Source organism: Trichosurus vulpecula, chromosome 8 (genome assembly GCF_011100635.1).
Source record: "Trichosurus vulpecula isolate mTriVul1 chromosome 8, mTriVul1.pri, whole genome shotgun sequence".
Lineage (NCBI taxonomy): Eukaryota > Metazoa > Chordata > Mammalia > Diprotodontia > Phalangeridae > Trichosurus > Trichosurus vulpecula.
Genome location: NC_050580.1, coordinates 129751943 through 129896121, shown reverse-complemented (window position 1 = coordinate 129896121; position 144179 = coordinate 129751943). Strand labels below are relative to the sequence as shown.

At 40.8% G+C, this 144179-nt stretch overlaps 1 protein-coding gene across 2 annotated transcripts; it reads right to left on the bottom strand.

The window, feature by feature from the left end:
• Nucleotides 1-38553: 38553 nt before the first annotated feature.
• ST8SIA2 (ST8 alpha-N-acetyl-neuraminide alpha-2,8-sialyltransferase 2) lies at nt 38554-131589 on the bottom strand. Of its 2 annotated transcripts, XM_036736390.1 has the most exons (6): nt 131492-131589; nt 74663-74725; nt 71361-71489; nt 65918-66175; nt 53683-53976; nt 38554-38839 (listed from the first exon to the last, which is right to left on the bottom strand). In XM_036736390.1, exons 1-6 carry the CDS (start codon nt 131587-131589, stop codon nt 38554-38556), a joined length of 1128 nt encoding a protein of 375 aa, XP_036592285.1. The 2 variants fall into 2 exon arrangements, with proteins under 2 accessions (XP_036592285.1, XP_036592286.1); XM_036736391.1 differs by lacking the exon at nt 74663-74725.
• Nucleotides 131590-144179: the final 12590 nt, after the last annotated feature.

Genomic DNA, 144179 nt, shown 5'->3' with positions numbered 1-144179 from the left:
ACCCTCCTTCCATTCTGAAGGGGGAGTTGGATTAGTTCTTCTTCCCTACTTCTACTTCCTAGACCTCTCCCTCCCCACCCCCAATATTCCCTTCATTACTAAAATTCTGCTGCTTTGGAGTGCTCTGGATTAAAATTTTCTATCTATTTAAATCAAAAGGGGTGGTGGTAAAACTCTAATTCCCCATCCCAGAGTCATTCTCCCTTCTTTCTCAAGGAGTTCTTCACTTGGCTCATTCTCTTCTGTTCTTCCTAGCTCTTTGAAGGACTAACAATAATAGCTCTCGCCTTTATACTTCTATCTATGCTGATGTTCCTTCAAATTCCCTAATCTTCCAGTGCCTCCATCTCCTTAAGTCCCATCTCCTGTTTACTACTTTACCATACCTCAAATGCAATCTGGATCTCCCCATTATCACTGAGGACTCTACTTCCTTAATAAAAATGCTGATATTCCCCTCTGTGACCATACACTCCTATCATTCTACCTTTCCTTATGCCTTATGACTGCCTACAATGATTCTTTGTCTTTTATCTTAACCTGTAATCCTTCCAACTTTCGGTACCTTCAGCCTTCTCAGGCCCTGATCTGACTTTACTTTCTTCCCTTCAAGGTCTTAGCCCAATTGTTAACCAATTCAAATCTACCTTGTCATTAATTCTCATTCCTATATCCTTCTAATTCGATCCTTTGGACATATCCCAGTTTTGAATTACTCCCACAATCAACCTGTTCTGCTCTTAACTCTTAGCTAGAGGAAATCTCCCAACTATTCTGACTGGGTACATTACAAATTCAGGTTATCTGACCTTAACTAGTCCCTCAAAACGCTAATGCAATCCTTTTATATAATTATTTCCTATCTCCATAAAAGCTATTCCAAATCTTCTCTTTTCTTCTAAAGTCTCCCACATACTCCCTTCTTCCCACTCTCTCAGCTGAGGACCCTACTTCTTACATTGCTGAGAAAATTGAGGTCATTTGCTGTAACTTCCTCTTCTCCTTTTTCATCATCTAAATTCCCCTTCACATCTCTCTTTCCGCTTTCCCACGTCTCTGATAAAGAGGTGGCCCTTCTCCTTGCTAAGACCAACCCTTCAACATGTACCTTTGATACTATTTTCTCCTGTCTACTGCAGCAGATTGCATCTGCAATCACCCCCCTCTTAATCTTCAACTCTTCTCTGTTTACTAACTCCTTTCCTACTGCCTTCAGATATGCCCAAGTCTCTTCCATTCTTAAAAGACTTTTGCTAGAACCTATGAACCCTTCAAACTAGCATTCTGTTATCTCCTCTTATCTTCTTTCTCCGCCAAACTCTTAGAAGAAGCTATTTACACTTGTTGCCTCCAATTTATCTCCTCTCATTCACTCCTCCAACCTTTTGCAATGTGGTTTCTTTTTGGAAAGCAATCTGGACTTATGCCCAAAGAGTCATTAAACTGCCTATACCCTTTGACCCAGCAATACCGCTACTAGGTCTATTTTTAAAGATGATTAGAGAAAAAGGAAAAGAACCTATATGTTCTAAAATATTTATAGCAGCTCTCTTTGTGGTGACAAAGAACTGGAAATTGCGGGAATGCCTATCAATTGGGGAATGGCTAAACAAGTTGTAATATAATTGTGATGGAATATTATTGTGCTATAAGAAATGGTAAGCTTGTTTTTGGAAAAAACATGGATAGACTTGCAGAAAACAATGAAGAGCAAAATAAGCTGGACCAAGAGAACATTGTATACAGTAATAGCAATATTGTTTTAAGAACAAATTTGAGTTCAAAGTTCAAAAGAACAACTCTAAGTCAGTTTTGCTATTATGAATGCCCAAATCAACTACAAAGGATGATGGAAGACCGTAACTGCATCTAGAGAAAGAACTGATAAATAGAAGTATGTATAGAATGATTTTACATATATTTACATGTATACATATACATATTTGTGTTTAATGGGATTCATCTCTAGGGTTGGGGAGAGGAAAGAAAAAAAGGAAGAAAAAGAAATTTACAGGATAACTATTATATATTTAAAAAAAATAGCAAGTTGTCATTATAGATTTGCAGTTTCATGTGCAATAATCTTTTTTAAAAAATTCTACTTTGTTATGGAAATGCTTGTTTGATTTCATAAATTAAAATTAAGATAAATAAAATAAAAAAGATCTGGTTTCTGACTTCATCAATCAACAGAAACTACTCTCTCCAAAGTTATGATTTAATAGTCCAAGGTTGATTTTTTTTCTTAGTCCTTAATCCTTCTTGATTTCTCTTGACCAGTGTATTTGATAACTGTTGATTACCCTTTCTTCTTAGAAAATCTTTTCTGTCTGGATTTTCATGACACTCTTCTTTCATGGATCTTCTCCTGTCTCTCTGATCTTGATGGTTTGCTGGCTCATTATATTATGCCCCTTAATTGTGGGTATTCACCAAAGCTCTCTCCTGGGGCCTCTACTTTCTCTAACTCTCTTTTGGTGATCTCATCACCTCTCATGGACTTAAGTATGATCTCTACACAGACAATTTCTATATCTACATATCCAGTCCTAGTTTCTCTCCTAAATTTGAATTCCTTCATCACCAACAGACAGGTTGTCCTGCAGACATCTCAAGTTCAACACATCCAAAACAGAATCCACTGTCGTTCTCCCTAAATTCACCCCTCTTCTAAACTTTCATTTTCTATCAAGGGCACCACCATTCTTCATTTCGCCCAGGCTCATAATGTTGGTGTTATCTTTAACTCCTTACACTCCCTAACCTCACATATCTAATCAAATTTTGCCATTTCTATCTTTGTGATATCCCTTGCATTTGACCTTTTCTCTCTACTCATAAAATTACCATCTAGATCAGTCATTCATCACTTTTTGCCTGTATTCTGGCCTCTCCGTTCCACATACATGGCTCTTCAACTCCAATTGGTCTGCCTTTGCACTGTCTGTCCCCCATGTCTGGAATGCATTCTCTCCTCACCCGTTTCATAGAATCCATCTCTTCTTTCAAGATGCAGCTCAAGTGTCAGCTACTACACGAAGCCTTTCCTGAATGCCTGATGCCCTTCTTATTAAGTTATCTTGTATTTAACTCCTTTTTTATTTATTCTCTTCATATTAATTTTTATATACCTATAGATAGACATGTTGTCTTCCTAGATAGAATGTAGTCTCTCTGAGAGGAGGGATTGTATCATTTTTTGTATTTGTATTCCTGGTGTCAAGTACAGTGCCTGGCACAGAGTTGTGGCAAGGAATCAAAATCTCTCTTGGAGAAGGGTAGTCAGAGAAGATTCTAGAAATATCTCTTCAAGCCTCCCTGTGAGCCACATCTAGACAGATTCATGTAGACACACATAATCTAAATGGGCAACGAAACATAGGCATGGGAAACAGCACATATATTATCTCCCCTATTAGAAAATAAACTGTAAGGAAAGGATGTGCTGGCCCCAGCTCATTCTAGTTTGAGAGCCAGTTGTTAAATATTCAATGTAAACATTTATACCTCAGAAATCTGGAAATGTTACAAATCGGGACTTGATTTGTTCTTTTGTTGATTATCTAGAAGGAAGTAATGGAGAACATTTTAATGATGCTTGTTAAACTTAAAAGTGTGTTGCATGTATGTGTTTTTTCATAGAGCTAATTGTAAAACATTTACCTTCATACTACTGTCCTTAGCTCTTAGCACAATCTTTAGAACATAGTATGTACTTAATAAATGCTTGTTGATTGAGTAGCAGTGAATCTATCCACATTTGTCTCTATTACTTCTTATATAGTTTATTGCTGGGCCTTCACTTGAAGCTTTTCCAGCTTGGTAGAACCCGTCATGTGCCACTCACATAGCTTTGGAGAACCCAGGATTACCTCCATGCCATGATACAGCATCAGATTAGCATGATAGTATGGGAGTAATATTCACCGATCACACTTATATAGCACTTTTATGTCTGGCAAAGTACTATCCTCACAACAGACCAATGAGGTGGATAGTACAAATATTATCCCCATTTTACAGTTCAGGAAGCTAAGCTAAGACTCAGAGCATTTACATGTTCACAGCTGCACAGTTAATAAGTAATCCAGCCAGAACTTGATTCTTCTTTCAGCCATACCATTCTGCCTCATATGAAAGCATCTTTTCCCTTTGTGTTCAGGGGGCTGTGTGAGTCTCTGACTACACCCATGGTGGAAAATTCCATCTGTCTTGGTTTGCTGGCAAAAACTTCCCTGCTAGAGGGAAGTCTGTACAGAAGAATAGAAGTGTGGTATAAAATATTGGTAATTCATTCCAGATGCTCACTCTACCACCCACTTACCTTTGCCTCAGAAACATGGAGCAAGGCCTAAATCACACCTCGGCTTATTCCTTATGTTCGCATAGCCCAGTTTCACATCAGGATGTGGGAATTAGTACATGACAGACTAAATATATTGCTACCATATTCTAATAAGTAAAAGAAAGACTGATTCAATGGTAATGGATGTCAAAAACAATTGGCAAATAATGAGACCACCAATAAAGACAAAAATCATATGACATAGTTGGGCCCTGGGTTCCCTTCTAGACTATTAGGTCCTGGTAATTTGTACTGGCTTAATCTCTACACCTTTATCCTGGTCTCCCTTTCTTTTTCCTCCCAACCCCTATGAGCTCTAAGAGCATCCTATTTGATGGGTTGATGTGAGGCAGGGAGGCCAATTAGGAAGCTGTTGCAATAATCTAGGTGAGTTGTGATCACAGATCTTTTAAAGTATCAAAGTAAGTCATTGGATTTGGAGAAATCTGAGAGATCCCCTTGTCTAATCTGCTTCTATTATGGAAAACAAAAGTTAAGTTACTTGGTGGAGCTCACAAATCTCATCTCTGATATCTACTGACATTTTTGTGACCATAGCTAAATCCCTTTGCCTCTATGTGCCTCAGGCAAGTCCCTTGGATTTATCTATGTAGTCATAAGTCCATTGCTGTCTGAATGGTAGTGGAGCTCTGCATTGGTTAAGAAAGTTCTATACCAAGAGTTCCTTTTGCTGGTGAAGTCACAGATCCTTCTCTTGTTTCTATATGTTAAAAGCAAGAGGCAGTATGTAGATGTGGATTGAGTGCTAAGGTTGGTCCCAGGGTGACCTGGGTTCAAAAGTTGCTTATAACCATGGTCAAGTCACTTAATTGCTCTGGGATTCAGGAAACTCTCTATAATTTATCTACTTAGTTATAGAGCTGAGATTGGTGATGTAGTAGTGGGAGTTCTCTCAGCTGCAGACCTATCTGGGAAGCACCACACTTTGTATTCTCAATATAAATTCCCCTGGGGTTTGGGGATGGGGAGGAAACCTCAAACACATCTACTTAACTCTTAGCATTTGTTTGCTCAGCTGTCTACCAATATTCTTTGGAGGAGGGCTGGAAAGTCAGATGGGATTTCAAGATGGCGGGGATATAGGAGTAGCAGACATAAATCTTGATTCTCAGAGACTGTAATTGAGTGATTCTCAAAGAATGTAATAGGTGTGTCCCTAATTTTATAGAGCTTACACCTGCAAACACATGTAAGTCTTCTGTGTCATTGTCAACTTAAATATTCACAGCACTGAGATTCTTCATGGCAAAGAATAATACTGTGTCAAGGGCGAAAAAGAGTTTGAGAATCATTGTTATAGCAATCTCACTCCACAGCAATTGGCAGCACAGGTAAAGGAAGAAGAATCTTCAAAACCTTTGTCTGTCAAAACTGATATGAATCACAAGAGACTGTCCTAATTTCTCATTCTGTTTTGAATATTTGCTGTTTTCTAGGCCAATTCACTCTTGCCCCAGATTCTTTGTTTTATGGAGCCCAGTAGGTGGCAGAGCCCAGTGAAAGGGAAGAAGGTGGAGTAGGAGTAGGTGGATCATAGATCCAGAATTGGAAAGATCCTTATAAGTCATCTAAACTAACTCTCTTGGCAGGTCAGGAAACTGAGATACAGAGAGGTTAAATAACTTGCCCAAGATCTCCTGGAGAGTATGTTGAGGAAGCAAGATTTACAACCCAGCTCCTCTGTTTCCAAATCAAATCCCAGGGCGGCTTCAGTGGTGATTTGACATATTTTGCTTCTCAGTGGATTAGTTAAGAGGGAAAACACCTCCTTCATATCCTAGTCTCCACCCCATTCTACCAGTAAGAGTGGAATTTTTCAAACAGTATTCCACAGAAACCTGGGTTTGTCTGATGCATTGCAAGGGGCTCCTTGGTGAAAAGAATTATGATAAGGTATGGATACACATAGCAATGGGTAGCTAGGTGGTACAGCAAATAGAGAGCCAGGCCTGGAGTCAGGAAGGCTCATCTTTTTGAGTTCAAATCTGGCCTCAGATGCTCACTAACTGTGTGACCCTGGGCAAGTCACTTTACCCTGTTTGCCTCAGTTTCCTCATCTGTAAAATAAGCTGGAGAAGGAGATGGTAAAGCACTCCAGTATCTTTGCCAAAGAAAACCCCAAATGGGGTCATGAAGAGTCAGATACAACTGAAAAATGTCTAAACAGCAATAAAACTACACAGCAAGCCTGACTCTTTTGTTCTCTGTGTCAGACATCATAGAGTGTGCTGTCTATAGATGAAGCAAGTCACTGGAGGTGGTCAAGATCAATCACTTGATTAGGAACTTGCTTTCTTTCTAGGTTAGAATCAATCCTTGAATGTACCTCAAAAGATATAATACATGGTAAGTTGATTGTTGCTTGTCTTGGCAGTATGCATATAAATAATAAGCCAATTTATATTCGTATTTTATTTTGTTATTGCTAGTATTTTTAGGACAATGTCTGTTATAGATAATTGGGAGAAATTGGGAAAATTATAGAGACAAGAAAACAATAAATGACCAGTTTGAACACTAAATCCAAATACAGGAAAAAAATGCAGATCTGACGATAGCTAGTTATAGTTTGAGTTTAGAATAGTAATTATGATATGCAACATTTGTTATGTTGGCAGTATTCTAAAGAATAGTTCCAAGAATCTGAGAAATTTCAAAGGTATTTACCAACAAGTGTGGTGCCTTGCTCATGGTTAGTAGAAATGGAATTGAACTGTAACGAAACACAACAAATTTAAAACCAAAACCCTTTGAAAACTACTTTTCAAAGGAAAAATGTGAATTGAAGGAATTTTCCCAAATGCTAGCTTATGTAAGCTAAAGAAAAAAATGGAAATTGTTCTGAAGCATCTTGGAAGATGGTACTGTCACAACCAATATTGATTGTTCCTAGAGTTAGGACTAGCGATAGGGTGGGAGGCACTGTCATTCAGGGCTTGGCTCCTTTGGGTGAACGAAGGGGATATTAACCTGGACTCTCTCAATGCCTCCTTCAGTTAAGCCTCCCTACCCCACCTCCACTCTGGGCTTGCCTTAGACAAGGCTTGTGGAACACACTTCAGGTGCAAAAAGTCCTCTTTACACTTCTGGTTTTTCATGATTATAAAATGCTTTTTGACAGCAAGCAATTGCACCCTCACTACTAAGTAAATTATTTATAGAATTGTTACATGTGGAATAAATTTAGTTTAAAGATACAAGATTTTTAAAACAAACATTAAAAAATTTAAAAACATTTTAAAATAGCTTTTTCTTATTTGGTGCTGTTGCTATAGACTTTTAAAAGTTTTACATCAAAGATTTCCTGGACCTCTTTTTTTTTTTATAAAGTGAAGAGCTCTCCCATTATAAAAATTTTGAGAGCCAATGAATTAGAAATTCCTTTGGGTTAGAAAGCCTGTATATCAAAAGTCAAATGTGCCTTGGAAGATGAAGACAGTTTACACCTTACACCCTTCCTCATAACCTTTGATCTAATGACACTGGCCTCCTGGCTGTTCCATGAACAAGACACTCCATCTCTTGACTCCAAGTGTGTTCTTTGGCTATCCCCCATGCGTGGAATGCTTTCCCTCCTCACTTCTATCTACTGGTTTCCCCAGCTTCCTTTAAATCCAAACTAAAACCTTATTTTTTACAGGAAGCCTTTCCTAACCCTTCTTACAGTACCTTCCTTCCATTAATTATTTCCTATTTCTGCTGCACATAGCTTGCATATACATACTTGCTTGCGTTCCCATGAGATTGTGAGCTCTTTGCGGGTGGGGACTGTCTTTACCTTTCGTTGTGTTCCTAGCACTTACTACGGGGCCTGGAACATAGGAGGCACTTAATAAATGCTTATCGACTCACTGACACTTCAATGTGAATTATTTTAATCAGCACCTAGCAGACCCGAATTAAGGTAGTAGAAGCTCTGATTCGGGTAGAAGGAAGAAAGGGTAAGTTTGGATTTGCAGCAGGGCATTGCATGGGGCAGGACATTTTTGGGCAGTCATAGGGTAGAATAAAACTCAGAGACCACTGAGTTCTTGCAGTGCAGGGGTGAGAAAGCATAGCAGGGCAGATACATTCAGAAATGAAGATGCGAAGGGCCAAAGACCTCTGTTTTCCTTGCAATTTTTCCTTAGATCCTAGTGACAGCTGAACTACAAACTGGTAACTGAGGGTACCTTTGGCATACTTTTATGGGTTACCAATTCTTGAGCTGCTATCGTCTCTTTTCATTTTCATAGGGCATTAACGTTTAGAAAGGGCATTGACATATAGAGTGCGTTCAGAGAGGGGCCAGGACGGTGGGCTGAGGTGAACATATTACATGGACTAAGTGAGACGAAGTGATTGTTTTCAACTAGTCGAAGCACTGTTGTATACTAATTTCATGTTGTTTAATTGGGTAGAACTAGGATCAAGAGTACACATCACAGGGGGGCAAGTTGAGGTTCAATAAAAATGAGAACTTTTGAAGAATTGGAGCTGCCTAACAATCGGAATGGGCTGTCTTGCGATTCAGTGATTCCCCTCCCTTCGCCCTCCTACCTCCATCATTTGAATTGTTCAAGCCAGGACTAGATGCCCATCTTTCTGATGATGTAGAAAGGATTCCTGAAGGGATTGGTTTGGAATGTATCACTTTTTGGATAGGTGAAGGAGAGAGGAAGAAGCAAGTTCAGGGCTGTCAACCTGAATGGATAGGATAATACTATAGCCATTCTCTTGGACGAGGCTTTCTTTTTTTTCTTTTTTCCCCTCTGTATATATTTTATTTAATATTTTAGTGTTCAACATTGATTTCCACAAGATTTTGAGTTACAAATTTTCTCCCCCTTTCTACCCTCCTCCTCATTCCAAGATGGCATATATTCTGTTTGCCTTGTTCCCCAGTCAGCCCTCCCCTCTTTCACCCCATTCTCCTCCACCCCCATCCCCTTTCCTCTTACTTTCTTGTAGGGCAGGATAGATTTCTATGCCCATTCCCTATATATCTTGTTTCCCAGATGCATGCAAAAATATTCAATTTTTTAAGCATCTGCTTTTAAAACTTTGAGTTCCAAGTTCTCTCCCCTCTTCCCTTCCCACCCACCCTCCCTAGGAAGGCAAGCAATTCAACATAGATCACACATGTATCATTATGCAAAACAGTTCCACAATGGTCATGTTGTGAAAGGCTAAGTATATTTCCTTCCATCCTATCCTGTTTCCCTTTATTCAATTTTCTCCCTTGACCCTGTCCCTTTTCAAATGTGTTTGCTTTTGATTACCTCCTTCCCCTATCTGCCCTCCCTTCTATCATCCCAGTGTCTTTTTTATCCCCTTCCCCTTACTTTCCTGTAGAGTAAGATACCCAATTGAGTGTGTATGTTATTCCCTCCTCCAGTTGATGAGAGTAAGATTTGCTCATTCCCCCTCACCGGCCCCCTCTTTCCTTCCAACAGTACTGCTTTATCTTGCCACTTTTATGTGAGATAATTTACCCCATTCTATCTCTCCTTCTCCCTCTCTCAATGTATTCCTCTCTCAACCCTTAAATATATTTCATTTTTTTAGATATCATCCCTTCATATTCAACTCATCCTGTGCTCTCTGTCTGTATTCCCTTCAACGCCCCTAATACTGAGAAAGGTCTCCTGAATTACACACATCATTTTCCATGTAGGAATGTAAACATCACGGTTCAACCTTAGTAAGTCCCTTATGATTTCTCTTTCTTGTTTACCTTTTCATGCTTCTCTTGATTCTTGTATTTGAAAGTCAAATTTTCTATTCAGTTCTGGTCTTTTCATTGAGAAAGCTTGAAAGTCCTCTATTTTATTAAAAATCCACATTTTACCTTGGAGCTTTATACTCAGTTTTGCTGGGGAGGTTTTTGGTTTTTTTTGGTTTTTTTTTTTAATTTAAATTTATTTATTTAACATATTTGGTTTTCAGCACTGATTTTCACAACAGTTTGAATTACAAATTTTCTCCCCATTTCTACCACTCCCCCCCACTCCATATTCTGGTTGCCCTGATCCCCAGTCAGCCCTCCCCTCTATCAACCCCCTCCCCTCTCATCCCCTTTTCCCTTCCTTTCTTGTAGGGCAAGATAAATTTCTACGCCCCATTGCCTGTGTATCTTATTTTTTAGTTGCATGCAAAAACTTTTTTTTTTGAACATCTGATTTTAAAACTTTGAGTTGCAAATTCTCTCCCCTCTTCCCTTCCCACCCACCCTCCCTAAGAAGTCGAGCAATTCAACCCTTCCACAATACTCATGTTGTGAAAGGCTAACTATATTTTGCTCCTTCCTAACCCATCCGGCTTTATTGAATTTTCTCCCTTGACCCTGTCCCCTTTCCAAAGTGTTTGTTTTGATTACCTCCACCCCCATCTGCCCTCCCCTCCATCATCCCCCCCTTTTATTTTTATTTTTTTTATCTTCCTCCCTCTTCTTTCCTGTGGGGTAAGATACCCAACTGAGTATGTATGGTCTTCCCCCTCAGGCCAAATCTGATGAGAGCAAGGTTCACTCATTCCCCCCTCACCTGCCCTCTCCCCTCCTCCCACAGAACTGCTTCCTCTTGCCACCTTTATGCGAGATAGTCCACCCCATTCTATCTCTCCCTATCTCCCTCTCTCAGTATGTTGTTCTCTCATCCCTTAATTTCATTTTATTTCTTTTAGATATCTTCCCTTCATCTTCAACTCACCCTGTGTCTGCTCTCTCTTTTACATATATATATACACATATATATATAAACACACACATATATATACACATACATACACATACATACATATACACATAGATATATATATACACATACACATTCACTTATATATATATATACATAAACATATATACATATATATATATGCATATTCCCTTCAACTACCCTAATACTGAGGTCTCGTGAATCATCCACATCATCTTTCCATGTAGGAATGTAAACAAAACAGTTCAACTTTAGTAAGTCCCTTGCAATTTCTGTTTCTTGATTACCTTTTCATGCTTCTCTTGATTCTTGTGTTTGAAAGTCAAATTTTCTATTCAGTTCTGGTCTTTTCACTGAGAAAGCTTGAAAGTCCTCTATTTTATTGAAAATCCATATTTTGCCTTGGAACATGATACTCAATTTTGCTGGGTAGGTGATTCTAGGTTTTAATCCTAGCTCCATTGACCTCTGGAATATCGCATTCCAAGCCCTTCGATCTCTTAATGTAGAAGCTGCCAGATCTTGGGTTATTCTGATTGGGTTTCCACAATACTCAAATTGTTTCTTTCTGGCTGCTTGCAGTATTTTCTCCTTGATCTGGGAGCTCTGGAATTTGGCGACAATATTCCTAGGAGATTTCTTTTTGGGATCTATTTGAGGAGGTGATCGATGGATTCTTTCAATTTCTATTTTGCCCTGTAGCTCTAGAATATCAGGGCAGTTCTCCTTGATAATTTCTTGAAAGATGGTATCTAGGCTCTTTTTTGATCATGGCTTTCAGGTAGTCCAATAATTTTTAAATTATCTCTCCTGGATCTATTTTCCAGGTCAGTGGTTTTTCCAATGAGATATTTCACATTGTCTTCCACTTTTTCATTCCTTTGGTTCTGTTTTATAATATCCTGATTTCTCATAAAGTCACTAGCTTCCACTTGCTCCAATCTAATTTTTAAAGTAGTATTTTCTTCAGTGGTCTTTTGGACCTCCTTTTCCATTTGGCTAATTCTGCCTTTCAAGGCATTCTTCTCCTCATTGGCTTTTTGGAGCTCTTTTGCCATTTGAGTTAGTCTGTTTTTTTAAGGTGTTGTTTTCTTCAGTGTATTTTTCAGTATTTTTTTGGGTCTCCTTTAGCAAGTCATTGACTTGTTTTTCATGGTTTTCTCGCATGCTTCTCATTTCTCTTCCCAATTTTTCCTCTACTTCTCTAACTTGCTTTTCCAAATCCTTTTTGAGTTTTTCTATGGCCTGGGGCCAGTTCATGTTTTTCTTGGAGGCTTTTGTTGTAGGCTCTATGACTTTGTTGTCTTCTTCTGTCTGTATGTTTTGGTCTTCTTTGTCACCAAAGAAAGAATCCAAAGTCTGAGACTGAATCTGGGCACGTTTTCGCTGCCTGGCCATATTCCTAACCAACTAAGTTGACCCTTGAGTTTTTCAGTGGGGTATGACTGCTTGTAGACTAACGAGTTCTATGTTCCACGTTTGGGGGGGAGGTGCCAGCTCTGTCAGACCCGCACTACTCCTTCCCCAAGAACCCCCAGCCCGGGCTGGGCTTAGATCTTCAGCAGGCTGTTGCACTCCTGCTCTGATCCGCCACTTAATTCCTCCCACCAGGTGGGCCTGGGGCCAGAAGCAGCAGCAACTGTAGCTGCCCCACCTCCGCTGCCCCTGGGGCTGGAAGCCAAACCGTGAACTCCTTCCACTCCCGAAACTTTTCCCACTAACCTTCTCGGCAGTCTTTGGTGTTTGTGGGTCAAGGGGTCTGGTAACTGCCGCAGCTCACATATTCAGGGCGCTAGGGGCCCCATCCGCCCAACTCCAAGTTTGGTTGTTCCACGCCGCTCAGACTGGGCTCTGCTCCACTCCGTTCCCAGCTCCCAGTTCCCAGCTCCGTGTGGAATAGACCTCACCCAGAGACCATCCAGGCTGTCCTGGGCTGGAGCCCTGCTTCCCTCTGCTGTTCTGTGGGTTCTGCCGTTCTAGAATTGGTTCAGAGCCATTTTTTATAGGTTTTTGGAGGGACTCGGTATGGAGCTTACTCTAGTCCCTGCTTACCAGCTGCCATCTTGGCTCCTGATTCTTGGTTTTAATCCTAGCTCTTTTGACCTCCAGAATATCATATTCCAAGCCCTTTGATCCCTTAATGTAGAAGCTGCTAGATCTTGTGTCATCCTGATTGCGTTTCCACAATACTCAAATTGTTTCTTTCTGGCTGCTTGCAGTATTTTCTCCTTGACCTGGAAACTCTGGAATTTGGCGACAATATTCCTAGGAGTTTTCTTTTGGGGATCTTTTTCAGGAGGTGATAGGTGGATTCTTTCAATTTCTATTTTACCCTCTGGCTCTAGAATATCAGGGCAGCTTTCCTTGATAATTTCTTGAAAAATGATATCTAGGCTCTTTTTTTGATCATGGCTTTCAGGTAGTCAAATAATTTTAAAATTATCTCTCCTGGATCTATTTTCCAGGTCAGTGGTTTTTTCAATGAGATTTCACATTGTCTTCCATTTTTTATTCCGTTGGTTCTGTTTTGTAATATCTTGGTTTCTCATAAAGTCACTAGCTTCCACTTGCTCCAATCTAATTTTTAAGGTGGTATTTTCTTCAATGGTTTTTTGGACCTCCTTTTTCATTTGGCTAATTCTATCTTTCAAGGCATTCTTCTCCTCATTGGCTTTTTGGAGCTCTTTTGCCATTTGGGTTAGTCTATTCTTTAAGGTGTGGTTTTCTTCAGTATTTTTTTGGGTCTCCTTTAGCAAGTCATTGACTTGTTTTTCGTGGTTTTCTTGCATCACTCTCATTTTTCTTCCCAATTTCTCCTCTACGTCTCTTACTTTCTTTTCCAAGTGCTTTTTGAGCTCATCAATGGCCCGAGCCCAATTCATATCTTTCTTGGAAGCTTCTGATCTCTTTGACTTTGTTGACTTCTTCTGGCTGTATGATTTGATCTTCTTTGTCACTAAAAAAAGGAATCTGCAGTTTTAGTTTGAGTCTGAGTTCGTTTTTGCTGCCTGTTCATGTTCCCAGACAACTACTTGACCCTTGAGCTTTTTGTCAGAATATGACTGCTTGTAGAGTAGAGAGTACTTTGTCCCAAGCTTTAGGGTCCAAGCACTGCTCTTTTCAGAACTACTTCTGCTCCACTGTCACCCCAGGCTCTGTCCCAGCAGTGCTCCTCCTCCCCCAAGAACCACCAACCAGGACTGCAATCAAATCCAAGCAGGGCACAGCAAGCAGATCTGCCTTTGTGCCCACAAAGTGCTCCTTGCATTCTTGCTCTGATCTGCTGCTAGATTCCTCCCACTTTGTGAGCCAGGGCCTCGTGAAGCCACCAATGCTGGTGTTCTGGAGGCAGCCTCAGGAGCTTCCTGCTGCTGCTACCACTACCGCTATACGACCTCCTCCACCCCCAGGGCTGGCAGCTGGACCACTCTGAACTCTATCCCACATTTTCCCCCTAACCTGCTCTTTGGTGTTTGTGGGTTGAAAAGTCTGGTAACTGCCACAGCTCACTGTTTCATGGCCCCAAGGCCTGTTCTGGCTGGCTAACTCCGGGTCTGGTCTGTCCTGGCGAGGCCCATGCTAGGCTGCCCTCCGCTCTCAGCACCATGTGATAGACCCTTCCCGGTGACCATCGAGGCTTTCTTGGGCTGGAGATCTGTTTCCCTCTGCTATTTCATGGGTTTCACAGCTCTAGAATTTGTTCAGAGCCATTTTTAACATGTGTTTGGAGGGATTTGGAGGGGAGCTTAAGCAAGTCCCTGCTTTCCTGCCACCATCTTGGCTCCGCCCCCCGATGAGCTTTTCTTAGAGTCCATCTGCAGATTGCTGTAACACTCTCTTGTGGGCTCTATCCTTCCTCAGGTCTCATGTCCTCCAACATGTTTAATGGGCATCATTCAGAAATCAGAATAAAATGTGCTGTAATTATAACACGATCCAGTAGGAAATGTTCAATTTTCAACAATTAAATTCACACACATTTTGAGAACAGACTTCTTGTGTAAAATGAGGTATACTTGCACCGTCTTTTTGCTTAGGTTACAAGCATTTATAAAATGATTGTCAGATCCTCCATGGTATTGTTACCAAGTGACTCATCTCTGTCTCCTCAACGAGGATTGTGGCCCCCTGTTTCTAGGACATGGTGCTCATAGCAACAAATCAACATGGGGCCCTGGCAACATCCCATTAGTCTGCCCTGTTCCCTGTGCCTCCTGTTCCTAGTGTCTGGTTGAGCCCTTTTTGGTAGTTTTCAAATATTAGCTCCTCTGGGCCTTGTTAAAATACTTCATCAATGCCCATCGTTCTCTGCAGGGCTGACCTTTAACTCATCTTTGCTGTCACTACCTGACTTGGATAACCTCCAAAGAAAGGTTGCTATGGCGATCATGTATTCTGGGCAACCAAATCTGGCTTCTGTATCTTATTAAATGTTCCCTAAAAAGGAAATAACACAGTAGGTTGGGAGCCAGGGGTCACCCACATGTAGCAATTTGAGTCTGTATTTTTTCCCTTCCTCTAACACCCCCTTCCCAGAATTTCTTGAGTTCTAGAGCTCCTCCTCTTCCCTTCCTCCAAACTCAGCTGCCAAGGTAAATGTATAAACCTCAAGGGAGCTGGGGACAGGGGTGGGCAGAAATAAGCCAAAATGTCAATCTGCCTTTTAAGAGACATTTTTACAGCTCAAATCTAAGCTACACTGGCGAATGTCACAAGCAGATATGTAAAGAGAATTTGTTGGCAGCCTTAATTGGATAGGTAGTCAATGGATTATTTATTTATTTTTATTATGGGCTGCCTTTTGTTGTTTTTTTTTCCTGGGGACTGTGGTTTTTTGTAGTGATTCTCATTAAATCTGATGAAATCATCTTCTTTTAATCTAGAAGCTAAGATGAATCTCACTCTTCAGGAGCTGCAGGAATATACAGTTGCTGATGGTGATTTTCAAGAGGGTATTTTGTATTCACCTAGCGGTGAGAGAAAGGGAGGGGGCAGAGAGGGGGAAAGCATCTCACCTGCACAGTGTCTTACAGTGTGGGAGAATGGAGCAGGGTTTCAAAGTTTTAGCAACAGCCACTTTGGCAAAGGATGTTTAGAGATTACAAAAGATAAAGTTAGCTTCTTGGAAACAGCAGGATAGGACTGTTACAATCACCGGAACAGAGGGGCCATCTCTGTCCCTCAGATGCACGAAACTGTGATCTCTCTGTTAGACTAGACATCTGAGCTCCCAGAATCCAAACTGATGTTCGACACTATTATCCAGGGGGCACAAAATATGCAGAGTAACAGAAACCCTTGGAAAGCCACCTGGAGAACAGCTTCAGAATATGGAATGGTAAAAGGATATGTTTGGGAACTTGTCTTTGAGGGACTTTCTGATGGCACAGAGCAAGGGTCATAACCTGGAGATGGGGAGCTGCATGTGGCTTTCAAAATACGCAACAGTAACTCTTTTAGACAAAACAAATGAATGAGTCTTGTGTGTTGCCTTGTGCAACAATACTCCAATTTAACTTAGCCTGTGGATCAATTTCAGTGAGTCCCTGAGCTTGAATAGGAAAAGTTTATTTTTTCCCACTTGCTAGTATTTTATTTTTTCCAATTGCCTATAAAGATAGTTTTCAACACTCACTTTGATAGGATTGTGAGTTCCAAATTTTTTTATCCCTCCCTTCTCTCCTCCTTCCCCAACACAGCATGCAATCTGATATAGATTATATATGTACAATCATAGTAAACATATTTCCACTTTAGTCATGTTGTGAAAGAAGAATCAGGACAAAATGGAAAAACTACGAGAAAGAAAAAAACAAACAAAAAAGAAAATAGTCTGCTTCGATCTGTATTCAGACTCTATAGTTCTTTCTCTGGATGTGGATAGCATTTTCCATCACGAGTCTTTTGGAATTGTCTTGAATCATTGTACTGCTGAGAAGAGCTAAGTCTTTTGAAGCTAGTCATCACACAATGTTGCTGTTACTGTGTACAACGTTCTCCTGGTTCTGCTTACTTCATTCAGTGTCATTTCATAGAAGTCTTTCCAGGTTTTTTCTGAAATCTGCCTACTCATCATTTCTTATAGAACAATAGTATATTCCATTACATTGAATGGGAAAAATTATGACTATTTTCACAGATCTTTGGTTTTGTTTGTAGTCTAATTTTTTAAGTTTTTGTGCACTTAAAAATATTATTCTGGGAAGGGGTTCATAGGCTTTGTCAGAATGCCGAAGGAATCTATGACACAAAAAAGATTACGAATTCCTGACTTAGAAGTACCCACGGTGAACTGATAGATGTTGAGTCAAATAGAAGTCAAGCCTAACGTGCTGTATTTGGAGTCCCAGAACATGGATTCAAAACTTGGCTCTGACTCAACCTACGAATCCTTGGGTAAATCATTATTTCTCTGGGCTTGTTTCCTTATCTGTGTATAGTGTCCCTTCTGGGTCCACTTACGTAATTCATGTCCCCTTCCTGATTCTTCCCCTCAGGGTTCTCAGGATAACCCCAAGAAGGGAGGTTCTTTTTTTTTTTGAGCATGCAGAGTTTTATTAGGATATGCAAGGCTCTGCTCTACAAAACCCTCAATGACCTGTGTTGATCTAGGGGCACTCATTCAGCCTCCCCTGTCAGGAGTCTTTAGGCCTTGCCGTGCAAATGAAATGGGTGTAGTGAAGGTAAGAGCAAAAGTAGTATCACCATCATCATCATCATCAGAAGCAACAACAACAGAAAATAAGCATTTTGAAGGAAATGTCTACCTTTCTTTTTTACTGTATTTATATCTCCAGTGCTTAGCACAGTGTCTGGCACATAATTAAGAATTTAATTAACGTTTGTTGACTGCCTATAGGTTCAGCAGAAGCTGCAGGAACTCATCTATAGTGTCCTACCTTCCTTCCCCCTCTCCCCATACCACATACCATCTACTTCTTTTTTCCCCCACTTAGTAGTATTCTGTTTTTTCCAATTACATGTAAAGATAGTTTTCAACATTCACTTTTATAAGATTTTGAATTCCAAATTCTTTTTCTCCCTCCCTCCTTTCTCTCGCTGTCCCCAAAATGGCAAGCTATCTGTTCATGTTTGTCCATAGATTTTCCAAAGTGTGTCCCTTTTTGCTCCCAACTAGATGGGTTGTCTAGTGTTGGTCCAGTCACTGTCTCTAATAGCGTTGTTAGTGTGAGGGTGGGTGGGTGAGAGAGAAGTATTATCCCTTCCTGGGATGTGAAGCCCCCTCAAGCTGAAAAATCCACATAAAATTTTTTTGGCCTTCCCTTCATACCGAGAAGAATGTTTTCTTTTTCTTCTATGGAGTGTTTACAGTATTAAAAAATAAAATATATTGATATTATAAGTACTATACATATATTTTATTCATTTCTGAGTTTCTAAACTTTTTCCATGTTGTCTGTGGTTTCCACAAAACTCTCTCAAAATTCCCATATAATTTCTTATGTAGACCCTTATGTAGACATAGCTATCAAAACTGTGATGGGGAAAGTCACATGTAGAAGAAATAACTGTATTCTCTGAGCATACTCCCTCTCCACCCCACCCTCCTTGCTATTCTTTAGTACAGACGAAGGGACTAGCCTCCCACTTGAGGGCCAGATGTTGAACTGAATCAATTGATAAACTTCCTCACTATTCAAAGTTTCCAGGAACATGGTTAGCCCATCAAGATTTCCTTTCTTTTTTTATAATTAAGATTTTTTATTTTTAGTTTACAACACTCAGTTCCACATCATTTTGAGTTCCAGATTTTCTTCTCTCCCTTCCCAAGACGGCATGGAATCCGATATATCTTCTACATATCACTTTGCATTGAACTTATTTACACAATAGTCAAGTTGTAAAGAAGAATTATGACCAATGGAATGAAGATTTCCCTTCTTGACCCATTAAAGAAGTTCACATGTCATGGTGTAAACAATCTTGCTTATGTGCCACAATTGATTTGGTTGAAAGTAAGGGGGTAGATGAAGGCCCTTCCATCTCAAGCTCCATGATGCCATAATTCTCAATGGTTCATGATCCTATGAAGTTATCTGTCTATAGTCACATGTTAGTAAGTGGAAGAGCCGGGATTCACATTCAGAACTTCTGACAACAAGCTCAGGGTTCTTTTGAGGATGCCTAATAAATACTTGTAAGCATTTCCTTTTCCCCTCCTCCCCTTCTCTGTGAGGTTAGCTCAAAGTTGTCTGTTTACATATGTGACTGAAGTAGGATCAACTTTATGCATAGCAGAGGCCATTTATGTAATGTCATTTGAGGGGTACCAGGGAGTGAAGTCCCTATTTGAAATATTTCCTGTCCTAAGGCCTGGAATTTTCCTATCAGAGAGGTTAGTTCCTTTGTATTTTGAGGGTTTTCCTGCCTTCAAAAGTTCCCTATTAAATTGCAGTTGCTCCTGGGAGGGGGTAACATATATGAATGACAGAAAATCGTCTAGAGGCATCCAATCCTAGAGACGTGTGTCCATCTGTGATTCTTTGTAATCCCTCTAATTTATATCCGTATATAGTTATATATGCATGCTCAAACACCCGTTTTCAGTAGTAATGCATTCATTCAAAAGTCATTTAGCCTATTGTGTACAGAGACCTGATCTTGGTGAGATACGATAATTCCCTCCTTATTCCATTCATGTCTGGGTGTGACTATAGCTGTTTTTGTAGGGATGTTTGATGCCAATATTTCACATATGTTAAGAGCTGTGATCTTTGTGCTTTGAGCTACGCAAACCCAAAGTTAATTTATGATACATTTCAGATACTGAGTGTTTAAATGTAGGAGAAAAACACAGATCTCCACAAGTTTTTCCCAGGGAAGCAAGTCCTAGAAAATCCTCTCTAACTAATCCATTTTCTTTTGCTTTTTGCCTACAAAAGGACAATGAATGGTTAATATTTTGTTTTATTTTCTTTTTATTACATTTCTAATCACAGTCTTGAGAGGCCCAGGATATACAAAACAGGCAAATGCAGCTACTTCTCTGACCTCCTTGTACCCCAAATCATAAAAAGTGGCCCACATGTGCAGGCCATGACAATGGAAGGGCTATAGAGGGACAAAAATGTTCTAATAAATCCCTTTCTTGGAAGCCATTCAGGGCTGAGCTCCCTAGAACCACACTTTATGTGTTCATCTAAGATGATAATAGTTCATTTAATGCATGCAATTATGAAAATGACTTTTGCTAAAAATAAGCCACATGGCTTTTTACAACAATACTGCTTCTTAGCAAGAAGCCTTCCTTTTCTGCCTAGCCAGTTTTGTCCAGTGTTTCATTCTTGCCAGGAGTCTTACTAGGTTCAAATGTGACTAATTGTAGCATAAAATAAATGCTAAAAGAGGTCTAAGGCTGTAGGCAGATTGGGAGCCAAACCCTGTGGATTTGAAGTTTTATGGTAAATGATGAAGGGGGTTGCTGGTTTTTGTGTCTATTTATCTAAGCCATACGTGAAGGTATTGAAATTGGAGTGGAGATGAGATGTGGAATATTGACCACAGAGAGAGAGAGAGAGAGAGAGAGAGAGAGAGAGAGAGAGAGAGAGAGAGACTCACAAAGAGAACATGCAGACATAGAGAAACACATGGAGACAGAGATAGAGAGACAGAGAGACACAGAGAACAGTTTTATATCAGGATTCTTTTCAAGTTTATGTAACTGTAAGCACAATTGGGCAGGCGGATGGCACAGTGACAGAGTGCTGGGCCTGGAGTCAGGAAGATTCATCTTTGATAGTTTAAATCTGACCTCATTCACTAGCTGTGTGACTCTGGGCGAGTGACTTAACCTTGTTTGCCTCAGTTTACTCATCTTTAAAGTGAGCTGGAGAAGGAAGTGGAAAACCACTCCAATATCTTTGCCAAGGAAACCCCAAATGGGATCATGAAGAGTTGGACACAACTAAAATGACTGAACAACAAGAGGTGGTAAGCACAGAAATGTAAAGTCCTGTGCTTAGGTTCAAAAAATCAGTTGCATAAGAACAGGATGGATGAAGAATATAATTAATAATTTTAATAATTAATCATCTTATAAGTATAGAATGGAATAGACAATAGTTTATGTGAAAAGGATTTTAGTAGACTGCTAGTTAAATATGAATCAATATTATAACATGGCAACCAAAAGTGTTAATGGGACCTGCAATGTTATAACTCCTGTAATGATACCGCTACTGCATTCTGCCTAGATCAGGCTACACTTAGAACAATGTATTCAGTTCTAGGTACCACATTTAGGAATGACCTTGACAAATTGGAGCATGTCTAAAAGAGGGAAGACAGGAGGATAGTGTGGAAATGGGAGACCAAACCCATGCTGATCCATTGAAGGAACTGAGGATATTGAGCCAGAAGAAGAGAAGACTTGCTGGTAATGGAAAGGAGGGAACATAATCTTCATCTCTAAATACTTGAAAAATTGTCACATGGAAGAGGAATTAGGCATGTTCCTCTTTGCCCTGAAGGTTAGATAGAACAAAGGGGAGAAAACTGCAAAGAGGTCGATTTCAATTCAACGTAATGAAAAACTTCCCAATAATGAGAGATATCCAAAAACAAAATGGTTTTGCTCAAGATGTTAGTTCTTCAAGCACAGGCTTGGAGATATTTTAGTGAGAATTCCTATTCAGGTATGGGTTGGACCTCAAGATTACTGAGATCCCTTCTAACTCAGAGTTTCTGTGATGGTGTGGTAGTCCTAGGGATGGACAAAATGTTGTTGACTGACCTAGAAAGTAGTAGGGGCTGAGCTAAGTGGTATTATAGCTGTAAACAATTTCTATTTGGGTTTGGGGAGAATATGGGCTTTGTGTGGCCTTTCTATTTAATTTGTGATTGCCACTGTCTTTGCTAGAGAAACTGGGCTTAATCATTCAGAGCTGCCTGGTTGTCTGTCTTTGTGTTTAGGAACAGGGCAGCTGTTTCCTATTGTACTCAGTTTAGATATAGGTGTAGCCCGCTAGCTAAAATAGGTGGTCCTAAAGGATGTTCTCCTGGGACTTTATGCCAGAATCTTGGGTAACATTTATGTCTGTCTTTCCTTACCAAGCCTGCTGAGTCAGGAAGGTTTTTAAGGGCATTTTATTGAACTCTCATTCCATGTCTAAACTTGAGGAGTTGTGATTGGTCTTGGGTAATGGGATGCTGAGAGCCTCTTGAAATTTAGTTTCAGATGGAGTGTAAATGGCTCATTATTGAAACTGAAGGGCTTAGTGTATTTCCTAGGGAATAATAGCACAAAATAATTTGACAAAGAGTGGCCTGAATGGGGAACCCCCCCCAACAAAGAATGTTTTATTCATTCAAGGAGACTGTTGAACACACAGCCCAAACACCCCCGTAGCTAATTCATTATTGTACATCAAGCAGACATCTTTAAAATTAAACTGGATACAAATGAGTGTTGTTTTGTGCCATTAATTTCAATGGTTTTACACAATATTTGAATCATTGGCTTTCTTTTCTGTTTGGATGCTGACCAAATCTGGCTGAATTGACTTACATTAAAAACCATCCATGGGGCCCAGCCAGCCCCATCTTGCAGATGGAACTCCATATGCTTTGGCTCAGCACCCATATGGAACAGTAATATGCAATCCAGGAATAGAATGTGCTATTCCTTTGCTTTCCCGGTCACCTCTAACTCCAAAGATTTATTCAGCATGAGCAGAGTTAAGTGAGCTCATCTGGAAAACATACAGCAAGATGCTGAAGTCTAAAAATCCTAACATATGATTTCTGTTTTCTCTGGTTCTTTTTTCACTTGTGTCCCAAAATATAATTGTTCCAAGAATGTCTGGAGTTCAGGGCATCCACATTGTTGTGTTTGGAAGGTTTCCATTTTTATTTTATTTTGGGTTGGGGGGATTCTTTATTAGATCTTTCAGCTCAATAACATGATGTCCAGCTTTTTTTTTTTTACTAGGGCCAGGGAGTCACAAAGAAAGAACAATGAATAGAGTGGTTCTGGTCAGTTCTTTTAGGAAATAAGGTAAATCAGCCATGAGGTGATTGGACTCATTTTGATGTTCCTTTGGAGGACCTCAGGACAAGAATAACTAGGTACATTGTAGCTCAGAAAAGAACCAAATGGTAGAGTTATGTGAAAAAAAAATCAGGCCTAGAACATGGCAACCACCCTGTAGCTTAGTATGGCTTTGTGGGAGGGTTGGGCCAGAATTGAAGGATGCTTGCTGAAAAGCACTAGCTGAGTATGAGGAGAAGTTTGTCCTGTACCTGTTGTATTGAGTCTAGTTCCATCATTCCTACCACTATCCATAAGCAGTTCCAGTTTCTTCCAACCACCCCTTCCTTAATCTTATTAAGGGTGAACAACTGGTTCAAATTGGTCCATTTATATGAGTGAATATGAATATAAAACTATCAAGGCTTGGAAGAATAGAAGAGAAAGTATGTCTCTGCTTGAAGTTTCAGCCAAAATCCTACCTTTTGTACAAAGCTTTTCTTAGTTGTGTCTTCCCTCTGGTTATCTCTTATTTATCCAATATTTGTCCTCTTTGTACATACTTATTTTTATGTTGTCTCCCTCATTATACTCTGGGTTCCTTGAGGGCGTGGACTGTTTTTGCCTTTCTCTATATGCCCAGTGTTTAATTTAGCGCCCAGGATATAATAAATACTGGTTGACTTGGTTCCTGGTAGAGATATGAAATGTGCGTGTAGATATATGAAAGTAACCACAGGCAGTCTTCTTTTCATTATCCTAGTGCCTGGCCCCATCATCCCAGTATCTCACTCGTAGTGGATACTTAATAAATGCTCACTGAATTGATTGAATTAATCAGTGGTAGAGCAGCTCTCAATGACCCCAAGGAGGTTAAACGGGAGGCTATGTAGCTTCTAAATAGGCTGAAGAAGTTTGCTTCTACTTCCAAATCATCCTTTAAGTGGAACTCTAGCACCAAGGCTGTGTATTGGCTCATTGCTCTGGAGGGCTAATCTTTGGGGCAATACAGCCAGAGAAAAAGTCTGACGGTTGATAGAAATAAATTTTTGTTGCTGTTTTCTCCGTTCAACAAATTAAACAAACACAGAATCCATTAGGATACATGAGCCCTTCTTCTGAAATTCAGGTTCAGTAGGAACACTGTATAAACAGAGGAAGAGGGCAGAAAACATTTCACCTCTTTTATTTGTAAGTTGTACTCTGTCTTCAAGAAGTGGGGGAAAATAAAATTTTTTGGTGCTATAAACAGATAACTTTTTCTGAACTTACGTAGATCACCAACCAAGAATCCAAATACTATCATCCCACATATGGGGTAAACTATTGAGCACAAGCAGTCCCCAATTTACCCCCAATTAACTGGATCTGTGCCAAAAGTGTGTTTTTAAGTAATGTTTTTGGAACTTAAAACACATTTCCCCATAGAGACAGTGTTATAAATAGTGGTTAGGGTCTTAGAATAGACCACAAAAGCCCATTTGAATTAAGCAATAATAGTACTATATAACCTAAAAGACTCTTAGGACATTGTTTCTATGGAAAAATGTGTTCCAGATTATAGTTGGTAACTCAGAATGTGGAGAACTCATACCCTTCCCCCTGCAGCAAGAAGGGGCACCTTTCTGTATCTCACTCAAATGGTAGGGAGAAGGAACAAATGTGCTTTAACTTGGTGGTGAGAAGGCAGTGTCAAGAAAGGAGTCCCCTCCCAAGGCAGTCACTTGTACGGTACATAAGACATGTTTACATACCAAACATGCATGGGTCAAGGAGGTCATTGCACGGTGATGAGGAAGTGCTTTATTCTAAGACCCCTTGTATTGTTGAAGATTGCTGAAAGTGGAAAGTCAGTTTTCTGTCCCACACTTCGGACTAAAAAATTCACTGACATATTGTGCTAGCAAGGTCTAAAGTCTTTGTGTCTTTAGTTCTCATTCGAGAAAATTAATCCTGAAAGTAAATAAAAAGTCTAATTTTAGGTTTTTGCAGTCATATTTTTCCAGAGTTATCCTGATTGTATAAAGGCAGCATTGCCTATAGAGTTCCAGGTGAGGAACCAAAGAGCCTGTGTTCAAATCCTACATCTGACGTTTGTGTGTGATCTTGTACAATACAATTTACTTAAACTTTAGATGCCTCAGGCAACTCTAGGATTTCAACTCAGTCCTAGACAGGTTCTGATCCTCTGCAGGGAGCTTCCTATGCTAATGAAATCATAAACCAGCTGCTGATTTCTTTTGCAAAAGCTTGGAGAAAACCTACTTTTGATCCTCTACCTCCACAGATAGACCTCAAAAGTTTCAACTTTTAGAAATGTCATCCTTCAGCTATTTCTCCTAGAAGATTATTAGGAGGGGAAGGAAGGGAGATCATAAGGGTGGGCTGTAGGGATTGGGATCCAGAGTCTGCTAGGTTGTCTCTCCTACCTCTCTCTGAACTCTCAAACCCATCTCTTTCTGTAGACATTACTTCCCACAGCTCAGTAGAGACTTTGTATTGACTGATATGTGAAAGGTGGCCTTTCAGGTAAGGTATAGCCCCTTGAGGGAAGGGGCTGCCTTAGCTTTGTGCAGTGCCTAGCACACTGCCTGGCCTACAGAAAGGGCTTAATAAATATTTATTATATTGAATTGAATTGCATGTAGAGGTTGCTGCTAGGAATGGGCCCATTTTTATCTCTGGTAGAAATAGTTATTTTCTTATTTTCTGATAAATATTTCTAAATGGAGGACAAATACAATGCTTGCCTTTTTCATCTATGGATAAAGGCTTGGGCTCCACACTCTGGCACTTCTTTTTTTCTTAGGACTTAGCCAATAAGAATGCATTTTGCATTTACTGAGGGCAAAGCACTACATTAGATTCCATGGGGAAAAGGGGATACAAAAGAAGACATCTTCCAACCCACCCTGGGGAATGAGACTTTTTTGAATGAAGCCCCAGTGGCAGCTGCTAAGTCTCACTAATTAGGGTTTGTAGGGCCATAAACTAGAATCATAGCACTAGAAATGATCTCTAGAAGTCGTTTAGTCCAGCCTTCTTCCTCTGACATATACAGAAGATAATTAGTAGTTTGATTCTATCCCATGAGATAGTATTTCCTTAGGGAATCTCACAAATTTCAAAGGGAATGGATATCACAGTTAATCCAAATACATCTCAGCTGGAAAGAGTAATGCTACTGTGTCCCAGAGAAAATTTTTGCCTTGTATCTCAAAACTGGCTCTATTTTAAACAGTTTTGTGATTTTAGTTCCACTCTCATATAGATGTCTAGGCTTCTGGGACTGATGAAATCCAAGAAGTCACTGTAAAGTATGGATAGAATGACTCCATCGCTGTTTTTTCCTACTTTAGGTGGTTCGCATTCTAGCCCCTCCATGTTTATAGATTGTATGCCTAAAATCTATTGCCTTTTCAAGGGTGAATAACTTGGAGTGAAGCTGTGATATGTTGCAATTGGCCACCCCACGAGAATTCCTTGAGGGCCTTCAAATGTTGGTATTTTTTCTTAAGACTAAGTCTTCCTATCTCACGCATTCTAGAAACTCAGTAGTCACATGTAGTCTGATTGGCACAGAAACTTGGACCTTTCCATTTCTGACCAGATCTACTTTTCCATGCCTTCAATAGTCTGGTAACCCCTCCCTTTCTCCTAAGGGCTCCCTTAATGTGACCACAGTCTTAATGTGGACTGTATCAGCTTTACCCCTACTACATCTCAGAACTCTCAAGCTCAGTGGTGTTTGCCACTGTCTTGGGGAATGTCCAGTTCAAAGTCCAAATGGGAGATGAAGTGGTACTTCAATTCTTATTTGATAAACTAGCCTTAGGCTCCCAGTAGCAGAGATTTTAGGGGATGGCCATCATGTCCTGCTTTCAATGGCCATCATAGAACCAGCAGATGATACACTAATACATTCATGGGAAACCTACAAACTTAACTTTTCACACCAAAAAAATCACTTACTTCCAGTCTGGAATAAATTCAAAGTCCTATTAATTAGCGTAATTATATGGGGAACAGTTTCTTCTTCCTTTTTTTTTAAACAATCCTGTCACCATCTTTCCCAGCATCAGAGGTGGAAAAACAATTTCTAGCCTTGCCCTGGAGACTAGGAAAAAGAATTTTGAGGAAGGATTTTCTATTATACTGCCCTGCAAAACTTACATCATTACCTAAGGATCTTTCTCAAAAAAAAAATGGAATGGTAAAAAAACTACTGATAACCTGCCTGTAGTTATTACTACAAGATCTTCTGAATTGGCATATGGAAATTAGAGTGAATTGACTCTTTTCTTTGCTCATGGTATAGGAATCATTTGGGTGTTGCTCTTTTACCCTGAACATGACAGTAACCATCTGAAGGTGAGTGAGGACATGAAAGATGTTTGTCTATTACTGATGAGGGTCAGGCATCCCGGGAGTTTGTGAAGCTAATAGAAAATATATACTGTCAGTTTCAGGACAGTTTCATGAAGGAATGTCACCAGGCAAATGATGAATCTTTAAGGTTTCTCCCAAAGGAATTTCCCATTAATTAGGAGCCCCTTGGCTTTAGAGACTTTAGTGACGTTCAATGCCCTAAAGATCTATGATTTGGACTAAAGTGTTCGTTTTGAACAGGATGGGTATGAGGCAAAAAGCATATAAATAAAATGTCTAGAAAAAGGTAAAGTACCCTCTATGTTCTTAGGAAGAAGGAACAATGAAAATTCAAGAGACAAGGCTATCGGGACTGAAGTCTGTTGGAGCAAAAGTGCTATTAACTTTAAGGACCATTTTATTTGAAAAAGTATAGAACAGGTATGAAGATTGAGAAAACCAAATTCAAATTGGGTAGTGGGAGTTCAGGAGAAAGAGAAGATGGAGATTATTGAATCCACCTAAGAGATGACAATTATAAAGGGTTAACTTTCCCCAGATTGGATAAGTGACAGAGAATAGTTAAATTGTGAGCTCCTTGAGGCAGGGACTGTTTTTTTCCTCCTCTTGTATCCTCAGCATTTAGTACAGTGCTTGGCACATAGAAGGTGCTTAATAAGTGTTTACTGATTGATTGAAATAGAGAAGGATCTGCCTGATGGAGACAGAACAGCTGCTCAAGGTGGGTCAAACAGGCAGGCTTTTTCAGACGAAATTCTAGAACATCTCTTTACAGAGAAGCAATTGATTGAAAGGGGCAGAGAATTCAAGATCCCATTGTGCTTGGGTATTCACTATTTTATAAAACACATTTGATTTGGTTGAGCAAAATTTCACCTTGCCAGTTCTCCTCTAACATGATGGATCCATGTGTGTTGAAATGATATACATTTCCTTGACAGACGTAACAATGGAGATAACTGTGCAAAGACTCTCTAATTATTATTATCAACTAAGGCGTACAACAAGGAGACCAATGCTCATTAAAGGTGTTAGCCACCATCTTGGAACATGCACAGTTTGCAGTCTAAATGGGAGATGGTGTGGTTCTTCAGATGCTCTTATTTGCATGTGACATTGGGGTGATTTCAGCAAACCCTGGGATATTAGAGGATGTCCCAAATGTGATCCATCATCGCCTTAAAGAACTTGTGCTACATAACTGGCCTGTCTCCTTTCCCAGTTGTCTTTCTGATGATTTCCTTGAACTGCTTTACCTAAACAATTATTTGTTGGCAGTGTGCCATGTAGCCAGATCAAGGGATAACTGATGGATAGAACTAATTCTCCACTGAGATCCATCCACGCAAGAAAAGAGATCTATCCAAAATCTCCAAGCTTGTTGAAGGGGGCCTAGTGGAAGATTTAAGAGAACAAGGACAAGAGTTGCACAGGATGAGAAGGTGTTGTTGTTTATCCTTCATTCCCAAAGAAGACCGAGACATTGGGAGGGTGATGCCATGACTTGCAAGTGAATTGGATTTAAGTGAGGGAGGGCTGTGCAAAGTCGCCCGCCTCACTTTCTCCGATGGGGCCATCTAGGTCCAGCAGTAAGATATAGATCAGGATGACTGGAGATGGCCTGTATGCAGTTGGAGACCTTGGCCTTTTTAAGCTAAGGTCTTTCCCAGGTCTCAGTTTCACTGAGGCAATGCCCATTCTGTGATTAAAGCAAAGTAAGAAATGAGATAAAGAATGATCTCTTTTACCTAGTTAAAAAATAATCAATCTGGAAGGGGAAAGACCCTCAGGGTTTCTGGCCAAAACAGAAATAGTTGCTCTTTCTTTATGTTCACTGAGCTATCACGGCTGAAACAATCACCAGGTGGGTTTCAGGCTGGGACCTATTATTGCCTGTTATTGAGAGCTAAAGTGATTTGGGTTTAAGGCATGGTCCTTAAGAAAGAAATCTAGCAGGTGAACCTTAAGATATTTTTCTAGGTTTCAGCCATCAGAATTTACATTCCTGCAGGTAAGGATATTATGCCCTATGTAGACAGAGGAAGGAAGAGAGGAGAGGAGAGGAAGAAGGAAGGAGCTGCATGACCCAACTGGAACAGGGGCACCTCGTATTACTCATAGGTTGTTGTTTGTCCTTTGTTCTCGAAGAGGACCATGACATCAGGAAGGTGATGCCATGACCTGCAAGTGAATTGCATTTAAGTGAGAGAGAGAAGATGTGGATGGCTTATGATAGAAAACTCATTTCATTGAAATCAGAGGTACATTGAAGTATCAATGTTTAACAAGAGGGTGAATGGGGATGCATATAGGCAGTTTCAGAACTGTCACTGAGCAGGAGGTGGCAAAGGCTGTCATCAAGTCTTGAGTTCAATATTTCTCCAACAAACTATACTTTAACCCTAATTTTTCTTTTCTTTTTTTGGGGGGGGGGTGGGGGAGATGTGTCTATATAGAAAAGGAGAGATATTTTCCAGAGAGCACAAACCAGATGACAGAAGTTTATTTCATGTTTCTGATTCTTTTAGAAATCAGGACATGGTTCAGTGAACAGAATGGCAAAGTCCAACTGGACAGGATCAGGGTGGGGGAGCTGAGAGATCTGTTTTGTTAGATAACAGGAAACTGATGTAATGTAGAGTAATGAGCTGCCTTTTCTCCCAGTAGCTTTAGGCCTCTTTCAAACATTACTCACTCCATGGAACTTAACAACTCTGTTGACATGTGAAAGTGGGCATAAAATATTCCTATTTTTTTTTCAGATGAAGAAACTGAGCCTTCAGGAAGCTTTAGTGTATGTGGGGTCAACTTGGTTATAGTGCCAATAATCCAGAATCAACTAGTGCTTCCCGTGTGTCAATCGAGCAACAAAGTTTCAGAAAAACCAGAAGACAGCCCAGTGGTCCAAATAGAACTTTATAGGAAATAGCAATAGTCAAAAAAGGGACAAATAGGAAAAATGAGCAAAACATTGGACAAATGATTCAAAGAATCCTAAGCCTGGGAGGGACCCAAATCAGTCACTTGATCCCTCCCCTTGACTATCCGCCAACAGTAGCAACACATGTTTACAACCTTATCACCATATGAATAAGTTAGCCACAGCTATAATGAATCTTGTCTTCTCCAGTCTAAACATCTCCAATTCCTTCAATTATTGCTCAGATGTTATGTATTCAAGGCTCTTTACCATCTTGGTTGCCCTTCTCTAAACACTCCCCAGCTCACCCACAAGGGCTCTCAACCCCAGGTGTGAACTTCCTTATCACCACTCTATTATTCGCACTGAATATTTACTTGCCTTTTTTTTTTAAACCCTTCTGATCTGTTTTCTCACTCTTGGAGTTTCCTGCTCTGTGTGTTCACCTAGTCACTTTGTCATCTTGGTTCCATGAAGAGTAGGCTTCAGAGGGTAACTAAACATTTTTCCAGTTGTCTGTGAGATTACCAGCAGCTTTAGCACTTTTTCAAAGAGTATGGAGGAAGAAGCATTGGTCTGCCTCCCTTGGAAACTCTGCCTTGTGATCATCACGGGAATTTCCCCAACTTACATTATGAAGGTTGTTCAATCCCAATTCCATGCAAAAGTTGCCATCTTAATATCCAGAATGCCACAGTATCATCAGGTTCTATCTCCTAAGGTCATGATGGTTCTGGCTTCTTCTGTTCCAGCTGCCCCTAGTGAAAAATTACCACCTACTTAAGCCCTACACTATCAATGATATAAAATACCTGGTAGGTGGTGGTTGCTCAGTGCTAGGGCAAGAAAAGTCAAATCCAAAGAGTTTTCTCTTAACTAGGCTTGCTACTCCTGTGTGTGCCATGGCCTCATATGAATTGGTGATGAAAGTTTTCCACTACTGGTCATCTGTCTCTCACTGTTCTCCCTCTCCTCCTTGGACGTTTGTTTTCTTTTGTCCCACCTCCAAGACATAGGCTAACTCAGTTTACCTAACACTAGTACTATTGACTCCCTTTCTTGGAGGATCTGGTGACATGAAGAAAAAGCATAGTAGGAAATATAGTTTCCTAGACTATGCTACAGGCAAAGCGGTTCCAAGGAGCTGTTATATTCTACACTTCAATAAGTCACTTAAAAATGTTAATGACCCCGTCCTTAAACTGGGGTTACTAATACTTCATGGCAGAGCTTACTTTCTGAGCAGATTCTTTCCTCCTCACATTAGGGGCCATGGACCTCCTCCCCCACCCCACCTTTTTTTTTTGGTATAACAGACTACTTTCCACTATTTCATATAGCTTACCTTGCTGTCAAATAACAATAATCATTATGATAATACCTCGAGTAATGCCTCTACTAGAGCAGATAATTGTTTCTATGTAGACTTCTGGGATTTGGAGGTGTTTTTCCCCCTCCCATTTCCCAAGGAAAGGAAATGATGGCATGGTTTGGGACCAAAAGGAAAGCATATTAAAAGGAATCACTTTCCTCCTCAGCCCCCCACGGAGCAGCAGCATGGCCAGGTGGAGAAACCCTGCTACCTCCCTCCTTTCTGTGTGTTATCTTTCTTTTTCTGGGACTCTCATTTTAGTCCTGTCCCAGTCCTGAGGCGTGTAATATTTCCTTGTCTTAGAGGTAAAAAAAGAAATCCAAACCACAAAATTCTATGAGGATCCTCCCCACCCCCTTACGTGGTTCCAGATTCATTTTTGGATAGCATTGTTTTTGTATTTTTCAGAGTACTTTTACACCAATTTTATTTTATAAATCCTTTCAACAACCCAATGAAGTAGGCATGTTATCATCAGCACCCCCTTCCGTAGATGAGAAAACAGGCACAAAGTGGACCAGTGGTTTGTTAGAGACGCGACCCTACCTAGGTCATAAATAATAGAATTTTAAAGCTGGAAAGGGTCTCAGTGCTCATTTAGAAACCAGGTAAGTATTCCATTCCCAGTCTAGTATTCTTTCTCCCAAATTGCACAGTTCTTTCCTGCTTGTAGCAATCAAGGGACTAATCCCAGAGTTGTTATCAGAATAGGTTGGTTTCTCACCAGTCATCCTGACACTTCCATTGCAGTATGAAAAAAATAGTCTTGGGCTTTCTCAAGCCATTTTCTCAAGCACAATAACTTGAGAAAATTGTCTAGTTGTTGCATCCTCTGTAACATTCAGCTTCCCTTTAATATCATCATCTTGAATGATCCACTCTTCCGTACAAACAGTTCTGTCCAACAATCTCAACTTTTGTATCTCATTTTAGAGCAAAAGTTCATGACATGGTTCCACCTCAGTTAAAGGGTGGGACTTCAGAGCTCTTCCAAAGGTAAGTTTAACATACACATCAGCCAGATACAGTAATATCTTTCATATAGTTCCCTTAATGTTGTCTATGTTTAGTGTCTGTTGACATCTCTTTAATGTGGAGATATTCCATTTTTCTAGAACAGGATCTGGAGTTGGAAAAAAGAACTAGATCTAAACCTGAGTAGAAGAAAATGGGCAGAAATTTGGGAACTTGCAGTGTCTTTATAGTGACACCAAGCTTACTTCCTGAAAATAAAAACCCATCTTTTTGATGTCAATATTTTTCTAATGATGCCTAATGTGATTGCAAGATGTGGAATACCATAGTCTTTAGGGAATTGAGGTGGTGAGACCCTAAAGGGAAACAGAGAGGCTTAGACCAACAAATAAAAGCATGGCAGAAGGGAAAAGGAGGTCAGCAGAGAGACACATGTTTGGAAAAGGAGACAGTCATTAGCAAGTACAGGAGACAAACAATGGCTATCTCACGTGGCCTGCTGCTACACTATGCCTAGGAGGCAGCTGTTGGCACAGTGGATAGATCCCTGGGCCTGAAGTCAGGAAGACCTGAGTTCATAATCCAGCCTCAGATACTTCTTAGCTGTGTGATCCTGGGCAAGTCCCTTAACATGTCTGCCTCAGTTTTCTCAACCTTAAAATGGGGATAATATTACCTACTTCACAGGGTTATTGTGAGGATCAAATGAGATAATATTTGTAAAGCACTTGGCACAGCACCTGACACATAGTCGATGTTTAATAAATGCTTATTCCCTTTCCCTTTCTCCACTCCTCTCTCTGGTCCGTGTAATGTCAAGAAGTTGAGAGGAAGGTCCTGGGCATCTTGGGTGAATAACCTGTAGAGGATTTATAGGAGGACATGATCTCAAGTTGTATAGAACAAGACGATGTAGGTGGGGAACAATCTGCACTCCTGGAGGGAGTACTCAAATTGGTAAGATCACAGATCTATTGAAATATGGAAGAAATGGCTACTCGCAACTTTTGTTGAACCTCCCCCAATCTGACTTTGCTAGAAAACATAATCAAGCGGTCGATGAAGAAAGATGAACAAGGACCCCTATTTTTGTTACCTTGGTAATTTGGAGGATTGCCCACTGATAAAGGGGGAAGATTAGTTTGATTGTGTGGTTATTGAGCTTAATGTATTAGATCAGTTAGGGTGATTAGTTAGATAGTGTGGTTTGGACTTCGAAATTTATAAGTGGTATATACTACCTCGAGATCATTTGGTCAAATCAGGTTAACCATCCTGGCTACTCCTGATCAACATTCAGTTTCTACTCGCATAAAATTCAAGGAAAACTGAAAAAAAAATGGTCTCAGTTCAGTTCTTACGGACATTGCCCTCTTCTTTGGCAGTTGGCTCAATCACCAAAATGGAACGTATTTCTCATTACCTTCGTTTTGTGATTCGTAGGGGATCCAAAGATGGAACAGACTAGAGAGACCAACCTCCATCTAAGCATTTCACAGTAGTTACCCTAGGTCAGGACTCGGGCAAGAACTGGCATCCCAGAATCATAGGATGTTTAGAGATGGAAAGATGCCAACTGCTCCTGCCTGGGCTTCCTCTGCTCTCTAAATAGAAAGAGCAATGAAGACAGAAGGTAAGCTGCTGAGGCTAGAATTGGAGGCTCTATTTGGGATGGGATAAAATGAGGAACGTGAGCAGGCTGCTGCTGTTGGTGTCATTGGGGATGCTATTAAGGACGCTCATATAGCAACATACACGTCTGGATTCCCATCTGATCAACATCAATATACTTTTCAGTATCATTCATTTTGGAAGAAGAGCCTTAATTAGGCATGAAGAGATTTATCAAACAGCAGCCTCCTGGAGCAGGTTGGTCTCTGTACCATCTGGCCTGATGGTTTCTTATCCCACTTGGAACATCAGCAGAGAAGATTTATTAAGACCTGTAGCTCCAACAACCCCTGCCTGGTAAAATTCAAACAGCTTTCGTCTCTACCAAACCAACAGGAGATTTCACTTACACAGACAGACATACGTCTCTAGGTTTGTAGTAACATATACTCTTTCATGAGCATATTCTCTCTATGTCATTATACAGATGGACGAAGAATTCTTTGCACTCATGCACTTTGAACATGACAAGGGTGCTACTGAATCACGGCCAATAAGGCATATACTTGAAGTAAATTTTTTTTGGTATTAGGAATAGTTTATATTGATTAATCTATATAGTATGGTGGAAAGAGGGCAGAAGTAGGAGACAGAAGACCTTAAATTCTAGGCCCAGATCCACCATGTGCTTGCTGGGTGACTTTGGACAAATCATTCTGAGCTTAGGTTTCTTCATCTCTAAAATAGGGGGACTAATCTTGGTCTTCCAGGGTTGCTGTAAAGATCAAATAAAGTTGAGTTAGAATCATGGATTCATAGACTTTTAGAGTTGGAGGGAAGCTTAGTGACAATCTATAGGTGAATGTGCTATATTAATAAATTATAAAGTGCTAATAAAATGTTATGACCATTACCATTTCTTACTCTCCCTGGATGGTTCTCCCATCACCAACATGCCTACAATGTAGTTGGTCGAGGTAAGCCTATGGAGGCGAGATAAGGTAGTAATAGAAAGAATACTGCATTTGGAGTCAGAAGACCAGAGTGCTAGCCCTTGGGTCTGATACTTGCATTAAGGGTGGGACCTTGGGCAAGGTGACCTATCTGAATCTCTAATTCCTCACCTGTCTTAAAAGGATGATAAAAATGGCTCATGTTTGTATAGTGATTTACAGGTTACAAAATACTTTCCTTAAAAAATTCCTATTAAGACAAGGCTTGAAAGTGTGATCCCCACTTCACAAATAAGGAGACTGGGGCCGTAGGGCTAGGAATCAAAGATCTTCAGTGCTCACAATTTACCTCTCTCCTAGGGTTCTTGTAAGAAACAGATGAGATTATGGGGTAAAGTGCTCTGTGATTGTAAAGTGCTATAAAAATGTGAGCTATTGTTAGTATTACACTCCCACCCCAACCTCCCCCTCACCATATACCAAAGCTAACTTGTCTATACTGGAATAGAAGCCATGACCCCAGGTTTCATTAGTATTATGATCTAATCAAATAAGTCAATTAAGTAAGAATTTATTATCTGCTTTCTTTAAGTCTTGGTAGTCAGATGGAAAAGGACAGGAAGGAACAGCCAATGGAGTCATTGCTGCTGCACAAAGTATTTTGCCAGTACAAGAATCAACAAAAATGAACTTATCTTTCTAATCCTTTTCAAGAAATAGATGAAGGCAGGTTTTCAATCGCTTTCCAGTTCTATAAAAGTACATTCCACCAAAGCAGACCCTCAGGAAGAGGCTGATCTAACTGTTCTTTCCCATGGGGATGAAAAGCAAAAATCAGTGGCTAAAGTTATTTCTGCATACAACTACCATTAACGTCAGTTTAAGGAGCCTAAACTATTTATTATAGGCCAGAAAAAAAATTCAGCTAAACAATTTGGACTTCTTCAAGAATCCTCTCCATTAAGAATAGTATCTGCTGGCTAGAACATGGAGCTGGAATTCTGGGCTCCTGGGTCCTTTTCCTGACTTTGCTTCTGACTTTGTTAGTTTTGGGGTTAACCACCAAAGTCCTTTGTTTCTGAGTTAATCCAACTAGAATATGCTGGCAATGTCACTTACCTGCTCCCTCTTGGGCTCTGTGAGCCTTGAAAATGAAATGTTCCTAAAACCCTTTGAGATCTTCAAGATGAAAGGCTCTAGAGAAGTGTAAAATATGATGGCAATTATTTCTACTTCCTCTAAGGAATCTGTATCATCCAGTTCTCACTGAAGCTATCGGCTGTTGCTTTTAAAATTTTCATTTCATGATGAAAACTAAAAATCTAAAATCTAGAACAGTAGTACAAAGAACAAAACGATTTATAGTAGCAATCACTGCCTTATCCTGGGGAGTATTCTGTTGTGGGTTAATGGCTTAGGGGCGGTCTTCTGTTAGCTTCCAGCTACTATCTAACCAGCCATTAATCTGGAGCAAATGTCCTGTCCTGACTTGCTATTGATTAATTATGTCTAATCTCATATGTTTAGAAGCAGATCTTGATTTCTTAATTCCCTTCAAGATAATGGTTTTTCACTTAACTTCAAAATATGTCTTAAAACATGATTATTAATCAGAGAGGTAATACAGCAATCAAATCAAGACAGCCCATGTGCAGTACCCATCTCTAACTGTGGCCTTGGATTCCAATTCTTAAGTGACTGGTTCTCAGCCCATGTTTCCCCAGGATGTTATGTCCAGTGGTTTGCATTCTATAGTTGGCTGTATAAAAAGGAAAGAATATACAAACCTTAGTAGGAACAAGTCTAATTTCACAAAATCCCCAAATAATTTCATCAATGTGGGGGGGGGTGGGGGAGGGAAGGGAGGATTTAAACCTCTCCTTGCAGAGTCAGAAAGCTAAACAAGAGAGCCAAGCTATACCACCTGACAATCAGGACAGGAAACTGACAAGAAAGTGACGTTGAAACTGAGCAGGCTGGTCACTTTGACCACACGGAGTGAGATGCAGAACACAAACGGTGTTGGTGCTGAGAAGTGAAACTGGATGTCTAAAATTCTTTCAGGTTTCACACTCTGGGGCTTTGTGCGCAGTGAGGGAAGGCAATCTTATATATTTTACCATGATGACATTTATCTTGACAGTGCCCTTTCAAGCCTTGGCTTTGGATTTCATTGCTGTGGTAGCTTTCAGTCCAATCCCTGACCTTATATTCTAACAGGAAGGAAGGTGAGTTAACCTTTGGGGAGCAAGAAAGAGACTTAAAAGGTGACTTTGATTGGTATGAGGTCAGATTATAATATCCTTTCTCTTACCCTCAATACCACCTTTAGGTCTGTAATTCCTTCTCTTCCACCACTCTCCCTAAATCCCAGGGCTTTTTTCTCTTTGCCACTCCAAAGAACATTTAGAAAAGACTGAGCATTGTTTGACACTCTGCTGTCTTTGCCCCAAGTGTGGGTCTGACCATCTTAGATGGTTTTTATATTTTTGTAAACAAGAATTGATCTCGTTTGGATGATCAGAGTACTTTCAGGGTCATCTTTTTTTCTCTGTTTCAGCCAGCAGTGGTGTTCATGCTGGCATCATGGTTTTGTAAGCTAGAAAGCCAAAGTCATTGCTGGTTTTCCAGTTTGTTTTATGGGCTGAAAGAGTGTCCCATCTGGAACACATTGATGGGCCATGAGCTTGTCTCCTGGGCAATTCACCTAGAGTGAATAGACCAAGGCCATCCACTAACATGCCCCAATCTGTGCTTCTTGATTTCTTGCTTCACTTTTCTTCTGAGCCCTCATCCCTTCCCCTTTTTTCTTGAACAGTATCATTTTTTTTAACACTAAAGCCCAATTGCCAACCTCTAGGTTCTGGGTCACCCAGGACCTACTTTTCTCAGAGACACAGAGCAGCTGAAAACAAATGCCTTAGCATTCATCCATCAGCCCCCAGAATCCTTCAACCCAGGAGACTATCACATATCCAGTACTGGAACTGATTTCCTTTTGAGTCCAATCCTCTCACTCCCAGAGATGGTGTCTCCAGAATGGGTGAGTCCTCAGCACCTTCTTCCTGTAACTTGTCTGCCATACTCTGGATGAACACCACACAGTTATAATACTCAGGTCAATATATATATGCAGGTATATATATTCTTGTCACTGTTTTACACTTTAACAAAGAAAACCACTAGCCTCTGCTCGTCCTATTGTTTTTGCCTCCTGACCCCCATCTGCCCGTGGTGTAGCCTGCAGGAAACATGAGCCACGGAATCCTCTTTGGCCTCCACTTTACGTGGCTCCATCACACTCGCCAACAGTCAGTTTCAAAGCCCCCTGTTGGTGCAGGGTCTTTAGGGCTTTAAACTCCAAGGGCATGGTATGGGGGCTGGCCTGGGATGTATAGCCATATTTAAGGCTGTCATAATAGTGATACTTGACAGGGTTCTGATTCTGATCTCGTGGAAAGGGCCAAAAGCCATAGAGGTAGATGGTGTTGCAAAAGCGTGTGGCCAGAGTATACATCAGCAGTCCTGTGGTGGGTCTTTTGATGTGTACTTTGTTTGTCAGCCAGTACCTGAAAAGAAGAGTAAAAAAAATGCCCACAAGTTTCAGAATTCACTCTTTCCTGAGAAAAAACACTTTGTTACGCCCTAGAACTGTGAGTGTGCTGGGTCCAGTTCATACAGTTAAAATTTCAGTGTAAGCATTTGCACCTTGGAAATTGGCAAATACTATAAATCAGGGCTTGGTTTATTAGTTTTTGATGGTCTAGATTTAAGAAAGTGATGGAAAATGTTAATAATGCAGATTGAACTTAAAAGTATGCTGTAAGTACATCCCTGCCCCTCTCTCCAAAGAGCTGGTTGTTAAACATTTACAAGCACATCCCTGCCAAGAAAACCTCTGACCCACCAACCCCAGTTTAGAAACAAAGTGAAAAAATCAGTCATGGAATTACTCCTTCTAGTTTCATATGATTATTTCCTGCTCTACAATAATTAGAAAAATTCAATGTTAGAACTCGAAGGAATCTTAGAGATCGTTTAGTCCATCTCTCATTTTATAGCTGAGGAAAGTAAGGACCAATGGCTTGACTTCTATTGGGATTTATTTGCTTTAGGGGAGCTTCTGATTGTCTTTATTTTTCTGTCAAAGGATCCAAGTTTAATCCTATCTCTGCTGTTCGTTCCTTGGGTGACCTTGGTCAAATTGGTCAAACCTTTTGGGGTCTTGGTTTACCAGTCTGTAAAATGGAGGATTTGGACTAGATGGTTTCTAATATATCTTCTAGTTCATGAACTTAGGATCTGTCTGGCAGGGCTCCTGGATTTTATTTCAGGTATTGCCACAGTGGAGAGGGGAGGGATGGAGGAGCAGAGTAAGATACATGTTTTAGAGGGTGGCCAGTATATTGGATACAGTGACAACTGCTACTGTCCTGTGGGTCTTCTGGTGATCTTTGACTTTTTCATTACTCCCAACGGTGAAATGGAGATCAGTGATAAAAAAGTCAGAAGTAGGATTTGAACACAGATCCTCTGATTCCAGAGTCAGTACTCTTTTCAGTGTACAGTTTTTATCCTCATTCTGTCCCCACCTGGGTTCATATCCCACCTCTGACACATTATAGCTGTATGACATTGGACAGGTCACTTCGTTTCCCTGGGCTTCAATTTCTTACCTATAAAATGAGGTTAGACTACATGGCATCTAAAGTCCCTTCCAGCTTGAGACCTATATGTCTGGGAGCCTACTAATTAATTAGTTGGGTGACCTTGAGCATGTGATTTAAACATCTCTGGGTCTCGGTTTCCTCATTTGCAACATGAGGGGGTTAGGCTAGCTGATCACCAAGGCCCCTTAAAGCTATGATCATCCGTGAGGTATTTTCTGCTTCTCTAGAGACAGAACTTTGTAAATACAGAAGGTTATGAGTGTAGTTCTTTGCGCCATCATACCTCTTTCTCCTGTTTTTATAACTCAAGGACAAATTGCCTATATCTCTATTAGCCAGCTGTAAGATATAATTCCAAGCATTCCATTCTTAGAATGCTCTCCCTCCCTTCCCCTCTTTGCTTCTCAGGATCGGCTTCTCCAAAGCTCAATATTTGGATATCATGTAAGACCTTTCCTCATTTCCTCAGTTATTAGTGTCTTCTCCCAAATATTACTTTGTATTTACTTTGTTTGAATTTTATATTTATTTGTTTTCCTCCAGTAGAATAGAAACTCCTTGAGGGCAGAGACTTATCATTTTGTCTTTGCATCCTCGGTGCTAATACAGTACTTGGCACTTAATAAATCATTCATCTTAAATAATGAACGATACTAGTCAGCAAATTAACAAGGAATAATCTTAACAAATCATTTCTGAGTGAATGAATCTAAGGATTACTCCCTTAAATGCAGCCTATTCAATGGTGTAGGGAAGAAGTGCCTTATACTGTAAGTTCTCTCTAAAGACCGTTTCTGTGGGATCCCTACCTCACTTCCGCCCATTTGCTACTTTAAGAAAACCAAAACAACTCTCACGATAAAAAATAAAACTAAATAGTTAAGTCAAAGAGCACTGGCTTTAGAATGAGAGGACCTGGATTCAAATTCTGATGACTACCTATATGGATTTGGGCCAGTAATTTGCCATCTCTGGGTCTCAGGTTCCTCATCAGTAAAATGAGGGTATTTTTCTCTTGGGTTCCTTCTAGGTCTTCAATCCTATGACAAATACTCTGCATTTGATTTAACACCAATGAGGTGACCTTTCTTTAAAAAAAAAAGTAAATCATTAACGCATTCCGCAAACAAAACTATAACCACTACCATATGGTGAACATGAACACTGTCGAAAACCACCTTGGGGTCCTTTTGAACACTGCTGTTTTCTGGTGAATTGAAATATGAGGCTTTTAAAAGTCCTGCTTGGGATTTTATCAGCTACTCATTTCCCCAATTAAGTAATTAGATGGAGAGAACCAGTGGCTGAAGTAACTGTCGCCACAGTAAGCTAAGAAATACTTCTTTATGACATAGTCATTTTGAGAAAGGAATGAAACTTCCCAGAAAAGAGCTGTGTGTGTGCTCACAAGTGTGCTTGTGTGTACGTGTCTAGGGAAGAGGGAATTTCCCCGCTTCCTGCATTTCCTGGTACTATGGCCCATTGAGCAGAGGGCAGACATCCTCTGTTGGGATGAGTGCTGGTCTTAAGAGGAAAAGCTCTGGGGGCAGGGAAGGAGGGGGGATACTCCTTCCATTTGATCTGTCTTGTTCCCAGCTGCTATCTCAGCCAGCAGATGGAATTTCCCATTGAGGGCCCAGCTGCGATTTGGCTTGGATTACCCTGGCTCAGCCTATACTTCCCAGATTGTCCCTGGTAGCTGGTTTCTCCATCAGCTGGCATAGTTGCTCATTCACTTTAGAGGTCCCCACCCACTGAAGGCTGGTGGAGCTATAGTTAGAAAAAGTGGCCAGATAGAATTGGGGATCAAGTAACCATGTAAGCAAATGTGGCTGCTTTGTTGGCTTCCTTTTGTGAGAAGAGAGACAAAGCAGTGTGGTGGAGTAGAAAGAACACTGGAATCAGGAACCCTGGGTTAGAATTCTGTCTCATGATACCTACTGGTCATGTGACCACAAATAAATCCATTCTCCCTTCATGCAAGAATGAATGAGCCCTAATTTAGGCACTTAAGGCCAGTTTTGTGCAAACCCTGAATTCCTGGGAATCTGTTATTTCTCAATTGATTAGGGGGAAAACTTAGGCAGAATCACCTGTCCCAGTGACAATCTGGGACAAGACTCTCTTATTTTCAGGGCAGAAAGTTCTAATTCCAAAAACATTTTACTGACATCCCCAAGGCCGTACGCGTAAAGCAGGATGAAGAACAAGAATAATTACATGCATTAATTAACAAAAATAAAAATATTTGACATTAATTATCTGGGAATTTCTAGATAACTATTTCCCTATTAGACCTTAAGCTCATTGAGGGCAGGGATGGCATTACTATTCTTTTAAATGAGGGTGTTGGATGATAGATGATCTCTAAGATTCCCTTCAGTTCTAAATCCATCTAGATTTTATGAAGTACTTTACTCACAGCAACTCTGAGAAGTAAAGGAATATGTGAAGAATAGAAGGGAAAAAAGAAAACCACAGCAAATATTAAAGTCCAAGAAATCTCAGAGTTCATCTCATTCGGTCCTTTAATTTCATATCTGTGGAAATGATCCCAGAGAAGTTGTTACTTGCTGAAGGTCACAGAGCTAAGTAGTGGCAGAAAGAGCTCACAGTAGATCCTAAACTTGTAAATTCCAGGTTCAATTAAAGTCAGAGAAAAGGTAAAGAAAAAAAGAATGGAATTTCAAAGGAAAAGTTAAATTTAGAAAAAAAATTAATCTGCTACCCTTCACATTACAAATGCAGACACAGAGAGCTTAAATGATTTGTCGCTTGAATGGCAATAGAATGGAAGCTCCCTGAAGACTGGGTCTATTTCATTTTTGTCTTTGTAACTTTAGCACCTATCACAGAACCTTTCATATAGTGGGCATTTAAGAAACATTTGTTGAATTGACTTGAACCCAAATTATCGTGGCTATCAGACCCTATGTACTTTCTGCTATCACACTCTAAAGGATGCCTGTGGTAGACACTGGTTTAGTTGGCCAATCAGTGGCAAAGTTACATAGGTTGCCTGTAAATTTTAATAATTTGACATTCGCTTTGTATTAATAGAAACTGTAAACATTATAAGGAGTTCAAGAGTTTCATTTTGTCCTCAGTGACCATCTAGTCCTCCCCATTCCTGAACAGGAATCCTCTCTACAACACCATCAAGGATTTTTTCCCTAGAAGTGATAACTTGGAAAGGGAATACTTCCAGAAATACCTTTCTTTTTTTTAAATGCACCAAACCATTTTTAGAAGTTACACCGACAAAGGGCAAATCTCTTGCTATGAGTGAAATATCTATGCAGCTCAATAGCATCTGCTTATCATTTCCAAGGTAAAAGTGCCCTTCTATACCTGTGCAGATCTTTGCTTGTAGAAAGGAGGAAAAAAAGTAGATTAGAGAAGCAGGCAGTGCAAACAGATTCTTAATAGCCATGACATAAGCGGGAGCAGCTAGGTGGTGTAGTAGATAGAGTCCAGGACTTGGAATTAGGAAGACCTGAGTTTAAATCTGGCCTCAGACACTTACTAGTTGTACAACTCTTGGCAAGTCACTTAACTTCTGGTTATCTTAATTTTTTCATCTGTAAAATGGGTATTATAATAATAGTACCTACCTCCCAGGGTTGTGAGGATCACAGTGCCTGGCAAATAGTAAGCACTATATAAATTTTAGCTATTATTATTATGAGCGGCATGGCCCAACTGGCCACAAAGGAGGATGAGAAATTTTCAAAATACTGCAGGGGAAGGAGCAAATAAACTAAATTTCATGGTATCTGTTGCAGGCCCCAACATAGCTACGATGCCAAGGTGAGCCAATACCTTCCACAGGAGAAATGTTCTAAAGAGATCTGATGGTTTTGGTGACTGAAGAGCCTGCAGGCACTTCCAAGTCACCAAAGAAGTTGGGGTACAACTCTTTCATGCTTTGTCCCTGGTTTTGATGACTCAGATCATAGAAATTCAAGTTAGAAAGTCCCTTTGGGGACAAAGAGTCATTGAATTTCAGAGCAGGAAGGCACCTCAGAGGCCAGCTAGTCAAAGCCACACCCCCAAAAGAACACCTTCTATGAAATATGTGACAAGTGGTCACCTAGCTTCAGCCTAGAGGAGATCTCGCTATGTTATGTGGCTATTAGGAAGTTTTTCCTTACTTGGAGCCTAAATTTTGCATCTTTGCAACTTGTACCCATTGCTCCAAACAGAAACAAGTGTAATTCCTCTTCCATATAGTCCTTTGAAACACAAAAAAGCTATCACCCCCTCTATAGGTCCTCTCTCTCCCCCACTCCTCAACCCCAGTCTTCTCTTCTCATTATCTCTGAGTCAACCCTCTCATTTTATAGGTTAGTAAAGGATGACCCAGATTGGTGAGATAATGTTTTCAAGGCTACATTAGTAAAGTTGGGATGGAAACCTAGGTCTCCTAAATCTGAATCTATTGTTTGTTTGATTACACCATGCTTTTTTTTTTGCTTTGGCTCTTGACTTAGATCTTGTCTCTATCCTTGGCTCCTCATGTCACCTTCCTGCCCTTTTGTTACTTTGTGTGATCCTGCCTTTCACCCTGACACTCTCTGGGCTATGTGTTGACTGACCCAACCTTGTGGCAGCAAGCCTGGTCCTGGACCCTCACTCTGATACCTCAGTAAGCCCCCCAGAAGGCTATAGGCCTGATGTGGCTTGACAGTAACAAAATGAATAAAATGTTCATCTCTAAGGAGGAAACTCCTTATCTCCTAGACTTACTGTATAGGTAAACAAGGACTCCTGAGGGATGCTAACAGGACCAAGGGAGCCCTACATCTGGGCAGTTTATAATAAAAGCCAAGCAGGTTAAAAAGGAACAAATCACTCTCTATCCTCCCCCCCCCTTTCTTATCTCTTCAGTTGCTCTGGCCAATTTAGAGAATGTCTGCGTGGTCAACATGCATACCGTTCCTTTCCTTAGGATAACGCTGGGGATTGAAACAAAAACCAATTAATTTTTCTTCCTCAAATGAGGCTAGTTGGGTATATCCTAGATGCTGGGTTGATGATGCACCTTTAATATTCCAGGCTCAAGATTTTAATTAGAAGGCGAGGTAATCTCCAAGAAGGCAGTAATTATTTTTCAAATTGACTGCACCAATCACAATAACTATTAAGCACGATGTATCACAAACACAGATAGCAATAAATGAAAAGAGCAGAATTTGTTTCTGCAAAGTGCATCCTCCCTTCTCTCCAGGAGTCCCAAGTTCCTCTCCCTGCATGCTGAGGCCATGGTTACACCACGGTCTAAATAAGTGACAAAAGAGCTTCAGAGCATTAGAATATAAGTTCATTGAAGGTGGGGCCTGTCTTCACTTAGCATAGTGACTGGCATGCAGTAAGTGCTCAATAAATGCTTGCCAATTGTTCATATTTTTATAGCACCCCTCTCCAGAAGGCTCACAACACTATGTGGTTATATGGAGTATATCTTAGACTCACTTTAACCCACAGGGAGAAGCATTTCTATTTTTATATTGTTGAACTGAGCCAAGTGACATATTAAGTCTTGCTTGCTGAGGCCAGTCACAAGAAAAGTTGGGAATAGAATCCCCGGATTCCAATTATCTGTGTTCTACCCATCATGCCATGTAGCTGTATCGGATTGGCTGGTGTTTGAGATTCTCCAGCCAACCACAGAATAAACCAGATAGAATGAATAGGGCTTGCCTTGGCGTAGGTACAAAATCCAAAGTGGCCCTGGGAAACCCCTCGATCCACTCTTTACTTGGAAGCTCTGGTATCATGGAAATTTCCTAGGGTGAAGTGATTCACCCTTGCATTCTGGTTACAGAACCAGATGGCTTTGGCTTGGGAAGGATGGCATGATTCCATGCCTACAAGTGGGGTCCATAGGTTGTTAAACAATGGAGTACTCAAGGCTGGGAGGGGAGGCCAGCTGGCTCATTAGTTGGGAAGTATCAGAAGCTTAGACTCATTCCTGGGGTTTTCCAGTCTGAATGGACAGGTTAACAGGGCACCAACTAGTAAGCTGCCAAAACAAAATGTCTGTAGAATAGAATATTTGTATAAATCAGCTGAGGGAGCTCCTGATGTTTGTGTTTATTAAGAAGGATATTGAGTCCTCAAGGTGTTACCCTGGAAACAGGTTGTGGCATAGTTCTTACCCAAATGGCCTGTATCAGTGGAGGGGAGGCTGTTTGAGAGGAGATTGCAGATGATCAGAATTGATTTGGATTCTAGAAATAAATTTATACCACTAGTCGGTTATTCTTCAAAACTTTGCATGAAGGTCTAGGTGTTATACAGGGGTTATATTTGTTAGGGAGGTAGGAAGAAAAAGCCTGCTGACCTCATTTAACACTCCTCATGGGGAATACTTGTTCATTCACTAAACTGAGGTTGCTCCCTGGTTAAGAATCACTTCAGAAGAGGTAATTATGAAACAGGTGAATGCTGTTGAGGATATCTGCATCTTTCATATCTTTCCCCATAGGTCCCAGTCCCTCCCAACCTTCTTGAGCTCCTGTTCCCTCTCAGGATCTGGCTTGATGTGTTTGAAAACAAAACTAGAAATCCCTCACTTCTGGGGCATGGTACCAAATCTTCCTGTGGTGGCACCCAGCAGGAACAAACAAAAGTGGTTCTTTGGGCAGTGATATGAGTTTAAATTCCAGAACTGTCGAGGAACATTTACAAAGGGCTTTCTCTAAAGCTCAGTTCTGTACAACAGTTTCACTAACTCTCTGGTGGACTCTTGCCTGTTTCAGGAGTCTGTGAATAATAATAAGTCACCTTTCTAGAGCACCTTATGGGTCATAAAAAGGTTTTTCTCCAACTCTGTGTGGTAGGCTCAGAGCAGTTGATTTACATGATGCCTTTCAGTCAGTGAGGATCAAAGCTGGGGCTCAAACTCAGGTCTTCTGGCTTCAAATCCACTGCTTTTACCAGGATGCCATGGAAGAAAGGAACCCTGTGGCTTATGTAAGGAGGATCTCTACCAAGATAGTGAAAGCCCAGGCCAGTTATAAGCCCGGGGTTCTAAAGCTGTAAAAATTAAAGTATCCTGTAAACTTTAAAGTGCTATATTGAGATCATATCTTTTTTTTAATTATTGACTGAAAAAAGCCCTGAATCTCTGGCTGTTTGATGTAGTAGAAAGAAGGAAGGGAAGGGAATAAGCATTTATTAAGCATCTACTATGTACGTGCCAGGCACTGTGCTAAATGCTTGAAAGCAGCCACACAATTCAGTGGGTGGAGTGATGGACCTGGAGTCAGGGAGACTCATTTTCCAGAGTTCAAATCCAGCCTCACTCACTTATTAGTTGGGTGACCCTGGGCAAGTCACTTAACTCTGCTTGCCTCAGTTTCCTCTTCTGTAAAGTGAAGTGGAAAAGAAAATGGGAAATCACTCCAGCATCTTTACCAAGAAAACCTCCAAAGGGTTTCATGGACGTGACTGAAAATGACTGAACAACAAATTTGCCAGGGTACTGTGCTAAGTGCTTTACAAATATTTAATTTAAGGGCACTATTTTTAGAGACAGGGGCCCTGGATTTGAATACTGACAGTACCAAAATATTAGCAGTTTCCTTGGGCCAGTTACTTAAAATCTGAGATTCAGTTTCCTTGTTGTGAAATGGAGTTCGTAGTAACTTAACCATCTGCTTTGTAGGATTCTTATGAGAAAAGTCCTACATAAACTTTAAAGTTAATTATATCAATCAATCAACCATCATTTATTAAATACCCACAACTGGCCAAGTACTGTGCTAGGCACAGAAGACAAAAGTCAAAAATGAAATAGTCCTTGACTTCAGCTGCTGTTATTAAAGGCAGCTAGGTGGTGCAGCTGAAGCACAGGGAAACCCAAGCTCAAATTTGGCCTCAGATACTAGTTGTGTGACCCTGGGCAAGTCACTTAATCTTCATCTGTAAAAATAGGGATAATAATAGTACCTATCTTACAGGGTTGTTGGGAGGATTAAATAAGCAATACAGACTACATGAATATCTAGTGATGATCATGATGATCATTATTAGCATGGAACTTTGAGCTCCTATACAAAAATTCTAGACTCGCATGAACCTTTCTTCAGCCCACCCAAATAGATATGACAGAGAAGAGTGGAATTTTAAAAGGCTGCCAGTCATCTGCCAGACTTTCCCTTTTGAATCATACTATTTTTAAAAAATCAGTTTGCAAGAGGTGGTAAAGGAATTGATTTTTATTTTAAACACAGGATCATAGATTTTTTCCTTACAGTCCAATCTCATTTTTTAAGGACTGAAGTGACTTGCCCTAGCTAATCAGTGGCAGAGCTGCATTTTAACCCTGGTCCTCTGATTCAAATGCCAGGGAGCTCTTCACTACACCCTGCCATCAGGGAGCTTATAGTCTGCTTGCAAACATGTATTTTTTCAAAGGCACTTCCTAAAAGAGTATAAAGGGCAGTAAAAAAGAGGCAAACAGCTGTGGGACTACAAGAAAACCTCCTTTCATATTCCTTACTAGAGAGTTCACAGGGTAATGGTTAGAGAACACTGTGGGAAGGGGGGTACAGGGCAAGAGAAAGAAGAAGGTTGGGGGTCCCTGTGATGTGAAGAGTTTTCAAGAATAAACTCACATCACCAACCAGTCCAGTCAGGAAAATGAGAAACGAGCCATTTGGATTTCCCATAATGAGAGTAAAAGCTATGTCATAAAATTTGACACACATCTACTAATTTGAAGGCAACATGGAATTTTGGTGATAACGCAACAGAATGTTTAAATCAGGGTTGGGATCTAAATTTCATTTAACTCCTCCCACTCCTTTTTCACCCTCTCCCTTGCCCCCCCAGTCACAAACCAGTTTATCAAAGGAATAGAAAGTTTAAAGCAGGTCTATACTAGAGCTATTATTTACTTTTGGGCTCCTGAAGTTCCAAGTTTGATGAAATTGATTTTGGAGCCAAGGAATGACTTGTTAGCAGTGTCATTCAATACTGGGTTGCAAAACTATAGTTCAAGAAGGAAATTTATGCTATTAATTAATTTTCCCTAGATTAATTCCTATAAATACTCTTGACTAGGTTTGGAGGAGGCACATATGTATATATGAAACAGAATTGACTAAATTGCCACCAAACTGATGAAAGGGTTGAGTGGTCTTTTATGAATTGCTGGCCACAATCTTAACTGCTGCTTTCCTTCACTTTCTGAAGTATCCCAGGTCCCATAAACATGCTTGTGCCTTTTCAGTGTGGTATAGTGGAGAAACCACTAAACTAACAGCTAGGAGGTAAGGGTTTACCAATGAAATCCTAGACAAGTCACTCAACCCTTGTGAGCTCCCAGTGAGCCCAGCTGTAAAAACGGAGAGGTTGGAAGAGGTCATCTCTAAGGTTTCTTTCAGCTTAGAAATAATCTGCATTATTGGTATGGCGAGTCAATGGCTGTATTTATCTAATTTAGCTGAAGACTACTATCAGTACTGGGCTGTAAGTCTTCTAGACTGGGCCAATGTCCACCCTTATCATTATCTTCATCATAGAATCTAGTCCCATACCTGGGGCCTCTTGGGCAGTTAGTTGTTAAATATAATTCAAAATTCATAAGGAACAAGAAAATACTAGCTCTTCAAGGAAACGGGCTCCAGGAGCATCTCAGGGAGGGAAGTAAGCACCATAGCTACGTCCAGTTTCTTTATAAAGTATTTTAATAGTTACTGGACTCCCCATAGAGAAACTATGAAGCACAGTTAGGTCCTAGAGATACCCAGACTAGAGCAAATCAGTTGAATTCCAGATCTAACATTTCCCTAAGAGTCTCAATACAAATGTTTCACCACACAGTTCCCTGATTTTGAGAGAGAGCACTAGGATAAGAAGTCAAGTAGTCAGTTAAAAGATATAGAAATGCCTTGAAGAGCAGGCACCACCAACCTGATCTGTGATCTTGTTCTCTTTTTCTTTTTTCTTTTTCTGAAGGGAGTGCCTTGACCTTAGCAGGAGCTCATGGACCTGGCTGCTGGCCAGTGGGTTTCTGCACCAGGCTGATAAGCCACAGGGACTCATTGGGAACACCTTTTCTTAAATACTTTATTTAGTATCTCTTCTGCCCTGGCTGCGGATGTCTGTACAAAGGGGACAGGGTCTTAAAGAAATCAGTGGGGCATCCAGGAGCCATTAATTAGGCATCAATTTACATCAGTTCCCTCACTCTAGTGGGTTGGGAAGCAAGAGAACTGGAGGGGCTGAATAGGTCAGTGTGCAGCTTTTCTGGCTGAGGGGGCTATTCTCTCTGTGGGTTACAACCTTCTCCATTGCCGTAATTGAATTAGATCTATTCGGTACCAGCTGCTGACTCTCCTGTTTCCCACTTCTCGCTGCCATAGTCAATTACCTCTGTGACTCATTTGTGGAACTCTTTCCCCCCGTTTCTCACCTCACTTGCCAACAGCCTGGCCCTCTGCATTCTAACACTCGGCAGGGAGGGCAAGCCAGCTGCTCTCCCATGTTACCTTAGTCCACATGGAGGAAGCCAGCCCAATCTGCCTGGAAGCTCCCTGGCCTCTGCCATGGTAGGCCTTAGCTCCTGCCAGCACGTTGTCTGGGGATTCACTCAAAGGGCTGTCAGTTCAGGCTCTTTCTTTGAACTCTCAATTCTCCTTTTAAGGTACTACTTGACTAATCAGCTTAGTTGCCCATGACTGGAGCAGGAATGATGACAGAATGACATATATCAATGTGATTCTCTCAACATAAAGATGGGAGCCTAGCTATCACTCTTGGAAGCCACACAAATGTCTGTCAGTAGATCAGATGTCACCAAGAGAAACACAAGGCACATCAGGAATGCTCTTCTGTCTTCGAGACAATCACAACTGTTTCCAACCAGCATCTTCCTCTCTCCCTTATGGTTTGCTGAAGGCTTCTAGCTTATGATATGGGTACCGGACATAACTCTCATCCAAAGTCATCATCTCAGGAGCTTTAGCACATCCCCATGGTGCCTGTTTGGTTTCTAAGGGAGTAATGATGAACTTCTCAAACATAGGGTCATAGAACTTCAGAGCTGGAAGGCATCGTCATGGCCACCAGGTCCAATGTCCACCTGGACAAGGATGCCTTCTGTTATGAACCTGATATTTGACCATCTAGCTTTCACTTGAAGACTTTTAAGGAGAGGGAACCTATTCCCTTTGGGATAGCTCTGATTGTTAAGAATTTTTCCCCCTCATCCACAAATCTAAATCTGCTCTTTGCAACTGCTAACCTCTGTTCCTAGTTCTGCTCTTTGCAGCCAAGTAGAAAATGTTCAATCATCTTCCATATGGTAGCCCTTCAAATACTTGAATACAGCTACCATAACTCTTCTTTTTAACCAGTTGAAACATCCTGAATTCCTTCAGCTAATCTCATTAATTGAACTCAAGGCCTTTGACCATTTTAGTTACCTTGAGCTGGGGTGCTCTCCAGCTTCTGAATGTCTTTCCTAGTCTGTGGCATCCAGAAATAAGCATGCTACTCCAGAGGTGGTCTAAGCAGGACAGCATACAGTGGAATGACCTTTTTCCTACTCTTGAAAGCATGTGCTTTCCTACTTCCACATTACATTATTGATTTATACTGGGCTTTCATTTCACTAAAACCCTTAGGTGTTTTTTCCCCCCAGCTGAATTTTTGTCTGTCTATGACTCTACTATTTTGTTCTTCTGAAATAGAGTTTTTGAGCCCCAGTGTATGAAGGGGTTACAAGCGAATTCTATCCATCTCTACAGATAGGATATAAGGCATAGAATCATGCTGCTCATTGGCATTCTGCTGTTGCCTCATTATACCATCCACAAATCTTATGGCTCAACTGAGGGAAAAAGTTGTGTTCACTGGTTAAGCCCCAGAATTCCTTCTCCTCTCTTTGTTCAAATCTGAGACCTATTTTCTCCCAAGTGGAATGTAAGCTATCTGAGAGAACGGATTGTTTTGTTATTGTCTCTGTATCCCCAGCACCTAGCACATTGCATGGCATATAGTAGGTACTTAATAAATGCTTGCATTTCATTGTAGCCTGATGCAGCTAGGTTCTCAATCAGTGCACCCTTCTGGGAGTTTCTAGCATAGAAAGATGCCACAATCTCAGGATTAGCAGCCTATTTGTTTAAAGGGCTTATTATAGGAGCTTAGAGCAATTTTGACAGATGAAAGTAAGTCAATTACAGCTAGAAATAACTCTGCCTTCCCATGGTCCTTTGCCCCCTGCCTGGTTTCCTTTCAAGAGTGTTTTTCCTCTTTACCTGCAGGCTACTCTTCTTTCTCGCTAATCCTTTCTGACCCATAACAAGACATTTAAGTTAAGTTTCCTCCCAGGGGGAAGGATTATTATAAAATACACGAAGCTTAAAAACTGTCCTTTTGGGTCGGACTTAGTAAACTAACTGTTCTGTCCCTAACGGCAGCCCAATGAGGGTTTTGAGAGAGGGCATTGTCGTCTTCTTTGTTATTAACATCAGATATTTGGGGACGGACCTCAGACTTCCTTAGTCACTATTAATAACTTATTAGATAACTGTCATGATTGAAACTTTTCTTGAATTTATTTACTTATCCTACACAGAGGGGCAGTGGGAGGTAGTGGACAGAATACCAGACTTGGAATCAGGAAGACTTGGGTGAAAATTCTGCCTTAGATATTTATTAGCTGTGTGACCCTGGCTAAGTCAGTTAACATTGTTCAGCCTCTGTTTCCTTATCCATAAAATGGGAAAAAAAATAATAGCTTCTACCTCACAGGGTTATTGTGGGGATCACATGAAATACTTTATGTAATTCCTTTTTCAAATCCTAAAGTATTATATAAATGTGAATCACAGTTGTTATTTCTTGTAGGATGGATGCTACAGGTTCACTAGCTCCTGAAAGGAAGTATTCCGGGTCTAGGTCATCAGTGATGTTCTATAACTCATCATCATGAGAGAACTGAGGGAATCTGAGAGTTTCCCTTTGACTAGGCATATAAATTCCTTTTCATTATGAACCCAAATGAAGGGCTTTAGAAAAATATTTTTGGGCAAGCAAGGGGGCCACAATAGACTACCTGGTCTTACTTTCTTTTTAGGCCTCCTAGGGTTCTTGATCTTCCATTTATTCTAAAGGGCAACAGGGCCCAGGAACTAAGCACATGCTATGAAGATGGGGAATGTGGAATATTCACTTTTTAATTCTGGGTCTCTCCATCGAGACTGCCCTAGATGGCGCGATATGCCAGTGTAAGTGCCAGGCTGATGGATGCCACATTACATTAAGGGGTAGAGAGAATCAGCAGACTGTGATGTGAATGCTGTGTGAACGTCAACTTATTTGGCTAGGGCTGGTGAAGAACCAACAGATGGTGGTGATTTATTATCACCACTGACTCAGGATGGATGAGGGTCAGGGGAGCACTGTGGAGCTTCTAGTTATCCCCTACAGCCTTTTCTCAATTCACTGATGTACTCACTTTCCCAGGAAGAGAGACAGCCCCCAAAACGAAGATCATCACTAATGACTTAATCTAAAGGTCTCAGCATTTTCCTTTATGTTATCTAATTAAAGAATTTCCTGTCTCTCTTTTCAGAGATGACACCTTGTGGGCAAGAAAACCCAGTTTGATTACTAGTAGCCCAACTTGCAAAAGGCTCCATATGGTAATAAAAAGGCCATATGCCCAGACTACATCTTTGTCAACTGCATCATCTCTTAGCCTCAGGGAGAGTCACTCTTACCCTCGGACAGCATGTAGCAGGCGCAATGAAGGGTAGGCTGTGCGCACATTGACGTGGTGCTTCAGAATGAGCTCATTCACCCATTCTACCCTCTCCTTGCCACCCTTGGCCATGAAAGCTGGAATCCACAGGATGCTGCCATTGAGGCTGTGCAGGCGTTGAAGAAGTTTTTCCCTCCAGGTCTCATTGACCAAGTCCTCGAAGGCCCTCTGGATGACAGAAGGGTTCATGGTCACCAGGTCAGTCTTCACCCCCACATCCTGAGCATACTCCTGGACAGGTGCCAGGTTGCACCTGAAAGAAGAAAAATGAGCATAACACCTTCTGGAAAGTGGTAAGACCTCTCTATAATTTTCCCTTTTCTTCCTCCTTACCTATTTTAGTGTCTGTTACATAGCAAACACTCAATAATTGCTTTTTCCTATATTTATTCATTCATTCTCTCTATTTAATAGTCATCCATTCAACATACATTTATTAAGTGCCTACTATGAGTATAGTACTAAGTGAAAGAATATTTGGGAAGATAAATGAGGTCCCTGACCTCAAGTTTTCACTCTAGAAGGGAAAGATGATAGGTACACAGATAAATATACAAATTAGAATACAAAAGCACATGAGGAGTATACAGCACTATGAGATTACAGGAGAAAGAAATAATTTCCAGCACCAATCAAATGACACTTCTATCCCAATTCCACAACTGAATTAAAAAAACCACTTATCAAGGGCTTTCTCTGTGCCAGACTGCCTACTCAGTGGTATTTAGGTTAGCATTCAGAGGACATTTCACAATAGTACCGGTCAACTTTCTAGGGTTGCCTGCCCCAGGCTCTAGGCCCAGTAAGTACACTATAGGGATATCTACCAATCTTTTGTACTATAGGTTTGTACCTAGCTATTCACATTTATTCCTCTCTCTTATTTCCTCCACTTTTAGCCAGGTTCCTATCAATCAGGAAAGGGTTATTATTCAACAAGTATCTGATTAGTGAGTAGCCATGGCTAAAGGGTATTATTTACCACTCTCAATTGGCATTAGGGCTTTATAGTTGTCAATGGAAAAGTTCTTCTGGAAAAAGAAAACTGTTAGGGAAATTAGAATATGTATTTATTGATTAGAGATGTGAAAAGTTATTTTTTTAAAATGGAAAAATCCATTTCTGTGATCTTTCTCCTCCCTCTCTTATCCCCCACTCCCATGACTGTAAGATAATTGAAGAGAAATTATAAAAGAATTTTTTTCTCTGCTATCTTTCTTAGGACTTTACATCTCTTAGATAATAGGGACTAAAATCAATCAGTCTGTGGACATTTATTGAGTGCTTCTGTGTCAGGCACTGTGTGAAGTGCTGGAGATATGAAGAAAGGTGAAGATATGTTCCCTGCTCTAAAGGAGCTCCCATTCTAATGGGGTAATTGATATGTAAACAACCATGTACAAATAAGATATGTTATGGGGAACATTAGAGGTAATCTTAGAGGGAAGGAATTAACAGTGGGAGAGACCATGAAGGGTCTCCTGCAGAAGGTGGGATGCCAGGGAAATGAAGAAGAGGCAGAGCACTCCAGGCAGGGGAGACAGCTAAAGAAAAAATAGGAAACATGGAGCATCTTATACAAGGAACAGCAAGGAGGTCAGTGTTGCTGGGTCATAAAGTACAAGGAAGGAAGTATAAGAATGGAAAGGCAAGGTTGTGAAGAGCTTTAAAACAGATCAAATAGATCCGATGTTCTGAGGTTCTGAATGCCATCTATGACACCGAGAGTTCTCATCAGGTATACCAGGGTTTCACTGGTTTAGTGCATATGTACATATAAGATGTACTGGGCTTCCAAGTGCCTCCTGGGACCCGTAAGCCTGGGGCTGATTCTAGGACCCCTAAATCTTCTAGAGTATGACAGCGCTTTGGGGACAGTTCTAGGGCCCTACTCCAGTGTAAACTTTCTCATTGTCCATTGTGACTAGATTTCAGGTCTCTTTTGGAGTGTTGATGATGGGGGAGATCCTACACTTGCCTGACTCTGAAGACAATCCAATTTATCAAAAACTAATCCCTTGGTGGGTTGGGGAGAGAAAAAAGGATATATCTGATATAGGCTTCTTCTTCATCAATATCAAACTAGGACCTTTATGGGAAGACAAGAAGGACTCTTGATTTTGCTTGGGGAACTTCTTCCACTAGTGCAGATCCCTAACCTTAGGTAGTAGATAGGGAGCTCTTGGGAGTTGCCAAAGGGACACTGAGGCTACGTTAGCTGCCCAGAACCACACAATTATAAAATGTCAGAGGCAAGATTCGAACCCATGTCTTTCTGACATTTGTTTCACTAAGCCAGCCTGCTTCTTCACTATATATGCTGGGAGAAATGCTGCCCCCTCCGTTTTTTTTTAAACTCGGACGTTCACCTTCCTTATTTGTTGGAGATGAAGCTATTTAGGATCTTCATTAAAAATGTATATTTTTTGCATGTAACTGGGGAAAAATAAAACACTAAATAAGAAAAAAGAACACATGTTCTTGAGTATGTGTATGTGTGTGTGCGTGTTTGTGTGTGTAAAACCAAGACATACATAGAGTGGAAAAGAGAGAAGAAGCGTGTTGAGATAATTAAGAGTGTATTTACATGTGTTAGGAATAACCTTCTAGGGTATGAGTCTTTAGAACTTTTGTTGTATTTTTTGATGAAAGGAATGGACATGCCCATTTGGATCCATTCTTGACTCATTGTGGATCTATTGGGGAATAATTGGTTGGCATGAACTTTTGTATGGTGGATTTTTATGGGAGGAGACATTCTGTATTGGCTTTAAAAGGAAAGTTTCATTGCAGACAGCCTTTCGCCCCCTTTTTATTGCCTTTTCCTTATTTGGAAGAAACAAGAGAGTATCAGAATTAAGAGAAGACCTGGGCCTTTTGGGGAGGAGATCTCTTCAGCTTAGAAACTGCAAATGGAAATTACCCCAGTGGAAGCTGTATGTGCCCTTCTCCATGTGGCTGAGAGGGCAGTCCCTCAACTCTTGCCTCCTGGATAAAAATGGAGAGAATATCATGGACAATGTTGAATTCTTAGGCAGTTCAACCCCCAAAGCCAGCCTTCTAACAAAAGAAGGGGTGGGAGTTCCTGGGAAGTAAGCATATGGCTACCCCCTGGAAGATGGAAGATCAGCAAGGGACCAAAACCATGACTTAGATGAAGTCTTTTGAAAAAGACTTGAATTGCTAACACTGTGAGTTATTCGCAGAGTGTAGGTGAAATGGGAATTGGGCTCACTTCTATAGTACCCTCAAGTTCATTTCTTTCTGGGGCAATCTAAGCCCCCAGGATAGTACCATAAAGCTGGATTCCTGTATAGGCCCCTGGGATGAAGAGGGATTTACCAGAATGTTGTGGGAATTGTTTTCCCAGGAACCCCAAGTTCATTTCCCCCCTGAGGAGAATCTAAACCACAGGGTGGTGCTATGAGTCTGAAAAATTGAGGAGCCCTGGGGAATGGTTTGACTCACTGTAGAGAGATGATTGTATTGATTTTTCAAATGGGCTACTATGGGTCTTTTATGTGTTTCTTGCATTTTCTGTTGGGGGGAATAAAGTCTGTCCTGTACTTGATATATGCATTGTTACCTTGAGTGCTTGTATGGGAGCTGGGAGACTTTTTTCTGATATTTGGTGGAGCCCTAGACAGGAGTTACATTTGAAGAATTTCTCATATTAACTCTGGGTGGAGTCATATGAGCAAAAGAGTGATTATTTTGGGTCTACCTCTAAGAATGAAACTAGTCCATATAAATCAAAAGCCTGGGGGTGGGGATGAGGGGGCTAGGATCACAGGTTATATAAGCATATGTAAACCCTAGGTTGGATTCATCTTTGGTAAGCGGGAATTTGCCCAGTGAGTCCTTTGTGTTGGAAAGAGGCAAGTAGTTCTATAGAAATCATGTGGATGTGTGTCTGTATTGAAACTTTGATTTCTGATAATTCGGAAATTGTATCCCTATAGAGCTTAATGCTTATCATAATTCCAAGAAGAATTATAATTAGAAAGGGTACACACTACAAATGTGAGAACATTGTCATTCTTTGTTATTCAGAATGATGAAATGATAGCCACTTACCCCCATGGAATGAGAGGGATTTTTTTTTTTTGGTCTCATTTCATACTTTGGATACAGTAACATCATTCCCTCATTCATCACACCCAAGGTGATGAGAGGATAAGATAAGTAGTATCCAGATTTGCATTTTCAGCCCTGGTCTTTCTCCTGAGGTTCATTCTTATATTATCAACTGTCTTCAGGACATTTCTCCCTGGTTGTCCCGCTGGCATGTCCAGCTTAACTTGGTCCAAAAGGAATTTATTCATTTCCTGTTAAATCTGCTTGTCTTTCGAATTTTACATGCTTTTGTCAGTGGTGCTGTCACCTGTCCAGACTCACATTCAAAATCCTGGAGTTCTAGTTGATTCTTCTCTTTTTCTTACTTCTCATATCCAGTTACGAAATTTTGTTGGTTTTGGTGGTCAAAATGTCTCCCATCTTCCTCCTCTTCTCAATTCCCACTGCTATTTCCTATTCCAGTCTCTCATACCACCCACCTGAACTATCACCATAGCCTTTTAATGGCTCTGTCCACTTACACTCTTCCCCTCTAGTCTTTCCCTCAAAATGTCTCCATATTCACTTTCCTTAATAACATATTTAACCATTTTTGCTGAAAACTCTTTAATACTCCCTCCTGCCCACCAAGTGAAGCTCAAACCCTTCTGCTTGGCATTCAAGGTCTTCTACTTCCTCCCATTTCAGCCTGTTCTTACACTGCTACCCTCTGTGTGATTCGACAAAAAACCATCTTCAGTCTCTTGCTGTTTCATATATATACACGCACACACACACATGTGTATATATAGTATGTGCTTTCTTGCCTCTGTCCTTTTGGTTTTATTTTCACTCATGACTTGGAATACCCCCAACACACACTCCTACCCCCTTCCTATTCCATTTATAGGTTTACAGGATCATAGCTTTAGAGCTGAAAGGATTTTAGGGGTCTTCTAGGGCGCACACATCCCACACCCCCTGACTTTACAAAGGAGGAAACTGAGAGCCAGAAGGTTTAAATAACTTGGCCAAGGTCACACAAATAGTGGCAAAGCCGACATTGGAACCCAGATCTTTTGATTCCAAATCTAGCGCTCTTTCCCTCCTAAACCATGTGGCCTAAATGAATGGAATTCACTTCAACAGATATTTTATTAAGTGTCCACTGAGCTAGAGATTGGGGGGTATACAAAGCCTAGATGAAAAATGATAATAACAACAGAAATAACTAGTATTTATACAGTGCTTTAGGGCTTGCAAAGGACAAATATTTTGTCTGAGATAAATTAAAAAAAATTACACCTGCCCTCCCTGGGGCTTATAGTCTACTGTAGAACTGAAAGTAAATGGGAATATATACATAGATACCCACACACATACACACACAAACATGATATATACCCTGTAAACGGGCAGTCACCTCCGAGAGAAGGCAGTAATGATGATTATGATAATATAATAGCTAACATTTTCATGGGACTTACTATGTGCCAGGCACTGTGCTAAGTGCTTTCTAATTATTGTCTCCATGTTTTGTACCTCTCTTATGCCAATGACTGCTTTTATTCTTGTACATGCCATATCCCCATACTGGGGAAGCTAGGTGGTACTGTGGATAGAGTGCCAGGCTTGGAGTCAGGAAGACCTGAGTTCAAATTTGGCTTTAGATCTGTACTAGTCACTTAGCCCTTTTTGTCTCAGTTTCCATATCTGTAAAATGGTCTGGAGGAAGAAATGGCAAACCACTCCAGTGTTTTTGCCATGAAAACCCCAAATGGGGTCATGAAGAATCAGATGTGAGCGAAAATGACTGAATAACAAATATCCCGCTACTAATTTGGTAAGGTCCATCAGAGTAGGGACGTTATTTTATTTTACCTAGTTGGTAACTATTACTATACTCTCCATACAGTAAGCATTTAATAGTTGCTTACTGAATTGAATTCAATTGAGCTGAAGAAGGAAAAGGAGTGTAGGCACCAATTTATGTGGGGTTTATGCTTTGAGCTTGCTTGGAGCCACTGACCTTCTCAAACTTCCAAGGGTTTATTTTCAGGCTCAGTCAAATATATCCAATTAAGGGATCATTTCTTACATAAGGCATCTGATATTAGCCACTGGCCTCCCTTTACTGTGACCACTATGATCTGACTCTCAGAGTAATAGGTGTTTCTCTGAACTGAAAACTGAGTAGGAGAACTGTTAAGCTTTTTTGGAAGGAAATATGTCCATAGTCCCAAAATCCAAAGGGTATGCTTTGGAGTCTGGAGAAGCTTCTGTTCTTCAGGAATGCAGAAGGAGAGTAGAACAAAAAGCAGAGATTGGCCATCAGCTACAAGAAGCCTGAGGTTTCAGGATCACTGGCTTTGACCTTGCCTTCTGCCCGTCAGGGTAGAGAAAATGGAAATTAGGAGAGGCAGAAGAGGTGGCCGCAGCTCCGTTGATTCCGGAAGGCTTCATTCATATGGAGTTGCTATAGGGTCAGATGGTGGAGGCATTATGGTCTAGTAGAAAGAGCACTTGAATAGAAAAACTCGGTTCCAGGCCCACTTCTGCAACTGACTAGTTGAGTGATGCTGTGAAAGTCACTCAGCCTCCTTGGGTCTCAGGTTCTTTCCAATAAAACAAGGGAGTTGCAGTAGATGCTACCTAAGATCTCTTACAGCTAAAAATCTATGATCTTATGAACATAGATTCTGTGATCCTGACAAGATCAACCTGTTGAACACGTGTGATACCACCGAGCATATATGCCAAGGAGGTCAATAATGGAAAGGTCCCATGTATACCTAAATAACTATAGTCTCACTTTCTACGTTGGCAATAATCTGGAAACAGAGGTCTTTCACATTGATTGGGGAAGGCAGAATGAAATACAGCGTAAGAATGTACAAAATTAGAATTGTACCAAAAGGAATGACAAATTTGAGGAACTGAGGGAAATATGTGAAGACTTATATGAACTGATGCACAGTGAAGCAATCAGAACCAGAAGATAAACAATGACTGCATTAATAATAATGAAGACAAAACCAAAAGATAATGGAATGTGGTTCAAATGCAATGATCCATCTTGGGTCCTGGAGACTGAAATTAGAAGAAACTCAATTTCTTTCAGTAGAAAGGCAGTGAACCAGGGGTGTGAAATGATACATATCTGCCTGTCAGTTGCTTTATCAATAGATTTGCTTATCTTTTTTTAATTGTAAGGGTGGATAATATGGGTGATATTTCTATGAAATGAATGTAGTATAAAAATAAAAATGCATTAATAAAATATTTAAAAAAGAATATTAAAAACACGCAAATCTGGGGATGACTTATGACTGAATGAGATGGGACTACACCTATAATTTCTCTACCAATGCAGGTTAGTACCTGTTTGCAACTTAATCTTAGAGAATTGTTGCAATGGGATGGGGGGGATGGCAGAGGTGAAGGAGGAAGTGGGTGGGATGGGAGGACTGAAACATTAAATGACTTGCCTAGGATAATAGTCATTATATCTGAGAGGCAGGTCTTAAATCCAGACTCATTTTCTCTGCCTTATACCACTCAGTTTCTCATGATTATTTTAAATAGCTAGGTGGCACAGTGGAGAGAGCACTGGACCTGGATTCTGAAAGACCCTCTGACCTTTCTTGATTTTGTTCCTGTCTTTATCTTACCCACCTATTATATAGTTGGCCCATATCCTGCATAGGACTACTCCCACTACTGACTTCCCTGGTTTCCTTTAAGTCCTAACTAAAATCCCACCTTCTACAGGAAGCCTTCCTTAACCTCTATTAATTCCAGTGCCTTTCCTCTGTTATTTTTTTTTACCATTCCTTTTTTTTTCAGAGGGGGGAAGGCAGGGCAATTGGGGTTAAGTGACTAGCCCAAGGTCACACAGTACTCTGTTAATTATTTCCTATTTATCCTGTATATAGCTTGCTTTGTATATATTTATTAGTATGTTGTCTCCCTCATCAGATAATAAGCTCCTTCAGGGCAGGGACTGTCTTTTGACTCATTGTGTATCCCCAGAGCTTAGCACAGTACCTGGCACATAGAAAGTACTTAATAAATGCCTATTGATTGAAGATGGTATGGGCATGGGGAAAAGGGAAGGCCAACAAGAACCAGTTGAGAACAGTATTAATACCCAGCACAGTGTTTTGCCCATAGTATATGCTTAATAAATAGCAAGTGGGTGGAGAATCAGCCACCTGTGGGCTCTTATATGGTGGTCTCATTCTTGACACAGAGCACCAAAGAGCTCAAAGGTGAACTTTTCTCTCTGCCAACTCTCTGCCTCCCAGTAAGGTCTCCAGTGATATTGGGATTGGGAGGGATCAGAATAGTTCTGAAGGAAGAGCAGGGGCCTGACAGAAAATTCAGAATTAAGGTTCTGGCTCTGACCTTTGCTGACTGTGTGACTCTAGCCAAACTATCTTAGACCCCTGAACCCCAGTCTCCTCATCTGTAAAATGGGGATACCAGTACCCTCTTTACAATCTCACAGAGATGTTGGGAGGAAATTGCTTTGTAAACAGTGAATTGCTAAGTAAACCAGAGAGGCTATCCAGATCATTTGTTCATGCTTCTCTACTAGAGTAGGATTTTGATCTATTAAGTGCCTCCATTTAGGGGGCAAAGGAATGAGGGGAATGAAGCAATGCAAAATGATCCACCCAACCCTGCTGGTTGGGAGATCTGCTTAGCCTTTTTAAATCAAAGGGCAGAAGTCATACAATTGTCATTCCTGGTTTTCACATGTGTCTCTTTCAATGGCTGGGATGTCTCCGCAATAGAATTGCAAATCTCTGAGCACACACATAAGTCAGCCCTGGATACACACAAATCCATGGGCACCTGCTAGGCATGGACTTTAAAGATAAAAGGATGGCTTTCTCTTTGAGCAGTGCACTGGTATCTGGAGTCCTTTCCTCTCTAAGTACCTATACACACACACACACACACACACACACACACACACACATTATTCCCTAAGAATATATTTGTATCATAGTACCTTTAGACGCTATCGCCTATATCTTCTAATTCTTCTGTCATACAGTCTCTCCTGAATATGCTCCATCGTGTGAGCACTATACAATGTTAATAATCAATAGATATTAAAAAGAAATTATGTCTGAATGTGGGAACTAGAAATATAGTGCGTATAAACATACTGCAGTCTCTATGTATCAAAGTTAGTGACAGCTTTCCCCTAGACTTTAGATTTCCTGACTCTTTCTTTCCCGGATTCTTATCACTAGACCACACTGCCTTTCATATGCATGTACATGGATAAAGAATAGTGAGACCATGGGCGACCTGGAAAGGGGACTAATCTTGACCGGGGTTTGCAATTTGGGTGCAAGCCTTATTGAGCATCATATAATGTTAATACTTGTGAAATATTAAAATGAAATGATGTGTGTGTGTGTGTGTGTGTGTGTGTGTGTGTGTGTGAAGTGGAACTATGATGTCCACACATGCACCACCGTCTTTGTGTTCCATGGGAACTATGGCCAGACAGTTGTTTATCGCATCTGACTATACCGGATGAGGTGTTGGGTAGTACGAGGAACGCTGGACCACTATCCGAAGATGTGGGTTTGAATCCTGCCAATTACTAACAAGTCATTTCTCCTTTCTGAACTTCAGTTTCCTTCTCTGAAAAAACAAGGATGATAATAGCTATACTTTGTAAATCTAAACGTGCCATGTGAAAGTAATACTATTATTGTTGACAGCATCCTAGCTCTAGCGTTAGAAAGGATCTTAAGAGCTTCCTGGTCTAGCCCTTTATTTTATGCTGAGAAAAATGAGGCCTAGAGAGGTCCAGTGACTTGTCCAATAACACATGGCTAGTAAATGGTGGATCTAGGATTCAAACTCGGGGAACTCTGACTCCCAAACCAGCATTCTTCCTATTATGTCATCCTTGGCTCATCTGCTATTTCAATGCTAATTTTTATTCTGTTTCTCTCCATTTTAATTTAGCTCAATCAATCAATCAGCATTTATTAAGTGCCTACTCTGTGCCTTCTCTGTACCAGGCCCTGGACATATGATGATGAAAATGAAATAGTCCCTCTTCTCTATTGCAGGAGATGTATGTGCAAACGAAAACGTAAAATCTGTGCAGAATAAAGATCAGGTGATTTTGGGAGGGAGGAAACCAGGAGGTGGGGGGATCAGGAAAGGTGTTGGGTAGAAGGGGATGCTTTGAGCAGAGTTTTGAAGAGAACAAGGGATTCTAAGACACGATTGGGGGTGGGGTGGTGGTAGTGGTGGTGAGAAGGGTGTGCATTCCAAGAGTGAGGGACAGTCAGTGTAGAGGAGTGAGGATGGAGATGTAAGGAGGAGCAGGAAGGTCATTTTGGTTGGACTGGGAAGGGCATAATATAAAGGAAGTCTAGAAAGCTAGGATAGAATCAGGTCGTTTTGAAAGCCTTTAAATGGCAAGGAGAGGAGTTTATATTTGCTCCTAGAGTCGATAGGGGGTCCAGTAGAATTTATAGAGCAGGGGATCGACATAAATTTTAGTAAAATCACTATGGCAGCTATGTGGAATTGACATAACTCAATTTATTAGAAATCTTAAATCCCTCCTTTTATTCTCCTAGCTTTCTGCCATTTTCTGCTGGGCGCTCTGCAAGATATATCAAATTGTGATCAAGAGAACATTGATTTTAATTGCCATAAAATGCGAGCTCTTAGAGTTCAGTGACTTTGTTTTGAGTTTTGTTTATACCTCTCTAGTACCTGGCATGGGCTTTTAAGAAAAGCTTGCGAGCAGCCAGGTGACACAGTAGATAGAACACTGGATCTGGAGTCAGAAGACTTGAGTTCAAATCTAGCCTCAGACTAGTTGTGTGACCCTAGGGAAGACCCTGTCTCTCTCAGTTCTCCAATCTCTAAAAACGGGGATGAGAATAGCACTTACCTCCTAGCGTTATTGGGAGAATCAAATGAGATAATATTTGTAAAGCAGTTAGCACGGTGCCTGGCACATAGTAAATGCTATATAGATGCTCATTCCCTTCTTTTCCCCAGTGTCGTGTCTTTTTAAATTATTTCTTATTTATCCTGTGTATAGTTTGCACATATTTGTCTGCTTATTAGATTATGAGTTCCTTGAGGGTAAGGACTGACTTTTGCCTCTTTTTGTATCTTCCATGCACCGCACAGTGCCTGGCACATAAAAGGTACTTAGTAAATATTTACTGACTGGCTGATGGAGTCAAAATCTTTATTCTTAATTTTGTCCAAGTAAGTAAACTGAGGGGTATCATGTTATATGGAAAAAAAAACCTCCATTAAAACTTGGAGCTACAGCACCTGATCCCAGCTCTACCATTACTGTGTGACCTTAGCTAAGTCATTTATGTTCCCTGGGCCTTGGTTTCTTCATCTGTAAAACAAAGGGGTTGAATTAGTGGACCTCCAAGTCTCATTCTAGTTCTAAATCTACAATTCTATGATCTTAGGCAGAAGAGAAAGGGCCAGCCTAAAAATCAAGAGGAACTGGGTTGAAACCCGTCTTTCAGTGTTCTCCAGGGTGTGTGACCATGGGTAAGTCATTTAACATCTCAGTTCTCTATGTAACTCTCTAAGACTATTAGATTAAAAAAAAAAACCTAAATCGTCACTAGCACAGGGATTTTCACACCATGAGCTCCCTATACCAAAGAAATCACGGATTCTGGCACAAATGTAGCTGCTGCAAATAATATAGAGTCCACTGCATTTTATATCATTCCAATGCTTTGAAATCCTTAAGTGCTCTATCCCCCAAGAGGACAGCCTCAACTTTCTCATCTGTAAAATGAGGAGGTTGGGCTTGCTGGGCTTTATGTTTCCTTTAAACCCTAACTCTATGATCCCACGATCTACTCTCTATTTGTCTTGTATGTACATAGATGTTGGCTCCCCTATTAGAATGGAACTTCCCTGAGGGCAGGGACACCACGGTTCAGCCCTCTTTCATACCCCCAGTGTCCCAGTGCAGGCCCTAGCACTTAGAAAGTGCTTGACATGGCGACAGATGGACTGACTAGACCAAAAGTCCTGTTATTGCTTCTACTCATCTGACATCTCTCAGTCTATCTCTCAGGCCAGCTTCAAGTGTGAGCCATTACCTTATGACAAAGCTGTGAGTGTCTATCTCCTGCCCACAGCCACTGTTCAGCAGAATCCCGGAGTTGCCCACGATGGCACAGGTCCTGAAGTGTTTGTTCTTCAGGGGAGACGTTCTGGGCAGGAGTTCATACAGGTTCTGTGACACATTCATGGTGCTAGCTCGGTCAAAGATGTAGTGGATGATGTCTCCAGGCTTCAGGGTCCCCTTGAGCACTGATATGTCCTTTTCGGCATCCAGGAACTTCAAGATTTGCTTCCTGGAAAAACAGAGCCACAAATGTAAGTGACAGGAAAGGATCTCCTTCCTTCATCCTGCCTCCCTAATGTAGCCCCCTCTCTTGCCAACTGTTCTCTCAGTGCTGCATTTTCTCTTCCTTCCCACCTTCTCCCCCCATTATGCACCTGCCCCTTCTATGTCTGATAACCAGCCACTCTTCAGCAAACAAGGTAAACAGCTGCATGCCAACCCCCTAAAGGTAATCTTGGCTAATGGGTTTGGGGCAGAGGTTTGTCTACCTGTGGCAGGTGTGCTAAAGATGACCCAAGGACCAATTTTCTTTGGCGGGTGGGCTGGCTGCCACAGCTGAGCCCTTACCCTGACACCTGCAGCAGATGTGACAGCTGCCACCTGCCGAGAGAGTGGGTGACTCACATTTGCTTCTCCAATCTGGACAGGAAGCTGCCAAGTCAGTGTGCCCCTCTATCACGCTAGAATTGATTAGGTTGGAACCTTGGCACACCACTCTTAAAAAAAAGATGGCAGATCGTTGAGTAATCCTAGACTGGGGCATCCTTGACAAAGAGCGACACTGGGTAGGGTCCTGATTATAAGAATAGGAAGTCAGAGTTCAATTCTTCCTTGCCTTCTAATTAGCATGTATCTTATATTTTATCCCAGTCCCTTCAGTGATGAACTGGAGGGGGGACATTGACTGGACAGCTTCCTCTCCAGGTTGGGGAGGAAAGAGTGTGTTGCTAACCCTTGTGTCTACCTCAGACGGCAACTGATCAACTTTCTCAATGGCCTGTGGAGGCATCTTGTACTTTTTTTGAAAATTTCAAGGACTTGCCATCGGAGGAAACTGCACAGTCAACTCTCACAGGTTGTTTAATGCATCTCTCTCTTCTACAATATTTCAGCAGTGTTTATAAATAGATACACTTGGTTCATGGTCAAGAGGGGCTAAGCATTGTTTTTATTGTTTGGAGAAATTCTCCTCCTTGTTTTGCCCTAGGACTCTATAAAACTAAGGGGCTGGATTGGATGACCTCTAGGTCTCTTCCATATCTGAAGTCCATGAGGTTCGACAGATGTCCAATGACTATTAACTAGGTTCTGGGTTGTCTGTGATTCTATTCCACTCAAAAGTCATTTTTAAGGCACCTACTATGTAGAAGGTCATGTGGTATAGGTGCTGGGGATAGAAAGACAGAATGAAAAATGGTGGTAGCTCTCAAGAATATATTTACTAGGGGGATACAACATGTACAAAATGATTTGAAGATGGAGAAAACACTAATAATTAGGAGGATGAGGAAAGGCTTCCTGTAGGAGGTGGCACCCAGAATGAACCTTGAAGGAAACTTAGGATTATAAGTATAGGTGAGGAATACAGGAGAAGGAATGCATTTTAGGCATAAGGGACATGCTGTGCAAAGGTTGGGGGTGGGAGATAGCATGCTGAATTTGGAAATAGAAAGTAGGCCAATCTGGCTAGAAAGTAATATGACCCTTAGCTTTAGGGAAAAGATAGAACCTTCTACCTGGTTGGTTCCTCTTAGGATAATGAAATCATATTTTTGAGACTTAACCTTGAAGGATCCAGCAAAGAAACCTTTCCAATATAATAGAGCATGAGCAGAAAAGAATTATTTGTATTAGAGATTGGCTATGTGAAATGGCCTAAGTTCACATAGGAGCAGTGAGGTGGCACAGTAAAGAGGGCCTGAAGTCAGCAAGACCTGAGTTCAAATCCTGCCTCAGACACTTCCTAGCTATGTGCAAATCACTTAGCCTTGGTTTGCCTCAGTTTTCTAATATGTAGAATGGGGACAATAGGAGCAGCTATGGCCCAGGGTGGTTTTGAGGATCAAATGAAATAATGTTTTTAAAAGTGCTTAGAGCAAAGCACCTGGAACATGATAGGTTGTACATAAATGTTAGCTGTTGTTAAGTTTACTCAGGAGAAGCTGAATGCCTTTGAGGCAAATGAAAGGAGCAAAAAATGAGAGCTCACTTCATTATAAGATCTCTAAGCACCCTGCGGATATAAACGACTAACCAATATTGTCAGCCAAATTTTTTATTAAAATTTTTTATTAAACTTTTTTACTTTAATTTTTCAAGAATCAGTGAATTTGTTTGTGGAGATTCTTCCTTTCTTGATGAAGGCTGTAATCCCTTCATGCCTTAGTAGAAGAGTTCATGAATTGATATGGTTGGGAAAGTTCATCACCTGGTGGGCAGCTTTCTGGTGATGAGCCTTTCCAAGCCTAGCTGGCCTGACCCTTAGATGACAGATGTACATTCTATCACTAGACTCAAGCTTGATGCCTTGCCCAGCTTGGTGGGATCTGCCAGAATTCATGTGCTGCTGCCATCGTCCTTGAGAAACCAGGGTCACCTCCATGCCCCAAGGAAGCATCGGAGTTAGGACTGCAGAAAGACGAAAACAGCACTTGGCCACGAGACAGAGGCTCGGGTGGAAATCTTGCCTCTGTAATTCACCAGTTTTGTGACTTTGGGCAAGTCACTTAACCTCTATGTGACTCATTTTTCTCATCTGTAAAATTAGAGAGTTAGGCTAAATGGCCTGTGAGTCTCTTGCAGTTCTAAATCTGTGATCCTATGATCTCTGTTATGCAGGTAGGAAAAATGATGCCCGAGAGGCATAAAGCTTTCAGTTGACCCTGGATTCTTGCAGGCCAGGCCACCGGGAGCCCTGATATTTAGTAGGGCAGGGGATGCCTGGAAGGGATACTACCCCCTCTCCTCTTCCATTGATTCTATTTCTTAATTAATGAAGTAGAGCTTTCTCTAACACACAGAGAAATCTTGCACTTAATAATTTGTACTCCTTGATGGAAAATGGAATCATTGTTGTTATTTACTGGGGCTTACCGAGGATTATGTAACTCAACTAACTCACTAATTTGTTTGGGAAATGGCTAAGAACCTTGCAATTACCAACCCCAAAGTATTTAAAAGCAGAGAGAACCCCTAGAAAGCCCACAAATAAAGACTTTTATAAGTGAATTAATTTCTAATTAATTACTAGAAATTACTATCAATTATTAAACATTATTTCAAATAACTTGAAGAATCTTTTCTTATGAATAATTTCAATGACTAATTGCCTGGATTTGAAAGGATTTGTCCCTCCCCTTGGGTGAAGGCAAATCGTTCATACTGAGGGATCCTCTGGGCTCACAGTCAAGAGCCCTGAGATGGGAAGGGCCAAGCTCCTTGACAACTAATTCATCATGGTCCCCTAGGGTCTGACTCCCTTCTCAGGCTCACACACCCCAATCTCAGGACCATAAGCTGGAGTACCTCCTCTGCTTTGTGCCTTCAGTGAAGCGATCAGATTTCTTTGGCAGTTGATAAAGGGGAATAAACTAAAGGGAGGAAACCCAGATGAGGCTGAGCTGGCAAGAAGAGGTACAATTTCACTCACAGTTGGTCTTAATGACAACACACTGCCTCTTATTAAAGGGATCAGTAATATGGGCCTGCAGCTGTCAGGAAGCCATAGCTGGGGAATGCAGAACCAAGGACCTTGCAGGAAGAGATGTTGAAAGGGAAGGTAGGTGGTAGAGAGGGAAATCTACTTCTTCTGATGATTTTTTTGGCTGCTCATTTCTGCTTCTGCTCCCACTCTACATACTCTCTGGAGATCACATACTTCTAGAATTTGCTCTTCTCTTTCTATCCAAGATCTCTTTATCCTGGAAACTTGAAACCCAAGGCATGGATAGTAGGACCATTACCTTTCCCTCGTACCTTCCTACAATCTCATTTTCTACTTCAACTCTAGTTTAGTGGCCATACCCCAGGGCCCTTGCTAGACAAAATTGTAAGCTGGGTACAGTTTTTCATAGCGTCCCCAGATTCCATGTTTGCTACCCTCTTCTACTTTCTGTAGTGTCAATTCACTTAAATAAATTATTAAGTACTATTACATTCAAGGTGCCATACTAGGTACTGGGAGTATGAAGGTAGATACTACACTGACCCAGCTCTCAAAGGACTTACAGCTGAATGATGCTAGGCCTGTTCTCATGCCCACACACTCTTCTTTCTCCTTCTGCAAACCTGTGATTAGATTCTTTATTCTTAGGAACAAGTAAATGACTACTAAAGACATAAAGCCCCTCTCTAAGGGGGCTCTGCATCACAATAGTGGTCAAAGGCTTAAAGGATAATAATAATATTAATAGCTAAAATTTATGTAACAGTTTCCTTTTTGTCCTTTCAAAAACCCTCAAAGTTGGGTGCTATCATTATCCCTATTTTACATATGAGGAAATTATTAAGTAACTTACCCAGGGTCACACAGATAGCATCTTGAGACCAGATTTGAACTCAGGTCTTCCTGACTCCAAGGCCTGCACGCTATCCGCAGCACTACCTATTTACCTCCAGCATTAAAAAGTAGAATTTCAGGCAACAGCCAGTAGGAGAGGGAGGATTTGGGGAGGGTTCGTGACTCCCAGTGAGAACTTAGGGGCAGGTACGGGGCCCGTCCAGTGATCCTGTATACATGCCACAGAGGCAATGCTTACTTCATCTATGGGTAAGGATGGATAGATCCAGAGAAATCCAGTGATGGCCTTGGATGAGTTTAAGATGGAGACTTTCCCTGGACAGCTTTTATAATAAAGACATTTATGTTGAAACCAATGGCAGATTTGCAACAGCTGTGGTTCACACCTCAGCCTCAAATTTGGTGAATCTCCTTGGTTTTTTAGAAACTATGAAAACATCATACACCAGAAATTGAGCACAACGGCAATATGGATATACTCAAGAAAGTAGCAGGCTGGCCAAATGGACCTGTGTGATCAGAGCAGCAGCAGTCCCTTGATTGGCCTAACTTGGGGGTCACTTGCAATGCCCCAAGATAAGTGGACACTCTTTCTCCTTGCCCCTCCCATGTTGCCCCCCCACCCCATGACTCACTTCTTGGAACCTTGAACCCTTCTGACAGCCCACTCTCTTCTTCTGCCTCCTGGTTCTTCTATGGTGTCATATACCTGCTGGGCTGCTAGGCTATTGAGATTTATATTTCTGACTGATCACTTACAGATGAAGCCTGCCTCAGCAGGAGGTAAACATTTTATTTCTATCTTGACTTCTTTCGATGATAAAGAGAGGCAATTTGCCAGCTTGTGCTGAAGAGGGCCAAATCTGTCTCTTGTCCTATAGGTAATTACCAATACCTGATCTTCAAAGACAGGGTCTGGTTGTGTCTCCATGTGGTTGGGGCTGGCTTAATGTTGTGTTTTGCACTTTCATTACTTCTGTCAACAACAGCTGGAGACGAAGAGCCATTTATTACAACTTCAACTCTGGGGAGGAAAAAAAACACACACCACAAACCAGAAAAAAAGAGACAGGATCTGTTAGCATGCTGATGACATCTCTAATAGTTTTGTTTTTGCTCTGGCATGAATGTAAACTTCAGAAAAGCAAAATTGCAGCGATTACCTGGAAGGATGGAAGCCTATGGGTCTTTTACGATGTATACATTATCTGTCCCCTGCACCCACTCCCTTTGCTTTCCCTCAGGTACAAACCAAGCACACTCCTTGCTGGTAAAGCTCCCATCTACATTGGTGGCAAGTGTTGGCCACAAAGAGGGCCCCCTTACTCCCTACTCCTTTGCCCTCAGTGAAACTTAGCAGTCACTAGTGGAGCTGGGTACCTCTGTGATTCAAATTTCAGGAAGAAAAACACATAAGCCAGATACTTTAATTCTTAATGAATTGCAGTGCCATTTATTTAGAACTGGAGGTTCTAACCCTCTCTGACACTTAGAGGTCCAACCCTCTAATTTTACAGAGGAAAAAATAGAGGAACAGAGGTGACATAATTTACCCAAGGTCTTATGATAAAACGCGGCAGAATCTCACAATTATACCTAGTTCTTCTCACTCCAAATCTAACACTCTTTCCACCACATCTGACTACCCTCTAGATAGGATGGTTTAAAAAAATGCCAAATGGCAATAAAAATGTACACCAAAGCTTTGACTGCTTTGGAATTATAGCCAAAGGTAATAGATTTCAGACCTTAGGGCAACAGTGGGTCAATTGTTTCCACAGGGTGATGCACGGTTATGTGTACATTAAATGCCTCTCTTTTCCCCTTTCTTCCTCAAACACCAGGTATTACTGTACTCTCTTAACTTCATAGGCTTGTGATCTATGCCAGTGGGTTTCTGAGAAACTAGGTTATAGTTATATTTATATAAAGGATATAATATTCAACCTAGATACGGCAGGATGCACGTAGAGAGCATCTGGGTCACAGGAGAGAACTGTTCCTTTGTTTGGGGTGAGAAGGATAGATTGAATTTTAAGCAGATTTGAGAATCCAAATTCTTGGCCTTTCAAGAGTCCAAATCAAAGAACTCTTTACTCTGAGGCTTCCAGCCAAGTTCAAAAACGCAAAATTCTTTTTTTTTTCACGAGGTTTAAGCCCTGTTTTTTCCCTTGGCTTTCTGCAGATGGGCTGAGTAGAAATTCACTTTTGTGTTTTTACTGGTACCAGCTTTTACTTCTTCCCTCCTCAATGGCCCTGGCTCCTTGTCTTGACTTCATAGTCATGTAGCTCTTCCAAAGGTGATGTAGAGATCTGTGCTTAGAATTTGGGTCTCCCTTTCTGGGAGGGATATGGAAGTACCCTACATACACCATTGACAGGAGCACCCATGAGAACTGGGCAGGACCCCATATATTGGCAGTAGGTCCAGGGCATCAGCAATACCACAAGACCATAGGTCTAATGCCCATGTTTCACTGCAGCTTACATCAAGTGGCATAAAAGATGGCAGCATTTCAATATTTTATCATGATAAGCCAGCCTTCCAGAGAGAATGGCTGATATCATCAGGTATCAGAATACATGTGAATAGCCCTAATGCGTTTATGCCTTAAAAAATACCTGACACATACAGAGAACATTTTTTGTATTACCTGGCCAGGAAGGATACCTACACCCTACTCTATCCAGGACACAACAGGAATGGACATTTTTTTGCTACTGTTTGGTTTGATGGTGGATAACTCTGAGTGGTGCTGTGGCATTTAAGAGGTCTTAAGACAGTGGTTCTTAATTAACCTAGAGTACCTAGAACTCTACATGCCCTCCAATGGGCCTATAGATAGATTTTAGGGGATCTGTGAACCTGAATGGGGAAAAGTTATATCTTTATTTCAATATAATTTTTATTTCCTTGTAATCCTATGTATTTTACTTTATATATTAAAAATATTATTCTGAGAATAGGTCTGTTGGTTTCACTAGAATGCTAAAGGGGTCCAAGACACAAAAAAAGTTAAGAACCCTGATGAAGGGGAATCTTCTTTAGAATGGAGGTATGTCAGGGACTGTTTCGTTGCATGAGGACACATATTAGAACCCAGGTCTGTGGTTCTGAATTTGGTTGCTATGCTACCATGGCACAATGACCTTGCTGTAAGAGAGAAATAATAAGCTTTTAAAAAACCAGCCCCAACTCCCTAAATACTTTACGCTTAGAAGCCTGGTTTGTTAGAATCATTAGGGAGGAACTACGAGGGCCATTTGTGATGGTTACTTGGATGATCTCAGTTCTATGAACCAAACTTTTCAAATTTCTGAGTTTACACAATGACCTCAGACACAGAATGTTTCAGAGGGCTTTTTTTCCCTCTCTCTGTATCTTCTTTGGTTAAGGTCATTGTAACAAAATAAGTGACCTAGGAATTGCCACATGACCAAAACAAGTCAGAAACAATAGCATCTTTTCTTTACAGGTCGCAAAATGAGGATTTTTTTTTTAAAAAGAAAGTATCAGTACATCTTGAGTGGATCTAAGAGATGCTGCAGGAAAAATTACTTTGCCAGAAATCTCCCATATTTCTCAGGATTAGCCCGCATGCAGCATTTAACAGGGTCAAATATTCCACTATGGCTAAGTGAGAAAAAGTCCTATTGGAATATTGAATACATATTAAACAATCAATGTTCCTTCGGACTAATTGCTTTCTGTATACCCAAACATTTTAAGTAGTTTCAGCTAGCATCTTGAACTCTATGTTTGACCTCCTTACCAGAGAGTGATTTTGTTTTTTCCCAATAAATTGCTCAATTTTGGTGAAGAGTTTATATTGTGACCTATACTGGAGTCTTGCAGGATTCAAGTTTCATAGTAGATATGCAAATTCAAATTTTGATCCATGATATCCAAAGCTGTCTAATATGATTCTGATTTTTATCTCCTCAACGTAACTGCTGCCTTCCCATATTTCCCATCTTTGGAATACGCAAACCTGGGGTCATTTGTAAGTGATCTTATATTGACAGTTCTCCCCTCCCCCCACCCTCCCAAAAAAGTGATTAGGGAAATGGAAAGCAGAAATGAAACAAAACAGATCTGTTCACTAAGTAAGAAGGGCACCAGCCAGCAAAGAAGAGAAGCAGATTAATAGCTGCCTTACAGCAAAAACAAATGAACACAAAATCTAATTTACAAACCTATTAGATTTGCTATGTAAGCTGTTCACAGCTGATCTGATTGTACCTCTGCCTCCAGAATTCCTGCAAGACAAAGGAAATGCATTATTTATAAACCTAGTTCCTCTTTGCAAAGCTTTGTTCAATAGTCAAGAGATCCCCCGGTCTGGAGAGCTGTTCACGGAGGAAGCAGCTCTCATTCTTGCCACTTGCCAAAAGGGTCCATCTTTGGGAGTCATTTTTCATGATGGTAAGTCAGAATGAGTTAAGAGTAAGATGTATCCTTTTTGTTCCTTCTGAAGAGTCCCATTCTCAGGAAGCTTCACTTAGCCTCAGCCCTAAGGTGTGTAGTAAGCACACCTGTGATTAGCCATACCTCATTAACACCACCCCAACAACTCTGTTACTGTGTGCCCTCTCTGCACTTTATACTTAATTTTCTTCTACATTAATTTAGACTTGTTTATACAATGTTCCATTACTGTCCTTAAGCCATCTTTAAGGGTATATCTGCTTTCTCTACAAATTTCAGACCACAGGTCTCCCTTTTCTTTTGTATTCTCCAGCTGGCACCTAATATCAAGGGAGATAATGGATCTGAAAGCACCTTAAAAAGAATGAAATGCCAAACATAAGGTCTAATTGTTATTTGTGGAAGCAGTAATATTCATGAGTTGTAATGGCAAAATAATTCATTGCTTAGTGACCTGACTTCTCTTGATGAACTATTCCATACTTAGCTTGGGTGGTCCTCTAACAGATGATGTAGTCTACAATCACTACTGGACTTCTGTGAAGACTTTCCAACTCGGTAGAACCTTGTGCTCCAGTGGCAGAGCCTTGGAGTATCCACCATCCCACTATGAGTCAGGAGAGCAGCACTTTTGTGGAGGTAAGAGTAATGTTGGGGTCAGGGGTGGGTTGCTTATTTTTGCTCAAGACTTATTATTTCAGCAACGTAGGGAGCTCTCCCTAGGATACAGATTGATATCTATGCAATTTATAATCTTAGGAGTTGCTTGGGGCACAGACAGGTTAAATGACTTGCCCTTGGTCATGGTACTATTATGTGTCAGAGACAGGACTTGAACCCAGGTCTTCCTGGTTCCAACACCAGGTCTCTATTATGCTGCCTCTTGGTCTTTACTTAGTCATCAATAAATGAAAATTATCTGACTATTAAAAAACAAAATTACCAGCTTTCTATGCTAAGTCTCTAAGAAAATGATCATAAAAAGAACAATCAGATTGTAGCTGATATATTTGATACTTTGAGAGGACCCATGGGTTCCACGGAAAAAAGGGCTGATTTTGGAGTCAGAGGATTCGGGTTCAAATATTGGTTCCATTGTTTATTAACTGTGTGATCCTGGGCAATCTGCTTAACCTGTTTAGGCTTCAGTTTCCTCATTTAAAAACCAAGGGCTTTTGACTAGAAAAAGTCACTTTTATGGTCTCTTACAGCTCTTAATTTATGATTACCTCACTCATGCCTCCAACTCTTTATTTGGACTTCTCTTTGTCAGCTGCCCTGACACTGAAGAAACCTCTGCCCTGAAACATTTCTTTCTAGATCGATGTGTTCCTCCCAGAAACCACCATTTTAGGTAGGACCTTAGCCATGTTTCACCTAACTTATGGCTAGAACCTCTCTCTGGATTTGTTCTTCTCCTCACCTGCTGTCTTGTCCACATTGTGTCACCTTCCCCCATTGGAATGTTAAGCTCCTTGAGGGTAGGAAGTGTTTGCTTATATTATTACACACAACTACTGTGCTAGGTGCTGGGGATAGAATATCTAGCCATCTCTGTCTGTCTCTCTCTCTCTCTCTGTCTCTGTCCCTGTCTCTCTCTGTCTCTCTGTCTCTCTCCGTGTCTGTCTGTCTCTCTCTCTGTCTCTCTCTCCCTCTCCTTCCCCCCCTCTCTTTCTCTATCTTCCCTAATCCCCAATATTATTTATTTTGTTTTTAATTTCTTTTATTCAGAACTTTGGAAACACCAAATAAAATGAGCGTTTTTCATAGTCATAGTAGAAGAGGAAACAAGGATTGCATATGAAACTGTAGATTGCTATTACATAAAGCTTGTTTTTCTTTATACACTGAGTGTATAATTTTCAAAGCTATCCTGTTTGTCTGTCATTCTTTCCGGCCTTTTTCCTATGCATTAAAAATTGCTTCCATGACCCTCCTTTCCTCTTTTCTTTTTTCTTTCTTTTATAGATTTATTCTTGCGAAGTTGGATATAAATCAGATTTTGCAAAAGAAATGACATTTTTTCATCGATACGTCAATATCTCTGGGACATTAATGATCATGGGATTGCAGGTTTAAGGCCAAAAGGTTTCTTAGAGTTCACTTAGTTCAATCCCCTCATTTTATAGTTGAGGAAACTGAGGTTCAGAAATATTCAGTGATTTGCCCAAAGTTACTAAGCTAGACAGTGTTGGTGATAGTATCTGAATCCAGGTCCTCCTGCCTCAAAGTTCAGTACACTATCCCACACTGCTTCTCTAATATAAGTATTCCTTCCAGGGCTACAGATTGCAAGTCATCCATGGCTATCTATCCTGGGTGGCTCTTCTTCATACTTTTCCATCAGTACTCCACTAGGTCTCCACCCAAATTTGGGTTGGATTTTCCCAATGACTTACATAATTTCAGAAATGTTTTAGTCTCCTATCAAGTTGATCTTTAGTTGGCAATGATGCCTGACAGAGAATCATTGAAGTTGAGATCAGGAAGGATCTTAGAAAATTTAACTAACTTGAAGGGCAAATTCACTTCAAGGGTGAATCTCTTTGATGACAACCTAACACATGGCTATTTAGCTTCTCCAGTGTTAGGGTATTTATTAACTTATGAAGCAATCTAACACTCTTTAGGTCATTTTCATAGTTTTTTCTTTTATTTAGCAAGAATCTGCCTCCCTTTTATCCACTGGTGCTCTTTGGATCCAAGGAAAATAAGAATCATTCCTCTTTCACATAACTAACCTTCAAATATTTGATAACAACTATCTTATTTCCCATGTTCTCTTCCTCAGGTTAAGCATTCCCGTTTCCTTCAACCAATCCTCCTATTGACATGTATTGTCCTCCAAAAACCCCTCTGGCTTTTACCTTTCTTTCTACAGGCTGTCACTTTTATACCTATCTATATCTTTTCTTATCTAGCACCCCTTGGTTGCAATCTGTCAGGAATCTCCCATATTAAAAATCTGCATTTGCCATGCAATCTGGCTCATTACTGCTCCCCCCACCTGTAACATCAAAGGCTGGAGATCAATCAGATGAACCTGAGCAAGGCCCTTTTCCTCCTTCTAAAACATTTGCCCTCCTTCCAATGAATTGAGCTTCCTGTTGCCTGGGACCACCCAGGTGCATCAAGCTGGGAAGATTGGCAAGGATCTGACATAACCTGGGTGCTAGATGCTGAGTGAGCCTTTTGTATGATCATCCATTCCCTTCCTTTTTTTTTTGCTATAGTCTCATCTCACCTAAGAACCAGATGCCTACACTAAGTCAGAGATGGAGATCGCCCTTCTGGAGATCCAGTTGTATGCCTATACCTCAGGTAATTACAATTCTGAGGTATCCTTTCCAACGCCCCTCAAACCTCATTCCTCCAAATGTGTTGCAAGAGAAAAGTCTTCCCTTATTCCAGGTAAAATGTGTCCATAACAAAGTTCTCTAGTACCTTTGGATGGGTCCCTGTGGTGAACTTTTGGGAAGACATGGACAAGAAATACTCTAGGTGGGTAGGCAGGAATGGATTGTCTTGTGCATGCCTGGGACCTCCCAAATCATTGAGATCATAAATCCATTCACCAACATGAATATTTAAAGAAATGAAAGGCTTATAAAATTGGAACACAATTTTGAAATCCAAAATACACTTTATTTTAGTGAGGCCTATAATAAATAGAATTCTTTTTAAGACAAATAGTCTTGGCAGCAAGCAGAGGACTAAACAGAAATGCAGTAAATTAATTTGCTAACTGTGCTTTTACTCTCCTCCTGCCCTTGCCATCTTTGGACATTAGTAACCAGCAGTCTTTAATCATAGTTAACTGTGAATTGGAAATTTTCATCAACTGAGTCACATTTTATTTATGAATAACCACTTACAGTATATCTTAGGATTGTTTTTTAGTAGTTATTACACTTGTGATAAAACATTTCTTTTGAAAATATTCTGTAATTTGTTCTTTTCACTTTCAACCTTGATTTCCCCACTTTCTGGATTAGTCACAGCTATTTTTTCATCCTAGGTCAGTTTCTGCCTACTGTTCAGTCAGTGCATGGTCAGGCACTCTAAACTTATTTTAATAATGTTTTAAGTAAAGTGTAAATGAGAGAGTAAATCTTCTGCAAAATCACTTTATGATTATGGAGTATATTCTATGCAATCGAAAGCCAAACATAAAAGACTTGAGAGTTATTTGATGTTTAAGGTTCTCTGCACTACTGTCTGCTTCATTAAGGTGGATAATCAAGAGCTGAGTGTGTATTTTTCAGAGTGTAAACCTGTATAGATGAATCCAGAGGGCTAGTCTCTATGGAGCTTTTTATTAGCAAAGTCCCAGTTGAACAAAACAAACCCACAGACTTCACTTTTCTCATCTAAGGAGATTGGAAAGGATGCTGAAGGTCCTTTGTAGCTTTCATACTCTTGAAGTTTCATGTACAGTGATACACACAAAAATAAGGATAGTACCAACTATTATGTATGAGAGGCACAAAACAAAGTACTCTGAAATACAAAGGGAAAAAATTCACGATTGACTAGAGGGATCAAGGAGGCCTTCTCTGAGAAGGGAGCTTGGGAAGAATGCATAGGAGTTCAACAGTAGGAGGTGGAGAAGAGGAGAGGGCACATTCTAGCCATAGAAACCCAAGTGAGGGAAGAAGCAAAGAAAGCCAAGTATGGGATTGGGTGCAAGGGATGACAAGTAATCCAACCTGGTGGGAGCACAGTACATGAAGGCAAGTGGTATCAGTACTTTCTTAGTACTTAGCACCCCTACTCTTCATTTCTTTTCCTTTCTAATGTTGACCCTATCATTAACCAATCCAGTTCTACATGTCTTTTGTTCTCCAATCCTTTGCTCTCTTGTTCTATTGATGTTCATCTCTTGCCAAACTTTGGGCTGAGAAGCTAGGATTCAGGTGCAAGTTTATGAAGATTGTTAAATGTCAGGTGAAAGAGATTAGAAACTACGGAGTGGGCAAAAGGAAACCACTGATGAGTGTCAAGCAAAGGCGTGATCGGATCTGTGAGAAAGAGAAGTCTGGCAGTAGCAGGAGGTGAGAACTGGAAGGGGAAGAGAGTGGAGGGAGGAAGGCCTGGTAGGCTAGTGCAATGCCCCAGGCAGGTGGGAATGAGGGTCTATCCTAGGGCTGTGGCAGATGGATTCTAGTGCTATTTTTATAGGTATGGTTGACAAAATTTAGGATTGGATTTGAGAGATTGAGAAGAAGGGAGAGTCAAAGATAATACCTAGGTTTCAAGCACTGGAGACTAGTTAAATAATAGTGTTACTAAGTAAAATAGTGAAATTAGAAGAAGGAACAGGTGTTGATGGGTAATAAGCCCAATGTGGAATCCTCTAAAACTTTTAATAATTCCTTGTGCTCAAGTGAAAATAAAGTTCATACTCTGTAGCTTGGCCAGGAGCCACAATCTGGATTCACCCTACCTTTCAAGCCTGAATACATACTGCCCACTCTTTGCTCCACGATCCAATGAATCTGAATCACTTGACCAATGGTGCTTCATACTTTCCCTTCCTCTGTACCTTCCTTTATGTTCTCTATGACAAAGAAGGACAATTCAGTTCAGTTTAGTTCAATTCAACAAACTTTTATTAAATACCTACTGTTTGTAGAACACTATGCTGGGCCCTGAAGGAGGTACAAAGTCCTTGCCCTCAAGGAGTTTGTAGTATAGTAGAAATCCCAAACTTCCTTTAAAGTTTACATTAAATGTTATCTCCTCCAGCAAGCCTTTCCTAATGGGCCCCAGTCTATCAAGATCTTTCTCTTCTCAATTTTCATGAAGCACTTTGTGCTACTCTCACACGCTTACATTATTTTGTATTATGGCTATTGATGTATGTAACCCATCCCCCTGTGTGACTACAAGTTCAATGAGGGTAGGAACTGTGTCTTATCCAACCTCTATATCTGCCTCCAGCCCCATGCCACTAAATCAGGGGTGGGGAACCTGTGGTCTCAAGGTCACATGTGGACTTCTAGGTCCTTGGGTACAGTCTTTTGACTGAGTCTACGTTTTACAGAACAAATCCTTTTTATTAAGGGGATTTGTTCTGTGAAGTTTGGATTCAGTCCAAGCGCTGCACTTGAGGACCTAGAGGGCCACATGTAGCCTCGAGGTGGACCCCTGCACTAAATCTTTCTCCCCCTTTTAAGATAAAGTAACAAACTGCATGTAAACTGCTACATAATTACTGGAAATTTTTCTGTAATTCACATTCCAATCATTGCTGAGTCTTCATCTTTTTTACCTTGGTGACCTCTGGTCAGCCCTCAAAGGAGACAAAAATCAATAAGTGAGAAAGTGATTTTCTACCTTTCAAAGACACTGTTTGTTGCATGTAAAGTGGCTCCATTTCAACAGAGTCCCCATCCCAGATGCTGAAAGCAAAAAGTCAAAATTCCTAGTTGGTGTCTTTAAAAATAAGCATATTTGGGTGGTTAGGTCTAAGATGTTTGGGAATTGAACTCCTTCTTAGTGAGTTTAGAAATGAAGGGCTGGTCTACCTCCTTGCAAGGTTAACTCCTCTATTTGTGCCCTTAACTCCATCCTTGATTATATGCTCTATTGATCATTCTCCTTCTCTCATAAAACCCGAATAGGTCAGATTTGTGCTTAGATACACCTTCATTCTACATTGCCATCCCCTCAAGTTATCATCCTGTACCTCTCCTCCCCATCTACTCCCAGACTTTTAGAAAGAATTATTTATATTTACTGGTCATGCTGCTGCTTGTAAAACTGCTCCATTTTTACCAGCTATATAGCAGAAATCTATCCTAATTCTAGCTTCCTTTTCTCCCTTCCCCATTTTCTTCAACTCAACTCTCCCTGCTTCCCCATCTACCCAATATCCTACTACAACCCTGCCTACCCCTTCCATTGTGCCCTAAGGAATTCCCATTCCATAGTGAGCAAATTTCCTTTCATCCTGGACCTCCTTCCTTCACATTCCTATTATTCTTCAATGAGAAATTCCCCACGCCTTACCCCCATGATACATACTGGCTGTGTTACCTTGGACAAATCAGTTAACCTTTCGCTGCCCTAGGCAAACCATTATGACCATAAGTTGTGAAAAGTGTGCTGACCAGCATTGGCAGGGGGAATTTCCTTTCCCGAATACCTGTGAAATCATAAGTTCAGTTCCTATCTTTGTGCAAAAGTCTGCCAATGGCAATGCCTAGCTAAAAAATAAAAAACAACCTTTCATTGGCTCCCTATTGTTCATTTAAAAAATTCTAACGCTAGCATTCAAAACTCTCCTCAATCTAGCTCCAACCCACATTTCCTATCTTGTATACTATTATTCCCCTTCACGAACTCTATATTTCAAATCAATTGTCCCCCCTGGCCATTCCCCAATCTTACCTCTCCCTCTCCTGCTTCCCTGAATTTGCTTAGGCTACCCTTATGAGATAGATTTTCCCTTCATCTCTGTATGTTGTAATTTTCTTCCTTAAATGTCCTGGTCATTTGCCACCTCCTAAAAGAAGCCTTCCCTGATCTTCCCAGCTTAGTGTTCTCTCTTTCTTTTTCTCTTCATATATTTCCAGGAAGCTTTGATTTCCCAATTGCTCTTGTCACATTGTACTTCCTATAATGTTTTGCTTATATGTTTGTTATGTCTGCCCATTAGACTATAAGGTCCTTGAGGGCTGGAACTGAGTCTTTTTCTCTACATGTCTCTAACATCTAGGACAATACCTTACCCGTTGTAGGTGATTAATAATTTTTTTTTGGATTGAATTGAACTGTTAGAAGCCTGATGTCAGAAAAGGCCCAGTTTTGGAGACCATTGTCATGCTTATAGGGAGGAAGTTCAATCTCTCCAGAAGGTGAAGAATCCCTCTCCTGCTCCGCATTTATGGATGCATCTGACAGTAGTAGAACCTGAGATTAAGGAGGAAATTCACAGTTCAACTTAATGACAAAGGGGAAGCAGCTTCTGAGACAGTCTGTGGCATCAACTTGAGTAAACTAACCCAGAGAGACCCCATTATTTTGGATTAGACTCAGTCATTCTTTTCTCATTGTCAAATCCAAAAGACTTGGTGATGTGATGTGAGCTTTGGGAGGTAGTTTTTACAGGCTGATGCTGAACACAGCATTTCTGAACCAAATTTGCTGAACAGGCCTGTGTGCTCTGGGGATCACCCTGAGTTATAGCAAGTCCTGGAAGAATGCCATTAAAAGCTAACTTGGCTGATCTGATCTCTAGGGAGAGATAGCCTGGAGACTGAACATCTGAATGGGTGTTCCTTACTTCCCTGAATGAGCTTGTCAAGGGACTGTCTAACTTTGGCTCTCAGTCACCAACTCACTGGAGCTCTTGGCAGAGCTCTAATTAGGAATTCTTGAGACTGGGGCCAATTCACTTGAGCAGGTTAGGTTGGGGTGAGATAGGTTGTTCCAACATCAGTGGTTCAGAGGACACTTTGCTCACAGGTATAGTTAGGTAAAAAGTGAGCAATGCCCTAGAAAGTCCTGACTGCATCTTTTGAGAATTTGAAGAAAGGTGTGCTAAGATGATGGGACCCTGAGGTGAGTAGGCGAGGGGCGATAGCATCGTAGCTCTGTGGGGGACCATAAGGTGAGTTGTGGAGGGAAATGGTTTCTTTCTCATCTTTGTTGATAACACCTCCCCCGCTTTCCTTTTTCAATGCTCTGAGGAAAAGCCATGGTTCCCTTAAGGTAGTTAGGCCTCTGGCCCTTGGGGAAATTTTTCTTTATCTCTAGGGAAATCAATGTCAATGTAGAAATTCTCTGACATCTTTGGGGCTTCTAGGTAGCCTTTCTATGGAAAGCACCATCATTTAGAAAAGGTACAAATAATCATCTCTCCTGACGTCTACACCTTCCCGTACCCTCTTGTATTTGTTCTGAGTATATATTCTGCATATACTTATTTATGTACATGTTGTCTCAACCCTCAAAATGTAAACTCTTTGGCAGCAGGCATTGTTTTGATTTTCTCTTTTTATTTCCTAGTGCCTATCGAGAGGTAGGTTTTTAAAAAATGTTCATTATTTGATTGGTTATTTCCAGATGAAGGGGGCAGACAGAGGTACAGATGTTGGAGATAAGGAACCTTTATCTTTTTGTATCACAAAAGTTCATGTTGGATAGATATGTCTTTTAAAGACTTCAACAGACAATGTATGAAGACTCCACCAAATGTACATGTAGAAGGCTAGTGTATTATTTTCTTTAACTTTCATATCCAGGACTTGGAAGATCTCTGTGTTAAATTCAGCTTTTTTCTGTTTCATTCATTTCTTAATAGGACCCAATACAGAAGCAGTGCCCTCTTATAGAGGGGTGGGAGGAGCCTGAACCTTGTTAGATCTATAGCTGCTGCTCTAATAGGCCCCATCAGAGCCATAGGAGAAGAAAAGGGAAAGGCTGTACAACCTATTGAAATCTGCTGCATCTTTTTGTGATAAAATTCCTGGAGGGCATCAGAGTTAGGAAGACTTTGAAGTACGTTTGTTTCCAAGTTCTTGATGTCTTCCCCCTCTAAGCCTAGGCTGATCCGTTAAAAAAAAAGCAGTGACCTTACTTCCACGTGAATAGTTCTTTCATGGCTATTACAACCATTGATCAAAAAGCATTTGTCTGTAAAGTCACAGGATGATGCTTATATATCTAGCTATCTCTCCGTATACTGTGTTGGCAACCAAAAATGGGCTCCTTAGCACTTAGTCAACAAGTGCCCTTGACTAGTTTGGCTTTTTCCCCTGAACTGAATGCTGTTTGTATGTTGGACTGGAGTAAGCTTATCGGCCCCTTCACCTTGCTTCCCTTGCTTAAGCTGATGGAAAGAACCTGTGCTTTCCCGGTCAACCCCTTCACCTTGCTTAAGCTGATGGAAAGAACCTGTGCTTTCCTGGTCAACCCCTTCACCTTGCTTAAGCAGATTGAAAGAACCTGTGCTTTCCCTGGCGTACCTTACACCCCAGCAGAAGCTGGATGGTTAAAAACAGCTTCCATTGGAGCCAGAGGCTGCTACAGCCACAGCCACAGCCGAAGCAGGAGCTGCCAGTGGCAGAGCTGACCTACGGGAGGAAGCTGAACAAGGACTTCAGGCCAGTGGGTAATCTTTTTACCATAGAGGGGGAAGCATGATTTTGCTTTACACAATCATGCTTCTCTGTAGCCTCCTGGTTACTCTTTCGAGGCGTACTTATTGGGCCTGGAAGCTTTTGATCAATATATCAAAATGGGGTTGCTGGTTCATGGGTTGGTTACTGTGGAGCCTAAATATATGTTTTGATTCTTCTGCCTTCTACTTTGAGAGTTTCTTATATCCGGCGGTTCCGAACCTTTCAGACATGTATATGATCCTCTTTGAGATTATAAACTTTGACCTCCTAATACATTTGGCAATGAGGATGGGATCGCTAGGTATAAGATCTCTATTTAGAAGCAGAACAATTTCAGAGGAAGAGATGAATATCCCAGGATGGGAGGATCCATTTTATTCCTCCCTAGCAAAAGAATTGGCTAAAAAAGCTGGACCCTGTGAAAACTGGGAACCAAGGCTACGGAGAGGAGATCCTAGGGATTTGGAAAAGTGTTTACAAGAAGTTGGGATTCAGTCAGGGGCGTCACTATCTAGGCAAAGCTGGATAGTGTTATCAGCCTACTGGCTAGTATACAAAAGATTGAGATTAAGTGAAAGACATGGGGGTACTCCTACCCCACAGCAAGAAGGGGAATCTCAGATAGCAGGAGACCAAACTGACTCAAATGAGAACTTTTCTATTAATGTGACTAGGAGCAACAGGAGACCAAATAAGCCAAGAGTGCATTTCAACCCAGCCCAGAAAGAGCCTGACTGCCTGCTTCGTCCTAGCCATGGTGGCAGAGGAAGTGAGTGGGGGGAAAATGAGACAACATTAGGGGCTGAGGCACAAAACACTACTGGGGTTCAGGATGTCCCTCACACAGAGAATAGGAGATGGTTAAATGATCAGACAAGGGCTCGACCCTTGGAGGAAGGAGGAAGACAGAAACCCGAGGTGAAGATTCAGTTACAAGGGAAATTCAGGAAGATTTCTCACCGCAAGAGGTCACAGATATTTTGAGTAGATTCAGCCAAAGAATAGGAGAACCATTAATATCTTGGATGGTAAGACTCAGTGATCAAGGGGCCAGTGGAATATCAGTAGATAGGACAGACTGTATGAGATTCATAGGTATCAGCCATGATCCTCTAGTTCAACAAACTTTTAGGGAACATCATCAGCAAGGAGATGGTGATAGCAGGACTACTCTGTTGGCGTTAGCCACTGTGGGATGCAATAAGAGATATGCTACTGATTCTATGTGGCCCACTGAGCACAGACCCTGGTATTCACTTAGAGATTGTATCATGAGACTAAAGGAGGAGGTGATGAAGACTGCCATTATGATAGGAACCGCAGACAAATATTACAATGATCCAATGGGACTGCCTCATAGGAATTTAATAATTAGGACAGCTCCCCCTGCTTATAAACAACTAATTTTGAATTTATTACTTGGAGAAGTAGGGAGCCGTCTTACAACAGTGATAAATAAGATTTTACAGTTACATGACTTAGGTGACTGGGGAAGGGATAGATCTCCTTGAGAGAGAAGGGTGAATAACCAGCAAACTTGGCGCCAAAGGAGAGTAACAAGGAAAGAAATGTTTACTGCTGTATTGAGAGTAGGGGTAGGTTTTGAAATGATAGATGGCATTCCAACCAATGAATTATACAGAATGTATAGAGATAAAGGACTTGATAACAGGAGAGATAGGGAAATAAGAACTGCTCCTGCAAATGCTACAGATGTTGAACCTTCAAACCCAAGTGAATCACATGAAAGGGAATACTAGGGAACAGGCCGAGCCCCAGTCCAAATTAAGGAAATACACAGGCTGGATTGCAAACCTCACATTAACTTGACCATATATTGGAAAAATGGGTCAAGTACGGTAACTGAGGCATTAATAGATACTGGGGCCGAGGCCACCCTTATTTATGGAAATCCAGACAAGTTCAGCCATGGAACTCCTATTACCATTACAGGACTAATAGGGACTGAAATATCAGCCAGGCAAGTTAAATTAATGATGAAAATTGGACAGTTGCCCAAGAAAGAATATAGTGTGGTTATTGTGCCTATTCCCGAATACATCATTGGAATAGACATATTGAAGGGTATGACCTTAAATTTACCCGAAGGGAAATACCAATTTGCTGTGAGGAAAATGGGCATTAATGCAGTCTTAGTGGGGAAAATCAAGATGGATCCAATCACTTTGCCCGAACCTTCTAAAATAATTACTTTGAGGCAATATCGTGTGCCAGGTGGGCAAGATGAAATTGCCAACATTATAAGAGAATGTGTTGAGGCAGGAGTGTTAGTCCCTACAACTACTCAATGGAACAACCCTGTCTGGCCAGTCCGAAAGTCAGATGGGACATGGAGGATGACAGTAGATTATAGACAGCTGAACAAAGTGACTCCTCCCTTGTATGCTGCTGTCCCAGACACGGTTACTTTAATAGAGAGAATACAAAAACATGAAGGGACTTGGTATGCAGTTATTGATTTGGCCAATGCCTTCTTTACAATCCCAATAGACCCCAAGCAATGGAATCAGTTTGCTTTTACTTGGCAAGGCCGACAGTATACATTTACACGCCTGCCGCAAGGATATATTCATAGCCCAACTATTTGACACAGGATTGTAGCTGAACATTTTGATGAATTAAAGTTACCTGGTGTACAGCTTACACATTACATAGATGACATCATGATACAGGGAAAGAATATAAAGGAGGTGGAGGAGAGTTTAGCATTATTAATTGACCATATGAAAAGCAAAGGATGGGAAATCAACCCCGCAAAGGTTCAAGGGCCAGCTCAAACTGTAAAATTCTTGGGGATACAGTGGAATAGAGGACTGCGAGAAATTCTCCCACAAGCTTGACAAAAAATCCAGGATTTTTCCACCCCTACCAATAAGAAAGAGGCCCAAAAGTTCATAGGGCTGTTTGGTTATTGGAGACACCACATCCCACATTTGGGACAGATTTTAAAACCCTTGTATAAAGTCACCAGAAAGAAATATGAATTTGATTGGGGACTTGAACAAAGTAGAGCTTTTGAGGAAGCAAAGGCTGCTATCCAATTAGCTCTAGACTTATGGCCTATGCAAAATGGGCCAGTGGAGTTACAAGTGACTGTACAAGATGACTATGCAAATTGGAGTCTGTGGCAAAAACAACAAAGCCGAAGTGTACCTTTAGGCTTTTGGTCAAGGAAACTGCCCTCATCTGGAGTGCAATATACACCTTTTGAGAAGCAGCTGTTAGCTGCATATTGGGCTTTAGTAGAAACTGAGCAACTAACTCTGGGTCATGAAGTGGTATTAAGGCCTGGAATTCCAATTATGACTTGGGTAATGAGAACCCCAGCTTCTCACAGAATTGGACATGCACAAGAGGCAAGCATAATCAAATGGAAGTGGTATATTCAGAACAGGTACAGAGCAGGCAAAAATGGAGTTTCTGCTCTACATGAATCTGTGGCGAACATTGATACTGAGAGCAATGAAAAGCCCCTTGAATCTAAGCAACAGATGGTACCATCCTTAGTGAAATGGAATAATGGACATGACGGACTAAATGAAGAACAGAAGAAACATGCTTGGTTTACTGATGGGACAGCAAAATATTTAGGACAGAAGAGACATTGGAAAGCAGTAGCCTATAACCCCTGTACAAGGTGAACTCTGGAAAGTTCTGGGATAGGTGGAAGTAGCCAATATGCTGAACTGATGGCAGTGCATCAGGCCATCAGAGCAGAGAAAGGAGGACAGTGTCATATATTTACTGACTCGTGGGCGGTAGCTAATGGATTAGCTACGTGGATGCCTATATGGAGGAATCAGAATTGGGAGATTCATGGCAAGCAAGTTTGGGGTAAAGAGTTATGGGAAAATATATGGGACATGTCTTTGGTTACAGATCTGTCAGTTTTTCATGTTGATGCTCATGCAACCCTGACCACACCAGAACGTGAGTACAATGCACATGCGGATCGACTAGCAAAGATTGCTACTGAATGTATTGTCCCTTCTCCGACTCCAACTGATGACCCAGCCTTAGCAAGATGGGTCCACCAGACTGCTGGCCATTTAGGGGTCCAGGCCACCCATCGATGGGCACAGGATCGAGGTATCAGTATTTCTCATGCGTTGTTAAAACAAATAACAGAGGAGTGTTGTATATGCCAATTAGAAAAAGAACGAACTCTTCCTAGGATAGTTACTGGAGAAATAGCAAGGGGAAAAGTTCCAGCCCAAATTTGGCAGATAGATTATATTGGCCCACTACCCCAGGATAAAGGATGTAAGTATGTATGTACGTGTGTTGATACCTATTCAGGTGTACTAGTGGCTTGTCCTTATAAAGACGCAACTCAGAAAAACACCTGTAAAACTCTAGATATTGTAAGTTTATATTATGGAACCCCAATGCAGATTCAAAGTGACAATGGGTCACATTTCAAGGGCAAAGAAGTGAAAAGATATTGTGTGTTGAATAATATAGAATGGATATATCATCTTCCATATTACCCACAAGCATCTGGGCTGATTGAAAGAATGAATGGATTGTTGAAAGAACAGCTGAGAAAATTAAGCTCTAATAATTCATATCGACATTGGAAGGATAATTTGTCTATTGCCTTACGTAATTTGAATAATAGGCCCTTAGGGGGGAGTACACCTCTAGCCAGAATGATGACCCCAAATCTGCAGATCAGAGAACAGCAAACATGTGAGATCCAAAACATTGAATTTTGGACTGTGAGGGAAGATGTCCCACTACCAAGTCCAGGAACACCTGGTTCAGCAGGATATGATTTACGTTGTATAGAGAATTTTAGGTTGAATAGGAAAGAGATAAGAAAAACCCCTACTGGAGTATGAGAATCCCCAAGAATCATTTTGGACGGATATTACCTAAACCAGGATTAGCAGCTCAAGGAATACATGTATTGGCTGGAGTGATAGATTCTAATTATCAAAAAGAAATTGTTGTGACACTCCAGAATATGGGTAAAAAACCTGTACAATTTTGTAGAAATGATAGGATAGTTCAAGTGATTATTATCCCCTGTGAAAAAATACCCTTTGTGAAAACTGACCCTCCTCCCAAAATAACTACTAGAGGGGCAAAAGGGTCTTGCTCCATTGATAGAATAAAGTCAGGAGCTAAGGTATGGGTAAAACGGAAGCCAGATGATATTCCAAAGGCTGCAGAAGTTATAGCCCATGGGAAGGACAACACTGTAACAGTTGTCTATTCAGGGGAAAATAATTACCAAATCGTACCCCTGAACCATATATTTTACCGTGAATAGGTTATAATAATAGATTCACAGACTCCACAGGTATGGCTGATGCTGGTAAATGCCATAAGCCACTCAGAAGAAAGGTGACCTTGTGTGATTAATGGATGAAAACTTGTACATTTGGGGAAAGGCTGGGAGGACAATCCTAGTCCCTATCTAGGATGGGATCCTCTTAGTTTAATTTTCCCATTGTGTTTCCTTGTACATCTGGGGAAAGGCTGAGAGGACAATCTTAGTCTCTATCTAGGGTGGGATCCTCTTGGCTTCCTCATTATGTTCCTTTTGAAAAGAAACATTTCCCACCTGAGTTTGGCTCTGATGTTGGATCTTTGCATAACTGAAATCTCAACCAAACTTGAGATGATTTTATTTGAAGGATAATACCCCATACTTGCCTACTCTTTTTGTTCTTTGTTTTGGCTAACCTTGTTGCTAGTTCTGTTTCCTTTAGGCTTAAGCACCCTGCACTTTCTGGTGACTGTCTAAGCACATAGCATTCTTGGAATTCCTGCCAGCTTGTTAAAGAACTGACCTCTGGAATGGGACTTTTTGGGGCAGGGCCATCTCTACATCCAATTTCAGCAAGAAGAAGCTATGGAAAATGAGACGTTCACCCCTTACCCCAAGATTTTGAGCCCCAATCGTTCAAGGGGGGTGGGAATGATGATAGTGTTCTGTTTACTTATTTTGTGTTATCCTTGCTATGTTGTTTTATTATTATGATATTATTGATCCTATGTAATGGATACAAGGATCTAGGGGTGGACATTTGAGTTATTAATAATTATTTTGGGGATGATTGATTGAAGAGATTATCTTGCTGGGACCTAGGGGTGGATCACATTTGAATCGTAAACCAATATTTAGGAATGTCACTAAATGATATGTTTTGCTTTATTATGAATGATATGTTTTAGTTTCCTTTGTAATTGGATCACAATGTATGTTCTAGGATACATGGCTGATTAGATTATGTATCCTATAACAAGGGGTGGAGTGTGTTGGCAACCAAAAATGGGCTCCTTAGCACTTAGTCAACAAGTGCCCTTGACTAGTTTGGCTTTTTCCCCTGAACTGAATGCTGTTTGTATGTTGGACTGGAGTAAGCTTGTCGGCCCCTTCACCTTGCTTCCCTTGCTTAAGCTGATGGAAAGAACCTGTGCTTTCCTGGTCAACCCCTTCACCTTGCTTAAGCTGATAGAAAGAACCTGTGCTTTCCTGGTCAACCCCTTCACCTTGCTTAAGCAGATTGAAAGAACCTGTGCTTTCCCTGGCGTACCTTACACCCCAGCAGAAGCTGGATGGTTAAAAACAGCTTCCATTGGAGCCAGAGGCTGCTACAGCCACAGCCACAGCCGAAGCAGGAGCTGCCAGTGGCAGAGCTGACCTACGGGAGGAAGCTGAACAAGGACTTCAGGCCAGTGGGTAATCTTTTTACCATAGAGGGGGAAGCATGATTTTGCTTTACACAATCATGCTTCTCTGTAGCCTCCTGGTTACTCTTTCGAGGCATACTTATTGGGCCTGGAAGCTTTTGATCAATATATCAAAATGGGGTTGCTGGTTCATGGGTTGGTTACTGTGGAGCCTAAATATGTTTTGATTCTTCTGCCTTCTACTTTGAGAGTTTCTTATATCCGGCGGTTCCGAACCTTTCAGACATGTATATGATCCTCTTTGAGATTATAAACTTTGCCCTCCTAATACATATACATATATATATATATATACACATCTGTATATGCACATATACATACACATATGTATGTATACATATGTGTATATACATACATATATCTGGAGCCAGGAAACTAGAAGCTTAGGTTCTAGTCACTGTTCTATCTTTGGCTGAATAACCTAGGACACAACCTTCTCTTTTCTATCCTCATATTTATTTATTTATTGATGTCTAAAGCTTCCATTTGGAAGATTTATTTATTTTTAATTTAATTTTTTCGTTACATTTTAAGTTCTGGACTGTCTCCCTCCTTCCCTCTCCAGTCTACATCAGAGAAGGTCACCATTTCTCTCTCTCTCACTTTCACTTGCGCTCTCTCTCTCTCTCTCTCTCACACACACACACACACACACACACACACGTACAATCATACTATTCATACTTCTGATTATCAGTTGTTTCTCTGGGGGTGGATAGTATCTTCCTTCATAGGTCCCTTATAGTTGATTTGAATATTTACTACTCAGAATAGCTTAGTCATTCACAGTTATTCTTCAAACAATGTTGCTGTTACTATGAACAACATTTTTTGGTTCTACCCATTTCACTTTTCATTGTTTCATGCAAGTCTTTCCATGTTTTTCTAAAATCAACCTGCTCATTATTTCTTACAGCACAGTAGTATTCCACCTTTCCTCATATTTAAGAGAGAGTTGTTCTGAGGATTAAATGAAGTGAAAGTTTTTTGAAAAGAAGGATGTACTATTCAAATGTGCTAAGAGGAATAATGAAACTTGGAGCAATCTGTTGAGATCTTAGGAATAGAAAGAAAGCTGCAACTTGGGGGACACTGAATTTCCTCTTGGAATATCTCTATTCCTCAGCGAAGTTGATTATCAACATTGCTGTCTCCGCAAAGAGCACTTGGAGGAGAGGTACTAGATTCCATAAGTCAACCAATCTTAGAAGTTTAGAGCTGATAAGGATATTAGAGATTACCTAGTTCAGTGGTGTCACTCACATAGAAACACTGCTAGCTGCATATTGACTTAGAAAACCACAAATTATATTGTATTGTATTTTTATTTATTTTGTTAACTATTTCTCAAATTAGATTTTTAATCTGGTTTGGGTTGCACTTGAGGTTTGTTTGACATCTCTGATCTTGTCCAGTGTCCTCAGTTTACACGTAAGGAAACTGAGGCCCAGAGAAGAAGATGATTTGCCTAAGGTCAAGGCTAAAAAAATGATCTATTAGATTTTACCAGACATTATTATATCAAAAGGTTTTTTTTGTGTGTGGCACAGGTAGATCTGAGGTATCCTGCCAACCATCCAGTGACACTGAGCCATACTTTTTTTCAAGTAGTCTCTAAATTTCATTTTGGAAATACTTCTTTAATGGAGGAAATAATTAAATTCAGCAAACATACATTGAGACAGCTGGGGTGTATAATGAATAAAAGCACCAGTCTCGGAGTGTGGAAGACCTCAGACTCTTAGCTATGTGATCCTAGGCAGATCACTTAACCTTTTTCTACCTTGTCAAAGGGAAATAATGAATTCCTATTTGATAAACTAGGAATAATAACAGCACCTACATCTCAGAGTTATTGTGATCAAATGAGATAACACATCCAAATATAAAATAAAAAAGCACTAGTGTTAGCTATCATAATTGCAACTATTTCGTGACACTGTTTTAGTCTATAGGAATATGAGGGGAAAAATTAAATAGTCAGCACCCTTACTTACATTCTATTGGAAAGGATTCCACAACTGGGGAGATCAGAAAAGGCCTTGTGTAGGAGGTATCACCTGAGTTGTGGTTGGAGAGAAGCTAGGGGACTCAGTGAGGAAGAGATGAGAATTCTAGATATGATCCTGAATTGGGACCACCTATGCAAAGGCAAGGAGGTGGTAGATACATTGTGGAGAATGGAGGATAGGCAGGAAAGTGCTGTAGTTAGTCTATACCAGCTCCCAAGAACTAATTGTTAAATTTTCTGCGTGAGTGTCAACTCTTTGGAAACTTGTAAATGCTACATACAAATCAGGGCTTGATTCGTTGTTTTGTTGATTGTCAAGACTTAAAGAAAGTGATGGAGAAAATGTTAATAATTCAGATTAAACTTAAAAATGGGTTGAACATACTTTTTTTGAGAGCTGGTTGTTAAACATTTACTAGCACATCCTAGAGAACAGACCAGTTTGAACTGGAGGGTGTGTAAAAGGGAGTAATATGAAATAAGACTGGAAAGGTAGTTGGCAGGCATATTGTGGAGGGTTTTAAAGCCATGCTCAGGATTTTTTATTTTAGAGGAAATAGGAAAATTCTGAAGATTTTTTTAGTAGGATAATGACATGGTCAGATCATTGTTTTAGAAATATAAATTTGGTAGCTCTATGGAGGATGCATTAGAGAAGGGACAGACTGGAAAGAGGGAGATTAACTAGGTGACTATTGCTATAATTGGTAAACAACAGTTCTCTCATGTTTGGGTTCCTTTGAGCTCCACAAGTAGCAAAAGTTCCTTTTTGGTCTTGTGTCCAGAGGGATATTACCTTCTCATCATGATAAGATATGTCTGGGAGTTTTTTGGCAGTGGGACTGTTCATCTTTTTTTAAAGAGGTGATTAGAATGATGCAATCAATGTATCTCATCTGCATTGATGGACCTCACCATTTATAGAGAATCCCTCTTCCATTTGGATTCAGTACTGAACATCTTCTATGATAGTAGCAGTTATCTTGATCAATATTGCATCTTCCTGTTTTATGTCTTTGTTCATATGGATAATCAGAGTGACTGAAAGAATTATCTCTGTTGTTGCATCTTTCAAGAAATCTTCTATGATTTGTAACATGGAAGGAAACAAACAAGCATTTATTAAGTGCCCCCTGTGCTAAGCATTTTATAAATATTCTCTCATTTGATCCTCACCTCAATCTTGGTATGTATGAATGGGAGATACTTTATTGGAGGAGGACATTTAGAGCATTATTTTTCTCTATTGAATAATATGTTTGTTTATAGTCAATACGCATTAAGTGTAGTGGGATGTTACATATTCTGTACATCATATAGTCAATTGTGTGATGATAAAAGCATCTGGTCTATTGTAGAATTTCACTTACGAATGCTTGCCTCTTTCCTTCTAATATCTTCATCAAAGATGCTCATGATATGTGTGGGGATTATTTTCAATTTTTTTCTAGTTTGAAAAGTAGGCATATGGGTTAGTAATAATTGATTTTTCAGTTGTCTTATTTGACTAACAGTCATCAGGTTGGAGATTTTTTCCCAACATTTTTATTATTTTTCCCTCCTTCCATGAGAATTGATTCCCCAACACCTCCCAAACTATGTCACCATCATCACAGATTTCTTCCATGTAAACTTGGTCAACTCCAGCTTCTTTTCATATCCTTTTTTTAAAGTGTCATTTCTACTTCCTCCAAAAGCACATCCAGGACTATGAAATTAGACTACAAATGTGGTGGCTTCACTATCATTGATGGAGGAAAAAGGTTTATTATAGAAATATTGACAGATCTTTTCCATTTCTTGCTGTTTGTTGTGCTCCTTTCAATTTCATGCTTGAATGATCTCAGGATAATCTGCCTTAATTGGATGTATTACCAAGGCTGTAAAATTGCTTTTCTTACCCCTGCTTCTTATTGTTTTATGAGGCAACACTGCTCATAATGTTTCACCATCTTCCTCCACAAGATTTAGCAAATAAGTTTATATTCTAAACTTTTATTGCCTTAGGCTGTAATATCTTTCTACTTAGAAAAATGATCAAGTGTTTTCTAGCAAAGGTGATTTCTGGGTTCTTTTGTCCTCTTTGCAGCAACTGACTTAAATTAGTTAAACTTACATAGGAAAGTGTGATAGTCTAATAACCTGTGTCTATGTTTGTTCTTGTATCTCTTTCCCATTTTCAGTATCACTAAGTTGTTTAAATAAAGGCTCCTATTGCCACAATTAGACAACATAGTTTCTCATTTTTATTTACTTCTTCTGATGTTATTGATAGTGATCATTTCTTTAATGAGTGAGCAGTCTGACTCTACACAGTCTTCTGATTCAGAAATTACTCCTAACAATATCCTGTAATGTCTTATTGTTTAAGAACTTTAAGATACAGTCGGTTTCATTTTTTTGCGATGTTATTCAGTTCTAATTATATCTAGCATATGCTGATTCTCTTGAAGACATTATTGGTATACCATAGGTATGAACCTTTTGTGTATTCTACAAGCCTTTGAATTTTTTGTTTCTTAACCATAGGTTACATTTTCCACTATGTATTTCACTGTCCTCCCCTATGGTTGCCTTTGCATTGATGTTATTCATCTCTCTCTCTTCCTTCTCTCTCTCTTTCTCCATATATATATATATATAATATATATGAAGTAACAATAACAATAACAGCATTCCTATAGAGCTTAAATGTTTGCAAAGCACCTTATAAATATCTCATTTTATTGTCACATTTTATCTGCACTAGCCATGTGAGGCAGATGCATAACCTGTCCCTGACCCTACCCCTGTGCTGACCAAAGTGTGAAAAAACCCTAAATTTTCCCTCTTAATTTAATACACACATATATGTGTACATACACACACACACACACACACACACAGAGAGAGAGAGAGAGAGAGAGAGAGAGAGAGAGAGAGAGAGAGAGAGGGGGGATTAATTTCAAGGGCATTATCAAGGTGTTTGTAGAATTTCTCTTTATCCTCTGAAATAGGCTTTTTAAAAATGCAATATGAGGGGGCAGCTAGGTAGTGCAGTGAGTAATATGAGATGACCAAGTGTCCCATGAAATGATTTTTTTTTGTTATCTTTGGGCACATGATAAAATCAACTGCAGTTACTCCTTAGTTCTCCAAGAAGATCCAGGAAGCCTTCCTTCCACTGAATTGTAAAAACAACCCTCCTATTAAACCACCATCAGAATTATGTGTTAAAGGTTCAATTTTTAAAATTCCATGTTTTGTAAGAATGAAATTAGAGAACCTTGGGAAAGGTTCTGTCCTTTAGTTGGATATAACAGAATGATGAATCCACAAAAGAACATTGAAGTATTCTTGAATGTAAGCCCCTTGTGGGCAGGGGCTATTTCTTATTTGTCTTTGAACCTTCAATGCCTGGCCCAGCACCTTGCACACCTTGCACAGTGTTTACTGAGTGTTTGCTGAACTGAATCACAATAAATGAATCTAGTAATTTCAACTCGTTTTCTTTGAAAGTGAGCTCTGGCCATAGTAGTCATATCAAATGAGATAATATTTGTAAGGTGCTTAGCACAGTGCCTGGCACATAGCAGTTGCTATATTAATGCTTGTTCCCTTCTCTTCCCCACTGTCTTCCTCTCTTAATTCTATTTATCCTGTAACTTTCTCATTGAGAGGGACAATTAGTGAGGCATAACAGACCAAAAAGCATACAATGTATTAGAAAAAGCAATGGGATTTGGTGTTCGAACCTAGGTTCAAATCCCAACTCTTCTTGCTTTGGTATTACTTTGAGTGAAACTTCCTTTCAATGAGCCTCAGTTTCCCCAACTGTAAAATGAAAGGGTTAGACTAGATAACTCCTAAGTGTCCTTTTAGTTCTAAATTTCTATGATTGACTGATTTATTGAACCAAGTACCCTGGACTCATCGCTGTAACTTTAAATCCTGAATCTATTTAAGGAGATAGATTCTGGCATAAGACTGGAAATGGAGCTGTCCCAATCTGCCTTTGACTAGAAGCTTGATCTCTTTGTTTAAACACCTAAGTCAGATGGGAGTGAGATCCTAGGATCAGGTAAGGTAAAGGAAGCAGGGATTGGAGTGCCCTATTAGAGTGCTCCAACCAATCTAATCTGAAGCTTGAACTTTACTTAAGGTTAGAATTGGAAACCTGCAACCTCCTGTGTTTATATATGATTTGTATGTGTGGTTTAGGTTTTTTTTTTTTCAGTTGCCTAGTAAAAGTTCCTTTGAAAAATGCTGACTTCCAAAGAACTAAGAGGAAAACTTTTGGTTTTTTTTTTCATGCTTTGGTCAGCACTGGGGTGGGGGCAGGGACAGGATATGCATCTACATCACAGGGCTGGTGCAAATAAAATGTGATGATAAAATGAAATATTTATAAGGTGCTTTGCAAACATTAAACTCTTTACAAATGCCATTATTGTTATTGTTACTTCTTCTACTACCACTACTTCTTCCTCTTCTGTTACCACCACCACCACCACCACCACCACTACCACCACTACTACCACCACTACCACCACCACTACTACTTCCGCTACTACTACTACTACTACTACTACTACTACTACTACTACTACACCTAGTAGATGGGTATGGTGGTGATGATAGCAAGTCCTGGATTGTCTTCAGAGCTGGGGAGGTTACAGTGACAGAGAACCCAAGAAGGCACCTAAAAGTAGCGTAGCCAAGTTGTTCCAAGAAGGGAATGGCTGACCACTTTCGGGGATATTATATATAGAATTTGTAATTTGGATAATAATAATAGTTCACATGTGTGGATACTATAAAGGTTACAAAACACTTTCCTCACAACCACCCTGTGGGGTAGATAGTGTAGATATTTTTAATCCCCATTTTATTGATTAGGAAACTGAGGCAAATGATCACAAAGAGACAAAATGGTCACAAAGTTAATGTCGGAGCCAGGATCTGAACCCTGCAATCACACTTTTACTATACACTGCCTTTAGCCTACCGGGATTGGGGTGATGACCTTCGTGGTCTCTTCTAATGTTGAGACTCTATGACGTGATGAGAGTTGAGGCTGGCAATGGATGGAGGAGCTCCTATTTGCTGCCACTTTATTTAGCGTACGACCCAGTTCTCCTGGAAAAGCACTCTATGTGAGACTTTGACGAAGCAGGGTATTAAGGGGTAGGGGGTCAAAAGCATCATTGAAGTTGGCTCTGATGTAGACTACACATTTCTTGTGTCAATAGGAACAGGATTCTGATCCATCAAAGAGACTTAAAGGAACAAAAGGCAAAAACCTAATCCCACTGGAGATTGTTTTCTAATCTAATATCCCTCATGATTTGGAAATGTTCCCTGAAAATTCATTTAAACTTTTCCTTGTTTCATTGCAGCTCCTATTCTTTTTAAAAATATTCCCTTCCTCTAAGCCCCCAGCTCCTGGGACTGAAATAATCCCTCTAACACTTGGGATCCAGTGAAATTAGAATTGGTGTTGGGGTTAATTGTGTCTGGAAGCCCAAACTGTCCGGGGGTCTACCCAGGGCACTGAGATAATGTGTATGTGTGATTCTCCGGATTCCTGCCAGATGGGACCTTGTGCTCTGTCTGTCTGCAGGGCAGCCCAGGCTCTTATCATGCTTGAGGGAGAACAAGGTCAGACTGAATGAAAGTCAGGGAGGAATGACCAATGGATCATGAGCCCAAAGACTGGCTTGGCATGGTATTTAGGTCTTGACTTTCAAAGCAGAAGCAGCAGATGTGAAACAGTCAAAAGGTTTCTGGAAGTGCTCTGGGATACACATGGGTTTTTATTTCCTTGTTGCTTCTCAGTGACAGCAGCATCAACTTGACAAGATGCTTATTCAATGAAATCATGAAGATGGGGTCAGAGGATGAGCACAGCTACCTAAGGACACGCTTTTTCACACTGGATTCGGCAAATGACTAGCATCAGAAAATGAAACCTGGGCACACGTATGTGGAGACATTTGTGAGGGGCTGTTTCTAGGATCTGTTGACTAGGCAGCTGATAGAAAAGTAACCACAAGGGAAAGCTAACCTGCTTTTCTGACTGGGAATCATAATGAGCACATTTTCCTCATCACCAGCCATCCTTCTCACTGGGTTTTAGCCTCCAGTCCTTCCCATTTGAGGACATATGGTTCCAATAAATGCTGCAGGCATTAAGTCCAACCAGAAGGAATTGGAATAATCCCCTATCTCTTAGGTTTTCCGGCTGAGACCATCTGACATGCTAGCTTTGGTGACAGCTTTGGGTAGAGAGTCACTTTATTTTTTGGTCCAGATTTGTGACTCTTCAGTATGGGAGAGGGAACTCCCCATCTTGATACAGACCGATAACTCTTTCTAACTTACTGCCTTGAAGGGTTTTCCTGGGACCACTGAGAGATTAAATGACTTACTCATGGTCACATAGTCAAAAACAGGACTTGAATCTAGATTTCCTGACTCCATGGCTGTGCTTCCATCTACTGTCTCCCACCTCTTCTCCAAGTCACATAGGTGGGAAATGCCTTAGGGCTCCTGTTTTAGGACATAGGAAATATGGGTGGATGAAGGGCAGGGCTTAGGTTTTGTTTTACGCTATCAAGGGGCAAAGTGATTGACTTAATTGACCATTATATACACATTTCCATTGTTTAGGGATAGATATAAAAGTATATGGTTTATCCAGCCCCTTCCCTTGGTTATTAGCACAGATGTGTACAGCAAAGGTGGTTAGTGGCACAGAATATAGAGACTCAAATCAGTAAGTTTTGCATGTGTTAACATTTCTGATAAAAGAATTGGCAGAGAAGGGGGTGGAAACTAATGGCTAAGGCTTTTGGTTTACTGGAGAATTTCTAGTGAAATCTCTATGATACTACCATGAAGTTAAAATTGTACAAAGAAATATACAGAAAATAGGAAGAAGAGACATTCAATTACTGGGCCTAGACCACTGGAACAAAGGCAAGGCAACCTTGAATAATATTTTTTACTACTTTATTTTAATTATTTTAATAATTGTGCCTTGGCGGCCAAGATGCACAATGAATAGATGAATTAATCCTCGACTTTTCCAGATGATACACACTCTCAGGAAACATCCAATGTGAGTGAAATCCCTTCCTGGATGTCAAATTGGGCAACTACTTCTGGAAGGTATTGGTAGAAGGAAAGAATAAATTTCCCTTTAACTGTCACAGTGGATCTAGTATCTTTGTTTGCACTTCAGTAAATGATTAATTTATCCAATGTTCTCATGAGAATGAGATATTTCCTCAGCTGCTGCTTAATGAAAAGATCAAGGTCATCCAGGTTTGAGCTTCTTATTCTTCTTACCCCTGATATCATAATATCTTTGTATCTGTATTTTTCACCCTGACTTGGGTTGTCTGTAGTCCTGGATCTGCTAACTAACTCATGGGGTGATGGGGACCAGGTCACATCGTCTCTGAATCTTAGTTTTGTTTTTATAAGAATTAAACCTGAAAAGGACCTTAGAGGTCATTTAGTCCAATTCTTTCACTTTACAGATAAAGAAACTGAGACTCAGAGAGTTTAAATGACTTGTCCAAGGTCACACAAGGAAGTAAATAACAGAGTTATGACTTAAACCCAAGGCCTTTGCCTATAAATCCAGCTTTGGTAAATGAAACCAGAAGGGACTATTCACTATGATACCCCTAGGATAATATGATTTCTAAAATGCCATTCAAGTTTAGCATCTTATGATTTTCTGATTCTATATTCTATCTTCTTTTCTCCTGTAATAGAAAAAGGCATGGCACCCCCGACTCTGACCTTTTCTAAGACCAGTCTCTACACCTGGGTCCTTGTTTGATCCCATTTCCTCCTGGTTTATTGTAGACTTACTGTGCTTTATAAAGATTTTTTTTTCTCTTGAATCATCACTCATCCCCTATCTCCTGGTTAATCAGCCAACAATCATTTATTAAGTGCCTACTATTTGCCAGATACTGTTAAGTGCCGGGGATACAAAAAAAGGGAAAACCAGTCCCTGCCCTTACAGAGCTGACATTCTAATAGGGGAGTTGTTGTTCAGTCTTTTCAGGGGTATCTGACTCCTTGTGATGCAATTTGGGGATTTTTTGGCAAAGATACTGGAGTGGTTTGCTATTCCCTTCTCCAGCTCATTTCACAGATGAGGAACTGAGGCAAATAGGGTTAATTAAGTGACTTGCCCACAGATACACAACTAGTAAGTGTCTGAGACCATATTTGAACTCACAAAGATAAATCTTCCTGACTGCAGGCTCTGTGTTCCATCCACTTTGCTACCCAGCTGCCTCTAATAGGGGATGCAACATGTAAATAACTGGGTAGATATAAGATATATATGGAAAAAATGGAAAGTCATCTCAGAGGGAAAAGGCACTAACCACTGGGGGGGATTGGGAAAGGCTTCTTATGGCTCTTCCCTACATTTAAAAAAATAAAACAAGCAAAAAGCCCTAAACCTGCTCTTGACTTGAACAATTATTTGATGGGTATGTTTTAGGGAAGCTTTCTTTTTGTATGGGTTGGAATAGATGACTGCTGAGTCCCCACCCAACTCACAGGTTCTGTGATTCATTGAGTCATTGATAATATGGTGATGATGATGATGATGACGATGAGCAGCACAGAACCCTGCAGCACTCCATTGGAGACCTCCTTCCAAGCTGATATTGAACCCTTAATGACTATTCTTGGTTCTGATCAGTCAATGAGTTTTGCCTAATTGTTCTATAATGTAAGCCCCACTTCTCCAAATCCATCCCTTTAATGCAAGGGTAGCATGAGAGACTTCATCAAACGCTTTGCTCAAAACTAAGCAAAGAGTATCTACGGCAATCCTCTCTGATTTACCAGTTTAGTGATCCTGTCAAAAAACAAAATATGGTTAGTCTTGCCCAATTTGTTCTTAATGAAACCATGTTGACTCTTTGTGGCCGATGCTTCTTTTTCAGGTAGTTTATTAACCATCCCTTTAAAAACAAGTGTTAGAATTTTGACCACAAAGCTTGTTCATAAATTCTTTCAGGTAAGTGAGGCTTATTTTTTAAATGTCAAAGCTTTATTTTTACTTTAATTATTATTATTTTTGGAGGGGAGGGGAAAGGAAAGCAATTGGGGTTAAGTGACTTGCCCAAAGTCACACAGCTAGTAAGTGTCAAGTGTCTGAGGTCTCATTTGAACTCAGGGCCTCCTGACTCCAGGGCCAGGGCTCTATTCACTGCGCCACTTAGCTGCTTCAATTATTTTGACAGATTTTTCCTCTGCTCCCCAGACGTATGTTTTCCCTGCCGAAAAGTAAGAATGCCAAACAAAATTTGTGTTTCCTTTGATGACATGGGGTCATCATTATAAACACTAATTAAGGTGCTCTAATACAATGAACAGTTTCTTTCATAGATATGTCGATGGTAAATGGTAAATTGGAGGGCTGTTCACTCCTTTACAAAATGGCCTCAGACTTTTGTTATAAAGAATTGAAATGTAGACAGAATTCATAGGTTTTTCTGTAGTTCTTTGTCACCTTCCTTTGCTGTTAGCAGTCATTCTCATTACTGTCGATATGTCCTGCTGCTGTAATCTTACACATAATTAATTGACTGGGTAAAAGCCCGAAGGGGGTTCTACCACTCCTGTGGAGTAAAGGACACGGACTTAGTGATAGCTCTTTGCTGTTGAGGGAACTTTTTGTTTACAAAGTTTTTGTGTCTTATAAGATTGAGGCCATCAGAAGTCTGAAGTGAAATGAGCATGTAGGGCTTGGAAGGAATTGGGATGAGTCAGGACTTTATTCTTATGGGCACCATAAGCTCTAATCTTGCATTTGGAGTAGGGACAGGATCGAGACCTTCTATTTTCTCTTACTTGTTCCCCCCTTCTCTTCTAAGAGTCTATGTATGGAATCACAGAATTCGGGTGCAGGAAGGAATCTCCAAAGGGCCATTTAATCCATCTCATTGCCTCTGGACAGCGCTGCATTCAGATTGCTCCAGGCTACCATTGTCTTTTGGTGGAGATGGGAAGGTACGATATGACCTAGGATTTGTTTGCCAGTTACTTCACATATCCTTCTCTTTCAGCGCTCTCCAACTTATTTTGCCTCCAGTACAGATATTTTCCTAGTACATTTGGCTTGGTTTTCTTAATTCTATCTTCTTGCCTTTCTACCTTCTCCCGTGGCACATTGGGATTGTGCTGTTAAGAGTCAAAATGTGGTCACTTCACTTTTATTGACGACAAAAATATATTCCTCTAGAAACAATGGCAGGTCTGCTCATCTGTTTGTTGTCTTCCTTGAATCTATACATGTTCTCAGGCGGGTAGGTGGTACTGTGGATAGAGCATTGGACCTAGTGTCAGAAAAACTTCAATTAACGTTCGGTCTCAGACGCTTACTAGCAAGTCACAGACTCAGTTTCTTCATCTGTAAAATGGAGATAGTAATGGCAGCTATCTCCCTGGGTTGTTGTGGGGATAAAATGAGATATTTGTAGAGTACTTTGCAAGCCTTACAGTACAATATAAATGCTATTATCATCATCGACATCATCACCATCATTATCGTCATCAGTTATTAGTTGGGTCCCAAATCAAATCTTCCTCCCTCCACTCAAGCTTTATCATCCTCCTTTGTAATAGTTTACAAGTGAGTTTATATTCTAAATTGTAAAGATATTTCTCTACTTCACAAGTAAATGACATGTTTGCTGGCTTTGGGTCATCTCATCATGGCACTTGGGTTACATCTGTTGAATTTCTATAGGAAACAGTGATAAGGAGGGCAACTGGTTTTTGTTTTATACATTTCACTTTGGGGGTGGAGGTAGCTTGCTTGAATGACTCAGTAGGCAATCATTACCTATGGACTCCTCAGTTCATGGATAATGGTCATTCTCTGTCTTAATGAGTTTAGTGCTAGTGGACAGGGCGCTGGACCTGGAGTCAGGAAGACATGCATTCAAATCTGATCTCAGAAACTCGCTTACTATGACCCTAGAAAAGTCATTTAACCTCTGTCTGCCTCATCTCCCCATCCGTGAATGTGGGATAATAATAACACCAACCTCCCAGGGTTGTTGCAAGGACAAAATGAGATAATAGTTACAAAGCGCTTTGCAAACATTAAAGTGCTACATAAAAGCTAGCTATTATCTTTCTCTACCCCAACCCTTCCCTTCATATTATGGTTATTGCCCTTTGTTCTTGAAGAGGACCAAAATCACATCACTATGCTAGAGTCAAGTTAAATGTGTCTGACTGTGGCTGACCAGACCAAAACGAGCTGGGAATGTTCTACCACAGGTTGGGCACAAATTACCCATGTGAACATTTGCAGTAGATTCTCTAAATCTGTATATCTCATATTTCTTTGGAGTACTTTAATTCTGCTTTGCTCATAGAGCACAGCACCTTCTCTGATGTGGGCACGCCATGCTGGACGGTCCTGTGCCAGTGTCTCCCATGTCACAAATCAATTCCAAAGTTCTTAAGAGAGACATTGACACCTCAAATTATGACTTCAATATACATATTAGTGCTCCTTCAAATATTCTGATTCCCTAGTTCTTTACTTTCCTTGACCTCCACTCTCTGTCAGCTACACACAGAAATAGACATACCCCTAATCTTGCTGTCACCCACAAATGTTTACTTCCATGTTCATAAATTCACACATTCCTTTATCTTAAACAATATCTTTTAACATTGCTTTATTTTCACCCGGACATTCAATGCATTTACCACTCAATACTTTCTCAGACTATGACTCTTGTACTGATACATTCTCCTTATTTTCAATCTTGAACTCTTGGTGAACCAGTTCAAACTCAATACTATTGTCTATTCTTGAATCTCTTGTCCCCTTGTCCTGTCACATATCATACCTCACCAAATGCCAAACTTGGATCACTGCATCTCCTTCGCTCTTACTCATGTGCTGCTTAATGGAGCTGGTAGAAGTCACAAAACCATGCTAATTGAGTTCACTACAAATTTATGTTATCAAACCTCAACTGGGGCCTTATAGAAGCAAGGCAATGCTTCTACTCCTCTCTAATTGACTTTCCATCCTCTTCACTACAGAAGAAGCTTTGCCAATCTTCTTGTCTTTTCTCAAACATCTTCAGCAGCCCTCCCCCAGTTGTCTCACCAAAATATTGAGCCCATCCTCCAAGAGCTATGTCTTCTTCCCTTCTCTTCCCTTATATCCCTCTAATACCATCCCTCTCTATCTCCTCCTTCACCGCACTATCTGATAATAAGGTGTCCATTTTCCCCAAGGCCAACTTCTTTACCTCCACTCTTGAGTTTTTCCTCCCCTCTCTTCTCTAGCAGATTGCCCTTGTTTTTACCCTCTAATATTCAGTTTCTCCTTATCTGCTAGCTCCTTTTCTGCTGTTTACATATAAAACTGTCTCCCATTTCTTCAAAATCCTTCACTTGATCCTACCATGCCCACTAGCTATCACCCTATATCTGTTCTGTGTTAAACTCCTTGGAAAAATTGCATAGATCAGTTGTTACTTCACTGCTTCTTTTTTCTCTTCTAAACCTACTGCAATCTGGCTTCTGACCTCATAATTCAATTGAAAGTGCCCTCTCTAAAGTTACCAATGATCTTCAATCATCCAAACTAATGCCTTTTATCAGCCCTAATCATTTTTGAGATTTGTGCAGTATTTGACACTGTTGATCACTTTCTCCTACTGGATACTCCCTCTTCACATACTTGACTGACCTCTTCTTTTCAGTCTTCTTTTGCTGGATATTCATCCTTATCAAACCCCTTATGGATGTCTCCTAACATTCCCTTCAGGGCACTCTTCTCTTTGCTCTAGAAATACAATCTCCCTTGGTTATTCATTAGCCATGAGTTTAATTATCATCTGTCCAGACTACCCAGTCCTACTCTTTCTTTTAAGTGCATATCCTGCATTTTCAAGTGCCTACTAGATATTTTGAACTGGATTTTTCATGGGTATCTCAAAACTGAATATTTCCAAATCAGAACTTCTGTCTCAAACTTTCCCCACTGCCCAGCTTCCCTATTAGTGCTAAAGGTATCACCACCCTCCAAATCTCATGGGTTCAAAACCTTGGTCTCCTCTTTAACTCCTCACTCTGACTCACTCCATCTATCCAATAAGTTGCAGAATCTTGCCATTTTTATCTTCACAACTTCTCATACTATATTCACACTTCTCATTCCCATTTCTTGATAAAAGAACCACAGAGATATCTTTACTCAAGGATCCTGTGATTGTCAATTTCAAACGAGACATAAAACAATGAGACTTTGATTTGCTGGGGGTGCTTGTCTAGGTGCAATGGCAAAGACCATGAAATCAATCAAGCAAATACTGTTCTGCCCTAAATTGAGGGTTCTTAACTTGTTCTTGTGTCACGGACTCCTTGGGCAGTATTGTGAAGGCTCTGAACACATTTTCAGAATGATGCATAAAATAAATAAAATATACAGGAAACCAATTATATTGAAATAAAATTATCAAACTATAAAAAAACACCCTCCAGGTTAAGAACCCTCTGGAAATGGAAGAATGATTCCCTACAGATAGTGAGGTCCTTCAAAAGTTCCTATTTATGAATAATATAGTGGTGATTGAATCAAGACCAATAGGGCCTCTTCTATAGGATCCATGACTACCCTAAAGAGATTGGCTTAACAATCCACAAAGGAAAAAAAGTGGTTTAATAATGTTCCTTGTCTAGACGATGATGTGTAATTGGATGGGGACCCATTAGTTTATTAGTACATATGTTCTGGACAGGTCCTACAGATGCCCATAATTGAACAAGAGAGTACAGGCTGGATTGTATTGAAGTAATTATGTAGCACTTTCAACTATCCCAGACTCCTCAAAGACATAAAAATCCATCTAATACTCTTTTGATGATGCTATATGTCTGTGAATCACAGAACACCACAATCTCCAAAGAATCAAAATTGCAGATGACTCAAGGAGATGCATAGTGAGTATATAAATAGGCTACAGCATATTACCAATGATGACATGCATATAGTAAATGGTGTAAAAGGTATCATTACACAATTGGAAAAGAAGGTAGATTTGTCATGTAGTAAGAGTGAGAGAATGATGGCTGAGATACTGCCTTGGCATATAATGTTAAAGACTCAGAGTGGGGCTTCCAATGCAATTTGTAGATCCTTTATGGAGGACATAGTCCCATAAGAATCATTCCAGGTGAGAAGGCACTGATAGGTTTTAATCTGTTCCACTGGAGTGAATACCTACATTTGATGAAAGGATACCTCCACTGAAGTATTGAAATAATAATTTCCATTATCAGAACTCAAATCAATAGTGTTTTGAGGTTTACAAAAGGCTTTCCTTAGAACAACTGGGTGTGATTGCTAATGCAAGTGACATTATCACCATTTTAAAGATGAGAACACTGAGAAACAGAGAAGTTAAGTGACTTGCCCAGAGGTACATGGCTAGTAAATGAGGGAGCAGAGACCCAAAGTCATACTCAAGACTCTTTCTATTGTACCATATTGCTTCTAGAGATACCTGTATGCCCTTTTATTCAAAATTTTCAGAAGGAAGGAAACAAGCATTTATTAAGCACCTACTATGTGCCAGGCACTGTGCTAAATAATTTATAAACATCATGTCATTTGATCCTCACAATAACCATTGGAGGTAGGTGCTATTACTATCCTTATTTTACAGTTTGGGAAAGTGAGGCAGACACAGGGTTAAGTGACTTTCCCAGGGTCATATAGCTAATAAGTGCCTGTGACTGGATTTGAACTCATGTCTTCATGATTCTAGGCCCAACTTTCTATCTCGTATACCACCTAAAAGGAGACTTCTTTTAGCGTATTTTGGTGTCCCACAAATTTTGCAATCAAAAGCTGACTTTTACCTAGCCTTTATTCACTCATTTATACTTGTCACTTTTTATCTTTACCTTAATCTAAATGTTATTCTTTTTTCCCCCCATATTCTGTTCAATCTCTCCATTCTAGTCTCTCCAGGAAAAGAAAAATAAGCACCAAACAGTCTTTTGAAGAGTTTTGCTTGCATCTCTCTATCTATTCATGTACTAGTTCTCTTGACAGTGAAAATGGAAGACATTCGAGAGAAAGTGACTGTATGTTGTGTACAACGCACAGCCCTCTGGAAGGGTCAGAATAAAAACCATTATTGTAGAACCCAGGAATCATCAGTTTCTCTTTCTCCAAAACTGAAAATCCTCAGGAGACTAGATATTGCGCTAAGTAATGGGGATATAAAGAAAGGTAAAAAAAAAATCCCTATCAAGGACTCTCAAGTAATTCGTGGTTTAATAACTATGTTCGAACGAGATATTGGCAGGATCAATTGGAGCTCGTCTCCGAAGGAAGACACTAAGTTTAAGGGGGATGGGGAAAGGCTTCTTGAAGAAGATGGGACTTTAACTGGGCAACAGTGGAAGCTAGGAGGAAGAGATGAAGAGGAACAATATTCCAGGCATGGAGGATAGCCAGGGAAAATGACTGGCACGGACAGAGTCATGTGCAAGGCACAGGCAGGACGCCCGTGTCACTGTATCACAGAGTACCTGGAGGGAAGGAAAGCACAAGAAGACTGGAAATATAGGAAGGGGCCACTGATAACAGGCTTTAAAAGCCAAACAGGGGATTTTATATTTTACTGCAGAAGCAGTAGGCAGCCACTCATGTTTACTGAATGGAGTGGGGTTGATATGGTCAGATTTGGATTGTTTAGTGAATTGAGGACTGGCCTTTAAGTCAGGGAGTCCTGGGTTCAAATCATCCCAATAACACATACTCACTTTGTGACTGTGAGAGGAGGGATTAGTGAGACCTGAAAATGATTTCTAGCCTGGAAATTAGGGGAATTGAGTTATCATAGAATATTAGAGCTGGATAGAATCTTAGAAGTAATTTAATTTGATCCCCTTCCTAATACATGAATCCCATGGTCCACTGGAGGCCTCCAGTGAGGGGAATTTATTACTTCATGACAAGCTGGAGTGCCCAGCCCATCTTCAGATAATTCTGTTAGTAAGTTCTTTCATATATATATGTTGAAATGATATATGCCTCCCAGTTACTTCCACTCAATGGCCCTAATTCTGTCCTCTGGAATGACATAGAAGTCTCCTGCTCTTTCTACATGACAGCACTCCAAATATGATACATAGCCATCACATAGCACCTAAGTTTTCTTTTAACCGGACTAAATATCCTCTGTTCCTTCAACTAATCCACATAGTGATACCTCCTTTCCCACATCCTGGTTACCTTCCTATGAATGTACTCCATTCCACCTAAAATGTGGCTCCCAGAACTAAACACGATACTCCAGGTGTTATTTGAATTTTGATAAATGCAATCTGACAATTACTTCTCTTTATCTTGACACTTTACTGGGATTAATGCAGTCCAAGATCATGTCATTCTTGTGATTCACTATTGTTCAGTTTTCAATTGACTAAAAACCTTATCTTCTTTTCCCCAAAATGGTCCCTTGCTTAGTCTTTTCTCCCCCTTCCAGGGCTGTAAATGTTTAACAACTGGCACTCTGAAAATGCAGGATGCACTTTTTTTTAGTTTAATCTGCATTATTTAAATTTTCTCCCTCACTTTCTTAAGTCTAGACAGTCAACAAGACAATAAATCAAGTCTTGAATTGTGGCGTTTGCTGATTTCTAAGGTGTAAATGCTCTTACTAAAAATTTCACTGGAGCGTTGTCATGAGCAGGCTCTAGCATACCCCTGCCCCAACCCCTGTACTTGTACCTTCAATATTTTAACCTAAAAATAGTAATAAATGTATATAATACTTTAAGGCTTGATTATGATGTGCTTTACACATGTTACCCTACAAGAATTGAAGTATAGGAGTCAATGATGAATTCCACCAAAATCAATCTTAGGTTCTAGCCTTGTATCCATCATTTTAGATTGTTGACATCTTTTAGTCAAAATTCCACCCCCCCCAATATAATAGTTATCTCTCTCAGCTTCCTGTCATCCATAATTTGATAAATGCATATTATTCAACTCACTTATAAAAATGTTGAGTAAAATTGGTCTGAGCACAGAGCCCTGTGTCTCAGCACAAGAGACCTTTTAGGCTGATACAATTTTATTTATCTATATTGGGAAATAAAACTTTAAAAATTTATTGTGACCAAAATAGGTTAGGGAATCAGCTGATATAGATTTATTAATCAGTACTCTTTGGATTTATTAATCAGTACTTTTTAGCTCCTTAAATAGTAAGAATACTATCATAAGCATATAGACTTTGTCAAATGCCTTGATGGAATCTAGCTGCCATCTATCTTCAGCAAACTCCAGATCTGCCAACATTATGCCAATTAAGGAAATGAAGTTAGTCTCACATGACTAGTCCTTACCAAACCCATGTTTGTCCCTAGTGATCACTGCTTTTCATTTCTAATTGTTCATAAGCCATCACTTTAATAATAGGTTGTAGAATTCTGATGGGGAAATCCCACTAGATCAAGGTCACTTGTCTATAGTTTCAGGGCATTAAAAATCAGCATAGCATCATTAGCCTGTTTTTCAATAGATCTACTGTTCCTCACAATTCCTCAAAAATCATTTACATTGCCTGCCTTCAATTCAGAAGGCAGAGGAGATGAGTGAAAGATGTTCATAGTTGGGGTTCATCTGAAAAAATGGAGGAAGCTAGTCTCATATACTGTGAAATAAAGTTGCAGGTACAACTTGTTCACCAAACAAAACAAATTGTGAAAACTCTGCTTGCATTCAGATCCTTTTCCTAAATGGATGGCCATTTTGGCCTTGGGCTATTGATTTTCCCTGCTTTCTCAGGTGCCCTTGACTCTTCGTAGCTAAGTGCTTTTGCTATGCTATCTAGGCATCTTTATCTTTATCTTTAATCTTGCCAGATTTCCTAGATTCTGTGTTTGATGATCTGGTCTTCGATCTCCTCCGGTGGCCTTGAGGAATTCTGATTGTCTTTTTTGCTTCAGACCTACTTTTCCTATTCTAACCCCCATAGCATTGTGCCCCTAAGCTTTCAGATGACACCATGAAAGACTTCCGGTAGCCTCACATCTCTGGATCTGCCTCCATTTCTGCAACCAGGCCAGAGGTGGGAGGAAGGGAGCACCAGCTGATGGCAATTCTGAGATCAATCACACTTACAACTTTAGTTCTATATCTGAGGGGCAAATTTTGACCCGGGCAGGAGACCTGGACTCATTTAAGGCTCTTAAGTTTTCTCTTACTATCTCCTCATCTATTTTGGACTTAAAATCTCTTTTAACCTTCCTCTCCCTCCCTTCCCCTGAAATCACTGGTTCATAGACCTAGAGTTGGAAGGGGGAAAGGAGGGAGAGGTAAGAGAATAAGCATTACTCCTTTAAGGACCTAAGGAAGCCATCATTGAGTCCTATCCCTCATTTTACAGAATCTTTGGGAAGTTAAGTGACTTGCCAAAGGTCACCTAGTTAGGAGGTGTTTGAGGCAGGATTTGATCCCAGATGGTCTACTCTCTAAACCAAAAGTGTCAAACAAAATGTAATTGGGAAATAGTTGTTTAAAATAAATAAAAATATAATAGAACAGAGATAATGCTAATATGTGGTTTTCTAAGTCAATTTGTGGCTGGCAAGGAACCTTATGTAAGCCACCATTTCTCTTTGAGTTTGACACCACTGCTCTATATCACATTGCCTTTCCCTTTCTTTCAATCAGAAAATCATTCTTCAAAACCACAATGATAATGAGTCACACTCATATAGTGTTTTAGGTGGTTTCCTCACAAAACCCTTGAAGGTATGTAGTACAAGAATTATTGAGAAGATGAAGGCAAAATAATATAGTTTTGCTTCCTCTTTATCTGTTTACACAATTCTACTTGGTCAAAACATGGAGCTGATGTCTTCTTTGTTCTTTGTCTTCTCCAGACAAAACTTTAAAAATTCCTTTTTCTTGTCTTTAGCAAGTTTATTTGTTTGTTGCTTTACTTTTTTATTTTTTTTTACAAGCCCTAGCTCATTCTGGACTTCAGCCTTCTGACACGCTTCTTATCGGTCTGTGCTATTCTTTAGGAATCTTCCTTGGTGATGTGCCATCTTTTGTATGTGCCTTGTATACTTTTAGCTCAGAGAGAGCTCTTTGTAAAGATATATTCTCTCTAAATGCATTCTTTTTTCATAAGGATGTAGGGCAAAGTCCCTTTCAGACTTTGAGCCCCTGGATTTGCAGGATATAAGGGGCATGAGACAGTGCACATGAAAAGTCAGAGAAGCTGAGGATCACCAGAGAAAATGGGCAGCTAGGTGGTGCAGTGGATAGAGTGTTGGGACCAGAGTCAAGAAGTCCTGAGTCCAAATCTGGCCTTAGACACTTACTAGCTGTGTGACCCTGGGCAAGCCACTTAACCCTGTTTGCCTCAGTTTCCTCATTTGTAAAATAAGCTGGAGAAGGAAATGACAAGCCACTGTAGTATCTTTGCCAGGAAAATGCCAAATGGGGTCATGAAGAGTTGGATACAACTGAACAACAACGGGAGATGAACTTGTCCTTGGGTGTGGACAGTCATGAAGTGACGTTGGACGGTGGTCTACAGTAGGGTGAAAAGTAGAGAGATCACACCAGAGGGGCTCATTTGTGGGGAATAAGAATGGAAGGGCAATCCACACCTCCTGTGCTGCAGGACTTTGGAGCAAGATGTTTTGGTTAGTGTTGCTGGTCTGCTAGGGTTGTTCTCTTTTAGGTATATTGATCTGAAGGTTGCCAGCAGGCTCAGCTGCTTCTAGCTTCCAGCCAAACTGAATTCCTTGCCAAGGGCATGACTAGGTTCTTTCAGAAAGAACCACAGCTCTTATCCCAAGAGCAGCAGGAAGCCTCCCCATGTCTGCTCACTTGCTGTTGCAGCTGTGAGGTCTGCCATCTCTGGAGGAGATGAATGCCTGCTTCTGGCAGCAAGCACCCTCTCTTGAATGTTCTATAAGAGACTTGAATTCAGGAAGCAATGCCCTTGAATTCCTACTCGTGCTGCTGCAAGTCTCCATTGGCAGTGACAAGGGTAGAAGAGAAGAGAAATCTGTTTCTCCTACCCTACTTATTGCACTCTGCTAAGTCAATTAAGTTTAGCTTGCTCTTTTATCTAGACCTCAACAGGTCTGGCTGCTCAGCACTCTTAGCCAATATTTCCCTGTGTCCCATCAGTTGCCTTCATCTGGTGACCAACATCTTACAGTCCTATCAAGTTAACTGAGAAATGTCTTCAATTTGATTACCAACTAACTTAATTTACACTGTATTATGATAGCAAGTTGTTTAGAAAATTTCTTCATATTCTTATTAGGTTGTTTAGGAAAGCTAACCAATTCAATCAGAGACTTCCCCTGATCTATCTCTACCCTCTACTGTCCTTTTCTCATCTCCCCCTCTCTCATAAAATTAAATACTTTCTGTCCTCAGCAGATAAGATGGGGTACTCCTGAAACATTTGTCCATATTCCTTATTCTGGATTGCTTTTTGGTGACTTGGGGAAGCTTATGTCTTACCCCTTCATGTGATTCGTTGGTGCTTTATACTGAAGAGTCTTAGCAATTCTGTCTAGCACAGTTCTTAGAAAATCTGCAAATTCTCAGTTTTTTGAAGGGTCCAGACCTACCTCAGCTGTTGGGCCTGGGTATCACACTCATTCCCAATTCAGGGTCATTCAAATTCTAAAACAATGTTTTACAAAATTCTCAGAGGTTGTTTTTTGTCTTGAAATTAGGAAAAAATGAAAAGAAAAGAAAGAATAAAACAGGCTCTCCTTTCAGAAGAAAAATCTGATTTGCATATGAGATCTACAATAAATGGGGCACTCCCAACAAGGATTGGGAAACTAGATTTACTCTATCACCTTTCAGTTAGAAAACAAACTGTCCTGGGTGAAAATTCTTCTAAATATATCTCTTCAGCACACAGACAACTCATAAATTTCTCCAACAGATCCCTACAAAACCATAGGTCACTCTAAATAGAAGTCCAGACAAAAATTTCTCCAATGGGTCCTGGTAGCAATAAGAAACCTGAAATTTCTCCAGTGGATCCCTGCAGCACATAAAACATTCCAAATGGATGCCAGAACTCACCATACATTAGGACAGGTAGGTTAGCTTAAAGAGAAATCCTACAAAATCAGAAAATTCCCAAAGATGCACAAGTCTCCCCAAAAAGCACTTGAGCTTTTGAAGCAGACAAACATCATTTTATGGACCTGTACATTTTGCTTCTGCACCACTTTTTGTTTTCTGTATCAATAATTCATCATCCATTTCCTCCATTTGACTGGGTGGCCTGTGATACACTCTTATAATCACTACTGTTTAATTTTTAGCCATATACAAACATTATATATCCTTTCCTCCTCTCTTGGGTTCGTGGATTTCTACACAGATATTTAGCTTTTTGACCTGCAGTGCTAGTTCATTTCCTTATCTATCAGATTGGTTTCTTTTGAACAAAATATAATCTTCCTTTGCCATATCTGAATCATGAGTCTATCATGACACTTGGTACTATCTGTGAGGTTGTATTTACTTTTATTAAAATCTCAAATTCCCTTTATTTATGGTCTTTACAGAGACATCTGAGACTATAAGTATCATTGCCAACTGTCTTATTGTTCTATGAATTACTGGGGATCACTTTGACTGTTAACCTTTCTAATCTGATGCTCTTCATGTTATTTGGATTTATAGTTTAACTTAGGCATCTTTCTCTATCCTAGCTTCATTTTTACCTTAAAATGATCTCAGGCAGGTTAAAAAAAATCTTTGGCAAAATATATTCTTCCTAGTTTTTGGGAGATGCACTTTGTCCTTAGCCACTACACCAACATCATTTTATCCATTTACTCATTGTTTCATTCTGAAATTTAAGGACAAGATATTTAAGAAATTAAAATGGCAGCTATTTTCTGACAGAATTGACTCTGTTTACCCAGAGAACTCCTTGAAGGTGGGAATAGTTATAGGAGCTTGTTAAATAAAAGGTTTATAAAGAGGATCTGAAGATCAACTTCTATTATTCTCTCCTTGGGAGTAGCGCTCATACTTTATACTTAGTGTCCCGCACAACAACACAATGCATCATAATGTGTATTGGAAAACACAATGTACTGGAAAGAGCTGGATTTGGGGTCAGAAGATTTGAATTTAAATTCCTCGGTCACTCTTTGAGCTTGACCAAGTGACTTCATCTCTCTAGATCTCAGTTTCCTCATCTGCAGAATGAGGGTGTTGGACTTAGGAGATCCTTTCCAGCTCTCTCTGAGCCAATGAACTGGAGAATTCCCCGCATAAATGCAATTTCAGATCTGGACAAAAAACGAACTTAGGAAATAGCTCCCTCAGATTCATGATTCCTCCTTCACTGTATTTCCCCTTCTGCGTTCTTTGTATCTGCAGGGTAGAGTGCTACACAACCTGAATGCCACATTGACAACTGTTTTCTTTCCAAGGACAGATGAGTTGACATTTTTTTTTATGATGGACAAAGTCCCTGTGAATCTGTTTCTTCTCACACATCAAAGATGTCTGATTTTTGCAGTTGAGTGACAGTAACAACAAACTATATAGGCAGGCCAGTCTTCTTGGGCTGCTTCTCTTCCCAAATTAGCAAGGAGATATACGGTCATTAATTAAGAGTAATAATCAAAAAAGTCAACATATTTTACTTTATTTTATGTCACTTGATTGATTGAAACCACCAAATCTTCAAGCTTCAAAAGGCAAGATTAGGTACTATTAAGCCAGTCAGACAAGCATCGATTTTAAAACCCTTCTTAATACTACATGACTGGTTAGGTTGTAGACCCTTATTAATCTTGTTTTTTATCAGTTTGATCTCAGCAAACTCACCTGTTTGCCAATTTCATCCACACCATTTCATTTTACTGGCTCTTGTTTAAGTGGTTTTCTATCTGTCAAGTGGTCAGCATGACTCTTGACTTTGGATATTTGTTGTTGTTCAGTCATTTCAGTCATGTCTGACTCTTTGTGACCCCCTTTTTGGCTTTTCTTCGCAAAGATACTGGAGTAGTTTACCATTTCCCTCTCCAGATCATTCTACAGGTGAGGAAAGAGAGGCAAACAGGGTTAAGTGACTTGCCTAGGGTCACACAGTTAGTAAATGTCTGAGGCCAGGTTTAAACTCAGGTCTTCCTGACTCCAGGCCTGGCATTGTATCCACTGTGCCACCTAGCTGACCTTTAGACATTTAGCAACACTCATGAATTGGTGTGCATACTTCTTCCCTCCATCCCTTTCTCCCCTGACTTCTTTCCTTCTTCCCTCCCTCACTTTCCTCTTCTCTGGTACTGGGTAGATGGAAAGAGGGCATCATCTATGAATCAGGCACCTTAACCTCATAGTATTTTAGCTCTAATAATTATTTGGAGAAAATCCACTTGTAGTAGTATGTGAAATGTTTCCAATTTGCATGGGTGTGCATCTAATTCTTGACCGTAAAATGCTAGATATGAGAGTATTCTCTATGGTAATATAGTCCATTCCCTTGCCTCCTAGCAGGACTGTTCTTTCTCAGATGGATGTCATGTCAGATCATTTTAAGTCTTTCATAAGAGCCTCAAAAGAATATTCTAAATTAGACAAGCTGTTCGTTAGCAGCAACTGGACTCATTTTCTCTAATCATGAGAGAATTTACTGTACAAAAGGAAAAAAAAATACTTATGGGATAAGGTTTACTTCATGAAGATTAACTCAGGATGTGTGATAAGGGTAAACAGATGATATTACTTTGCCGAGATAATACTTGGAGTGTAGGAATCTTAGGGTATAATAATGAAAAACAGTCACTGCCCTCAATAAGTTCATGTTTTAGTAATTGTGTGTGTGTGTGTGTGTGTGTGTGTGTGTGTGTGTGTGCGCGCATGCAGCTTGGTGTCTACCAATATGTTTTGATCCTATGGTTAATCATGTCAAGGAAATATTATCAACTGCCCTTAAATCCTTTGTCCCCTTATCCTACTGTCAGTCATGCCTTGCCAAACTTAAAACTTGGATTACCTCTACCAACTGCCCCTCACATGCTGCTGGATACTCTTGGAAAGTCATTAAACCATACTACTGGGTATACTACAAATAATCTCAACCAGGCGCTCACTGCTGCATGGCAATCCTCTTATTCTTCACTTATAGACCTTCTATCATACTTGCCTTACCAGCTATTTAGAACCTTCCACTCTCCTTAGACCTCCTTTACCACCTTCCCTGGCTCTCTCAGAATAGAGGACTTCACCTCCTACTTTCCTGAGAAAATAGAGGCCTCTGACCTGAGTTCCATCTTCCCCCATATTTCACTTCTCAAAAGCTCTCTTCGCCATCCTCTATTCTCACTTCCTTTTCTCCAGTGTCTGATAAGGCGGTGAGTCTTCTATTTGCCAAGGCTAATCTTTTCACTTGTGTTTTTTTGTCAGTCAACTAACACTTATTAAATGCCTACTATGTATGAGGCCCTAAGCACTGGGCTAAGCACTGGATACAAAGAAAAGCAAAAGACAATCTCTTCTCTCAAGGAGTTCACAGTCTAATGGGAGAGACAACATGCAAATAAATACCTCTAACCAAGACATACAGGATGCGTGATGCATGTGTGTGTGTGTGTGTGTGTGTATGTATGTGTAAATCCATCTCCTCCTGTCTTCTCTAGATGTTTGCTCTTTGCTTATTCCTTATTACCCTCTCATCTTCAATTCCTTTTTATGTACGGGCTCCTTTTCTACCTCCTACAGACATTCCCAGAATCCTGAATAAACCTTTACTTGGCCCTCTCACTTCCTCAAGCTATAGTTCTATATCTCTCCTATGTTTCACAGCTTAGAGTACTCCAATAGCCTTCTAATTGGTTATCCCATCTCAGGTCTCTCCCCAATCCAATATATGTCAATCATCTGACATTCAGACAATTGAAGTCAGGAAGTCAAAGACCTACACATTAGCTCTTTGTCATCATTCCCTGCCCCCCTCCTCTCCTGCTTCATGAAATCCCAGTGGTTCCCTCTTACCTCTAGGACCTAAACTCCTCCATTTGGTATTTAAAGCTCTTCATGATCTGTCAGCTTCCTATTTTTCCAGTTGTCTTGCATATACATCATTCTCCTTCATTTACTCTCCAATCCAACAATTTTGATCTACTTGCCATTGCTTATACGATAGTGCATTGCCTAGCTCCATGAGTGGAATGTCTTCTCTCCTCACCTCCACCTCCTGACATCCCCCACATTAATTTTATCTTGTTGAGAATTTCACTGAATACTCTTGAAATATCTTATGGTGCTCTAATACCAGAGGATATGGCCAAAGTGCTTAAAACACTAGTAAGGGCTTAGCCTTTCTCAGTGAATGGCATTTTGTTAGATAAAGGCTTCCCCTGAAGGGCTGCAGATAGAGACTACAGTGAGAAAGCTATGTGGTGAAGGAAATAGAACTCTGGGCCTGGAGTTAGGAAGATCCAAGTTCAAATTTGTCAGCATGACCCTTAACAAATCTCTCAAATTCTGCCTCAATTTCAATTCTAAAATGGAGATCATGAAAACAAAGGAGATATTTGTAAAGCACTTAGCCCATGTAGATGCTATATAAATACTCATTCCCTTCCTTTCCCTTCCCTCACCCATGGATTATTTCTCAAAGATGAGTGAGTATTGCTCACCAGAATGAGTTGGCCTACTATAGCGTTCTAGAGCTGGAGCCTCAAGATGTAGGACTGGAGGTCCCAGGAAGCGGTCATTAGAAACTCTGGCTGGCACCTCTCCGGATTGCCCAGGGAGTGACAAAATCAGTTCACTGTTACTGTGTATGGGCCTCTTGACCGGCAGGACCCTGTGTGGGAAAGCCAGACTGTGTGGACAGACAAACAATGAGGACTTTGGAACATTTTTCTTTGGTTCACTTCTTTATTTTTTTTTCTGGTTCCTGAACAAATTGATTTGTTGTTGTTCAGTTGTGTCTGACTCTTCATGACCCCATTTGGAGTTTTCTTGGCAAAGATATTGGAGTGGTTTGCCATTTCCTTCTCCAGATCATTTTACAGATGAGAAACTGAGGTAAACAGGGCTCACTGATTTGTCGCTGGTAAGTGTCTGAGGCCAAATTTGAACTCCTGACTCCCAGGCTGGTTCTCTATCCATATGCCACCTAGCCGCCCTGACATATTGATTAGGAAGCAGGTAATGAGTCTAAAGAGTTTAACACCACACAGGTACTTTCCATGATGTTCACTAGATAGTCTCCCACATCTTGGAAGCATCAGAGTCTTAGAATGTATGCCTGATTGATAAGATGCTTGAAGCTGGAGGATGCAGAACAGAGGTAACTTTGATCAATTTGCCTACACAATTTTTTTTCTCCTGGACATGTTACTCTTTCTTTCCTAATTATTTAGTCTTATGATGACATTTACCGGGAAAGAAGGTGTTAATTAATCCTGGATATCATTCCTGCTGAGTGTAGTGGACATTCTCTTTTCTTGAAATTAGAATTGAGAAAACTGAACAAGTATTCATATCCTTGACAGATTCCAACCACGTTTGCTTCTTCACCTGGCTTTATTTGGAAAATTTTCAAAGCATAGCAACATCTACCATTTTTCTTGGGAAATTCACTTAAATTAGTATTTTGCATTAGGAAGAAGTAGTGAATCCCTTGACATCCTAAATTCCTCTCTCTCCCACTTAATTTTATTCCACTTCTATGTAAGCCTCCTTCCTCCCTTGGTGCTTACAGCTTTTCTATATTTTTAGATATTCCTTTCCACTGTAGTATCTCTCAGCCCCCCCCCCTCCCGACTAACTCCCACCCCTTCTTTAGTCTTTGCTTGGCCAAGCTGTCTATATTCAATTCCTCTAATCTTTTATCGTAAGAAAATCCCTTCAGGCCTTAATCATTTGTGTTATTTTTCTCTTCTTCCAGTTATTCTCTGTCTCTATAGTAATGAGGTACCCAAAACAAATACAGTATTTCAAGGCCATTCGAATGAGAAATGGAGAGTGAGAAAGTTGGGGCTATCCTTTCCTTGTTCTGTGACATGATACTTTAGTATTAGCAACCCCAAATTGTATTGACCTTTTTTGCTGCCATTTCCCATTACAAACTTGGATCTAATTTGCTGTCCCCTGAGGTCTCTTTCCGTATTACTGTTTTCTAAGTTTCTCTCTTTGCCTGACTCTGTTTCAAGTTTTTGTTGCTTCAGAGGTATTAGTTGATGTGTTTTTCAAATTGAACCTCATTTTCTCACCTTACTTTTAGACCCTTGTATTTTAATTTGTTCCCTCTTGGTGACACCCTTGCCATGAAGGAAGCAATGTGAGGAAAAGAGAAGTATTTATCAACGTGACCCCTTCAGTATACCTAGACTTTATCTCAACTTTAAGATGCTAACTGTGAGGCAGGAGAGGAAGAAGTTTTTGGTCTATTTGAAAAAAAGACTCATGAATTCTAGATGGATGCCATTATGTTCTTGGAAGGAAAAAAAAACTTGTGTACCACTAGACAGGACAGAGAGATTTGTTTTAGCTGTGTATTTTTCAGAAACCTATATAATAGAGTAAGACTGAATTCTGATCCTTTGCTCAAGAGCACAGATTAGGCTTTCTTGGCAATCTGAGCTACTGAAAATGTATGGAATTGCTGAAGGAAACGAAAAGCTCACTTGGTGACATTTCATACATACGAGGGTCACAGAAACTTTATTTCTCCAACTCTGACCATTTTCCATCATTTTGCACCTAAACCTGAGACAATTGCAATCTGAGAAAATAGTGAGCCAGAGAACAGGTCCTGTTAGGTTACCCATCAACTTCATCGTTAAATGATGAATTGCAGGAGACTGTGGAGGGTTTAAAATCAGCTGATCTTCCACCTAGGAAGGAGAGTGGATAGCTGGAAAGCTTAAAGGCAAACTACAAGAACTGTGGCTAGAGGAAGGAATCCTTAAACACATTGTCATCTAGACATTCCATGTGTGTCAGGTGGGGCAATGAACCTGTCAGGATCTGCCAACAGGGAAAAAAACCAAACCCTAGTAATTTACTTCACTTGTTGATTTCTGGGTTGATCTCATTCACCTGGTCATTTTTCATTGTATCTTTCACCTTCCTTTGAATTTGCAAGCTCCCTCTTTGGAATAGTCATGCCTTCTCTAATTTATTGATGGAAAGCAGTTGATGGATTTCTGAGTCACTCTGTTAGCCAGCAGCAGCATGGACTTTCCATACCCATTATTACCATCCTCATTTTACTAGTATTTTGAAAAAAAATAAAAGTAATAACACACATATGTTTTAAAATTGAATTGACGCACAGACATGCTTGACCTTAAAATGCATCTGGAGTGCACTAGATTCATTGCTTACTTATAAGATTTCCATCAAATGCTCTAAACTAATAACTTCTGGTCTTTATGTTTACTACCTCCTGGAGTAAAACAGCTTGCTGTGAATTCCCCATTTGCTCTTAACACTACAGAGTGTGGAAGCCCTTTACAAGACTATATTGGAACATTTGCTGGGAAGCTTCCTCTCCAGTCAGATGGAGGATCCCATGAAAACATGTACAATAAGGTCACTGACTTTGGTGGGGACAGAGTCATTCAGTGAAAAATCCACTGGCCCAAGAAATGTGTCCCTTGGTTCTTCCCTGAACTAAGTGGACACAAAAAAGCCTCAAGTTTCCACTTTTCTTGAAAATGAGAGGGGGCTTTTGTTTTCCCGCTACATATCACACTGGCATTATTGAGAGGACAAATGAGTTGGCCAGATTCTGCCAGTTCATAAGTTAGTGAGCCTCTGGGGGTACCCTTTAGTCAATTAGTGTTAAAATAGTTCCCTTGAGACTAGAAAGAATTAATGTTCATCCTTTGCAGTGTCCTAGACCTCAGGTCTATAGGAGCTCGCTGCTTCTGAGAAACATTGGTAATAGGAAAGTTACAGTATTCCTAAATAATTCTGGCACTTAACAATCCAACCTTGAAAGTGAGAAAGATGTCTCTGAAAGGGTTCCCAAGATGAATATCCACTCATGGGTTAGGTGCAGGGAGCAGCTGATAATAGTTACCAGGGACAAGTGAATTAAATGTGGTTCCTCCTTCCTGTTCATTTATTCCTCCTCCTTTTCTATCAGATATATGCCATGGAGGCTTAGCAGCTGAACTAGGGAGAAGCTGATTTTTCCATGCCATCCCAGGATTTGTTGAAGGAACTAAGGAAAAGGCTCAGGAGAGGCAAAGTAATTGTTTTCAAGTATTTGAACTGACTGCCCTTCAAGCCTAGAATGCTCTTCCTCCTTAACCTCTGTCTCAGAGCTCCTTTCTCCTTTTATTTCTCAGCCCAAGCACCATTTTCTTAATGAAGCCTTCTCTGATCCCCCCAATTGCTAGTATCCTCCCTACCTAAATACCTTATATTTAATAATTTTGTATATATTTGTATTTATTCACCTTATGTTTATGCTGTATGTATTTATATATGTGCTTCTCCCATGTATTAGAATGGAAGCTCCTTGAGATTATGGATGATAGCATTATTTGTGCTTTTATCCCCAATGCTTAACATAGTTCCTGGCACGTAAGGTGTTTGATAAATGCTTATTGACTGACTGATTAGTGAAAGAGGGATTACACTTAATCTACCTCACCCCAGATTGTATACCAGTGAGCAGTGGTGGAAGATGGAGGGAGACAAATTTGAGCCCAGTATATAGAAAGACTTCCTAACAAGCAGACTTGAGCAAAAAATGGAGTGCGCCACCTCTGGAGGTAGTGGGCTCTCTTAAATTGGAGGTTTTCAGGTGGAAGCTGGATGAACCCACTCATCAAAGACAGCATAGAGGGAATTCCTGCAGGAATGGATTGGACCATATTGACCTCTGAGGTCTCATTCTACTCTGGGATTCCACGATTCTAACGTATTTAAAAGGGCATTTTCCACAGACAATTTGAGGCAACTTTGGCAAGCATATACATACCGTGGAGTCGTTGCACCAAGTCCTCTCCAGGTGATTTCTTCCCTTTTCCTTCCACATAGATGTATCCTTCTAAAGGGTGCAGTTTCCTAGTACTTAAATGGAGCCTGGATCTGATGATAATAGTTGCCCCCCTACTTCTAGATCTGCTTAAATCTGATGATAATAGTTGCTCCCTACTCAGAAATCACATCTCCAGACCCTGAGGTGCCCAATTCAAATCATATATGGAGGCTTAGGATGCCCAGGAAGCCCACTTAATTTACATCAGGAAATGATTTGCAGTTTCTTCTCTTTTTTTTTCTCTCCATAAGCAGAAGCCTCAAAATGAGGCCTGTGAGTTACAAGGATGCCAAACACCCAGTGATAGCATAAGCCGATCCAACAAGAAAGGGTCCTTCGAGGGCCAAACTCATCTTTCACCTAGATAAAACTCTGCCGTTGACCAACAAGGTCGACAAGATCCAGTCTGCTGAACTGGTAAAGGACAAACTAAAATAATTTCTCCTTTGACCTTTTTTCTTCTATCAGTATGGAGTAAAGGACTAAACCCTGGAGTAGCCTTAAATGAACTGTAGATCCAAGAAGTCTTTGTACTACTCCTTGGAAGAAGCTTTGGAAACAAAGAAGGAAATATGCACAAAGCATCATCTTAATCTATAGACTCTTCTCAAGGAGGTTCATATAATGAGCTGAAAGCATTGAATCTGACATCAAAGGACCTAGGTGTGAGATGTAGTATTGCCCCTTGGGAAAGTCACTTAACTATTAAAGCCTTATTGGCCTTATCTGCAAAATGGAGACAATATGATTTGCATTTCTTACCTTACATGAAGAATGCATTTTGCAAACTTTAAAGTGTGAATTAGGATTGTGTTTTAGAAAAGCAGTTTTAAAATTTTTTTTATTTAATTTATTTAATGTATTTAGTTTTCAACATTGATTTTCACAGAAAAGCAGTTTTTAATGTGTGATTCATGGACTTGTGGGTGGGTGGGTGGGGAGTCAGAGTGACCATTTCAAGGGGTTTCTGAGGTCAAAACTATTTTGGTAAAATACAAAGATGTCATTTGTCTACTAAAATATTCCTCCCTTTTCCAGTAACTACATATCTGGATGAGGTTGGATTTTCTTCATATACTTCAACTAAAACACCAAATTAAATTAGAATGAATGCAGCAGCAGATAAGAAAATCCAGTTGTCTTCTACTGAGTCAGACATTAAAGAGATTTGCAAAAATATGGAAAACAACATCAATCATATATACATATATATGAAAATACGGCTATTTTCATAAAATGTTATTTATGTTAATATGTAATGGATTGTTGTCATTCAGTTTTTTCAGTCATGTCCCACTCTTCATGACCCAGTTGAGGTTTTCCTGGCAAAGATACTGGAGTAGTTTGTCATTTCCTTCTCCAGCTCATTTTTAGATGAGGAACTGAGGCAAAGTGACTTGCCCAGGGTCACACAGCCAGAAAGAGTCTGAGGCTGGATTTGAACTCTAGAAGATAACTCTTCCTGACCCCAGGCCTGGCACTCTATCCACTGCACCACCCAGCTGCATCTCATACTCCCTCTTTCCAATTGTTCCAGAATTGGTAGTAGGAATAAATAAAAATTATGAGACAAAGGATTCTTTCCCAAACGTCACTTCAGAACTTGTGGCTTACTAGTACTACTATGCAGTTTATACAAAGGGCTTTTATCCGTGTTATTTCTTTTGATCTTCAAAACAACCCTGTGAGGGAGAAAAAGTATCATCCCTATTTCACAGAAGAGGAGACTGACTCGGAGGGATACAGTGACTTGCTCAAAGGTCACACAGCTAATTAGTGCATGAGAACAGGATCTAAAACCAGGTCTTTTGACACCGAATCTAGTAAGTCCTCCCTACCATGACCTTTGGCTGTTTGATTTTCTCAGAGACCCAAGACCACATCAAGTTGGAGCTCAGTTTAAATTAAAGGCATAAATCAGTCTATAAATCAGCAATGATATCAGAGCATGGCAGAAGGTAGCAGGAGGCCTGGGTTCTAGTTCTGGCTCTGCTACTAACTAATCTATATGATTTTGCACAAGTCTATTCATCTCTCTGGGTCTCAATTTCCCCACAAATAGAATGAAAGGGCTCAATTAGATGACTTTTAAGGTCTCACCCAGTTCTAAAGCTTCTATCCTATGATCTCTAAAGTCCCTTCTGGCTCCTAAATGTTGTGGTTCTAGGTATTTATTGATTATATACAACGTGACCAGTACTATAAGGCATACTGGGTAACTATTAGGTAACTAAGGATCTGTCATTGCACTGATGTGGGAACTTCTTTTGCCAAGCAGAATAGATTTTGTCAGTCTATAGTCTTAAGAGTTGCTGGAGGCTCAAAGACTTGAAATGACTTTCCCAAGATCTTAATGGTATGAAGTGTCAGTGGCAACATTTGAACTCAGGTCTCACTGACTCCACGTCTTGAAAACTACTATGTTACAATACCTCTCAAGAAACTCACTATCTAGACACAACTAAAATACATGAAGCTATTAATGAGCATTTGAATTTAAAATAATAAAACTTGAGACTATCAGCCAGGTGATCATATAACCTAGTTTAAATCAAAAACTAAACCCAACCCTTGATTTTAGAAGTTAATAATTTCATTGGTTATTTTTAGGGTTTCATTTTGGTGCTTTTCAGAGAATCCTGGGACAGCATGGCCTCATAGAAGTGCCACAGCGTAACGAAAAGAGTTTCAGTCTCATTTCTTTCACTTGACCATCTCCACTATGACCATGGGCAAGTGTCTCCATTTCTGACCCTGAAGACTACTTCACTGGGTTGTTGTGATAATCAAATAAGATAATTAATGGGAAGTACTTTGTAAGCCTTAACACGCTATGTAAATGTCAGTTATTATTTGTCGTTTCCTCCTGAAAATAGAATACTTGAAGGAAAAATAGTGTTTTTAAAAGTGTTTAAAAGTGTTGATAGTGAAATAGAAAAAATAGTGCTTTTAAAAGTGTTAATACTGTTTTAAAGTTTGTTTTTAATTTCAACTTACACAGAAGGCTGATCCAAGGTTCACTGCCACCTAGTGTAGTCATAATGATTCTGGTTAAACTTGGAAGAAGGTCTCTAGTGGAGTGCCCTAGGGATCTGTCATTGGTCCTGTGCTGTTTAACATTTTTATCAGTGCTTTGGATAATGGCATGGGCAGAATGTTATTAAATTTGTAAGGAAAATAAATCTGAGAGAGAAGATAGCTAACATATTGGATGGTATAGGATCCAAAAATCTTTGTAGGAGGCAGTATGCTATATTTGAAGCCAGAGGACCTGTGTTTAGATCTTCAGCTCTGCTACATACCACCTGTGTTACCTTAGGAAAAATATTCTCTGGGCCACAGCTTTCTCATCTGTTAAATAAGAGCATTGGATTTCTAAGGTTTCTGCCAGCTCTAAATCTATGGTCCTGCAATTCTGATGGGAAAGATCATTGGGGTGAATCTAAAAAGGTGAGTTTAACAGGCTAGAAATGATCTTACACTTGCATCTAAGACATCAACTTCACAAATACAAGATGGGGGAGGTACACCTAGATAGCAGTTATCTGGAAAAAAAAGATGATCTTGGGGTTTTAGTGGACCATAAAATTCCTATGAGTCAATACTGTGATATGGCAAGCCAAAAACATTGAATATGATCATGGAACATAAAGCATAATATCCAGTAATAGATCATATCTGGGGTATCAGATTCAGTTCAGGTCCCACATTTTAGGAAAGACATCAATTAGTGGGAGAACAAACAAGGAAGAAACAAAAAAGGTAAAAAGCCCATGGAATCAATATCACATAAGGATTGGTTGAGTTGGTCAGTCAATCACCAAGTATTTATTAATTGCTTTCTACGTACCAGGAAGGCACTATCCTTAAAAAACCGGTTACTGCTCTCAAAGAGCTTTCAATGTGGTAGACAACATTCAAATAGTACTGTACACACAAGATATAGACAGTCTAATTGCATGATAACTACATGGGGAAGACACTTGTAGGAAAAAGGGGAGAGGAGCCAAAAAGACTCAGCAGAAGGTAAGAGTGAGTTGAATCTAAAGGGAACCAAGGAAGTTAGGAGATAGAAGTGAGGAAGGAAAGAATTCTACCCCTGGAGGAGAGCCAGTGTAAAAGACACAGAGTCAGAGGTGGATCGCTGCATAAGGAGCAGTGAGTAAGACCAAAGTAGCTAGATGTTAGAGTATATGGAGGGAAGGTGGGCAGGGGAAGGGTTGTGAAAGGCTTTAAATATCCAAAAGGATTTTCTATTTGACCATGGAGATAATTGAGAGCCAATGTTGAGCAGGGGGATGACATAGTAACACCTGCACCCTAGAAAATCTCTTTGGCAGCTTAGACAAGTTGGAATGGGGAGAAGACTTCAGACATAGAGACCAATTAGAAGGTTATTGCAATACTCCAGGCAGAGGTGATGAAAGCCTGTACTCAGGTGGAGGGTTGAGAGGTAATGGGATGCTTAGCCTGGAGTAGATCAAATGTCTTCAGATATTTGAAGGGCTACTGTTGGAGGAAAAACTAGGATCCTTCTGATAGGCCACAGAAGGCAATAAGGAATAATGGGTAGAAGTTGCAAAAAGGACAAATTTATTTTTTTTTTAAGTGAAGTAATGTTTATTGTTCATAGACAGGTAAAGCCAATATATTTTTTTTATATGCAGTCATCAAAAAGGACAAATTTCAAATGGCTCTCAAGAAAAACTTCCTAAAACAAAGAGGCATCCAAATGTGGAATAGGCTGCTTCGGGAGGTATTGGGTTTGCCTGCAGTAGAGACTGTCAGACAAAAGGTCTGATGACCACTTGTTAGTTATGCTGTAGACAGAAATCTCACTGAGGTTTACGTTGAACTAGATGGCCTCTGAGGTTTCTTTCAATTCTGAGACTCTGTGATAAATGTTGCCGAGTTGATAAGCTACTTGAGGGCAGGGACCTCTCTGTTTTTTCCTAGCTTATTAGTTTGAGAGCCATAAAAGCCACTGGGCTGGGTTAGAGATCTGCTATATACTAACTATGTGACCTTGGATAGGTCATTTAACTTCTCTGTATGCCAGTTTCCACTTTTGAAACAAATGGGCTAATAATGTCTTCCTTACTTCTTATGTTGGGCATATAATAGGCATTCAATGAATGCTTACTGACCTGCATGGGGTTATTGTGAGGAGCAAATGGCAATGTATATAAAGTGATTTGTAACTTTAAAAGCTGGAGTAAATGGAAGTTATTTTTTATTGTCCACCATATTGGCCAGTATTGTGGGTAAAAATAATAAAAAAGAAATAATAACAAATAAAATAGGGTCTTAAACTGCAAAGTTTCACTGCAATTGACATCTCCACTTTGCCAGAACTGACATCTGTGAAAACCCAATCAGGACGCAAAAGCAGCGTGTTATATAGTAGAAAGAGCCTTAGGTTTGGTAGGGAGGGATCGGTTTCTAATCTTAAGTCTAATACCTCGCTACCTTGGGCAAATCTCTTTACATCTAGATTTCAGTTTCCTCCCTAATGAAAGATTTGTTTTAGATAGAGGAACTCTTAACTCCTTTGACAACAGCTTTTTTTTTTGGTCACTGGACAGACTAGAACTTTATAAAGGAGTTGTGGCTCCTACCAACGTTTCTGAGCCAAAACGTGTTGACTCAGAAACTTGGTAGAGGTGTACAAAGACAGAATGCTGTGTGCTTTTCTTTTTTCAAAGTTTTCTGAGATGGAGAAAAGGAACATTTATTCCAGAGACAGAAGCAGAAGGTGGAAAGGAAATTCCAAAGGTAGAGACTGTGGAAAGGAGAAAGCCAGAGAAAAGAACAAGAGGAAGGGAGAGGGCAGAAATGTTAGTTGGTGAAAAGAAAGAGGGATGGAAAATATCGTTAGAAAGTAAAATATTTTTTGATGACTTAGTTCCTTTAGTTTTCGGAACCTTGACCTGGGTTAGAAATGCTTAAAGCATTGGCCATTACAGAAACCTGGTATTAATGTAGCGAGACTAGCAGGCTGAGGTCCTGGGAGGGTGGTGCCAGCTGCTACCCCTACCCCCTATGGTTATTTTCTGCCCTGAATCTAGGCACTGACATTCCCATCCTATTTCCTTGTCTCCCCCTCTCTGGTCCTTTGACCTCTTCCAGGGTCACCTGACATTCCTATTTCAGTTCCAAGAAATTCTCTCCCTCCTCCCCTTCACTGTCCCTAATTGCAGGATATTTCCCACGGGATGTGCTCCCCCGCCCCCATCCAGAGCCAATTCAGTCTTCTTCCTCTACAAGCTCCTCTTTGTTGCCTTTAATTTCACCTGGAGAGTCAGGGTTTGGGGCGGGTTGCGAACAGTGAAGATGGGAAGTCATTTCTGGGTTATTGTCCCGGGACCAGACCGATCCTAGGTCGGAGCGGGTCCCAGGAGTCTCTTGCCCTGGAACCTCCCCGACCCCAGCTCCTGCCCCTCCCGCCTCCGCCCCTCAAAGTAAGGGAACCAGAGCCACCCAGATCTGAGGTTGGGGGGAGATAGCACTCGCTGCAGGGCGGGGGCATGTGTAGCCAGATAAATGAGCCTGCACACCTCCTAGTAACAATCGGAAGCATCAAAGCAATAAATAGTAACGAACACTAAAGCTATTCCTGGAAGCTCAGGAGCGAGGACAGCAGGAATAAAGTATTCCTAGAAATTGACTCATTCCCGCCGTCCCTCTTCTCCCCCCCGCCCGCCTTCAGCACCCGGAGCAGGAGGAGAAGGGACAAAGGGAGACTGAAGTCCCCACCGAGGTTGACTGGCGGAGGGTGGAGAGGGACGCCCAGTCCCGGAAAGCCCCTGCGGAGCGGAGCGTCCGCTTCTCAGCCCGGAGCAGTGGGTGGGAGGGCGGCGCGGGGCGCATGGGGAAGAGCCGGAGCGCAGCTGCCCCTCCCGGGACGGCCCCGCGCCGGGGCCCCTGGTATTCGGCCCAGCCCACCCCTCTCTTCTCAGCGGGGCCGGGCACCAGCCCCGAGGCTGCCCTTCCTCCCCACTGAGATGCAGGCGCGCTCCCTTCCCACTTTGTAAAGGCGAGAAACCCGTGGAGCCCAAGACAAAGAAACTCTCCAGCCTTCCTCTCCAGTACCCCCTCCTCCCGCAGCCCGCCCGTCTGGCCGTCTCGCCCTCCCCGCTCTCTCATCAGCCCCCTTCCTTAGCACCTCGATTTATAAAAGGGTAGGGATGATTGGAAAATCTGCTGAAAAAGACACTCCTGTGCCTTGGATCTCCCCTCTTGCTCCGCCGCCCGCTGGCACACTAGCCAATACCTAGTTAACGACGCCCCAATTCAGTGGCGTTGCTTTTACCCTCTCCAACTCTCACTGCCCCCCAAACCGTCCCGACCCTCTTGCCCCGCGATTCAGCCCCTCCCGCCACAACTCCCGGGCCACCCACCTTCTAGGCATAGCCCCGAACTGGTCCCGGCCCCCGCCAGTCCGCCCCCCAGTCGCTCTCCCCAGCTTCGGGGAGGAGCAGCCACAGCAAGGGGGAAGGACGAGGCACATACAAAGCCGGGGGAAGGAGCAAAGGAGGAGTGGAGTGGGAAGCGGGAGCGTGGAGGAGGTTAGAGGGTTGGGGGTCCAGGGGGTGGGGGAGGGGGAAGGCAGGGTCTATTTACCCGATTTCTTCTTCGACCTCCGAAATATCTGCGAAGATGAGAAAGACGACAAGCAGGGTGAGCAGAGCCAACATCCAGCTCTTGAACTGCAGCTGCATGGCTCGGGCGCCTGCCTCCGACCGGGACCGGCCAGCGGACCACGGAGTCGGCGAGGAGCAGAGCGAGAAAAAGCGCCTCTCCCACCTGCCTGCCGCCCCCCAGCCCCGGGGAGCCCGGCTTCGGCACAAGCGGCCGCCGCCGCGGCGGCAGCAGCAGCAGGCGGGGAGTTGCACAGGCTCTGCGATTGTGCCCCCAGTGCAGCCCAGCCCAGCCCCGCCGTCCCTCCCAGCCGCGGGCTCCTCTCCGCGCTCAGTTTGACAGCTTTGCTCCAGTCGGTGCCCGTTCTCTTCTATCTCCCCCTCCCCTCTCCTCTCCTCTCCCCTCCCCTCCCCTCGGTGGTATCGCCTCTTAGGAATTTGCCAGGCACATCCCTGTCGCTCCTCTCCCAGGGACGTCGAGCTCTTCTCCCGCCCTCCCTGACCCAGACAGGGAGGGGGGCCACGGGCATACCCCGACCCCGAGAAGCGCCGTCGCTCCCCACTCTTTGTCCAGCTCCCTCGCTCTCGCTCTCTCAAAGTTTTCCTGACACAAAGACCCACACCTGGGGACCGCCGCCAGCCAGGGAGAAGGCGGATCCACGCTGACAAAGGTTCAAGCCTAATTTGCCTAATTTGGTGGGAAGGTGGATGAGAAAATATTTGCAACCGTCCGCTTGCATCCGAGATACTGACACCTGCCGGTGGGGCAGGTGCCTGTCGGCGGCTTCAAGGATGTATGTAGTCGGACTCCTCGAATGTGGGATTTTAGAGTGGGAAGTTCCTACTTGACGGATGAGGAAACTGAGGACCTGAGAGGTTCGCCCAAGATTTCAGAACAAGTCATTGGCAGAGCTAAGACTAGAACCCATGTCTCTTGACTACTCGGCTCATATTCTTTTACTACCATAATTCATTGAAAGGGGTGTATGTGTGTGTGTGTGTGTGTGTGTGTATGTATGTGTGTCTGTGTGATGTTGGGGACAGAGCACTTAATTCTAGTATCAATTCCCTACTTATTGCAAAATCAATATCCACCCCTAGTCTCCTCTTGATGGAAAGGCGTGGTAGAAAAGCTGGGTGCCCATAACGGGTAAATACCCCCCATGCTGTATATTTTACGCTTCCCCAGTCTTATACAGATTAGCTCAAATTAAATTTTGCACCAACCATTTGCCTAGGGCTGGAAGGGCTCCATTAAGTTTTAGTGGAATTAGAAAATTGCTTAAAATTTTTCTGAGCTAATTGCACAATTCATCAGAACCAGAAAAAGTACCTTTACAGCAATTATAACCCAATTTATGTGAAGATTATTGAAGTTTGATCATGGGGAGAAAGGAACTATATGGATAGTAATTTTAAAATCATAACCTTATTTTCGAAATAGTAACCAGATCTTAGGATCATAGATTTAGTGCTTGATGGGACCTTTGAGGTCAACCAGTCCTGAAGAGGAAAATTCAAGGGTAGTGGGACTGCTCTGATTTTTGGGTTACCTACATACTGTTCTTGCAATCCATATATCATTGGAACATCTGCTGGAATGAGGTAAGTTTCTAGGGAGAGTACCTTTAAGTAGTCAGAACTGAGAAGACCAGGTACTTTGTTTTCCCACTGAATCATATTCCCAAATATTTAATTTTTCTAGGTGCTAATCTACCTTATAGATTAATGAAAGCGATAGTTTCCAGGGCTAGTGGAGTAGTTATGAGAAAGGATGTTGGTTAGGTGTCGGAGGAAGGTCAGAGCATCTAAACCCAATTAAGAAGAAACTGCTTTCTTTTGTCTTAAGGAATTCTCATAAACACGAGTCCTATCTTGGGGAGCTATGTCAATAATGCTGCATGCATGGAAGTTAGTGGCTGAGTTTGGGGAGTAACTGTATATTATTATTGGGGGGATTTTTGAGCGTAGTGGGTTTTTTCTCTTTTACAATTTCTTGGCAAGGCATTACCATTGAAATCCCATTATAAGGAACTCCAGGAGGAACCCCATTTTTGTTACAGTAGAATTTGCTTATGACAACTCATTGATGAAAATTTATTCCCAGTTTGCTGGAACTAGAAATAAAAGAAAACCTTCCAGTAATGAATTAGCAAGTGAAGAGGTACTCTAAACTAAATAAGGAAATGAGAGACCAGGCTCACTATCACTGCCACCCCATTTGTCTTCCTGAAAAATGTTGTTTCTTTTTGTATGTTGAGTATATTTGGGTGATTGCTTTGGGAATTTGGGTGTTAGAAGAGAGGTGATCACCTCTTAAAGACTGTTAAGATCTTAGTTCTCTTTCCTCAACACAGTTAGTTACTGCTTCTAGCTTCCCTTCCAAACCTTTCTTTATATTCTTTCTCCCACAGATTCTATGTTTCAACCAACCTGTATCACTAGTTATTTCCAGAATTTGACTTAGTGCCCCTCTTTGTATACAGTTTAGCACAGTGTCTGGCACCTAACAAACCCTTTATAAATGCTTTATTCAAGTCCCAGCTAAAATCCCACCTTCTGTAGGGAGCATTTCCCAGTCCCTCTTAATTTTAGAGCCTTCTTTCTGTAACTTGTTTGTACATAGTTGTTTGCATGTTCTCTTCCTCATTAGATTGTGAGCTTGTTGAAGGCAGAGACTGTCATTTGCCTTTCTTTGTATCCCCAGAGCCCAGCATGGACAACTGGCACATAGTAGGCACTTAATAAATGTTTATTCCTACCTTTCAGATTTCTTATCTTTCTTGAAGGTAACCACCTCTGTGAAACCTTCACTGATTCCTTGCTTAAAAGTGTTTTTCCCCTCCTCAAATTTTCCCAGAACACATTCTGTGACTTCTCCTCTGCCCTCATCAAGTGCTGTTTGTAAAAGTGTTTAGGACAATAAATGCTTCTTCCTATTCCCTCCCTTCTCCTTCTCTTTCCCCCATCACATCTTATTCTGCTTATCTGTTTACATATGTTGTTCACTTCTCCATAATAGAATGTAATCTCTTTGAGGGTAGGAATTGTCTGTTTCATTTTTTGTTCCTATATCTACCATCTAATGTACTATCTGCTGCTTAATAAATTCTTATAGGCTGATAATAGAAAATAATTTTTCCATGGACAGTTACTGGAGAACTTGTTTTGGTGCAGGCTTGTTCTTTGTAAGTGTGGTGTGACAGGAATCTTCAATAACATGTTAGATGTGGTAGGACAGAAGTTTCCTGATGAAGCTCCCCTAACCCTGACTCAGCTTTCTCCTTCCACACAACCCCTACCAACACAACTTCCTTTAGCCCCAGCTTCCCTGAAGAAGCTTGCTGGTCTCATGAAACCTTATTGCCCCCAACTTCTTTGACACAACTTCATGGACTAGGACCAATAAAAAACCCAAGCCACATGGGTTCCAGGCCTCTCCAAATTGGCAGGTTTCTGAATCTACTCACATCCAAGTTCCTATATCCTGATGACTGGCCAACCAGAAACTATTCTGATAACTGACCAGACAAATTTCCAGAGGGAGATGAGGGGAGCTGCTGTATCCTTGTTGCATAGCCTTGCTGTGTGCACAAAGTAAATCTCCTTTGTTAAACTTTCATTGCCTTGTAAGTACTTTGTCATGTCCCAACACCGAACCTGAATGCAGAGAGCTGCACCTATAACATTAGGATTGCCCCCTTTAACTTGTGTATTATATAGGCAAGTGCATGGGGAGCAGCTGGCTCTCTCCCTCTTCCTCTCATATTTCCTAATGCTGAAAGAAATCCTGGGGTGAGGGGGGATTTGCACAGTCTTGCATCAGCCCCTGAAGCTGAGGGTGAGAAATGGAAAGGGGGCATGAGTTACTGCCTTTCCAGGATCCAAAAAGACTCAGTGGGAGATATTGATTCAATGGGTGATGTGCTACTTGGCTGCAGGGAAAAGGAAGAAATGAATGGGACCAAAATTCTCCCTAACTTGGCTAAGGACCTTTGGTTGAGCAGAGCAAAAGACAGAACATTTTGACTAGTGTCCAGGCACTCTGGGTCTGGATATTTCTCTGAAAGAGCTGGTACCATCTCCTGAGAAAGAAGATCATAGAATCATAGATTTAAAGAGAAAGCCTTTGAAGTTATCTAGTCCAAATGTCTAATTTTACATGTAACTTCTGGGGCATTCCCTCTCATATTCTCTGACACCTCCCAAAAAGGGTACCCCCAGGTTCAAGACACTCTATGAGTCATCACCTACTCAAAGCTCAAGTAGTTTAAGAGGTCTCATTGGTGTATTTACTCTTTTCAACTAGCCAGAGAACATATTAATCCACACAAAAGACATTAATAAAATAGCCTAGCAAATAAAATGTCAAGAAAACATTTTCCATATTTTCCCACAGCCTCACATTACTGGTGTTGGAAGGCATACACACACAGATGTATGGCCGAGGAACATGTATTAAAAGCACATACACGGTCAAGGAAGATGCATGGTCTCTGAGAGAATATGTGGCCAGAGTACACGTGTAAGGGCTATATACATAAGAGGCATGAATGGACTGGGCAGCTCACATCTCTGACAATTCATGGTTGCTAGTATCCTCTGGTAATGTTCTCATTTCGATCTTTACTGCTCTCAGATGGGAGCATTGTCTCTGCTGGAGACTGCTCTGCTGGTCTTGTGCTGCTACCCACTTTCGGGCATCATCTTTTCAAGATAAGAAGGAAGGAAAGTAGGAAAGAAGGAAGCACACAGGCATTTACTAAGCACCTATTATGTGCCAAGCACTGTGCTAGTGCTTTACAAATATTATATCATTGGATCATCACAACAACCTTGGGGAGTAGGTTCTATTATAATCCCTATTTTGCACTTGAGGAGACTCAGACAAAGGTCAAGTGACTTGTCCATACAGCTAGTAAATGTCTGAGGCTAGATTTGAACCTAAGTTCAAATTTTCAGATGTAAGCTGCCCTGCCCATTCATGCCTCCTATATATATGACCCTTATGTGTGTATCCTGGCCGTGTGAGTATCCTGTCCCAGGGATTACCCATCTTCCCTGGCCATGTATATGTTTTCTGTGCATGCTCCTTGGTCACTGACTCCAGGCCCAGTGATCTCTTCATTGACTATATGACCTAGCTATAAGGTCACTTGCTGGCCATGTCAGCTCCTGTTTGCTAGGGTGCAGTGACCAGCAAGCCTCTCCCTGATAAGGGTAGCTTGATAGTTATATCAAAGGCTATATAGTTACATGCTATATAACATCAGCTAAAGGGTAGTTGAAAAAAAAGATAGGTGGACTAGCCCCACACTGAGATGTTGTCTTTTAACTGCCTGTGTCTTGTGCTGAATTGAAGTCAATTGTACTGGACAATTGGAATAAAAATTTCTTATAACTTCTGCTCAGTTTAGTGTAGGGATCCTGTGTTCCCCCAAATCTATTTTTATGTATTCTGCCAAAGAAAGCATGTGCAGAGTCTGGCTATTAAAGCCCACTTTATTCAAATATCTCTGATTTTGTGAGCCAGAAAAAAATGCTAAATGAAAGAAGAAAGGTTATTATCCTCTACCCCCCTAATCCACCTTCCTTTTTGTATCATGTATGTTTGTCAACAGGAAAACCAAAACAAAACTAAGCACAAAAAAACCTCCTGGCTTTTGTGTTTTATTTTGACCAGGTTAAAACTTCAGTGTCTCCCTACATACAGATGAAGAAATTTAGGCTCAGATATTTTGATTTATCCAAAGTCACACAAATAGCAGCACTGAGGTTGGAATGCAGGCCCTTTGACTCCAAATAAAACATCTCACAGCACAATGAGGAATTTTTATTGGAGAGAGAATATTATTGGTAACACAGCACTTACTGCACACATTCTGCTATGGTGTTTGTAACATTCAAATAGTCAATTTAGCCAATAAACAAACACTATTGAGGCTTCCCCCTCTCCCCCCATAGATTGTTTCCCTCCCTTCCCCTCCTTCATCATCTTGAATGGAATAAGAAAGTAAAAGTCCAGGGATTACCAGACAGAGTGGCTGTTGTTTACTACTCTTAGAGGGAGCAGAAGCAGTACCATGCTAAGTGGTAAAAACTAAATGCACATAAGTGAACTTGACAAAAATCCAGGGAGACCTGCCAGAGAGAACTGAGGCAGCAGAAAAACAGCCTCATAGGGTAGCAACACTGCAAATAAAACTTAACTCCTAGCCAAGTCAGATCTCTATGATCAAAGCATGGTCCCAAATTGGGCAGGACTGGGACCTTGAGATGTGTAATAGGGACATCTAGGAGGATTTTGGAGGACCAGCTGAATCCCCTGTGCCCTTCAACTCACGTTAATGACCTATTGCTGTTGACCACCTGTCTCATGACCCAAGTTCAAACACAGAATAGTGTGCTATTCTAGTGTTTTCCAGTGGCTAGCAAGTGCAAAAGTAGGGTGGAAGAAATTACCTCTGCAATGAGATGAAAGAACCATCCCAGGACAGGTCACTTAGGTCACTGGGACAAATAAAACAATCGCTTGGTTAAGGAGGTTCTAGAACTTAGCTAGGAAGGGACATTGATCCTGTAGTTACAAGGGCTCTCTTGTCGTATTGTAAGGGCATAGGTACCTAAGGGAGTAATTATGGGAGGGGAAGGGTCTATTTCACCAACGGATTCTAAACTCATCTGCTCCTGAATTTGTTCAAGAAATAGGTATCTTGAATAATTGGCACAACTCCCATATTGGCTCTTATGCCTTGATTGGCTGGGCAAAGTAGAAGCCAAAAGAGCTTCAATCACCCTCAAAAATTTGTAAGTGAAAAGCTTATAAGAAAGTAAAAAAAACAAACCCAAGAAAGTAGAAAAAGCCAACAAAACAATAACTAAAACACTACAGTTATTTGGAAATGAGTAGCTGCTACTGTCTAGCCAATTACCTATTTGGTGATGCAGGATGAAGGGGAAGGTAGATCATCCCAGTGATCTGAGCTCAGAGTAGTTTGAGCTATACTAAGACACGAAGAAGTGAAGCCATAGAAAGCAGTACACATCCGTACATAGCACATATACTGGTTTAAGAGCTGAAGGCTTATCCAGATGATCTGGGGCATGACAAGCACAGGGTTGGAAGACTGAAGATAAGGAGATACACGGTAGTACTATTTGGGAGGATTTCATTGAATGGGGTCACTATTTAAGCACTTATGTGTCCAATGTAAATGTCCACTTGAAATGCTCCACCACCAGAGGAGAACACAGTAATAAGGTCGACACACTCACCAACCTATAACAAAAGTTAACATAAGATGCTTCCCAGACTTCACGAACCATGCAAGATGGTCCCCAGAGGGACTGAGGAAGGGAAAGAATCTATGCGTTGGCTAGAAATCACGAGAAGCTATCAACCAACTCTGATTTTGCCACTGTGGCAGCCCAATGCTTCAGCTGCTGGCAAATATGCCTCGCCTTGAAGTTCAGATGTGGCAGAATTCCTGATGAGACGAATATACCACATATCATGGTGGCAGATTAACTATGTAAGGTTTCTTTTGTCATGGAGGGAGGAGAGATTTGTTTTGACTATTGGCACTTAGGATTTGCATTCCCAAGATGCTGAATTTGGGCAGAAACAACCACTGGGAGCTAACAGAGTGATTGATATACTGCTCTAGGTACTTTATGGCTTCCCATCAAGGATTCCAATTTATCACTAATGAAGTCCAAGAGTGGGTACAGGAACATGGAATAAACTGGACTTTATACCTACCATATCACCCTCAAGCAGCTGGCATTATAGAATGCTGGGATGGGCTGTTAAAATCTGAAATAAAATGGTTTTTAGGAGGCCAAGACCTATAAGACAGGGGAAGCATTTTGCAGGTGGTAGTTTTTGCCCTTAATTAGCAGTCATTATGCAACTTAGTCTCTCCTTTCCTTGGGTCACATGGGTCTGAGAATCAAGGTGTGGAGAATAGAAGGCAAATAATTAGAGGAAACACAAGCATTAAAGACTGAGGAATTCTTCACAATTTCTTGATTTCATTAACTCATGCCCTTTGACATGCCTGGCTAGCAATTCTTGCACAGAAAGGGATTGGAAGTAGACCCTAGAGTTTGGGATACCTAGACTATGCAACAGATTTATGGGAGGTGATATTGATGTTGGGATGTTGTGTTTTATAAGTGATTGTAAAGCACTGTGTACACTTGTAGAAGAGATGGGCAAGAGAAGAGGAAGCCCATCCAAGCCTCACTGCAGACACCTAAGATGCCTAAATATAGCAACGGAAAAGAGAGGATAGGGAGGCCATCTGTGCCCACAATAATTAAGTGCTGTTAGAATGCTAAGTTTATGATTGATTAGCAGTTCTGCATTTATAATGTAATGTCTGATTATTTTGCTTTATAATGTCCTTGATCATGTATAATGCTTGGTGTTTATGATAAGTGAGGGGCGGAATGTGTTGAGTAGAGAAACTTGCTTGTGATGTGAAGTGCTTATGAAGTCCAAGCTATAGTTTCTATGTTTGTAACATATAAATATTCAATCTGGCCAGTCAGGGAGTTCCGGCCAGGCATGTCCTCCTTTTGATTGACCCAGCCTAGCACTGGAGTTCACTGATTGGTCAGAATTGCCTCAGTAAAGATCTTCCACAAGCATCATATGCACTGTGTGTCAGGCAATGAGTAAAACTCAGTGTTTCAAAGGACAGAATGGATGAGGTCAAAACCACTGGGAAGAACTTAGCTATAGAATGGACCAGCAGATATATTCGGCTAGAGGTCATCGGCCTGTGTGGTATACGGTCATGAGAAGCAACCAATTCAAAGCTAACTGTGCCTCTAGAGAAGAGGCCGACTAGACAGGCAGTGCGGAACACTGGAAAGAGTGCTGGACTTGGTTAGCATCGTAGGACCTGAGTTCATGTCCCTTCTCTGCTCCTTACTACCCATATGACCTTGGAAAAGTCACTAAACCACTTTGAACCTAACTCTCCTTTTTAATAAAAAGGAAGGGGTTGGATTAGAGGCCAGGGGTGTCAGATTCAGAGCCCCAGATGTGCTTGTCAAAACCCCTGAGTAAGGCCTGAATCAGGTTAAAAGCAACTGGGAAATGTTAAACAAAATAAATAAAAATACAATTCAACATAAAATTAATTTGTGATTTTCTAAGTCAATATGTGCCTGAAGGGATCCATTTCTATTTGTTTGAATTCTTTGACCCTGTGAGTATAGGCAGGCTGCATAGAAATCTTAGCTAAGGACTGAGTAGGAGACCATCAGCCTAGATATAAGAATACTCACCTTATAAGGCTACATGTTTCATCTCCATAGCTCTTTGAATCTACAAATACTTTTGGGATTTGAAGGCTAACCTAATTATTTTAAATATCAAAAATATAAATAGGAACAAATGGACCAAGCTTGGAGTGGAGCAATAAAACCAAACTGAGGACATCACTGAGAAAGACAACAGCTCCTTTGGGGCTGTTTGTGCTGGGAATGTGTGTTAGAGACAGCAGAGCCCCATAGCACCGATGGAGGAGAAGGATCTGGAAGAGGGGAGCAATGGGGCAGCAACTGATAGAGGGGATAGCCTGTTAGTAATGAGCCACAAATCCTGGTATGAGAGTCTATGCTTAGACCTTGCCTCTACCGGGAGCCCCATCTAGAGCGATTCTGTAAGTTTCATCAGTTGTATAACTAGGGGGTGCAATGGCTGAAGTGCTTGAGTGGGAATCAAAACGGCCTTTGTTCAAACCTTGCCTCTGACCCTTATGTACGGCATGGCCATAGGCAAGTCACTTAATCTCTCTGAGCCTCAGTTTCCTCATCTGTAAAATGAAGCTAATAATTGCATCTACCTCATAGGGTTGTTGTGAGGATTAAGTGAGATAAAATATATATTGCAAAACTTGAACTGACCCGTATAAGTGCTATTGTTATTATTACAGTTTCTGAAGGGAGTTGATCTGCTAGAAGGGTGAAGAGGCTCTTGAACTTCTAGAAAAATTCGAGTTCTTTCCAACTGGAGTCCTTACCCATTGGGTAGTATTCTAAGTAGAGAGGACTATGTTAATTCTTAGGAGGAAGGTGGAGGCCCATTTAAGGAGGAGAGGTTACTTCCTCTCTCTCTCTCTCTCTCTCTCTCTCTCTCTCTCTCTCTCTCTGTCTCCCTCTCTCCATCTCTCTCTCTGTGTCTGTCTCTGTCTCCATTTCTCTCTCTGTCTTTGTCTCTGTCTCCATCTCTCTGTCTCTCTGTCTCCCTCTCTCCATCTCTCTGTCTCTCTGTCTCTGTCTCTCTGTCTCTGTCTCTTCCTCTCTCTCTCTCTCTCTCTCTGTCTCCCTCCCTCCTCCCTTCCCCTAATCACCAATTCTATTGGCTGTATTTCACTGAATAGTTGAAGGCTGCCTCTGAGACAAGGTATTAAACTTCTCCCTGACTCCAGAAAGAACTGTGAACAATGGGTAGAAGTTCTGGGCAGCCTGATTCTAGTGCAATCTAAGCAAGAACTTCCTAACAATCAGAGCATTTCCAGAATGGAATACAGCCTGCCTCACAAAAGTGGTAAATTTTCTATTATTTGAGTTGTTCCAGCAGAGATTGAAAGACCACTTGTGAAGGATGTAGAAAATTTGGACTAGATAATGTCTGAAGTCCCTTCTCATCAAAACTCTCTGACTCAGAGTGTTGATAATCACCCCTTGTATTCTATAGGTTTTGTCTCAACTCCAATCAAGGTCCATCAGTCTGAACAGCAGGGCCTTGTAGTGCTATTTCTTTGTGTGCCCCTTAATGTGGGCTGTGAGCTTAGGATGCTAGGAGAATGCCTTATCACACTCGCTGCAGCAGAATGACCCAGCTTTGCTGTGTATTTGTAGGTGACCCTTCATGTCTGCTTTTAGGCCAGAGGTCTTGTCACACTCTGGACACTGGAAGGGCCTCGTCCCTGTGTACAATATGATGTACTCAGTGAGATGACAATGTTTGGTGAAGCTTTGCCATATTCGCTGCAGGAGAATGACCTTTCCCCACTGTGCGGGAGCTGATGGACTTCCAAGTCGGCTTTCACTCAGAAGGTCTTATCACACTCAGGGCACTGGAAGGGCATCCTCCCCATTTGCAAGTGCTGGTGCCTGGGCAATTGGTCATTCTGGTCATAGTTCTTCTTGCATTCAGTGCAGAAGAAGGATTTCTTCTCTCTGTGCCCCTTGATTTCATTGGCTCTTTGAGACTTTGTGGGTGCAGCCCTTGTTTTACTCACTGCAGTGGAATGGAAAGAGCCAAGATGAGTTTTAGTTTTGAAATAAGTGATTTTCCTGCTCTCTAGAACTTGAAGATCTGGAATTCCCAGAAAACAGCTGTCCCCATGGTTTCTTCAAGTCAAGATATTTATCAGCATTGGAACCAATGGTCAGGTCTGTTATCTCCAAATGTCCTTGAAAAATGGCTCTTCCCCTTGTTCGATCTGAATAATCAAGTCTGGCTTGGGAATGGCACAGCCCAGTGAGACCAAAGTCTTACAACTGGCATTCATTTTATCCTTGTAAAGTTCTTTCTGCCATTCTGTCAGTCCTCCATACTTGCTCCATGAAATACGTGGTTACATCGTCAAATGTCACAGGCAGCAGAACAAGAGCCTCTGGGGTCATGGCCTCCTCATAATATATAGAATAAAGCAACCCCGTATATGTGTATATGTACACTATATAAAGTACCCTATGTAATTTATTAAGAAGTAAATATACATGTAGTAGGAATTAATGCTTAAAGTTTTTATTGAGGGTTTTGTCCTTAATAAAGTTTGGAAATAACTATATTAGAGAGTAAAGGAGGGGAGGGAGAAGGGGCGACCCCTCCCTGTGGCCCAGGGGCGAGTGCCTCAGATGTAGCCTGAGTCCAGAGCATGAGGACTTGAGGATGCACTATCAGGAAATGAATCTAGCCAGCACCCAGGAAAGCACTGAGGCAGGGACCAGCAGAGGGAGCTTTGCATAATTGAGTGTTAGCCTGTAGTTGGTGGTAAGTAACCATTATGGCTGTCTGGCCATTAGTGAAGATTCATGTCATTGCTTCATAGAAACTAAATTGTATTCAGACCAACAAAACACTGTTACAATGCTCCATCTGGTGTGAAAAAATACAGAAGGTTATAATGTGGTTTTAACTTCTCTTTGATGAGAGAGCTTATGAGAAGCTACATTTGTCTCATATATTTAAATTTGTGGGTTTTACTCCCCTGTGAGCCGGTTATTGTGACAACAAAGCAGCATGGCATAGTGCAATGAGTGCTGGACTCGGAGTTGGAAGAGTCCTTGCTTTGAATCCTGTCTCTGATTTTTAGGAACTTTATGACTCTGAGTAAGTCACTTTAACCACTCTTGAGGGTCAATATTCAAATCTGTAAAATGGGCATAATAAGACTTGTACTAGTTACCTTAGCAGGTTTTTTTTTAGGAGGATCAAATGAGGTGATGTATGAAAAGTGCTTTTCATGATTATCGTTCCTGTTACTGTGTCTCACATTCCCAGATTGCACCTCCAATTCCTGGGAGAAATGGATCCTTGATTCAGAACTAGAAGACCCTCCAGTCTAACCCTTCCTTTACAGATGAGGAAACAGAAACCTAGAGAGGTTAAGTGACTTGCCCAAGGTCACACAAGTGATTAATGG

What these genes read in the sequence shown, in the direction of transcription:
- ST8SIA2 (XM_036736390.1), bottom strand. Translation starts at nt 131,589, where the DNA reads ATGCAGCTGCAGTTCAAGAGCTGGATGTTGGCTCTGCTCACCCTGCTT. An exon ending in GAGGTCGAAGAAGAAATCGG is followed by an intron (nt 74,726 to 131,491) that starts GTAAATAGACCC and finishes TTTGTCTTGCAG; the next exon opens with GAATTCTGGAGGCAGAGGTA. An exon ending in ACTCACAGCTTTGTCATAAG is followed by an intron (nt 53,977 to 65,917) that starts GTAATGGCTCAC and finishes TTCTTCTTTCAG; the next exon opens with GTGCAACCTGGCACCTGTCC.